General features: G+C 42.7%; 6 protein-coding genes across 6 annotated transcripts in view; 1 reads left to right on the forward strand and 5 right to left on the reverse strand.

The window, feature by feature from the left end:
* Nucleotides 1-486: 486 nt before the first annotated feature.
* LOC132890834 (FYVE, RhoGEF and PH domain-containing protein 6-like) lies at nucleotides 487-40,228 on the reverse strand. Its single transcript, XM_060928100.1, has 21 exons — nucleotides 39,871-40,228; nucleotides 30,767-32,189; nucleotides 29,129-29,252; nucleotides 28,976-29,034; nucleotides 28,856-28,886; nucleotides 15,990-16,141; nucleotides 15,615-15,771; nucleotides 15,257-15,344; nucleotides 11,578-11,628; nucleotides 11,365-11,423; nucleotides 11,190-11,261; nucleotides 9,593-9,661; nucleotides 7,062-7,145; nucleotides 6,894-6,973; nucleotides 6,531-6,636; nucleotides 3,223-3,369; nucleotides 3,016-3,124; nucleotides 2,801-2,892; nucleotides 2,482-2,610; nucleotides 952-1,094; nucleotides 487-848 (listed from the first exon to the last, which is right to left on the reverse strand). Exons 1-21 carry the CDS (start codon nucleotides 39,884-39,886, stop codon nucleotides 812-814), a joined length of 3,228 nt encoding a protein of 1,075 aa, XP_060784083.1. The 5' UTR covers nucleotides 39,887-40,228; the 3' UTR covers nucleotides 487-811.
* Nucleotides 40,229-48,253: 8,025 nt separating this feature from the next.
* Nucleotides 48,254-83,270, reverse strand: LOC132890835 (mixed lineage kinase domain-like protein). Its single transcript, XM_060928101.1, has 11 exons — nucleotides 83,195-83,270; nucleotides 57,630-58,082; nucleotides 57,349-57,465; nucleotides 57,063-57,240; nucleotides 56,686-56,786; nucleotides 52,897-53,032; nucleotides 52,651-52,735; nucleotides 50,971-51,110; nucleotides 50,813-50,862; nucleotides 50,528-50,668; nucleotides 48,254-48,615 (listed from the first exon to the last, which is right to left on the reverse strand). The coding sequence occupies exons 2-11, from the start codon at nucleotides 58,075-58,077 to the stop codon at nucleotides 48,566-48,568; spliced, it is 1,446 nt and encodes a 481-aa protein (XP_060784084.1). The 5' UTR covers nucleotides 58,078-58,082; nucleotides 83,195-83,270; the 3' UTR covers nucleotides 48,254-48,565.
* Nucleotides 73,568-78,332, reverse strand: LOC132889923 (zinc finger BED domain-containing protein 5-like). Its single transcript, XM_060926737.1, has 2 exons — nucleotides 77,495-78,332; nucleotides 73,568-73,735 (listed from the first exon to the last, which is right to left on the reverse strand). Exons 1-2 carry the CDS (start codon nucleotides 78,245-78,247, stop codon nucleotides 73,568-73,570), a joined length of 921 nt encoding a protein of 306 aa, XP_060782720.1. The 5' UTR covers nucleotides 78,248-78,332.
* Nucleotides 83,271-99,049: 15,779 nt separating the features above from the next.
* LOC132890224 (transmembrane emp24 domain-containing protein 6-like) lies at nucleotides 99,050-104,074 on the reverse strand. Its single transcript, XM_060927009.1, has 4 exons — nucleotides 103,868-104,074; nucleotides 103,229-103,355; nucleotides 102,888-103,042; nucleotides 99,050-99,338 (listed from the first exon to the last, which is right to left on the reverse strand). The coding sequence occupies exons 1-4, from the start codon at nucleotides 104,072-104,074 to the stop codon at nucleotides 99,117-99,119; spliced, it is 711 nt and encodes a 236-aa protein (XP_060782992.1). The 3' UTR covers nucleotides 99,050-99,116.
* A 1,078-nt stretch (nucleotides 104,075-105,152) lies between these two features.
* LOC132890225 (transmembrane emp24 domain-containing protein 6-like) lies at nucleotides 105,153-115,481 on the reverse strand. The gene is made up of 4 exons (XM_060927010.1): nucleotides 115,269-115,481; nucleotides 111,023-111,149; nucleotides 105,620-105,768; nucleotides 105,153-105,458 (listed from the first exon to the last, which is right to left on the reverse strand). The coding sequence occupies exons 1-4, from the start codon at nucleotides 115,479-115,481 to the stop codon at nucleotides 105,225-105,227; spliced, it is 723 nt and encodes a 240-aa protein (XP_060782993.1). The 3' UTR covers nucleotides 105,153-105,224.
* A 15,589-nt stretch (nucleotides 115,482-131,070) lies between these two features.
* The window catches only part of nudt7 (nudix (nucleoside diphosphate linked moiety X)-type motif 7), a 14,706-nt gene continuing 1,597 nt past the window's right edge, over nucleotides 131,071-144,179 (forward strand). The window contains exons 1-2 of the mRNA XM_060928102.1: nucleotides 131,071-131,288; nucleotides 142,226-142,384. Of these exons, the coding sequence (XP_060784085.1) occupies nucleotides 131,133-131,288; nucleotides 142,226-142,384 (315 nt within the window). The 5' untranslated portion in view covers nucleotides 131,071-131,132. The remainder of the gene's footprint in view (nucleotides 131,289-142,225; nucleotides 142,385-144,179) is intronic.

Genomic DNA, 144,179 nt, shown 5'->3' on the forward strand with positions numbered 1-144,179 from the left:
ATGGGGCTCGAACCCAGGACCTTTTTGCTGTGAGGCGACAGTGCTAACCACTACACCACCATGCCGCCGACCCTAAACATTTGAATTTTATTTCCACTTCCAGTCTCATACAACGATATGGAGTATGTCATGGAGAAACTGCGTGTTAATTTGTTCACGTGTATAGGATTTTCATTTATTTACTACTGTTTTCTCATTTCAATAAATAGGCTCGTCATGTTTATACAGTAAAGTAATAGGCCTTCACCAGAGTCAGCCCTGTCGTCACAGGGGCCTGGACTAGGTGGAGGCCCACTGGCTGTACTGTCATGCAAAAGAGGCTTATTTGACCCAGATATATATAAAATATAAATTCAGAGAACGTTTGACCATTTCTATGAAAATATACATTTATTAAGCACATGTAACATGTAACAAATTATGACTTTATATGAATTTCTCAACCACTTCTATGGAAAAAACAATTTATAGACCACAAGAGGCTAAGAGTTATAAATACAAGCAAAATAAAGGTTTTTTTGAACTACAACGAAACCCTTATATTAAAATATATACATGTCAGTAGACTTAAAACAACGAGAAGAAGTTTGCATTGAAAAATAGTCACAGTAAAACCAAACATTCCTTCTGCTACTATAGCCTAAGACAGTATGGTATTACATGACAGAATAAAATAGAATTAAAAAAACCAAAAAACATAATTCACAAGTTTATTTTAAGACACACTGGACTTGTATTGCACACATTTTGTGCGATGTCTGCGATTTGCCACAGGAACCTGTGTTAACGTTAGCAGTAGTGAATCCACAGGCTACAGAACCACGGCTTCATGGAAAGCTTTGACCCATCTGTGAAATAAATAAAAATGCATGTCACAAACTATACAGTAATTAATGCTGTGATCTAAAATAATTGGTCATTTTCATGGAACAATTCAGGATGTAGATGGACCTGTTGTAGATATGGGGGTCATCAGTTTTAAAGATGTAGAAGATCTTGTCTTTGTGGTAAAGCTGAAACTGCTGAGATGATTCGGGATCATCTTCCGTGAGAGAGAAGCCGAGGAGAGGCAGGCTTTCTAAAGCTGCTACGTCCTGCATGAGCAGAAGACAAGATGGACAGGAGTATAGTGAATCAGGGTATGTGCATTAAACAACAAATAATGCCTTTTTATAAAGAAAAACAAAAACTATTTTGGTCCAGTAGCTAATTCTCTCGGTTATAGTACAGCTGAAGCCAGAGCTTTTCAGTTCCTGGTGGGTGAACACACACTAGGGCTACATCCACACGACAACGAGATTTTTTTTTAGCGGGTAAAAAAAAAAAATATCGCGTCCACATGGGCAACGGATCAGTAAAATATCAGGTACATGTGGCAACGCAACGCTTGCTGAAAACGATGCAATACACATGCCACACCTCTACGTGCGCTGTAAGACGGTCCCATCGGAGACACCAGAACAATAGAAGTAGTAGGACGCATGCGCATAAACCCCTTCCTCTACCCAGCGTGAAGCACTCACAGGAACAAACACACAACAACAAGAGGAAGATGGCTGCGACTACGCGAGGAAATCGTGCCTTCTGTGTGTACAAATTAGTTTTATTAGTGTGCATAGTTTTATATAACTTAATTTTCTTATTGTGTGTGAACATTTTGAAAAGCAGTCTTATCCAATAAAAAAAAAATTCAAGAAATGGTTCAGTTACTTGTTTATTTAAAAGAAAAGCTGTTATTACGAATGATGCACACGAGAGTGCTGCTTGTTCTAGTCATGTGGTTGTGACATCATCGTAAACAAATCCGTTCTACTCATCCAGACGACTTCGCAACGGCGCCGTTGCCAGATTTTTCCACTCTGGAACCCGTTCTCAAAAAATATCATTTTGGGGCACCCAAAACGCCGGTGCCGTGTGGACGCCAGGCCGAAACGTTAAACATTTTTATCAGATTCACCTGAATCCGTTGCTGTGTGGACAGGGCCTAGGAGGAAATCGCTGACTGCACTCTTTCATATATATGAGTTCACAGACATGCTTGATTAGCTAATGTTGCATTAATGCTCTGGATCTGCTGTGACCTAACTAGAATAAAGCAGTTACTGAAGATGAATGAATGACGATAGCTATAGTATTGATTTGAACTTTGGATTTTAGCAGTTGGCATGTTTTATCAACAAATGTAAACTCCATTCCCAGTAAGAGGACTTAATGTGCGGTGTTTCAATCTTTAAAGTCATCCACAGCATTTTTTGAAGTACAATTATGTCTAAACAACCAAAGCAGACAAACAGTTGCTGAAAGAGACGTTTTGCCATCCTTTCCCCTGACCAATAAAATCACAACTCTATGCACATTCATAAGGCTGAACTCTGTACTGGAGAAAAACTGGAAACCAGTAAATAATATTTGGACAGAATATAATATAGGTCACAGACAGACACCTGGAGTCATCTTGGGTGCTGCTTGCTTTTCTCTTACCTCACTGGCAGCGTAAGTGTACAGCACTTTATCCTTGATGACAAACCAGAGCCTCTTCCATTGTCTCTTATTGGCCTTCATTCTGTCCAGATAACCGCTCATGGATGAGCCATCTGTGTTTGCCGAAACCTACCATATAATTACACACGCGTGAGTGAAGAAATGATGACGTAAACAAATAAGTGCTGCCAAACAGTGCAATCATGAGTTAATTAATAATCAATCATCAAAAGCCTTAGTTGAGGTTAAAAAGGGGAAACTAAAATAAGTTACACAAATTAAAATAAGGTGATGGGACACACTTCCTCAGCTTTTATACCTCTTTCAGGGCAGCTGGGATCTTCTTCTGTTTTCTAAAGTGAAACGATTTGGAAGTGGGAGAAAAAAGAGCACTGCCTGGTGCCTGGTTACCTTTTAAGTGAATAAGTGACAAAAGCAGACTGTCAGTGAGCAGAAATAATGAATTCAGTTGTTAAGCGGAGATTTTTAGAATACTGTATTTTTGCACTATAAGTAGATGGCTAGATGTCAGACCTGAGCTGTTATGCTGCAGGATCTCAAAGCATTGATCACACACACGTGCAGGTCGATTCTTCAGATACTCCAGAGGATGTTTATTAACTGAGCAGGCCTGACATACCACCTGGTACACACACACACCAGAAATCCATCTTTACTTTGATCAAAATCAGTAGAAATCCTGTAAATCCTCTAAATGCAGTTTGTCAAACATCACCACACCCTTCCACAGGCTCTGCAGTGATGCCTCCTCCAGGTCAGTGTGAACTCGCAGGTGCAGATCATACACATGGTGGTCCGCAAGTCCGGGATCCATATAGGGGCCTTGGTTCCAAGTTGGGTTACACTGTCCCAACTATCTCTATCCCCCTGCAGGAAATACATCATGGATCCGGCATTAAAATCATTAACAAGGAAATCCCCATTTCTGTGTGTCAAGGTATTATTGCATTAGTGCATGTTAATGATGATTCAGACTGAACAGCTAATGTGCTAAAGGGACAAAAATACAGAGACAGTACGAATAGGAGGCACACTGTTTTTTTTTTGTGTTTGTTTTTAGAAAGCTTGCCAGAAAGCTTCACAGGGTATCTGGATTAGACTAATGCAATAAAGCAATAAACACATATGAGAGCATTTCATGCAAGCAAGCTCTCAGATAAATCGGAAACTAGAAACAACTGAACTTGTGAGAAAATACTCTAGGTACGTACATACAAACAAACAGACAAACAAAACAAAAAATCCATGAGCTGGCCTAGTGGTCAGCGTGTCCGCCTCTTGACCAGGAGATCGCAAGTTCTACTTGCAGTCGGGTCATACCAAAGACCATCATAAAAACGATACCTTCTGCCATCTGGCAAGGCATGCTGCAATATAGATGTGAGTAGGGAGTCAAACTCTTGTGGTTACCAGAAGACCAGCCCCCCCACTGTAACCTTAGCAATGTAATAGCCGAGAAGTCAAGGGCTATTGAAACGGAGATTGGCGCCGCACCCATGTGCCTCAAAGAGCTGGGTAGTACTGGGACAGGAGACTGCCTGGGGAGACCAGATCCTGGCGGGGGGGGGGGGCCAAACAAAATACAATTAATATTAGTGAAAGGGGGAGAAAAAAAAATGTGGATCCGTCCCATAACTTGGATCTTCTCCAATGTTTAATATATTTTTCCTTGGCCCATGTTACACCATTCCACCAAGTTTCATGGAAATCAGGTTGGTAGCTTTTGTGCAATCCTGCTTAACAAACCAAGGTGAAACATAACCTCCTCGGCACAGGTAACAAATGTCCTGTTTAGGCCACGCCCACATCCGGTTTAACGCCAACTACCTAGACGAATAGCTGCAGCACTAAACAGATACTGATACAGACCGTGACATTGTGTTCCACCCCTAGTGCATGTCATGCCTTCTCATGAATGCTAACACACTGACCTAATATTAGCATTGTTATTAATGTTGAAGTAAAACACAACTCTTTCTCTTATGTGCTTTCCTTTATCCCAATGGATGTGCAATGGGACCCCCCAATTCAGTCCAGAAGTAGTTATTGTCCTTCCAAATTCCTTTCCCCATCAAGAGGCGTCATGCCCACTGATCCCTCCCTGGAGGGGAGAGACATTTAGGCCCTGTCCACACAGCAACGGATTCAGGTGACTCCGATACAATTGCTTATCGTTTAGGCCTGGCGTCCACACGGCACCGGCGTTTTGGGTGCCCAAAACGCAATCTTTTTGAGAACGGGTTCCAGAGTGGAAAGATCTGGCAACGTTGCCGTTGTGAAGTCGTCTGGATGAGTAGAACGGATTTGTTTACGATGACGTCACAACCACATGACTGTGAGTGCTTCACGCCGGGTAGAAGTGTAACGAACTCGATGCGAGTTGTCAAATCCTATAACTTGATTCATGAAACGCGCTTACAAAATATTTTCACTGTGAATATTTATTGTGTAATGGTGCAAAGTGAGAGAGAGAGAGAGAGAGAGAGAGAGAGAGAGAGAGAGAGAGAGACTCTGCCCTTAGGGCAGAGTCAATCCCGCCAGCAAAAATAAAAAAAAGGAAAAAAAGAAGAAAGGAGCGATCTCACCTCTTCAGATGCGGGTTTAAGTCCTACAATACATTCCTCAAAAAGGGCGTAGAAGAAATTAATCCATCAACGTGTATCATTCAATTTATTCCGGACCATTAAAGACGCCGCCTTCCGCGTAGAATCATACGTCATCCTCGTCACCATATTGGATAGGTCAAAGCGGAGAATAGAGATTCATGTGCTGCGTTTAACTGTACCAACAGGTTTACCGTCCAAACGAGATCATATGGGATTACCTTTCACAGGTGAGAAACAACAAATTAATCCATCAACGTGTATCAGTATTTTTCCAGTCTCACCTGTGAAAGGTAATCCCATGTGATCTCGTTTGGACGGTAAACCTGTTGGTACAGTTAAACGCAGCACATGAATCTTTATTCTCCGCTTTGACCTATCCAATATGGCGACGAGGATGACGTATGATTCTACGCGGAAGGCGGCGTCTTTAATGGTCCGGAATAAATTGAATGATACACATTGATGGATTAATTTCTTCTACGCCCTTTTTGAGGAATGTATTGTAGGACTTAAACCCACATCTGAAGAGGTGAGATCGCTCCTTTTTTTCCCCATTTTTGCTGGCGGGATTGATTCTGCCCTAAGGGCTATTCTCTCTCTCTCTCACTTTGCACCATTACACAAATATTCACAGTGAAAATATTTTGTAAGCGCGTTTCATGAACCAAGTTATAGGATTTGTTGACAACTTGCATCGAGTTCGTTACACTTCTACCTGGCGTGAAGCACTCACAGTCATGTGGTTGTGACGTCATCGTAAACAAATCCGTTCTACTCATCCAGACGACTTCACAACGGCAACGTTGCCAGATCTTTCCACTCTGGAACCCGTTCTCAAAAAGATTGCGTTTTGGGCACCCAAAACGCCGGTGCCGTGTGGACGCCAGGCCTAAACGATAAGCAATTGTATCGGAGTCACCTGAATCCGTTGCCGTGTGGACAGGGCCTTTAAATAACCCAAATGATCCACGGTGGCCAATCAACATAAAACACCAACAACAAAACAGAGCATGTCCCAAATCACATGCTTGTCGCTGTCAGTTCAAAACCTGCTATGTGACAATTTAGGCCAAATTGGGTTCTCTATGCTGATTGGTCAATTTTGACCTCATGCTTCCATTTATGCTAATTAGAAAAGCTAATAATAGAACAAGTAACCTTTTACTGGCTTCTCAGCTTGTTATTTCAGAGTTTTATTCGGTTTTTTACGTTTCCTGTAAAAAAGGAAAAAATGTCACATAGCAGGTTTTGACCTGACAGCGACATGCTGTTTTTCTAAGTGTTCAAACCATGAAATCTAATACGAGAGATAGCATAACTGCAGCAGATGCACCAATGGCTTTTTTTTTTTTAAACTTTGGCCCAAGTGTACCTTTAAAGGATATGGGACTGAAACTGAAAATACCAAGAGTCAGTGAGTACCTCTTCAGGACCTTTGCTTGAGGGGAGAAATGTGGTCATTTTCTTGGTGTAATCTTCAATAGCATTGGAGATTGCCTCAAGCCACTCGTCTCGACTTGCAGGGGAACTGAAAAAGGTGGGAAGAATAGGGACAGGGACAGACACACACAAGAGTGCTCACTTCTTCAGGAATGCAAATGTGGAAAACACACCAATTTGCCTTTGTTCTCTACTGCACATCAGTACTGTGCTGTTAAACCGACCTTATAAACACCACAGAGTATGATTCACAAAAAAATCCAATGTGGTTCTAGCTGGTTTTAATTCATACTAATTTTGTGTTGTGTGTTAGATCTGGATAAACAAACAAGCTTAAAGACGCACCTGGCAGACAGAATAAAAGAGCGTTCAACACTTTCGATGTTCAGCTCATTCTGATATCCTTCTTGACTTGGCTTACTGACCTAAACATTCAAATACACAACCAATTCAAATACAAAGTCTAGAAGTAAGCACCAGATGAAGGTGCTGTAGTCAAAGACCATGGCTCACCTTCATTTCAGACAAAGAGAGCTCATTGTTCAGCTTGTACTGGCCTGACTGGAGGGTTGTAGCATACATGAGAGCGTCATTGAACTGGCCAATAAGAAGAAAAATATTAGCATTAACAACTGTTACTCTGTTTTTTTAAAGCTATTAGCAAACCAGCAAACAGTGAATTAAATTGGTACTAATGCAGAAATGCATAATTACATGAATTACACATTTAAATGTTAGATGTATAATTATTGACACCCTTGGTAAAGACGGGTTTAAAAAAAAAGGTTACGGAAAATGTCATTGTGATTAAAGACTTAGGCCCTGTCCACACGACAACGGATTCAGGTGAATCTGATAAAATTGTTTATCGTTTCGGCCTGGCATCCACACGGCACCGGCGTTTTGGGTGCCCAAAACGAAATTTTTTGAGAACGGGTTCCAGAGTGGAAAGATCTGGCAACGGCGGCGTTGCGAAGTCGTCTGGATGAGTAAGTAGAATGGATTTGTTTACGATGACGTCACAACCACATGACTAGAACAAGCAGCACTCTCGCGGTTTTGTATGAACCACTGCATTGCATTCACTTTTGTATACAGCTTTTCTTTTAAATAAACAAGTAACTGAACCATTTCTTGAATTTCTTTTTTTTATTGGATAAAACTGCTTTTCAAAATGTTCACACACAATAAGAAAATTAAGTTATATAAAACTATGCACACTAATAAAACAAATTTGTACACACAGAAGGCACGATTTCCTCACGTAGTCGCAGCCATCTTCCTCTTGTTGTTGTGTGTTTGTTCCTGTGAGTGCTTCACGCCGGGTAGAGGAAGGGGTTTATGCGCATGCGTCCTACTTCTTCTATTGTTCTGGTGTCTCCGATGGGACCGTCATACAGCGCACGTAGAGGTGTGGCATGTGTATTGCATCGTTTTCAGCAAGCGTTGCGTTGCCATATGTACCTGATATTTTACTGATCCGTTGCCCATGTGGACGCGATATTTTTTTTAATAACATCTCGTTGCCGTTGTCGTGTGGATGTAGCCTTAATCTCACACTGAAAATATTAGAGATACAGTATTGAAACTTTAACCGATTTAAAATATTTTTTTCAAAATCATGCAAAAATTATTGCCATCCCTCAAGATTTTTGTAAATATCAAAATGTACTTCATTGTAATGATCTCATTTTTATAGTTAGTTTTTTTTTCTTTTTTATCAGACATCTAGTTTTTGGGTTTGTTTACCTGACATGTTTCGACGTACGACTGTCGTCTTCCTCAGAGTGTCACCGGATGTTATTGGTGACGCATCTTTTATCAGCTGATGTTTCTGAAGGCGTGTACATCAATAACATCCGGTGACACTCTGAGGAAGACGACAGTCGTACGTCGAAACATGTCAGGTAAACAAACCCAAAAACTAGATGTCTGATAAAAAAGAAAAAAAAAAAACAACCTAACTATATTTAATATAAGACATAATGAACATAATCGAAAGATCCCATTTTTACTTCACATTTTTAAGTCCACCTGAGTGTTTAGGAACGTCTAAGAATTTTCTGTTTCACTGAGAAATAAATATGAGATGACAGATGCCTAAATCTTAGTTATTGGTCATTAGTCATTCATAAACATGGGGAAGATTAAAGAAAATTATGTTGACCTTCCTAAATCAGGGAATGGCTATAGTAAATAGCTACACACCCAAAAATGTCTACAATTGCTATCAGGGCAATGATTAAGAAGCTGAAAACACAAGCTTTAATGAACCTACGTGGAAGAAGATGGGAGTATAATTTGCTCCCATTCACAGTGAGGAACGCACAGTGATTAGAGAAGTGAATTTTTCCTCCAAGAGTCACGGCAAGAAGATGGCACCATTTTGGAGTCTCAAAATTTACAACTGAACAGTGCCTCTATGCAAACTAAATATTTGGAAGGTATGCCAGAAGAAAGCTTTTCCTTTAACAACAATTGTAAACTCTTGGAGTTTGCGAGATGTGACTGGACCTTGGTCCTATGGTCAAATGAGACACAAACAGAGCTTTCTGGCAACAAACATGCAATGCAGGTTTGGTGTACAAATAAGGTTATACAGAAGAGAACCTAATCCCCTCTGTTAAGAATGACAGAGGATCTGTGATATTGTGGCTCTGTTTTAACTCCAAAGGCTGTGGAAACCTTGTTAGCATGGTACAGTGGTGTCATGGACTTCATGATTTTAAATAAAAATCTGGCTGCCTTTGCAAAGTAGTTATAATTGGGTCATGGTTCGGTCTTGTAGCAGGACACTGATCCAAAACATATCAAATTCCGTGCAAATATAGTTTAATGTCCAAAGAATCAGGCTTTTAAGAGGAGTCCATAAGACTTTAAAAGACTCATTTTTACCAAGGGCCAATAATTCTGGAGCTGACTGGATTACATAAAAAGTATACTCAATACAAAAGCTACTATAGTTTTAACTCTACATCTTGTACATGAATAATAAATAAAATACTAATGAATTTACAATTAATATTAACTAAGAAGCCACTTACTAAGAAGAACATTCGAGGCTGCATAACTTTTCTAGACAGTTTCAGCAAGATACCCTCTTTCAATAAGATCTGAAAAGAATTACAAAACAAACATTTCTGTTTTTGTAGAAAGCAAATTTGTTGAAAGCTTTAACAATTCAACACTGTAACTGCAAATCACTTGAACCTTAGTCATCTCAGGTGGGGTTTACATTAGACCGTATCAGCGGATCATCAGATTAACGTTTTTAAAACGATTAGTGTGCACACAGCAACACCAATACACGATTCGCGTGCACATAGCAACACCAATACACGGATACGCTCGGCTCCGCAGGCATCCTGCGCTCCAAATCACTCCGCCCTGAACAGCGAGTGCCCTCTGGAGGGTGCGCACTCCGGCCCTGCGCAGCTCACAGAGCGCGCGAGTGGAGTCCACGAGCAGTGATTTGGGACTGAGCCGCTGTGTGTGTGATCTCAGTGCATGTCAGGCATGCGCGTCACTTACCACTTGCAAGTGGAAGGATGGCAAGCCTAAAGACCATCATAACTACACAATGGGCAGTATTTGCATCAGTATTTGCAGTATTTTCATACTTTTATACTCTTTAATGAAAGGTGATACAAGGCGGAAGTCCGCGCCGTTTTTCAGCAGTCGCGTCACATGACCAACGCCAGCGAATCAGGAAGGTGGATGTCACAGTGACGTTGTCCAATGACGACGCCAGCTAGAGCTCAGCACAGCGTATCCGCATATCTCAATGTTTACACAGCACCGGAGCTGACACAATCTAGATTGAATACGTGGACCCTGGCGGATTCCCGTTTCCCGGCGGTTTAATGTAAACGGACAGTGCATCCGCGAAGAAAACGAGACAGATACGGTCTAATGTAAACTTGGCCTCAAACTTCAGCCAAATCAAGGCTTATGGCATGCATTTTCAGACCTTAACTTTTTTTTTTTTTTTATAACACAAAGGCACACAAACACACACAGTATCAGTCAAAAGTTTGGACACCCCTACTCATTCATAGGGTTTTCTGTATTTTGACTATTTTCTACATTGTAGAACAATACTGAAGACATCAAAATTATGAAATAACACATGGAGCATATATGGAATTATATGGCAAACAAAAACATGTTAAAAACCCAAAATACTTTTCATATTTTAGATTCTTCAAAGTAGCCACCGTTTACCTTGATGACGCTTTCCACACTATTGCCATTATCTTAACCAGCTTCATGAGGTAGTCACCTGGAATGGTCAAATGACTTTTCAATTAAAGATGTGCCTCGTCAAAAGTTAGTGCAATTTCTTGCCTTCTTAATGCATTTGAAATCAAACAGTAAATAATAAAAATACAGTAAATAGCCCTATTCCACAACTGTAGTGAGCCATATTATGTTAAAAACCGCTCAACTAAGTAAAGAGAAACGATGTCCATCACTACTTTAAGACATGAAGTGTCTTTAATTAATAAAAATAAAGAAAAAAACATTTAATTAGAAGGTGTGTCCAAACTTTTGACGGGTATTATATGCCTGTACTTGTTAACATTATAATGGCCGTCAGCAGTACTGTACTTCCCGACAGAGCTACAGGATGGTATTTACCCTGCCCGGCTTCACAATCTCATGGTATCCAATCAGGCTGCATTGGACTTGCATCAGTTTCTGGAAGTTATCCTGTCAAAAACAAGAAGTGCCCGTTTATACTCTCATCTTAAAACAGAGTGGCATAATATTCCAAATAAATTGCCTTAAGAATTCTTAGTTATCACGGTCTTACCCCTTGCTTCATGGTTTCATTGGCATGGTTTGCCACTTCCTTTACTATACTGAGTGCAACTGCAAGAAGGTAGAAAATTGTTATTTCAAGCTAACAAGCTTAATAACCTGATTTCTTTTAGTTTAGGTCATATAACCAATGTGAGTGTTAATCTCAACATTTTTGAGCTATACTAACTGATTTCATGAGGATGGTGCAATATAGATTTTTCACCTTGTGCATCTTTGTAATCTGGAGCATCTTCATCAAGATTCTCAAAATATTCTAAAGGGAAAAAAAAAAAAAAGAATAACACTTTTATCCACATTCACTGGATATGAGCAATCACACGCTCTGATTGGCTACTCTACTACTAGGATATCAGCTCCTATATCGTGAGTAGAGAAAAACAAAATGGCGGAGCGTGTTGCTGAACCAAACCAAGGACAAAATAAAAACTCTACTTGAAAACAAAACCCCCCAAAAATACAAAAAAAAAAAAGCAACAAAACATGGAATAAAAGTATCTGATGGTAAGAACTTATCTTTATTATTTTTCAAGAAATGTGTTATTTACCAGCTGGGAGGTCTGTATCGTGAAATACCATGACCAAGGTCTTGAAAGTACTGTATTCAAGGCCGAGGTCATGATATTTCACCATACGGACCGACCTTAAGCTGGTAAATAATATATTTATTTTTTTCTTTACCAAATTCTAACAGAAAACGAGAGCGCCCGAAAGGGAAAACCGAGCCGGGCTGCCATTTTGAATCCTCATTCACGGCTGTAATGCAAATGGCTTCCTCCTCGGTATACAAGTGCACTTCCATGGCAGAAAAAAAAAAAAAAAAAAAACATTTTGCCGCCTATGTAGTCCCCTATTTATACAAAATTGAGTCATTCAGGATTCAGCCATGTTTTTGCTTGGTGTTAGCAACAGTTACAGGTTTTTAGCTTTCTCCTGAAATGTTTTCTTTTATTTCTTCTTCCTCAGGGTAGTAAAACTCGCTTTCACTGTGAAGACTGTCGTTATCGCTATCCATGCTGTAAAATTAATGCTATTATGCTGAGAAATGCTGGCAAAAATTTATAAGATTTTTGATAATCTTATAAATAAATCTTATAAAAAAGATAAATGTTGACAAAAATTGCTACTATGTTTGCTGTTGTTGTGAGCGAGCGAGTTGCCAGAGATCCGTAACCGGGGTCCGTACCGTAGGATACGGACCTGCTCACCAGCCAATCAGAGCGCAGGATTTGATGAAAACTGCATCGCGAAAAAAATAATTATTGCATTTTTCACAAACTGCTACTGTCATTTAACTGGTTTGTTTACATTCTAAATGGAAATGACTTTGTCGGACGTTTTGTATCAAGTTTTAATTTACAGAATTTGCAAAAAATAAAAATGCTCCGTTTCTCAAAATCCAGTGAATGTGGACAGAATAAAACAGTTATTCCACTCAATCTTGTTGTACATGACTTATAGCCAACTTGGTGCTATGCACCTCGCCAGCTATCAGCTCATGTATGACTCAATTTCATAGAAGAACTGTTAAATATATGCATTTGATTCATTGTATTCACGTATAATCGTGTTCTTAAAGGAACAGTCCACCGTAGTTCCATAATGAAATATGCTCTTATCTGAATTGAGACGAGCTGCTCCGTACCTCTCCGAGCTTTGCGCGACCTCCCAGTCAGTCAGACGCGCTGTCACTCCTGTTAGCAATGTAGCTAGGCTCAGCATGGCCAATGGTATTTTTTGGGGCTGTAGTTAGATGCGACCAAACTCTTCCACGTTTTTCCTGTTTACATAGGTTTATATGACCAGTGATATGAAACAAGTTCAGTTACACAAATTGAAACGTAGCGATTTTCTATGCTATGGAAAGTCCGCACTATAATGACAGGCGTACTAACACCTTCTGCGCGCTTCGGCAGCGCATTGATATCTGAGCTCCGTATCAATGCGCTGCTGAAGCGCGCAGAAGGTGTTAGTACGCCTGTCATTATAGTGCGGACTTTCCATAGCATAGAAAATCGCTACGTTTCAATTTGTGTAACTGAACTTGTTTCATATCACTGGTCATATAAACCTATGTAAACAGGAAAAACGTGGAAGAGTTTGGTCGCATCTAACTACAGCCCCAAAAAATACCATTGGCCATACTGAGCCTAGCTACATTGCTAACAGGAGTGACAGCGCATCTGACTGCGTCTGACTGACTGGGAGGTCGCGCAAAGCTCGGAGAGGTACGGAGCAGCTCGTCTCAATTCAGATAAGAGCATATTTCATTATGGAAGTACGGTGGACTGTTCCTTTAAGCCTGTTTTAGGGCACAAGTGTCAAACTCAAGGCCTGTGGGCCAAACACAGCTCTGCCTCATTTCATTCAAACCATAAAAACCTGCAAGAAGAATACTGAAACAGCTTGTAGTACTATACTCAACATTTTCACAATGTTCCGCATGTGCCACGCATGTGTGGGCTCGCACCTCACTCCTGAAAAACTGGTTAACATGGACGCCTATCTGCTGTGTTTTATGCAAGTCAGACCCATGTCTAAAAATGAATCAGAAACATGTTGGGTGTTGGCCTTTAGTGTGACTCAGTGATTGACTCCAAATCCTGAAATGTATAAAATAGCGTATAGAGACATACAAATAAGTTGAGGGAGCATGAAAACAAAGAAATGAGAGATTAAGGAAATGAATATTGTTGTTAGAAGAGATCCACCCGTGTAAGTTCTTCTTAAATGTTCTCATCATAATATATGTTCAACGTTTGGAAAATGGATGTATGGTTCTAATCAAAAGTTTGGACACCCCTTTTAATTCAATGGTTTTTCTTTATCTTTATTCATTAAAAAGGCACTTCATGTCTTAAAGTGGAGGTCATGATGGATGTTGTTTCTCTTTACTTAGCTGAGCAGTTCTTGACATAATATGGATTACTACAGTTGTGGAATAGCACTATTTACTGTATTTTTATTATTTACTATTTGATCTCAAACACATTAATGAGGCAAGAAATTGCACTAATTAACTTTTTACGAGGCACACCTGTTAATTGAAACACATTCCAGGTGACTACCTCATGAAGCTGGTTAAGATAATGCCAATAGTGTGGAAAGCGTCATCAAGGTAGACGGTAGCTACTTTGAAGAAACTAAAATATGAAACTTTTGTTTAACACATAATTCCATACATTATTTCATAGTTTTGATGTCTTCAGTATTGTTCTACAATGTAGAAGATAGTCAGAATACAGAAAAACCTATGAGTAGAGTAGAGTAGGGGTGTCCAAGCTTTTGACTGGTACTGTATATTAAAAAAACCCTTAAGTTTCATAAATGTTATCACCTCGACCTAATAGTGCATACATTTGAATAGTATCTGTTAAGCTTTCCTCTTCCTCTAAATGTCCTTTTCTGCTTTCGGAGCCTGGGTTACAGGTGTCAATCAGTAGCATAGATAATGTGTTAAAATGTACTGCTTTAGATCAACCTTTCTCAATTGGGGTGCCGTCTGGCTTCGTTGGGGTGCCGTCAAAAAATTTTATATCCTAACACTAAAATAAATAAAATGAATTAAAATTCCAAAAAATGATAGTTACACTAACGCAGATCATCGCCGCCTCATGCATCATCAAAATTTGTCTCATGGCCCCCTTTCCCATGTCACAACGTCACTGCCGGGGTCAGCATATGGTCAGCGTGACTACGTACATTTTATATGGGGGTGCCTTGAGAATTTGCATACTTCTAAAGGGTGCCGTGACTGAAAAAAGGTTGAGAAACGCTGCTATGAGGGAAACACATGTCCATCATTTTTCCATCTTAGATTTTTAAAAGAATTGCAATACTTATTTAACTGAGCTTGACATGAATTATTAAACGGCTTCTCTAACCTGTGAGGAGGAGCTGATACTGGGGAAGTCTCTGAATGGGCTTCAGCATGTAGTGTTTCAGGGCGAGATTGGCACAGCATGGACTGCTCTACATTAGAACAATAGAGACTGACAGCATTAAAGATGAAGTCATCACACACATGGAATGCAGACATTCTAAAGGCATTTCATCGTTTAAAAAAAAAAAAGCATGTCCAACTAACATCATAGTGAAGAGAAATATCCACCCACCAACCAACACATGCATTTGTGAACACTCACTCACTCACAAACAATTAAAATGAAAAGACACAAAGGACAATATAGCAACCAAGGTTTGTGTGTTACAAGGGAGAACAGGTTGAGTTGGTGTCATTACCTCGAATTCCTGAACGGCCTTTGCAAAAGCCGGGCTCTTCCTACACTGCTCCTCCAGTAGAACCACATTCTTGTCAAACTCGCAGATGTAGCTGGAGTACATTTTCAGGTATGGCCCTCTCTTTAAAAAGATATCAGCTATGCCAGAGTGCTCATTCCTGATTCATAAAAGAAACAAGTCAATGAAATAGTTTAGCACGTATAATCTGACTCTTGTTTTCTGTTAAGACTATAATGATGACTAACTTCCACAGTAATCATTTAATTAAAGTGTGATATCAGAATATGACCCAATTTCTCTAATTCTAGCAGAATGAAGACTATAATTGTTGAAGTATAATAAAAAGATGGGTCAGATGGCTTTGGTTTTTCTTACCAGTGTGCTACGCGGTCCTCCAGCTCCCTCAGTAAGTCCCGGTTGAGCTCATAGAGCTGTGGCAGTGAAAACAGGATCTGATTGAGGTTCCTCTCATCAATCACAGGCTTTCCAGCCTGCAAGGAGGCCTTTATCACTGCATCCCGAAAATTCTGGACAATAGACACACATTAAACCAAAACAACACAGAAAGGTGAATGTTTTTACGGATTAGGCGCGCGATCGCCTTAGAAAACCCTTCAAATGTTGGTGTGGATGAATTCTGGCAAACAAAACAACAACAAGAAAAAAAAAAAGATTTTCTGCCTCTCATACATTGACACTGTAGACAAATTAACAGCTTTAAAATATTCTTAAAGTATCCTAAAAGTTTACGAAATGCTAAATTTCAGTGTATTTACTTACAACTTTAAGAATTCTTATATTATAACTAAGTGACTTTCCATGACTTCTTAAAAAGAACGAAATGCTGTTAAAATGAATGTTTAAGAGGTCACTTAAAGTTACTAAATATAACATTTATAATGTACTTAAAATCACTACTACATTTAAGAATACCAATAAAGTGTCTTAAAGTTACTAGTTATATTTATGATATGAATTTAGAATGTTCACTAAAGGTACTTAAATCAAATCAATCAATACTTTGCACATGGATTGGTGACACCCCAAACGGGCCCAAGACAACATTTTCGATTTTCCAAAACATGGGATTAGTGCTAATCCAACACACTATTAATTTCCCGTGGGCTATATGCTCATGCTAACACACTGTGCTAATCCAAGACACTATCATTTCCCATAGGTTACATGCTAACACTAACACACTGCGTACAGCCTTGGCAGGGAAACCCCTGCGAGGGATCAGCGTTCCTCACCAGAGACTTCCGCTACGGCCGAGTCTACGTCACTTAGGAGACGCAGGGAGCGATTTATGCCATTTTGACACAACACAGTGAAAACATAGATATCACACATGTCCACTCAACTCTCCACTGAGCCATTCAGAGGAAGTCAGGTTCATGGACAATAATTACTAGTTTACTACTAAATTTAAAGTGCATATCACGGGTAAATTCAGGAGCAAGATCAATGCAATTCTCCTATTTTATATTAAACTTTGGTCAAATATCTGTAACATTCTGCATTTTGTACAATGTTTTACCTTGCGCAATACCAGAAAAATTCAGTTGAAATCAAGCCATTTGAGGCAAATTGGTCCGCCTCTGAAAAAACTTGGCATTTGGATTTCCCAGCAAACATTGATTTTTGTGATGTCGCGTGCGGGACGCCTCCTTCTGAATCCCATGTCAGCGCTGGTTTGTTTATGAGAAAACGACCTGGTGGTTTTCTACAAATTTCTTCAACGTTATCACGCAATTATTAAAATGGTTAACAGATGTATCGTAGGAGGGTGTAGCAACACCAATCTTGATGGGATTAGTACTCATCGTTTTCCAAAAGACCGGACACCGAGAGAGAAATGGGAGCGATTCGTGCGAGGCACCCAGAAAAATTAGCTACATGCTACAGACTACAGCATTATTTGCGGTGCTCACTTCACAAGGCCCGACGACTTTGAGAACTATTTGCAGTGGGAAATGGGCTTCGTGAGGCAACCTGATCTGAAAAAAGACGCAGTTCCATCTGTCAGAATGCCCAAAGCAACACCGTCTCCATTTGTGTCAGCGTCACCAAAGGAGCCAGCCGTGTTCGTCTCCCCTGACAGAAGGCGAAGCGCCGCATCCACCGAGGCCCTCGAAGCCGAGGACCAAGCAGAGCCGAGAAAAAGACCAAGAAAATTGGCAATTCACAAGTTGACTGTTGCCAGGGTAAGAAATAATTCTGACATCTCATTATATTCTTCATCCAAAGGTGAAGTAACATTGCGCTCAGGTGACAATTCCATATTTCAATGCAAAATCGCTAGCTGCTAAACTTGGTCTACACAGGCTATGCACTGAAACCGTGCAAGCTCTCGCAGCCTACTGGTGGATCCGCAGGTGACGTCACGAATCTGGCTCCAGACTCCCTTGGGATTTTTCCAGACGTGCTTTAATTATTTTATTTTTTTCTGCTGTAGACAGATGGCCTTGTGCAAAATTACCCTTCTGGATGAGTGTGTAAAGGGACAGACACTATATTGCCAAAAGTATTCGCTCACCTGCCTTGACTCACATATGAGCTTAAGTGACATCCCATTCCTAATCCATAGGGTTCGATATGACGTCGGTCCACCCTTTGCAGCTAGAACAGCTTCAACTCTTCTGGGAAGGCTGTCCACAAGGTTTAGGACCGTGTTTATGGGAATTTTTGACCATTCTTCCAGAAGCGCATTTGTGAGGTCACACACTGATGTTGGACGAGAAGGCCTGGCTCTCAGTCTCCGCTCTAATTCATCCCAAAGGTGTTCTATCGGGTTGAGGTCAGGACTCTGTGCAGGCCAGTCAAGTTCATCCACACCAGACTCTGTCATCCATGTCTTTATGGACCTTGCTTTGTGCACTGGTGCACAGTCATGTTGGAAGAGGAAGGGGCCAGCTCCAAACTGGAAAAACAGTCTGCATGCCTAGGTGCTTGATTTTATACACCTGTGGCCATGGAAGTGATTGGAACACCTGATTCCGATAATTTGGATGGGTGAGCAAATACTTTTGGCAATATAGTGTACTTTCATATATATATATATATAAAAAAAAAATTGGTCCAGAATATGCACTTTAAGGGCTGGTTTTAAAAGGTAACTAAAAAAAAAAAAAAACCCTACTAAATGTAAGGTTCCTTTAAGGTTTGGATTAAATGAAATTCAATTCACATTTTCACCAAGTTATATAGCAAATATAAAGATGACATATTATACCCCTTTTACACAAGTTGACACGGTTCTCTGAGGTTTTAATGAAATGGCTGTGACACGTGTTGGTCAAAATACCACAAGGATAAAGCACCATAGCTTCCTTCTAACTCTTTCAAAACAGCTCTGTTCAAAACAGTTTGAGTGCCTGTTCCTTTAAAAGATAATGAGCCACTGCTCACCCCACCCCACGCCCCTCTTCTGCCAGCCAATCAGATAGCACTTTGGGAATGGCTTGCTGAAGCACGTGTTTTCTAAAACTCACTGGGTTGTCTTATTTCAGAGTTTGTTGGTTGATCGGCTCTCTAGATACCCCAAACCATAAACATTTCACCAAAAATGACCTGGAATATAAAAAAAATAAAATAAAAATCTTGTCTGCATCATCTTCCTAAAAACATAAGAGATGTGGTAGTAAATGTAGTCGGTCAATCAGTCCTAAAGATGTTTAAAACCTTACAGTGTGTCATTTTCTCCCACAGTGAATATCAGGCATGTTGTTGGAGAGTTAGTTACATACCAAAGTGAAATGGGTACTAAACTAAATCAGTTTAGTTTACAATCTGCTACCAGCTGTTAAAATGAGCTCTTTTGCTGGAATGGTGTACATCTTAAAATGCAAATTTCTCCTTTTTCACTTTCAGGGGGCTTCACTTTAAAAGACTATAACCTTAGTTTTGACTGAAATGCATACAAAAGAGAAATATATACTGTACATCTCATCTCATTATCTGTAGCCGCTTTATCCTGTTCTGCAGGGTCGCAGGCAAGCTGGAGCCTATCCCAGCTGACTACGGGCAAAAGGCGGGATACACCCTGGACAAGTCGCCAGGTCATCACAGGGCTGACACATAGACACAGACAACCATTCACACTCACATTCACACCTACGGTCAATTTAGATGGGGTTTACATTAGACCGTATCAGCGGATCATCAGATTAACGTTTTTAAAAACGATTAGCGTGCACACAGCAACCCCAATACACGGATACGCTAATCACATGACTAATTCGGCACGCAAGTTGAAATGTGTCAGTGCGGCTCATCGCTTCCTCCACAGCGGCTGCGCTCCAAATCACTCCGCCCTGAACAGCGAGTGCCCTCTGGAGGGTGCGCACTCCGGCCCTGCGCAGCTCACAGAGTGCGCGCGAGTGTAGTGCACGAGCAGTGATTCGGGATTGAGCCGCTGCGCGCAAGTCACTTACCACTTGCAAGTGGAAGGATGGCAAGTCTAAAGACCATCATAACTACACAATGGGCAGTACTTGCATCAGTATTTGCAGTATTTTCATACTTTTATACTCTTTAATGAAAGGTGATACAAGGCGGAAGTCCGCGCCGTTTTTCAGCAGTCGCGTCACATGACCAACGCCAGCGAATCAGGAAGGTGGATGTCACAGTGACGTTGTCCAATGACGACGCCAGCTAGAGCTCAGCACAGCGTATCCACGTATTCTCAATGTTTACACAGCACCGGATCAGACACGATCTGGATTGAATACGTGGACCCTGGCGGATTCCCGTTTCCCGGCATTTCCAGGCGTTTTAATGTAAACGGACAGTGCATCCGCGAAGAAAACGAGTCAGATACGGTCTAATGTAAACTTGGCCTTAGAGTCACCAGTTAACCTAACCTGCATGTCTTTGGACTGTGGGGGAAACCGGAGCACCCGGAGGAAACCCACGCGGACACGGGGAGAACATGCAAACTCCGCACAGAAAGGCCCTCGCCGGCCACGGGGCTCGAACCCGGACCTTCTTGCTGTGAGGCGACAGCGCTAACCACTACACCACCGTGCTGCCCCGTCACACATTCATCCTACATATTATAACGAATATAAAAGCATCTTCAATTCTGACCACAGGGGAAAAAAGCAAAACAAAACAGATGCTGTAGCAATGGACTATTTCTGAATTCACCAACATACTGTAGATAATGAAAAACACATATTGTACATCATAGCTGGTAGTGGAAAATACTAAAATACACTACAACCCCACAATGATGAACTCTTTTACTATGAACTTTCACATATAACAAACTAAGTGTGTGTCCCCTGGCACAGTGGTGGTTAATGCTGTTGCCTCACAGCAAGAAGGTTCTGGGTTCGAGCCCAGTGGCTGACAGGGGCCTTTCTGTGTGGAGTTTGCATGTTCTCCCCGTGTTCGTATGGGCTGTGGGTTTCCTCCCACACAGTCCAAAGACATGCAGTTAGGTTAACATGGGGCAGCCTTGGGCTGAAATGTCCTTGAGTAAGGTACCTAACCCCCTACAGCTCCCCGGGCACTGTAGCATAGCTGCCCGCTGCTCTGGGTGTGTGTGCACTCATTGCTTTTTTTTTTTTGTGTGTGTGTGTGTGTGTGTGTGTGTGTGTGTGTTTTCATTGCTTCAGATGGGTTAAATGCAGAGGATGAACTTCACTGTGCTTGAGGCTACGTTTACACTAGACCGTATCTGTCTCGTTTTCTTCGCGGATGCACTGTCCATTTACATTAACCCCCCTGAAAAAGCGGGGAAACGGGAATCCGCCAGCGTCCACGTATTCAATCTAGATCGTATCAGCTCCGGTGCTGTGTAAACATTGAGAATACGCGAATACGCTGTGCTGAGCTCTAGCTGGCGTCTCATTGGACAACGTCACTGTGACATCCACCTTCCTGATTCGCTGGCGTTGGTCATGTGACGCGACTGCTGAAAAACGGCGCAGACTTCCGCCTTGTATCACCTTTCATTAAAGAGTATAAAAGTATGAAAATACTGCAAATACTGATGCAAATACTGCCCATTGTGTAGTTATGATTGTCTTTAGGCTTGCCATCCTTCCACTTGCAAGTAATAAGTGATATGCGCTGGGATCACACACACAGCGGCTCAGTCCCGAATCGTGGCTTGTTCACTTCACTCGCGCGCTCTGTGAGCTGCGCAGGGCCGGAGTGCACACCCTCCAGAGGGCACTCGCTGTTCAGGGCGGAGTGATTTGGAGCGCAGGATGCCTGCGGAGCCGAGCGTACCCGCGTATTGGTGTTGCTGTGTGCACGGCTAACGGTTTTAGTGTAAACGCGAATCGTTTTAAGAACGTTAATCTGATGATCCGCTGATTCGACGTAATGTAAACGTAGCCTGAGTATGCATGTGACAAAGGTTGCTTCTTCTTCTAACGACAGTGAGTCAGAGGTCTTCAAAAGAACATCATTGAGCCATGCATTCCTCTTCCCACCAGAGACAAACAAGTTAACGGCATAAAACAAAGGCTTAACTAGCCATGCTTAGGTGTCGATCACCAACAATTAGAGAATGCTGACCACTGACTTCAAAAAATCCCTTGAAAAGGACTATATTTTACAAGTTAAAAGCCGTTTTACTTGAGTCTTTAAGCACTTGTCATGGCTACTCGTAAACATAAGATACTCTCCATCTATCAGAAAATGTAGGCGATAGACAGATATAAATCACTGGAAGAGTTTTATTTAAAAACATGCTGGCAAATGGATCCAAATCAGTGATCAAAAATCAGAATTGAGAAACAGGCAATAGAGATCTTGCATGTGACGTCACAGCCAATCCAGACTGTAACAGACACCATCTTGTCGGTCAAACGCCATATTTCCGCCTTCTACTTCTGGTTCTACTTCTGCTTCTACCTTTTCTTCTGGAAAACCCCTATATACACACAATTCTACTACAACGGCTGCGGCTACAAGCTCTCCCTACCTGTGCACGTTTTTTATGTTTTTTGTGTGTATTTTTGCGTGTTGTTTGTCTGTACCGGACTTCAATATCCACTACAACCGTATGGACTTACTGGACATTGGTTTCCAGCAGAAAATGACGGTTTGTAGTGATTTCCATTGCATGCACAACATTCCGGACGAGATAGCGAGACCAGCGGGGTCTCCGTGGATTGTTATCGGGTCTGGCAGGTGAAGGAGGCGGCGTCAGGAGAGGAAGCAAAAGCGAGGCTGCAGAGCTGGCCTGTTGACTAAGCTCAGAAAACAGCCACTCAAATCTCCACTGCCAAGCCTCTACCTCTCCAACGCCAGATCCATGGTAAACAAGACGGACGATTTGGAATTACAGCTGGAATTACCTTATTCTATTCTATAATCGGCTGGTCAGTGCTATACTAGATACTACTGATATATCTAGTATCAGTACTAGTAATACTTAAGTGACTTACCCGTCCAATGAGGATTGTTATTTTCTCGTTTACAAAATGCCACATCTGAGGGCGGCTGACAAATCCTGAATTTCTGTAAAGATAAGTGTCCAGAGATTTATAAGCACGCAGTGCTTCAGCACTGAACAGCGAGGGAAAGTTAATGAGGTAATTATACACGTCTGGGTATTCCACCTCTGGCAGTTCAATATCCACTGACACAGTCGTGAAAACTACGTCCGGTAATCGATAAGGGTCACTAATCTGTAGGTCGTTTATTTTAGACATATATCTAGTTATCTGTTCATTAGAAAAATGAGCCGTGTAGTCCGTCGGTTGAAATTTATCCATTTTGTACACGAGTGCAGCAGTATTCAGCGGTGTTTTTTACCGACAAGATGGCGGCTGTGTACTTTCCGGTCACGTGACTGCAAGATCTCTATGGTCAAGCGAGGCACAGACAGAATATCAAAGGTGGAGACAAAGGGAAAAATCCAAAACAGAGTCGGAAACCAGAATATCAACACAATGCTACAAAAGGCTTGGTAATGTAAGGTACAAGGTACAGCGTGTATACATCGCAAAGTCTGTGTATAGTGAGAGTCCTTATCAGTGCATGCTGTGATTGCATTCTAGTCTGGAACAGGCGCATGGTAAATAGTTCTAATGGCACTGCGTGTGTATACACAAGTAGCAGTTCGAGGCATGCTGCTGTGCATGCACGGATGTGACACCGTCAAAGATAAACTCCATATCCTGGACCATTTAAAGTGTGGTGAGAAAGCAACAAATTTGTCGAAAGAATATGGTATCCCGAATAATTCAATTTCAACTTGTAAAACAAAAGAAAAAGAGCTCCGAGACTTCGTCCGTAACTGCAATCAACATGATGGGCTGAAAAGAAAGATGATGCGGCAAGCAAATAGCAGCAACTACTGTATGGCTTATTTCATCTTATCTCATTATCTCTAGCCGCTTTATCCTTCTACAGGGTCGCAGGCAAGCTGGAGCCTATCCCAGCTGACTACGGGCGAAAGGCGGGGTACACCCTGGACAAGTCGCCAGGTCATCACAGGGCTGACACATAGACACAGACAACCATTCACACTCACATTCACACCTACGGTCAATTTAGAGCCACCAGTTAACCTAACCTGCATGTCTTTGGACTGTGGGGGAAACCGGAGCACCCGGAGGAAACCCACGCGGACACGGGGAGAACATGCAAACTCCACACAGAAAGGCCCTCGCCGGCCCCGGGGCTCGAACCCAGGACCTTCTTGCTGTGAGGCGACAGCGCTAACCACTACACCACCGTGCCGCCGCTTATTTCATTTATTTCTTAAATATGTAAGTAAACTAAGCATGAATATAAATTAAACACAGTTGGTCTTGTTTTAAGTAAGAGTGAATGTTTGGCATGACAAGACGGTCCACTTAAGTATCACAAACATTTCAGTATAATGAACTCTTTGGACGTCCCCCATGGAGTTAGTTATAGCAGGGTTGCAGTGTACTTCATATCTATAGCTAGTTTAATTTCAATAGGTTAAGTCTATAATTCTACCAGTTTACCATATGGAATTAAAAACAGAATAAAAATAGCCAAATGCAGTGTCTCATATCTCAATAAAGTGGATCTTTATCCATATTTGGATGGAATTTCAATGGAGCTAATAATGTTTAATATATATATATATTTTTAAACAGTGATGACTTTATTTTGCCGAATTCAGCAGTGTGATTCAGGGAAATGGATATTTACATAATTAGATAACTTAATCTTATAAATCTAATTAGTACATAAAAACAAAACAAAACCTTAGTTCTCGATACTTAGAATAGCTTAATTTATATTGACTGTAAACTCACCAAGGGTGATAGTCATAGTTTTTTATCTTTTAATATGCATTTTTATTTATGTCCCTGAGTGAATTGGAAGTTAAACACTTGATTAGAAATATAAAGTATTTTGAAACTGTAAAAGGAATACCCTTAAAGTCAAGGAAAATATTTCCATTTCTTCCCCTGCTCTACATATTAAAGTAGGTGTGGATGGCATTTCCGTGGTTTCAAAGACAGGCTTATTGACTTACATAAGAGACATAATTGTGGTTTTACTGGTGAAAGAAATTTCTCACATGACTAGGGTAACCAGATTTCCCGAGTCTAAAACCGGGACACTTTGCCTGTGACCGTGATACTCGTGCACGCACTCGCGTTTTGATGTAAACATGCGCTGGCTCAAACTATGGCTCAGACAGGTGCTTTAATCATTTTGTAGAAGCTCACTTTTATCAACATTTCAGAGAATAATCAATTATTTTCTTGTTATCTACATGTACTTCTATCACAATTCAGTTAAAGTAAGAAAATCAGGCAACAGATGTGATGATAGGGAATAGGCCAGTAGCCTAAATTTCAACTGATTTATTTCACCTTTGTGAAAACGACAAGAAAATGCATTGCTTGCATATTAACATCAACATTTTATGCGATGAACTTTTTTTTTTAAACAAAAGGCTATGCATTGTAACCAGGGCTTTGAACCAGAATTTTTTTCCTATTGGTTCGTTCTGAACAGAAACGGAATTTTAAAGTTTCCGGTTTTGGGTTCCACCATTAAATAGACGTTCCCGAACCGGTTAGAACAAAAAAAAATTCGTTCCCGGAACGGTTAATTACGTTCCCTGCCAGCTGTTTAACAAATGGCTATAAAGTTATGTCTCTGTCTCATCCAGCTTAAGCCAAATGTAGGCTAATTCTATTACAACCTTCATTAAATAAGACAAGAAATAATTCAAAACAATTATTATTTCAAATGTTAGCAATTTGGATTCTCAGTATGTCTTCCCATCTACACAAACAGAAAAAGTGCCAAAAATGAAAGATAATTCGTTTAGTGTGTTACCAAAGGCTAGTCAGGCCCTATAGAGGGCTACCGCATGACGTCACTGCGCCGCGAGATTTTGTTAGGCGCCATATTGGAAGACCAAGTACACATCTATGCAAGTACATACATACATAAAACAAACTACACCTGAAATGTAGCCAGGGCCGGTTCTGCCCTAATCTGGACCCGGGTGCAACATCGCGCAACCCCCCCCCCCAAAAAAAAAAAACCCACCAGTCTAAATCAGGACAACCATCACAGAACTATAACTATAAACATTTTATATCAACTATTTTAACTAAATGGACTATAATAAATAAGGCTGCAGGCAGCCACGGCGGGCTGCCTCAGAAAAGTAACCATTTGTCCTACCTTAAAACTCGTTTTGCATTTTCTGCCTCCTTTTTTGTATTTTCAACCCTCTGTTTATTTTCTTTCCTTTTCTGAAAACCCGATTTGTGTCCAGACATTTTGTTCTGCTACCAACGAACTAACTCGTCAGGTCTCGTCTCTCGAGCCCGCGATGATTCCCGTGGGAAGGGCAACAACTGATACATTTTTACAAACAGCCAATAGGGAGGTTGCATCGTTCAGGCTCTTCTTTGCTCAGACACTCAGTAATGGAGACATGATAGCAGTCCACCTTCCCGCTCTCTCCATTCAGTCAGCGAACGTCACACAGGAAGTGAACCCCAGCGGGTCATAGAAACTTGCGCAGGAGAAGAATGGCTTTTTTATTTGTAGGCTACGGAAACTTTGAGGAACGAAATAAAAACCGGTATTAACCGGTTACCATTATTTTTAATAAGCGTTTCTGTTCCGGAACATAAAAAATAATAAAGTTTCTGGTTTCGTTTCTGTTCCATGTGAAATAGAAAAAGTTCCCGGTTTTCGTTTCCGTTCCTTGAACCGGTTCAAAGCCCTGATTGTAACAGGAACGAGCGCATGAGCCTAATCGTTGTCACCTCTGAACCTTTACCCAAAATGCCTCTGTTTAATCTTAACCAGTGTCGGCTATTAACTATTTTGAAAACGTGAACCCTGAGTTGACAACGGCATCAAACAAGTCAAGACAATCTGTGATACAGATTAAAGACAGATGAAACAGATGAAAGACAACAAAAATGTTTCAGAAACACAGCCACCCAACCCACCCACCCTAAAGAAGATGCCATTTTATTGCATATATTTACATGATGAGTGAATTTGCTCCAGTAGCGCTTTACTGCCCGAGAGCCTGCTGTGAAACTGCGAGCAAGTATCGTTGAAATTGGCCCAGGTAATGAGCAAGGCTTTGAGAGTAGGCACGGTCATGTGATTCCTCTCATCGGTCCAGGTGTTGCTCATGAGTGAAAATATTCACTCAACTGGAGCATTGGTGCCAGGTAGGCACATGGCAAACTGGCAAAGCTGGCTGACATTGCTGTAAGGAATCTCCCTATTCTTGAAGTGCGTGAGCATCTCCACCCAGCGCTCATCCGTTTGGCATTGTCGCGTAGTAGTTGACAGCCGCTAGCGAAAAAAAACGTTATAACGCGGCCTCTATATTGCAACACTGTACAAATAGATACATTGTAAGGTTGACTGCGCGCACACACACACATTGATGCTGAATTGCTAGAGGCTTTATTGACATCTCGTTGCTATACATGATCGCTGTAACCGGGACAGTTTGTTAGTGTTTGGTGTAAACCGGGACATTTCAGCGTCCCGACGGACCTTTGTTGGGACTGGGGACACGCAACTCAAAATCGGGACTGTCCCAGTCAAAGCGGGACGTCTGGTCACATTACACATGACTTTTGTAGTATTTTCTTGACTGTAATAAGCTACTGGAAAAATGCTTGCTTGTAAGAGATCCCCCCCCCCCCCAAACACAGTGAGGTGTTTTGTGCTTTAACCGAGTTGACAAGAGAGGATTACGGACCCTGTGACCATGGGGGCAGACATGGCCTGAAGGTTCAAGAAACAGCCTTGGGCCGAAAGGGTCGCCAGTTCAATTCCCGGGATCATCTGGAAGAATGTGAGGGGAGTTGAGTGAATAAACAGCATTTTCCCCTCCCTCTGTATCATGAACAAGGCACCTAACCTCTAACTGCTCCCCAGGTGCTGTAGTTAGCTGCCCATTGCTCTGGGGCTACGTTTACATTACGTCGAATCAGCGGATCATCAGATTAACGTTCTTAAAACGATTCGCGTTTACACTAAAACCGTTAGCCGTGCACACAGCAACGCCAATACGCGGATACGCTAATCACATGACTTTAGACGGCGCGTAACATGATCCCAGTGCATTTCAGACGGCGCGTAACATGATCCCAGTGCATTTAGGGCATGCGCAAGGCTCACCACTTGCAAGTAGAAGGATGGCAAGCCTAAAGACCTTTTTTTCATGGACGGACGACGAGGTCCAATTGTTACTAAACGTAACATTGGATTATAAAACAACGGTGTCGGGTCAGGGTGTGGACTGGGAAAGTCTCCAAATAGTCAACAAATAGCAGGAAGTGAAGTCCGCGAGTCGCGTCACATGACCCACGTGGGATGACCAACGCCAGCGAATCAGGAAGGTGGATGTCACAGTGACGTTGTCCAATGAGACGCCGGCTAGAGCTCAGCACAGCGTATCCGCGTATTTTGAATGTTTACACAACACCGGAGCTGACACGATCTGGATTGAATACGTGGATGCTGGCGGATTCCCGTTTCCAGGCGGTTTAATGTAAACGGACAGTGCATCCACGAAGAAAACGAGACAGATACGGTCTAGTGTAAACGTAGCCTGGGTAAGTGCATGTTCACTGCTTCGGATGGGTTAAATGTGACAAAGGTTTCTTCTTCTTGAGTATTCAGCTTTACCAGTGAAACAGTGATACAGAACATTACAGAATCATGAGGAAGAAAAAAAAAACGTGACTGTCACAAGGAATATATTCAAGACTGTTATAACAGACACTCACAATATGGAGGAGCTTCAACACATCCACAAACCTGACAAGAAAAATAATAAACAAATTAGTAAAGTATAATAGTATGAGTTTCAATGAGGCGCAGGATTATTGTTTAGTATGCAGACTCACACTTTTTCCGAACTCACGATCTCTTTAGCAATGTGAGACAACTTGGTCCTCTTGGAGTCCTTCAAACAGAAAGTCAGAATGAGCTTTACAAAATAAAAACAACTGTTAGCAAATTTACAGCAAATATAAGAGTAGAACAATATAATACAATACCTGATGCTTCCATTTGCTTGAACTGGTTGTTACCTCTTCGTCGTCGTCTTCTTCGTCTGAGCTGCTTTCAAATTCCCTCTCCGAGCATGCATCCTCAGAGAAGATGATCTCTTCATAAGCATGTCTTATGTAAATACAAGCAACAAGAAACAGGGTTTGTGGTGAAGATCATGAATAAAATGAAAACGCGTTCAAAACAGTGAACATCTCATCTCATTATCTCTAGCCGCTTTATCCTGTTCTACAGGGTCGCAGGCAAGCTGGAGCCTATCCCAGCTGACTACGGGCAAAAGGCGGGGTACACCCTGGACAAGTCGCCAGGTCATCACAGGGCTGACACATAGACACAGACAACCATTCACACTCACATTCACACCTACGGTCAATTTAGAGTCACCAGTTAACCTAACCTGCATGTCTTTGGACTGTGGGGGAAACCGGAGCACTCAGAGGAAACCCACGCGGACACGGGGAGAACATGCAAACTCCGCACAGAAAGGCCCTCGCTGGCCACGGGGCTCAAACCCAGACCTTCTTGCTGTGAGGCAACAGCGCTAACCACTACACCGCCCAACAGTGAACATTATTTATTTATTTTATTTACATACAAGCTTAGCTGAAAGAACAGGAGTCATCAGGAGATGACATATCCCCCCGACCCCCACATGAAACCCACTCCAAATTTTTCTAACTTGCATTGGTTGCCATGGAAATACGGGGGGGGGGGGGGGGGGGGGGGGGGGGGGGAATCACAGAAATCCCAAAATGTCAAAAGGCACAACTCTTCTAGTCACTTGACATAGCTGTCAGATTTCATGAAAAAAATTCCTAATAGTTTGAGTTATCGGTATGCACCGGAAACTAAACTGTTTACAGACGGACAGACAGATGGCGTGATAGTTAGATCCAATAATTAATGAGAGTATTAGAGAAGAAAAAAATTCTATACACTCTTAGAAACAATAGCTCGTCAAGGGTTCTTTAGATGGTGACAGTTCTACATGGAACCATTTCTTCTTCAAAATCCTCAAAGGTTCTTACCAAGTACACACTGTAAATAAAGATTAAAATCCATCCATTATCTGTAGCCGCTTATCCTGTCCTACAGGGTTGCAGGCAAGCTGGAGCCTATCCAAGCTGACTACGGGCGAGAGGCGGGGTACACCCTGGACAAGTCGCCAGGTCATCGCAGGGCTGACACATAGACACAGACAGCCATTCACACTCACATTCACACCTATGGTCAATTTAGAGCCACCAATTAGTCTAACCTGCATGTCTTTGGACTGTGGGGGAAACCGGAGCACCCGGAGGAAACCCACATGGACACGGGGAGAACATGCAAACTCCACACAGAAAGGCCCTCGCTGGGCTCGAACCCAGGACCTTCTTACTGTGAGGCGACAGTGCTAACCACTACACCACCGTGCCGCCCTATTAAAGATTTAAAAAAAAAATTCTTTGTCTTTCCTTCTTGGGGAAAATTTTAGACCAAGAAAACATCTCCCATTTTAAAATGGTTTCTTCAATTTGCCTTCCTGGGGGGCATTTCACAAAATATTTAAAGTAGATCCCCTTTAAATAACTGGTCATTCAGTGGAATTACCATTTATTTATATTATTTTTTATATTTCTCACCTCTCATTATGGTCCTGACTCACTGTGGTGTTGAGTTCTCCAAGAACTTGTGTTTTTCCATTCATTCTTTCCTCTTTGGTGGTTAAGTGTCTTTGCCAAATTGTGGGGTTTTGTTGTGTTTGTATCCTTGGGCTTTTTGGAACATAAATATTTATATTTTCTAGTACATCTTCAAATAGATGCTCATTTTCAACACTGTTTCCATCAACACTATGCTCAGCGGTACGTTCATCTTGCTGGACATTGACATGGTGTGTTCTGTATTGTGGTATTTGAATTTGGTCCCCGCTTGCCTGCCTGCTCTCGTCCACTGATTGCTCATCTTTGCCTGCAGTTGTCTCTGGACCTTGTCCTCCTTTGGAGAAGAGCTTAGGCAGTTTTTTCACTGAGAATTCAAAGTCCATTAACTTTTTGAAGGATGACTTCCTCTGGCCATCTGACTGATTCAGGTCTGCCTGGGTCAAAGACTTCACTTTATGCTTCAAAGTAATGGCAGATTTTTTTCCTGATGTGCTTTCAGTTCTGTTATTAGGCACATCCTGGCCTGTTTTTTGTTCTGATGAATGGACTTTCCAGCGTGGATAATTCCCCAGCAGTTCCACATCATCATTTTGGGTTTCTGGTTTACTACTGGATTTCCTCTCACTTCTAGTATGTTTTCTGGGAGAAACAGTTCTTCCTTCTTTGTAAACTACACCAAGTGTACTCTCTTTCACTGTTAAAGGTTTATATTGTGGCTTAACAAATCCTCCTGACTCCTGTGAGGTGAGGTCAGGCTTCTCTGGTTGTTCAACATGGCTGCTTTTTGGTTTATTCTGCCCAAGGATTGGCGAGGCCTTTTGAACAGGAAATGGAATGGAGGTTGAATGGCCATTTTGTTCATCAGCAGAGTGTCTACGCTGTGTGCTGTTTAATAGGACTCGTTTAGACTCTGCAGATTTGGGTTGCAATCCAGTTGGTGAAAAAATTTGAGCAGCACGAGGTATGTCGGTTGAATTTCTTTCGGAACCTCCAGAACCATTTGCAAGATTCAGATTGTTTTTTACAGTCCCGTAGCTCTGGCCATAGATTACTCGCAGTGGCATTAGTTGGTCACCTGAAAACTCACGTACTTTGTAAGGAGTGGTGGCTGAAGGTTGACCTGAATTAATCTCAGACTTGGACTTAAGTTGGGAATGCAGTAAACCCTGAACATTGTCCAACTGTTGCTGAAAATGTGACTGATACTCACTGGTGAAAACAGCAACAGGTTTCCATTCTGGTGTAAGGGGTTTAGAAAGACATCGCTGTGACACACGTGCAGATTGCACAGTGTTTATTGGTGGTTGGGAATGGTCCAGGTTAAGTGGTTGGGAAACTGTTTTTGGTGGTGGAATAAACTTTGGTTTAGGGGCTAAAGGTGGTTTTTCACCTGGGACAGGCCCTAAAAACACAGACAAATGATAATAAGTCTGCAGCAGATTACTAGAAGGTCAAGAATAACGTTCACCAACAGTGCAGAAGACAATCACCTTTACACATACTACCTTTAGTGTGAATCTTTTACCTGATGCATGTGATGTACATTTAAGTAGTCTTCAGAGTAAATCTTTAATGAAGACATCAGCATCAAGTATTTTACGAATTCGAAATTATACACAGACAGATGTACCTCAGAATAACAAATACAGTTTGTAGAAGTCTGCAATATAGTACATGTTAAAGTCTATGTGCAAGTTATGTGGTTATTGAATTATTTTCAAAGGCAAAAATCTCGTATTGTGAAGTATTATTCAGTCCGTCACTCTGGGGTTAACTCTTAATGATATATAGACCCCAACATCAGATAATTTACCTTTTCTAAAAAAAAAAAAGGGGGGGGAAAAACCCCTTTTAAAAAAGCTAGAAATATTAACAATTGACAGTAACCTTAAGGGAAAATAATTATATACAGTATTTCTATCCACATTCACTGGATATGAGCAATCACGCGTTCTGATTGGCTATTCTACTACTAGGATATCAGCTCATATACCATGAGGCGAGAAAAACAAAATGGCGGCGCGCATTGCTGAACCAACCAAGGATGAAATAAAAACTCTACTCGAAAACAAAACCCCAAAAAATACAAAAAAAAAGCAACAAAATATGGAAAATAATTATTTCATGGTAAGAACATATCTTTTTTATTTTTCAAGAATTATTATTATAGCAGGGTGGCACAGTGGCGTAGTGGTTAGCACTGTTGGCTTACAGAAAGAAGGTCCTGGGTTCGAGCCCAGCGGCCGTCGAGGGCCTTTCTGTGTGGAGTTTGCATGTTCTCCCCGTGTCTGCGTGGGTTTCCTCCGGGTGCGCCGGTTTCCCCCACAGTCCAAAGACATGCAGGTTAGACTAATTGACCGTAGGTGTGAATGCGAGTGTGAATAGTTGTTTGTCTCTGTTGCCCCTTTTCCACCAAAGCAGTTCCAGGGCTGGTTCGGGGCCAGTGCTTAGTTTGGAACCGGGTTTTCTGTTTCCACAGACAAAGAACTGGCTCTGGGGCCAGAAAAACCGGTTCCAGGCTAGCACCAACTCTCTGCTGGGCCAGAGGAAAGAACCGCTTACGTCAGCGGGGGGGGCGGAGTTGTTAAGACCAACAACAATAACAAGACCGCGAAAGATCGCCATTTTTAAGCGACGAGAAGCAGCAGCTGTACAAACGCGAAGTCATCCATTATTATTATTGTTGTTGTTGCTGCTGCTGCTTCTTCCGTGTTGTTTTTGCTTCGATATTCGCGCCAAGGTTTATGCAAACGTAGCGACGTAACTGACGTATATAGCGACGTAACTGACGTAATGACGTGGCTTCCCTTAGCACCGCAAGCTATGGAAAAGCAAACTGGTTCTCAGCTGGCTCGCAAGTTGAACGAGTTGTAAACCAGCACCGGCCCCGAACCAGCCCTGGAACTGATTTGGTGGAAAAGGGGTATGTGTCAGCCCTGCGATGACCTGGCGACTTGTCCAGGGTGTACCCCGCCTCTCGCCCATAGTCAGCTGGGATAGGCTCCAGCTTGCCTGCGACCCTGTAGAACAGGATGAGTGGCTACAGATAATGGATGGATTATTATAGCATTTCCCACAAAATGCTACTGCCATTTCGCCAGTTTGTTTACATTCTAAGCGGAAATGATTTTATCGGACGTTTTGTATGAAAGTTTATTTATCGACTTTGCAAAAAATAAAAATGTTCTGTTTCTTAAAATCCAGTGAACGTGGATAGAATAAAACAGTTATTCCACTCAATCTCGTCGTACATGGCTTATAGCCAACTCTGTGCTATGCACCTCATCAGCTATCAGCTCATGTACGACTTGATTTCATGGAATAACTGTTTGTATATAATAGTTATGTCATGAAATTGAGTCGTATATGAATGAGAGAGATGCATGCAGTATGTAGCCGGTATATTGTAGGGCTGTAAAAATCAGGCTTCCACATATGATTACATTTCAATGAAGGCAATGATTTGACTCAAAGCCACTGACTCTACTACATGGTACAATACAGTTTAATTTAGTAGCCTCTGATCTATATGTGACCAACTTGATGCAGAATTTGGAGTGCTGTTATTTCATGAATGATGATGTATTACTGTTGACTCAATCAATTTATGATTGTTGCATTGATTAAACCGTTTTCAATCATTGCCTCTAAAATCATTACACCTTTAGTATGCAAACAGTCTACTGTATATTCAGAAAGTATTCATGCTACACAAGAGTGTGATTAACGTTGACAGATTACATGCTAATTAATTTTAGTGCTGGCAAAGAAAATCTAACAGATTTTCTATGAATAATTCCTCAACACGCTTGAAGTACAAACCGCGTTCAATCTTTGTCACATAGGTCTTGTAAATTACACTTAAGCCATGGTATTTTCATTTTTCTACACTTTATACTTTTTAAAATCCATCCATCCATCATCTGTAGCCGCTTATCCTTTTCTACAAAGTCGCAGGCAAGCTGGAGCCTATCCCAGCTGACTAGGGGCGAGAGGCAGGGTACACCCTGGATAAGCTGCCAGGTTATCACAGGGCTGACACAAATATACTATTTTATACTTTTTAAAATATTAAAGAAAAAATAGTAAAGAAAAATTCCCAATCTTTGTGAGTTTAACATTCTATAACGGACAACTGTCAACTGTAACTGCTGCTGTTAATCAATCAATCTCTCTCTCTCTCTCTCTCTCTCTCTCATACACACACATCTATAGTTGTGGTCAGAAGTTTACATACAGGGACATAAATGTCATGGTGATGTGCCTTCACTGGTTTCTTTAAACTGTTCTTTTTCTGTGGCAGAATGATTGTACAACATACAGCTTTAATAGAAAAAAACGAATTTGAAGCAAGAATTTTGGTTTTAAATTATTTTGGGTTTTCTGAAATCAACACGGGGCAGCACAGTGGTGTAGTGGTTAGCGCTGTCGCCTCACAGCAAGAAGGTCCGGGTTCGAGCCCCGTGGCCGGCGAGGGCCTTTCTGTGTGGAGTTTGCATGTTCTCCCCGTGTCCGCGTGGGTTTCCTCCGGGTGCTCCGGTTTCCCCCACAGTCCAAAGACATGCAGGTTAGGTTAACTGGTGACTCTAAATTGACCGTAGGTGTGAATGTGAGTGTGAATGGTTGTCTGTGTCTATGCCCATGTTTACATTAGACCGTATCAGCGGATCATCAGATTAACGTTTTTGAAACGATTAGTGTGCACACAGCAACACCAATACACGATTTGTGTGCACACAGCAACACCAATACACGGATACGCTCGGCTCCGCAGGCATCCTGCGCTCCAAATCACTCCGCCCTGAACAGCGAGTGCCCTCTGGAGGGTGCGCACTCCGGCCCTGCGCAGCTCACAGAGCACGCGAGTGAAGCGCACGAGCAGTGATTTGGGACTGAGCCGCTGTGTGTGTGAGATCCCAGTGCATATCGGGCATGCGCAAGTCACTTACCACTTGCAAGTGGAAGGATGGCAAGCCTAAAGACAATCATAACTACACAATGGGCAGTATTTGCATCAGTATTTGCAGTATTTTCATACTTTTATACTCTTTAATGAAAGGTGATACAAGGCGGAAGTCCGCGCCGTTTTTCAGCAGTCGCGTCACATGACCAACGCCAGCGAATCAGGAAGGTGGATGTCACAGTGACGTTGTCCAATGACGACGCCAGCTAGAGCTCAGCACAGCATATCCGCGTATTCTCAATGTTTACACAGCACCAGAACTGACACGATCTGGATTGAATACGTGGACGCTGGCGGATTCCCGTTTCCCGGTGTTTCCAGGCGGTTTAATGTAAACGGACAGTGCATCCGCGAAGAAAACGAGACAGATAGGGTCTAATGTAAACTTGGCCTATGTGTCAGCCCTGTGATGACCTGGCGGCTTGTCCAGGGTGTACCCCGCCTTTCGCCCGTAGTCAGCTGGGATAGGCTCCAGCTTGCCTGCGACCCTGTAGAACAGGATAAAGCGGCTAGAGATAATGAGATGAGATGAAATCAACACAAGACCAAAATTATACATACAGGGTTAACATTTTTTTTACAAATGCCCAATTAGATTATTAATTCAGTGGTACTGAAAGTTATAAGACATTTTGGAACTTTCCAAAGCCAAGGCCTTTAAACATCCTATTAGTAATCACCATTGATTACACATGGTAGCTTCTCTGTGCCAACATAAAAAGAGTTGGTTTGATAGCACTCATTGGACTGACCAACGCACAGTAAAATGGGAAAGCCGAAAGATTATTAGTTCAAAAAACCGTAAGCAAGTACAAGTTATTAGGAGGTACAGCCACTTTACCCAAAAAAGACCCAAACTGCCACCCTCAGCTGAGAGGAAACTGGTTCGGATGATCAGGAATAATTCAGGAACCATCAAGGCACAGACCTGTCATGAACTGGAAGTTGCTGCAACACTGTCTACAGTCAAGCAAGTTTTACATCACCAAGGACTGAGAGGCTGCTGGCCAAGAAAGAAGCCCCTGCTCCAAGATCAATGCCCTCAAGCTTGACTATAGTTTGTTGCTGACTGTATGGACAAAGAAAAAGTCTTCTGAAGGAAAGTTTTATGGTCAGATGAACAAAGAATGAGTTGTTTTAAGCACAGTGGTGGTAGCATCATCCTCTGGGGCTGTTTTGCTGCCAGTGGAACTGATGGATTGAATGATGAAGAAGGGGGATTACCTCAGAATTCTTCAGCATAACCTCAAACCCTCAGAAACTTGAACACAGCTGGATGTTCCAACAGGACAAAAACGCCAAAATACACATCAAAGCTGGTTGTGAAATAAATAAAACAGGCTAACATTAAGCTTAAAACAAGTCCTGACCTCATCCCTATTGAAAATATATGGACTGTGCCAGCAAACACACACATTTAACTGAACTCTACCAATTCTGCCAAGAAGAGTGGTCAAAAATCCAACCAGAATTCTGCCGGAGGTTTGTTGATGAGAAACTTTTGGTAGCTAAGGTGAAGCTTGCTAAGGGATATTTAACCAAATATTAGGTGTCCTGTATGTGTATTTTTGACCTAGTATAATTTTGTATGTATATAAAACCCTGTGCTCATTTCAGAAAACTCTAAATAAATTAAAACTTGCCCGCTTGTTTTTTTCTGTTAAAGATATATGTTGTACAATCAATCATCCTGCCACAGAAAAAGAACAGTTCAAAGAAATCAGTGAAAGCCCAATACAGCCATAACATTCATGCCCATGATGACATTCATATCCGGGCATGTAAACTTCTGACCACAAATTTATCCATCCATTCTTCTTAATATCTAACTTCCCTATCTAATTTATTTAATTTCTCTATCTTTCAATCAATCTTCATTTCTGTCCATCTGAATACTTCAACTTCATCTCTTTCTTAATTTCTGTGCCTCTAGACTTTGTATAACCCCTTTCTTTCACTCACTCCATCCATCCATGTTAATAGCTAACTTCCCATTTATTTAATTTCTCTCCAATCAATCTTCTTTTCTCATCTCATCTCATTATCTCTAGCCGCTTTATCCTGTTCTACAGGGTCGCAGGCAAGCTGGAGCCTATCCCAGCTGACTATGGGCGAAAGGCGGGGTACACCCTGGACAAGTCGCCAGGTCATCACAGGGCTGACACATAGACACAGACAACCATTCACACTCACATTCACACCTACGGTCAATTTAGAGTCACCAGTTAACCTAACCTGCATGTCTTTGGGGGAAACCGGAGCACCCGGAGGAAACCCACGCGGACACGGGGAGAACATGCAAACTCCGCACAGAAAGGCCCTCACCGGCCACAGGGCTCGAACCCGGACCTTGTTGCTGTGAGGCGACAGCGCTAACCACTATACCACCGTGCCGCCCTTCTCTCCATCAATCAATCTTCATTTCTGTCCATCTTACTATCTTCAACTTCATCGCTTTCTTAATTCCTTTGCCTCTAATCCATCTCTCTCCATTCATCTACCAATATCTAACTTCCCCATCTATTTAATTTCTCTCTCACTCTATCCATTTCTGTTAATATTACCTAACGTCCTAATTTATTTAATCTCTCTCCCCATTTCTTTGCCTCTACACTCTGTATAACCCCCTTCTCTCTCCATCCATCCATCTTATTTAATTTCTCTCCATCAACCAGTCAGTCATTCTTAATTTCTTTGCCTCTAACCCATATCTCTCTCTCCATTCATCTGTCAGTATCTAACTTCCCCATCTATTTAATTGCTCTCTCACTCTATCCATTTCTGTTAATATTACCTAACGTCCTAATTCATCTCATCTCATTATCTCTAGCCGCTTTATCCTGTTCTACAGGGTCGCAGGCAAGCTGGAGCCTATCCCAGCTGACTACGGGCGAAAGGCGGGGTACACCCTGGACAAGTCGCCAGGTCATCACAGGGCTGACACATAGACACAGACAACCATTCACACTCACATTCACACCTACGGTCAATTTAGAGTCACCAGTTAACCTAACCTGCATGTCTTTGGACTGTGGGGGAAACCGGAGCACCCGGAGGAAACCCACGCGGACATGGGGAGAACATGCAAACTCCACACAGAAAGGTCCTCGCCGGCCACGGGGCTCGAATCCGGACCTTCTTGCTGTGAGGCGACAGCGCTAACCGCTACACCACCGTGCCACCCACGTCCTAATTTATTTATTTAATATCTCTCTCCCCATTTCTTTGCCTCTACACTCTGTATAACCCCCTTCTCTCTCTCTCCATCCATCCATCTTATTTAATTTCTCTCCATCAACCAGTCAGTCATTCTTAATTTCTTTGCCTCTAATCCATCTCTCTCCATTCATCTGCCAATATCTAACTTCCCCATCTATTTAATTTCTCTCTCACTCTATCCATTTCTGTTAATATTACCTAACGTCCTAATTTATTTATTTAATATCTCTCTCCCCATTTCTTTGCCTCTACACTCTGTATAACCCCCTTCTCTCTCTCTCTCTCTCTCTCCATTCATCCATCTTATTTAATTTCTCTCCATCAACCAGTCATTCTTAAATTTCTTTGCCTCTAACCCATATCTCTCTCTCCATTCATCTGCCAATATCTAACTTCCCCATCTATTTAATTTCTCTCTCTCTATCCATCTGTCAATATTACCTAATGTCCCAATGTATTTATTTAATCTCTCTCTCCCCATTTCTATTTGTTTTTAAACTCTGTATAACTCTCTTTCAAGCAAGCAATCAATTATTATTATTATTATTATTATTATTATTATTATGCTTCACAAGCACTAGTATTTCCTTCAAGAAATTCACTTCTAGTTCAGTAATCCACTCTCATTTAATTCGAAAAATATTTCCAAACCACACTTTCCAGTCTTCTATACTGGGATGATCTTTGTTTCACTTCCGGTCCTGATGAGCTGAGGTGTTGTTGTTTTCCCCAATTAAAGCATCAAGGATTGTTATTGCACAGGGGCGTGCACTTCAAAACACGGAAATAAAACCGAGATTTCCACTGTAATTAGTCAGAAATGTAATTAATTTATCCGAGTCTAAATGATAGCCGGTTTCCCAGGTGAGCTTATGGAGGTGCTGTTCTGGCCATCACTCACCTGTGCGCCTCTCCATGGCTCCGCTACCTTCTCTTCCGACTTCTCATTACTGCACTCACTTTGCTTCTCGCACACTTTAACCGAGCTAAAGGAGAGACCTGGCCGACATCAGTGCTTCATTTGAATCCAGTAGAATAAATCAGTCCAAGCCCGCAGTGTTCAGAGATCATGATGTGGTGAGAGGTGACTCTCACCCAGAGCAGAGCAGGTCGAATCCCAAATCCAGTGATAGAGCTACCCGGCTTACTTCCACTTTTGATCCTATAAATATTCAAACATTAATCCAGTCGTTCCATTCCAGACCAGCTTCAACAATAAGAGGCTAGGTTTCGATGGCAAGATTTGACACTGAATCACACTTGACTTGTGGGGCAGGTCACAGGTGCACTAAAGAGGGACTCACTACCGCCTCCTGCTGGACACACGCTTGATTTGCATTTTAGAAACAACAATACTTTTGAGACTAATCTTCTTGACTCTTTTTTTTTTTTTTTAAATTGAATACATCTGTTTGGGTTGTTTTTTTTGTGTGTGTTTTTTTGTTTGTTTTAGACAGTTTCCTCTACATGTCTCTGATTAAAGTAGCAGGTCTACTCCCTACTAAAACCCCACACCCTGTTTCTCCGCCACACCACACAGGGTTGTGATTCACCTGCAAAATATACCCAACATCCCATGAGAGGAAAAGTTGATTCCATTGTGGTTCTGGTATCCAGGTGATGTTTCACATGATATCAAAGCAATAGCAATGATATAAACAAGTCAAAGTATGAGAAAGTACAATAAACAGTACTGAGACAAAATAACCCAACACAGAAAAGACATCCAACCAAAACAAAAGACAAACCGTAATAAACTACAATGCAATAAAATGGAAAAAACAAACAGACAAACCCAACAACCCTCATTTAAAAAAAAGAGAGAGCCCACAAAGCTACCCTTACATCTGGACAGCCAGAGATACTTGACGCTTCACATGACTTGACGCAGCTCCTTCCTCTCTACTGCTGTGAGACTCTACAACCGGCACCTCACCAAGCACAGCACCAGTCACGCCTCACAACAATGAACAATACTGTCCAGATCACTTCTACATCCATGGAGAGCCCTCTGAACGTATACTGTGTTCACTGACTATCACCATCAGTACTTTAAGTCAAGTCAACTTTATTGTCAAATATGCTATACATGCTCGACATACAGCACAGATGAAATTTCAGTCCTCTCTGACCCACGGTGCAAACAAGCAATGCAATAAATAAAAATAGAATAAAAAATAGAATAATTGAAAAACAATATAAACAGTATAAACACTCTAGATAGGAACTAGACATAGACTAAACACTCAAACAATATAAACAGTATAAATAAACAGTATGAACACTAGATAAGAACAAGACATAGACTAAACACTCAAACAATATAAACAGTATAAATAAACAGTATGAACACTAGATAAGAACAAGACATAGACTAAACACTCAGACAATATAAACAGTGTAAACACTAGATAAGAACTACACACAGACTAAACACTCAGACAGACAATATAAACAGTATAAACACTCTAGATATGAACTAGACGTAGACTAAACACTCATATATACACACACACACACACACAAATTGGTTCAAATAACCAAAACAGTCAAGGGCACTTGAGGTATAGCAGGTAAACATGAAACATGAAATAAGCAGTATAAACAAACTAGCAGCTGTTAAGATGAGGTAGTGCGGACATTTTGTAGTTTATTATGGTTTGTCTTTTGTTTTGGTTGGATGTCTGTTCTGTGTTGGGTTATTTTGTCTGAATACTGTTTATTTAATACTGTTTACAGCAAACTGCTAGCTACACACGGTTAAAATGGCGCTTGTGCAATATACCTACTTACCTGTGCAATACTACCTGTGTAATACTGGTAATAATACCTGTGCAATACTTACACATGCAATACCACCTTTGTAATACACTTATGTTAACTGTATATCTGCAAACCTGTTAATTTATGCAAATTTGTTAATTTTTTATCTCTAAATTTGTAGTTTATTTCTTTTATATATATCCTTTTTTGCATACTTAGTACTTTTGTGCTACTCCTTCACTGCCTTATCTTTTTCTCTTTATATATTTTGCTGCTGTAATAATGTAAATTTCCCCTTGTGGGATAATAAAAGGCTATCTTATCTTATCTCATCTTATCTTATCTTACCAAACTATACTTCATCATCCTTTATCCAGGCCAGTTCTATCAACCCTGACTTCATTCTTTGCGATTTAGTGGTTCCCAGGTATTCAAAGAAGGGGTCCCAGATCCGGTAGAATAAAAAGGGTTTGTCTTTTAAGGCTATGGAGAAGGCTTCAAAAGGAATAATGCTTGTTACAGTCTTCAGCCACTGATTAAGAGTGGGACCTTTATCAGAAATCCACGTAACCAGGATGCATTTCCGAGCCGACTGCAGCAGAATATGCAAAAAGTCTCTGTTATGAAGGTCAGCCGGTAATTCATCATTTAGTCCCAGCAGGAAGGTCTTCATATCAATATGTAATGGGCGCTTAAAAATGCTGTTAAGCTATTGAATTATTGCAGTTCAGTACCTTTTGGATATGAGGACAGTTCTACAGACTATGAATAAATGAACCAACAGCAGAGTGACAGTTCTATCAACCCTGACTTCATTCTTTACAATTTAATCTGAAACATTTGGATTCATTCTGTGTCTGGCTTCAGGAGTAATATAAAGCCTGTGCAAAATTTTAAACTGTCTCTCCCAGGCAAGTCAGAGATTTTTATAGTCTTGGATTTGTGATTGGGGCGGCACGGTGGTGTAGTGGTTAGCACTGTCGCCTCACAGCAAGAAGGTCCGGGTTCGAGCCCCAGGGCCGGCGAGGGCCTTTCTGTGCGGAATTTGCATGTTCTCCCCGTGTCCGCGTGGGTTTCCTCCGGGTGCTCCGGTTTCCCCCACAGTCCAAAGACATGCAGGTTAGGTTAACTGGTGACTCTAAATTGACCGTAGGTGTGAATGTGAATGGTTGTCTGTGTCTATGTGTCAGCCCTGTGATGACCTGGCGACTTGTCCAGGGTGTACCCCGCCTTTCGCCCGTAGTCAGCTGGGATAGGCTCCAGCTTGCCTGCGACCCTGTAGAAGGATAAAGCGGCTAGAGATAATGAGATGAGATGAGATTTGTGATTGGGGCGGCACGGTGGTGTAGTGGTTAGCACTGTCGCCTCACAGCAAGAAGGTCCGGGTTTGAGCCCTGTGGCCGGCGAGGGCCTTTCTATGTGGAGTTTGCATGTTCTCCCCGTGTCCGCGTGGGTTTCCTCCGGGTGCTCCGGTTTCCCCCACAGTCCAAAGACATGCAGGTTAGGTTAATTGGTGGCTCTAAATTGACCGCAGGTGTGAATTTGAGTGTGCATGGTTGTGTGTCTGTATGTGTCAGCCCTGCAATGACCTGGCGGCTTGTCCAGGGTGTACCCTGCCTCTCACCCGTAGTCAGCTGGGATAGGCTCCAGCTTGCCTGCGACCCTGTAGGACAGGATAAGCGGCTACAGATAATAGATGGATGGATGGAAGTCCTCTCCCGCCTCGGAGATTCTGCCTCATGGATATCCGGGAGCAACAGTTCCTGACGCAGACACAGCTGCTCAGAGATGTTGCTCAGTTTATTGAAGGACAAATGAGGATATATCCACATTCAAGAATGTGGTGTAGTGATATGATTGGAAAATGTAATTTCAGGAAGCTGAGTTGGTACCCTGTGAGTGACAGGGTAGTGTCAACAGGGGATGGAAAATTACTGAGCAGGATAGCCTCATGAAAAACAGAGAGCAGCTGTGAGAGTAAAGAGAAGTTTCAAGGATTTAACTGAAAATAGCTAAAAGTTGCAGGCGGCACGGTGGTGTAGTGGTTAGCGCTGTCGCCTCACAGCAAGAAGGTCCGGGTTCGAGCCCCGTGGCCGGCGAGGGCCTTTCTGTGCAGAGTTTGCATGTTGTCCGCGTGGGTTTCCTCTGGGTGCTCTGGTTTCCCCCACAGTCCAAAGACATGCAGGTTAGGTTAACTGGTGGCTCTAAATTGACCGTAGGTGTGAATGGTTGTCTATTGGCCCTTTTTCAGCTCACTTCAGCCCGACACGGCTCGCATTTTGACTACCTTAGAGCAGCACGACTCAGCTCGCTTCAGCCCTGCTTAGCACCCAAAACTCGCACGGTTTTGGAGTGGGGCTGAAGCGAGCCAAACCGAGCCGAGTGGGGCTAGGGGCATGAGGAGACACTCCCCTGTGCACTGATTGGTGAGGAGGAGTGTCCTCACATGCCCACACACGCCCCGCGAGCACGCTGGGATCTGTAAACACCGTAAACCCGGAAGAAGAAGAATTACGAATTACGAGAATTTCTGGAGCCTTATGCGCCTCGCCTCATCTATACGCTCTTGCCAGTATCTGTTGGCATTGTCGGTGACAACAAGCCACAGCACCAGCAACACTAACGACTCCATGTCCTCCATGTTTATTGTTTACTATCCGGGTCGTGAGACTACCGCTTCAAAGCTCACTGATGTCACTGTTTGCGCTGCTTAACGACATCACGTGACGTCCACCCACTTTCACTAACTCCACCCAATGTGTCCACCCACTTCCAGCCAGCACGGTTCAGCGCGGTTGTAGTCGAAATGCAACTCCAATAGCCCCGCTCAGCTCGACTCAGCCCAACTCAGCATGGCACGGCTCAGCCCAACTCAGCACGGCACGGCTCAGCCCGACTCAGCTGCGTTTGTAGTGGAAAAGCGGCATATGTCTATCAGTGCGTTTACATGCACATAGAGAAAATTGAATTTCTGTTGTTGCTCGACTGAAATCGAAGTTCTAAATGGCATGGAAACACCTTAGCTAGGCTGAAATTGAACCGAACTTGATTTCTCGTAATCGAGCTACACGACCTAGATTATGCGATTTTTGCCGAGCTACTTAGTGCATGTAAACCCTATCGAGCTACGTAGTCGAGCTACTTACTTCAGCACTGCCCCTTCCAGAAGTGACGAGTGACGAGACCACAAGCGGGAAACACAACAGCCTTGGTTGGCATGACACTTCACCTTAACCGCCCACTTTATTAGGAACACTTCTGTTCGTACATACAAACTACAAACACTCTTCTTGTGAACACGGAACTGATAACTTTGTTTATACTCTTGAATAGCTCTTCTTCATGACGACAACCGGAAGTGTACCAACACGATGGGGCGTGTAGCGCCACCTGTGGCTCGGGTGCACAATGTACCTCACACAATAGCTCGATTTCCTTGTGTGCATGTAGGATTGGATTTCTCTGGCACCCCTGCTGGGACCCTTTGCTCGATTACCGACAGCAGCTCGATTTGGATGTGCATGTAAACGTACTGTATGTGTCAGCCCTGTGACGACCTGGCGACTTGTCCAGGGTGTACCCCGCCTTTTGCCCATAGTCAGCTGGGATAGGCTCTGGCTTGTCTGCGACCCTGTAGAACAAGATAAAGCGGCTACAGATAATGAGATGAGATGAGCTAAAAGTTGCAAGTATGCCAAACAAATATTTCTTATTAGTTTGTTAGCACAGAAAAGTTTTCAAGACAGAAAAAAACTTTGCAGTTTCTTAGTAACATAATCTACATTTTATTTGGATTAAAGGTAGACTGCCTTTCAGATTTTTCAAGTTTAGGTCATAAAAAGAATTTTCCCTGACACCCAATTATTTTTGTTTAGTGGACCAAAGGCTACTGAACTCGAATCACAGACCTCCAATTTTATTAATTTTTTAAAAAATAGAACAAATAATGAATTTAGGGCCATGTAGCCTTAAATTCTCCACTATTTTTTCCTGCTTCACCATGACCCAATTCAAGATACTACATCATGCATCACGTGGTGGGCTTTCCCCGTTCGTGCAATGCATTGTGGGATACAAATTTGAAACAGGACAGGAAAATGGAGGACGTGAATGAAACGTGAAAGACCGACTACAGTAACGGAAAGCAAAAAGACATTATGTTGCGAAGGAAAGGAAACGCAGGACCAAACTAATAAATATCGGTGGTCAGTGAGCACCTCGGTGTGATCAGTTATTCGTTTAGCGACAGAATGATGTAACCGTCAGTGCACGTCAGTGCTGTAGCTGGCAGTAATGCAACACTGGATGCCAGCTGCCATAAAACCCAAAAGAAGAAGCAGACCTACGCATGTGCACACGGACTTCCTCTGTCTGCTTGACTGCGCGAAGAGAATGATTTCATGCACATTATTTGCTAGGGAATTCCCTCAAATTAAATAACTTCCCAGCCACAGAATGGCCTGTTTTTTTTTGGAGATATTACAGAAATATACATATATCACAATGACCAAATTTCAGAGGGAACTAAATTTCACCGATTTTATGAAATCGAAAGGCCGTCTAGCTTTAACTTCAAGAGAGAAAAATAGAGAAATGTTGGTGAGGGAACAATGTTTTATAGCTGCAGTAGCGTAAGTGATAACAAGAACTAACTTGCTTTACAGACTTTCCACAACATTTATACATAACTATGAACAAAAAAAATTGTCATTCATCTTATCTCATTATCTCTACCCACTTTATCCTTCTACAGGGTCGCAGGCAAGCTGGAGCCTATCCCAGCTGACTACAGGCGAAAGGCGGGGTACACCCTGGACACTTCGCCAGGTCATCACAGGGCTGACACATAGACACAGACAACCATTCACACTCACATTCACACCTACAGTCAATTTAGAGTCACCAGTTAACCTAACCTGCATGTCTTTGGACTGTGGGGGAAACCGGAGCACCCGGAGGAAACCCACGCGGACACGGGGAGAACATGCAAACTCCACACAGAAAGGCCCTCGCCGGCCCCGGGGCTCAAACCCAGGACCTTCTTGCTGTGAGGCAACAGCGCTAACCACTACACCACCGTGCCGCCCAAATTTGTCATTCTTTAATTAATATAAAATTACAATCACTGGCACATTGCTGTGGTAGAAGAGGAATAAAACACTTCAGGACATGATTGGAAAATAATTAACTTTGCATCAGGCCGCATCACAACCATATTGCTGATTATTTTCCTACCACCACAGCATGCCCAGTCATGTTTTATTGCTTACTTATATAACATAGCACTGTTGAGATCACAAATTTGATTGGTCAGAAGATATTGATTCATTTTCTACAACAGCAAGGCTTGTTAATCAGCTTGTTCTAATGCATTATTTCCTAAAGTAACAGAATTTACAGGGATTTGTATGGTGAATGTGCCAGGAAATCTATCCATAATAAGGAAAACAAATAAAAAAAATGTTGAGATTTTTGTAAAAAGATATCTATTTAATATTTTATGGAAGGAGTCGCAGGTGTGAGTACTTTGTAATGGTCAATAAGTAAGTGATAACTTGTTTTACTGATGTTCCATTCTTGAATTAATACAAAAATTGGTAAATTACTCTTATAAAAACCACTTAAGGGCATGCAGTTACTGGAAAATAATCAACTTCAAGATCGTTACATCACACTACCCCCAGCGATGATTATTGGCCCACAGCAGTGGCACGGTGGTGTAGTGGTTAGCGCTATCACCTTACAGCAAGAAGGTCCGGGTTCGAGCCCCGTGGCCGGCGAGGGCCTTTCTGTGTGGAGTTTGCGTGTTGTCCGTGTGGGTTTCCTCCGGGTGCTCCGGTTTCCCCCACAGTCCAAAGACATGCAGGTTAGGTTAACTGGTGACTCTAAATTGACCGTAGGTGTGAATGGTTGTCTGTGTCTATGTGTCAGCCTGTGATGACCTGGCGACTTGTCCAGGGTGTACCCCGCCTTTTGCCTGTAGTTAGCTGGGATAAGCTCCAGGATAAAGCGGCTAGAGATAATGAGAGGAGATGAGCAGCACACACAGCCATGTTCTTTAATTTGCGCTAGCAGTGCTGGCACAAATTATTACTTTCATGCAGGATCTTCCTATTTTTTTCTACTTTTTCCTAACATTTATTTTAGGACACTATTTCTCCCTCAGTTTTCAACCAATCACCAAATTTCACATGAAGAATATCTCTGGGCTGAATTAATTTGCTATGACTTTTGGTGCTGATCTGGATCACCGAACTGGAATGATCTATGAAAAATGGGCTTTTTTCCTTCATAAGCATCATTCTCTATCTCTTACCGTTCCAGATCTATAGGGTATGGCGACCAGATGCCGCGGTTTGTAAGAGCTAGCATAAATTACTATCTAGTTTCCTTGTCACTTCACATGACTATACCAAACGCTGTGTTTATTTATATTTCAATTCATTCTGCAGATTTATACAACACATATCAACACTCAAACAGGTGACAAAAATGCCATCATTTACTTAGTGTCAAAGTTTATTTGTTTTCAGACACTGTTGGCTAAAAAGGATCCTCCTTTAACAAACAGGGAGAACTTACACACAGATTAAGAACATGTAAAGTCTACTGATACCAGAGGCTTTTAAAAACAAAACAAAACAAAACAAAACATAATTTTCACGTTTTCAATGATTGTCAATATAATTTAAATGCTACATCCAGGAAGTTTAAATATTGAGTGCAGGAAACAATCCCAGTGAAGTTCTCTGATTCAGAGCATTTGATTCTCTGTATCCAAACTGTACACGTGTGACTACATCTACTGCGTCAAGTGTGGCTGTGCTTTGGCTTCAGTCCTCATCACTCTGCTGTGCTAGTGTACGGAGTCTGTCCACCACCACTGGAAATTAGAAAAACACAAAGTTGAAGGCAAAAATGATCCTAAACATGCTTCTATTCTCCTAACGAATTATGAAATGAGTGCATCATTCGATATTTGCATACAGTTTAGTTTTTTTTATGCTTATTTTATGTTGATGTTGAACTGAAATAATTTTTGGAACTGTTCCTGTGATCAGAAATACAGACCCTCATCTACTACTCTCACACAGTCCAGGGTTCTCCAGAAAATCTGAAGTAGCCAGCTTTTTTTTTAAAAATGTAGCAGGCGGTGGCAAAGGCATGCTAATGCCTGGGGGCATGCCCCCCAGAAAATTTCGAAATTTACATGCCTTTTGGTGGCTTCCAGTGCATTCTTGGCTAATAAATTACTCACCATTTCCCTGTAAAATACTTGCAAAATATGTAATTTCCCTCCAGATGTATGTGTGCTTGGCTTTTTCAGTTCCCCTCTGTAGTACGCTGCCTGGTTCTGTAGCATAACTACATGGGGAACGTATTTCGTGCATGTGTAATGTACTTGATGTGCTTCTGGTGTGGTATTGTATAGTTTTAATTTCAGCATAAATATTTGCATGCAGTTAGTAATTTACACTTGCACTTTATAAGTATGAAGCCTTAGCTAAGGGACCAGACATCTCTTTGGGAGCTTATGGCCCTTTTCCACTACCCTTTTTCAGCTCACTTCAGCCCGACACGGCTCGCGTTTCGACTATCTAAGAACAGCACGACTCAGCTCGCTTCAGCCCTGCTCAGCCCCCAAAACTCGCACGGTTTTGGAGTGGGGCTGAAGCGAGCCAAACCGAGCTGAGTGAGGCTAGGGGCGTGAGCAGACACTCCCCTGTGCACTGATTGGTGAGGAGGCGTGTCCTTACATGTCCACACACGCCCCACGAGCATGCTGGGATCTGTAAACACCGTAAACCCGGAAGAAGGAGAATTACGAATTACGAGAATTATGAAGCCTTATGCGCCTCGCCTCATCTATATGCTCTTGCCAGTATCTGTTGGCGTTGTCGGTGACAACAAGCCACAGCACCAAGACCAGCAACACTAACGACACCATGTCCTCCATGTTTATTGTTTACTATCCGGGTTGTGAGACTACCGCTTAAAAGGTCACTGATGTCACTGTTTGCGCCGCCTAACGACATCACCTGACGTCCACCCACTTTCGCTAACTCCACCCAATGTGTCCACCCACTTCCAGTCAGCACGGTTCAGCGCGGTTGTAGTCGAAATGCAACTCCAACAGCCCCGCTCAGCTCGACTCAGCCCAACTCAGCACCGCACGGCTCGGCCCAACTCAGCCGCGTTGGTAGTGGAAAAGCGGCATTAGGCACTCCAGGTAGCTTCTGGATATGAAAATAATCCTTAGATCAAGAATGATGACTCTTTTAATTATTTTCTTCAAGTTTACTTATCAATCACACCTTCTAATCTAATAAATTGAGGAAAACAAAACTGAATTCACACAACTTTATTTACATTTTAAATGTTGATTGTGTGGTCACATGGTCCAGCTCAGCCAATTAGAATGTGAGACTCGATCAACAAATATGGTGTCGCTGCCGGCCATGCTAAACCTGAATTGAAGATAATTTAGTGGTGGAATAATTGGATTTGCAGCAAATTATGGGCAGCAGAGATGATATAAATTGCTTGAACATTGAAAGGTAAGTTTTAATTTTTTTCTGGGATCGAGTAGCCGGCACAGACCGTCTGCGTAGACGGAGAAAACCACCAATCGCCGGCACTTGTGGACATCTCTCTACAGTATACTGTACATCCTACTCTTATGATATCAGTGTAAGTAAACTACACGACTATAGTTAACTTATCCTTTAATAAATTCTCACTGGTCTATTGACAGCGTGTAATATTACTGTGCAAGTGCTTATAAGTGCCTATACCTCCAGCAGAAGGCCTCTCGAATGACTCAAATGAACGGCAAGCATTAATCAGGTCCTTGAGCTGACTGGGACAGTCATGTGACAGCGGCTCCTTCATCTTCTCAACGCACACCTTCTTAAAGATGCTACTGGGCGAGCAACCTGGTTATAAAAACAGGATGAATAAGACAGTGTACATAAAATTCTAAAGTAGCATATTATTCCTGAAAACTAGATAGAAAGAGTCCAACAATGAGTTTATCATCATAAAATCTCATGATTAGTGAAGTTGCCAGGGCTACATGCCTTTAAAGGGGACCTGCCGTGTTGCAATCTCCCACAGGACAATGCCGAAACTGTGAAGACCACATACAACGGATTGGGCTGCTGAATTTTACTGTATAATACACTGATAAAGACTAGGTTTGCTTATTTATTTTTTTATTCCCAATCTGACTCTTTACCTGTAGATCTCACAGGCTTTGTCATACTGATGGTTTATGTCTTGCAGCTGCTGTGGCGAAACGTACATCATCAAGCTGTGCTTCTTCGCTTTGCTGTTCTTTAGGGATGTTTCTGTCTTTGCCAACTCAAATCCTCCAAGCTTGAAAAACACACACACAAACACGTTTGTCTGACTATTCTTCCATTGACATAATTATTAAAACTAGACGGCGTTTCGATTTCATAAAATCAGTGAAATTTAGTTCCCTCTGAAATTTGGTCATTGTGATGTATTTATTTCTGTAATATCACCCCGCAAAAAAAAACCCAAAACAAAACAAAAAAAAAACAGGCCATTCGGTGGCTGGGAAGTTATTTAATTTCAGGGGATTTCCTAGCAAATACTGTGCATGAAATCTCTTGCTTTGAGCAGTCAAGCAGACAGAGGAAGTCCGGTGTGCGCATGCGCAGGTTTACCTGTTCCTTCTTCTTTTGGGTTTTACGGCAGCTGGCATCCAGTGTTGCATTACTGCCATCTACAGGTTTGTCTTGACCGTGCACTGACAGTTACATCATTCTGTTGCTAAACGAACAGCTGATCACACTGAGGTGCTCGCTGACCGCCGATATTTATTAGTTTGGTCCTGCGTTTCCTTTCCTTCGCAACATAACGTCTTTTCTTCTCGTTTTCCGTTACTGTAGTCGGTCTTTCATGCTTCATTCGCGTCCTCCATTTCCCTCTCCTGTTTCAAATTTGTGTCCCACAATGCCTTGCGCATGACATAGTATCTTGAATTGGGTCATGTTCATCTCATCTCATTATCTCTAGCCGCTTTATCCTGTTCTACAGGGTCACAGGCAAGCTGGAGCCTATCCCAGCTGACTACGGGCGAAAGGCGGGGTACACCCTGGACAAGTCGCCAGGTCATCACAGGGCTGACATATAGACACAGACAACCATTCACACCTATGGTCAATTTAGAGTCACCAGTTAACCTAACCTGCATGTCTTTGGACTGTGGGGGAAACCAGAGCACCCGGAGGAAACCCACACGGACACGGGGAGAACATGCAAACTCCGCACAGAAAGGCCCTCGCCGGCCACGGGGCTCGAACCCGGACCTTCTTGCTGTGAAGCGACAGTGCTAACCACTACACCACTGTGCCGCCCGAATTGGGTCATGTTGAAGCAAGAAAAAATAGCAGAGAATTTAGGGCCACTTGGCCCTAAATTCATTAACTGTTCTATTTTAAAAAACCTAATAAAATTGGAAGTCTATGATTCAAATTCAGTAGCTTTCAGTCCACTGAACAAAAATAAGTGGGTGTCAGGGAAAATTCTTTTTATGACCTAAACTTGAAAAATCTGAAAAGCAGGACAGCTTTAACTAATGTTATGCTACAGTTTATGCAAACCTTAAACCTAACCTCAGTATCCAAAATAAATGCTTTTGGCTCTTTTGAGAGCATGCAGACCAGCCAAATGGCCTCACATGGTTAAAATTGTCCTTTCCTTCATCCACGTCATTGACATATGATTCAAGACTCAAATACAAATGTCATGTTTATCGAAAGGAATTTTTCCAAAATGCTTCTTTATTAGAGTTAAATTCAGGTGATATGTAAGTGTAAGGTTAAATGATTGCTGCGTTACTTCCTATGTTTACTAATATAGCAGAACATGATGATGATGATAATACCTTTACTCTGTAGCCAGCTGCCACTAGAAACTTGCTGCTAGTGATGCAACCATGCACCTTGAACTTTTCTTCTGAATGATGCAGCCTGCATTGGGAGAAGCAGACATTTGGAGTTTATATTGATCCACAGCACATACCTTAGGAATAACTGGCTTGTTTGATTCAAAAAAGGCCAGAATTGAAGACATGATCTTAATAAACCACAAGGCAGAGATGCTGTGTAAATCTTTATCTTCTGGTTGACACCTGTATAGTCCTTGAGCTGCATCTAGACACATGCGAGTTTTTCTGTCCCAGGGTAGTTTACTGGAACTGTCGAGTACATGTCTTAGATTGCCCTTCTCACAGAACTCCATTACTATGAGGTAGGTTGAATTTGGTCCTACAAGATAGAGGAAAAAAATGAGGAAAATGGGTAAAATATTTGTTGTCAAAAGGAGTAGACCAATATCTTCATCAGTGAGCACTTTATCCTGGTCAGAGTCATAGTGGATGTACTGGGAACACTGGGGACAAGGCTGGAGAATTCACCTTGGATCGGACGCACCAAGCACATGCTCATTCACATTTAAGGGCAATTTAGAATCACCAATCTGCCACCCTGTATGTTTTTGGAGAGTGAGAGGGAATCAGAGAACTCAAAGGAAAACCCCAAACTCCAGTAAAGTCAGGATCAAACTAGAGCTGTGACGTGGCTACCTGCTGTGTGATGACTGATGACCTGCAAACTAATATTATATAATATATTTATTATTATATCCCCTCATCAAAAAATTTCCATGCACGGATTGGCCACGGATGGCTCACGTGACATAAAATAGTTCCACACTGATTAAGCAATGTATCTTGTGATTTCATAAAAAAAAGGGATATAGTTTGAGTCAGTCATTGGAATATATCCTGGATGTACCATGAACTGACATCACAATTTCAAGCTATACAGCCAACTTGAGTCACAGTTGTGGCTCCGCGAGCATTTCTGTGTGTGTAGGTCTACGTATCATGATCATGCCTAGTGAGGCAGTTGATAGCATGGTAAAATAAATAAAACTAGATATATACTGTGACGGGCGGCACGGTGGTGTAGTGGTTAGCGCTGTCGCCTCACAGCAAGAAGGTCCGGGTTCGAGCCCCGTGGCCGGCGAGGGCCTTTCTGTGCGGAGTTTGCATGTTCTCCCCGTGTCCGCGTGGGTTTCCTCCGGGTGCTCCGGTTTCCCCCACAGTCCAAAGACATGCAGGTTAGGTTAACTGGTGACTCTAAATTGACCGTAGGTGTGAATGTGAGCGTGAATGGTTGTCTGTGTCTATGTGTCAGCCCTGTGATGACCTGGCGACTTGTCCAGGGTGTACCCCGCCTTTCACCCGTAGTCAGCTGGGATAGGCTCCAGCTTGCCTGCGACCCTGTAGAACAGGATAAAGCGGCTAGAGATAATGAGATGAGATGAGATATACTGTGACTAAAGTAACAGTGATTTGTGCTAGGTCTTACAAACTGGGATGTCTGGTTACCATACCCTATGGATTCGGAACGGTAAGAGATACAGAAGAGCACTTAGTGAGGAAGAAAGCCCATTTTTCATGGATCATTCTGGTTCAGTGATTCAGATCAGCACCAAAAGTCATAGAAGCCTAATTCAGAAATTTGGTGATGATTGGTTGAAAACTGAGGGAGAAATAGTGTCCGAAGAAACGTTTGGAGAATAATAATAAGAATAAAGTACAAAGATAGATCCTGAGTGAGAGTAACAATTTGCGCTACCACTGCTAGCACAAATTAATAATAAGAATAATAAAAAAGGTTAAAAAAAAAGCAATAGCATGGTATATTGCGCATGCACAGATCAAAGGTTGTGCCAACATAAACAACAAATATGGCTGCCTTCACTGAGTTCATGTCGAGATTCAATCTCATAGACGAAAGTTAAAAGCAAACACTTTTAGTTTGGAATTTTTTGATGAGGGATATAAATCTAATATACCATGCACTGAGAGGCCCTGGTAATTATGGATTCTCTTCAGTCACTGGCATAGTACTGTTTTCTTCAGGGTTGTGCCCCTCACAAAATAGTACAATGCCAGTCACCTCAGAGAATCCATAATTTTAACCAGAGCCTCTCAGTGCATGGTATATTTGATTATTAATTATCACTAGTAGCTATTGTGGGAGACAGTGAATTCCTCAGTGAATTCTGTATTATGGGGCGGCACGGTGGTGTAGTGGTTAGCACTGTTGCCTCACAGCAAGAAGGTCCGGGTTCGAGCCCTGTGGCCGGCGAGGGCCTTTCTGTGCGGAGTTTGCATGTTCTCCCCGTGGGTTTCCTCCGGGTGCTCCGGTTTCCCCCACAGTCCAAAGACATGCAGGTTAGGTTAACTGGTGACTCTAAATTGACCGCGAGTGTGAATGGTTGTCTGTGTCTATGTGTCAGCCCTGTGATGACCTGGCGACTTGTCCAGGGTGTACCCCGCCTTTCGCCCGTAGTCAGCTGGGATAGGCTCCAGCTTGCCTGCGACCCTGTAGAACAGGATAAAGCGGCTAGAGATAATGAGATGAGATGAATTCTGTATTATATTGGCTTTCCAAACAACAAAATGTTATACTAGATAGAATATCAACTATAGTGCAACAAAACATGCTTAGTAGAAAAAGGTAAGACTAATGATTAAAAACAAGTTTCACATTAGCATGATGGAGCAGTGGGTAATGTTGTTGCGTCTCAGCTCTGTGGTCCTCAGTTTGAACCTGAGCTTCAGTTACTGTATGTATGGAGTTTTATTATATGACCCATATGGACTCGTGTGTGGATTCTTAATAAAACCACTGGGAAAAGTCACATGACTGGGCAGATACAGATTTTTGAATCCGGTCTGGAAAAAGCCATATGCAGACCCAGACCTGTTTCCCTCGCTTCTGCTGTTTTCATTTTGCTCTGAATTGTTACTTTGAAAAAAGAGTGATACACCAGAGCACAGTGAAAGTGAATTTTATTATCCAGATGGTTTATCAGACACAGACCTAACTGAACAAGCTGAAATTGTCGAAGAAAATGAAAAAAAGGTGCTTTTGAGCAAAGAAATTCACTTGTTTATACAAGGACAACAAGAAAACACCATTAAAACAAGAGTGCTCCGAGAGTACAATATCCCCTGCTGGCAACTATGCCATAACTCTGGTAAAATGTGACTGAATTGAACGAAATTACAATATGTGTATTACTGATATATAACAAAGAATACTGCCAAGTTTCATGAAATTCCTCCAAAAATTGTGAGAGAAGTTGATTTCAGAAGGTGAGGACCCTTCCCGGGATGGACGGATGGACAGACGGACATCGCCACAACATAATCCCCCTTCTGGCCTTTCAGCCAGTGGGGGATAAAAAACTAAGTTTGCCAAACATTTTCAAAGGATTTCTTGCTGAAATTAAGGAGGAAAGACACATAAGTCATCCCCTCTAAGGAGCTAGATAGCTTGCTATGTAGTTTCTATATACACAAGCAAAGAACAAAGGAAATTTAGACTACAAACCTGACACTTTGTCTTCCTTTTCGCGAGGTATTCAACACTACCTTGACGACAACAACAGTAAGATGCACCATTGTTCATCATTTTCCACTGTGTATGTTAGTTAAAAAAGGTAATACGATAACATGCTTATTGACCAAGTTAGGTCGGGCTGGACGGGAAAATATTTGGCTCTTGGTCATTTGTATGGACCACATTGCGCTTGGTCCAGCATGACCTCGAGCCAAATATTTTCTCGTCCAGCCCTCCCACTCAGTCAATAAGTACATATTACTGGTTCTGATCATATCCCTTTGTTTCCGGTTCTTGGTTTTCTCCCACCTCCTAAAAACACGCCATTGACTGGATTGGTTACTATAATTTGCCTCCAAGCGTGTGTGTGTGCACGCGCGTGTTCCAAGGTGTATTCCTGTCTCATTCCCAGTGTTCCTAGGCTAGGCTCCGGATCCATCACAACTCTAATCAGGTTAAAGTCATTACTGAAGATGAATAAAATTCAGTTGTTAACTTGCCATCCTCATTCTGAACGCAGATCCCGAACATCCTCAGGATGTGAGGTGACTCAAAGCGTTTCATCGTCTCCACTTCCTTATTAAAAATGCTCCTCACTTGTCTGGGGGACAATAAAGAAGTACAGTCAGACAGTCAGTCAGAGATTTTGTTCATGAAACCATGTATAATGAAAATGACAAGCCAACTTCACTTTTTAACTTTACTAAGACAAGTTTGAATTTCAACATAAAGCCTGATGGAGAAACTTGATAACGGATTGAGGTATATGCTCTTAGACCCCTACACCAGAGAGTTTCCCAATCAGAGAAGCTTTAAGTGAAATTTCTTTATAAAGTGTATTTTTTCTGTGAGTCTTGCCCACGGGAAGATCACCTACTTCGGACTGGTGCTCACTGGATACGTGTATTTCTTGACGGCCACAGTGAACTTATTATACTCTCCTTTGAACAATTCTGAATTGTCCGTCTTCATGATTGGCTTAATGGGAATGTCATAGGTCAGTTCCTCAGGTCTGATCTCTCGAATGTCCTGCAAATGAAGGCTGGGTCTTCTCACTGTCAGGCACATGTAAGGTAAATGGTACAGTTTACTGTTTTAGCAGTGACTTCATGCTACACTCCTTCTTTGGTAGCCTCAGATATATCACTGATTTAATGACTTACATGATTCCAGCATGCCTTTAATGTCCTGAACGTCTTTCTGAGTTTCTTCAACTTTTATTTGCACAGCATCCATGCACACTCGATTCTTTTCCTTCTCATCTGCTAAAGACTGAAGCACTGGAGAAGAAAAGAAAAAAAAAGTCAGGTTTTACATTGCACCAAAAGCCAAGAACGTACAAAATATTCTCTCAATGTCCTTGATCAGCAATTGGAACCAATATGAAGATTCTTTAATTAAACCTCTAGGACAATTAAGCTGGTCAGAGCAGAAAAATACATACAATTCTGGAGCTCCTCATAGTCATATCGTCTGTCATCTTCATCCTCTTTCCTCCTCTTGTCTTCTTTGAACATTTTATCCATCTTGTCTCTCTGCTCCACCTGCAGGGCCAACGACAGCAGCTGTGCCGCATCGTTCAGACGCTCGTTCAAGCTCCCAAACTCTTCGCCAATGTCATATGCTCTCACGATGCGTTTCAGGCAGCTGGATGAGGCATATTTCTTCACAACTTCTTCAGCTGACTCCAAAGTGAATTTAAGCTCTCGCAAGCCCCGTTGTACTAGTTCTGGGGTTTTGCCCAAACCCTTGAGTTTTATGACTTTGACCAGCTCTACCAGAGCAGACACACGCTGAGCCAGACGCTTGCTGCGCTTCTTGTTGGCTTTTACCTCATCACACAGGTCATACAATTTCTCTGCTATAGCCAGGATTGGCTCTACGAAATCCATGATTGCTACAGGAAAAGAACAAAAAGTAAATAAGGCATTATAATAGAGGCAGTGACAACTAAGGAGTTATGGTTTTATGCTGGCAACATAATGTTATCATTATCTACATATTTTCCCCACCTCGATGTGGGGTTGATGTAGATAGGGTTGAGCAGGTAAGCCCAGATAGGGTTAAGGGCCTTGCCCATGAGCCCAACGGCACACTAACACAATATTATGAATTCAACAGCATGATTTTCAGAAAAAAAAAAAAAATCTTCCATCTTCTTCCAAACACTTCTAGCATTTTTCCAATATCTGGCATAGTGGGTAGTGTTGCTACCTCATAGTTCCAGTATTGCCAGTTTGATCCTGAGCTTATTTTACCGTCTCAGACAGTTTTGCATATTCTCCCTGGAGCATGTAGGAAACCTACAGACACATTTGTTCTTCCCACCTCCCAAAAACATTCCAGCTGGGGGACTGGTTATGCAAAATTTCCCCCAGATGTGACTGGGTGCATGATTGTGTGTGCATGGTGTCCTCCAATATTCTAGCATCCAATCCCAGGTTGATTCAACACAACCCGAACCAGGAAATTGGAGATACTAAAGATGAATAAATGAAGGAATTTACAATTTCTTCATGACACAGAGAGTGAGCATTTTTCTTGAGAACTTAAATTAAAATGGATATCTGGATGTGGGCTTTGCATGTCTCGTCTCATCTCATTATCTCTAGCCGCTTTATCCTGTTCTACAGGGTCGCAGGCAAGCTGGAGCCTATCCCAGCTGACTACGGGCGAAAGGCGGGGTACACCCTGGACAAGTCGCCAGGTCATCACAGGGCTGACACATAAACACAGACAACCATTCACGCTCACATTCACACCTAAGGTCAATTTAGAGTCACCAGTTAACCTAACCTGCATGTCTTTGGACTGTGGGGGAAACCGGAGCACCCGGAGGAAACCCACACAGACACAGGGGGAACATGCAAACTCCACACAGAAAGGCCCTCTTCAGCCACGGGGCTCGAACCTGGACCTTCTTGCTGTGAGGCGACAGCGCTAACCACTATACCACCGTGCCGCCTGGCTTTGGATGTGATATATTTTATTAGACCTAATGCTTGGCTCGACTAGCAGCATGTTTGTTATGTACTGATAGTAGATGAGGCTAAACACCATAAAATGTTAGATCTCGGCCCTGGCTTGGCTTATTTATTACTATTAGAAGCCCACGTTTGAGCTTACCTTTGTCATAATAAGGCACTTCTCTTTGTCGGGAACTTCCCTTAACATTCTGGCACGAAACCTGCCTCGAAATATCGGTAGGCATCTGTACTTTTGTAAGCCTTTAGAATCCTTGGTGTATTTAGAAGTCCCAAATACTAAATAGTTTAGGATGTCGTAGTGTCCTAAATCCAGTAGCCGGTTAGCCAAACACTTCAAGTGGAATAAATACATTTGTGGGTATATTAAGAAGAAAAAGAAGCCTTTATTTTTTATTTTTGTCACATTTAAACTCAAGTACAGCAAAGTTCCTCCTCTGCATTTAATCCATGTGAAATAGTGAAGAAGCATGCATGCGCGCACACAGAGAGAGAGAGAGAGAGAGAGAGAGAGAGAGAGAAGTATGCAGAATAAATATACATCTCATCTCATTATCTCTAGCCGCTTTATCCTGTTCTACAGGGTCGCAGGCAAGCTGGAGCCTATCCCAGCTGACTACGGGCAAAAGGCGGGGTACACCCTGGACAAGTCGCCAGGTCATCACAGGGCTGACACATAGACACAGACAACCATTCACACTCTCATTCACACCTACGGTCAATTTAGAGTCGCCAGTTAACCTAACCTGCATGTCTTTGGACTGTGGGGGAAACCGGAGCACCCGGAGGAAACCCACGCAGACACGGGGAGAACATGCAAACTCCACACAGAAAGGCCCTCGCTGGCCACAGGGCTCGAACCCAGAACCTTCTTGCTGTGAGGCGACAGTGCTAACCACTACACCACCGTGTCGCCATAAATATACATTTGTTGGTAAATCTGTGATGCCTGCATGTTTCAGCTTTTGAATGTAACACAATCTGCTGGTATAAAATAAATTTTTAATAATTTCAGAGAGATTGTACTGACTGCACTCGTCTCGATTTTCATTATTAACTGTTGCAGCTGTTTCTTTGTTTGCTTGGCAATATGACAGATACTGCATGAAAAACAAAAATCTGTGAATCAGTGAAAGTCCTTTATAAGGCTAGGACTCTGCGGTCTGAGACTTCCACTTTTGCAGCTAGGTTCTGATTACTCCTAGATGTTTCTACTTCACAGTCCTGACACTAATGATTGAGGGGAGCAGTTCTAGCAGTATAGAAAGCTAACAAATTCGCTTGAGATGAGATGAAATGGCATTGTATTGAAAGTGAATAAGCTCTTGTGACTTTCCAATGCTGCTATTTTTCTCAGGAGATTATATCATCAGGAATTGATCTCGTGCATCAACAACAAATGTGACCAAGAGCCAAAATTCCACTACTTAAAAGGGATGCTTTATTCCTTAAAAAAGGAAATTCCAACCACCTGATACTATTCCTAAACGTTGTGATTGGTTTGCAAATCTTTTTTTTAAAATAATTTTTACTTTCTCTGCATGTTTTAAGACCCCGTCCACACGTAGCCGGGTATCTGCTAAATCAAAGATATTTTTCTACGTTTTGGCCTGTCATCCACATGAAAACACATCAAAAACGAATATTTAAAAAAACTCCGGGCAAAGTGAAGATTTTTGAAAACTCCGTGTATGCCTTTTCGTGTAGACAGAGATAACCGGAGGTTTGCGTTTTAGAACGTCACAATCTGCGCCAAAAAAATGACAACAAATCTGCCCTGACGTCAAACGTGCGACCTTTGTTTACTGCAGAAGCCAGATTAAGCATGGACTTAAGCTAGCCGCACACCACGGCGATCCACGCGGTACCGAACCGACCCATTTCAGAGCCGACTCCCGACAGGGCACGCACATATCCCCCGACTGTTTACGAGTGCAGTCGCGATTGAAGCGACACGTGACAATAGCTTTGTGATTGGCTATTGGATATAGTTACTGTTAAATTCAACACTTGAAGATGCTACAGGCTGAATTACAAATGACACAACATGGAATATGTAGCGCACTATCTAGGCTGCATGAGCTATTATTCCCAACCTTAAATAGTGCACTTCTATAGGGGAGTTAAAGCGATTTGGAATTCAGCCACACAACTTGAGCAGAGTGGCTTTCCAGCCCACTGTGTCTATGGATAAAGCTTCAGTCTATGGAATTACAGTATATACCTGCATTAGGTGCTACCAACACGCATTTCTCGCGCTAGAAATTGTGTTTAATGATGTCACGTGTTATATGCGAAAGATATGATTGGCTATTGCTAGCGACTCTCGCCGATCAGTCTGGCTCCCGATTAGTTTTTCGAATCGGCACCATCGAAAACTAGTCTTTACGCCTGACTCGCGACTTCAGTTGGCTCGGTACGCTGAAAATCGGCGTAGTGTGCGGCTAGCTAAAGAGTAATGGATCGGAGTAGTGCCTTGAAAGCGTTAATTATTGTGCAGGTGCTATTTACATGTTTAATTTTAGAAGCCCAACTACTGCTCCAAGAGCACAGGCGATGTGATTTGGGGAAATAATGCCATCTACAGGTTTGGAATGCTTATGAATGTGATTGAAAACGCAGATGTTCGGTTATGTGTGGAAGGGATTTTTTTCGAAGACGAGGTGGTGTGGATAAAACATTTTTATAAACGGAGGAGGGGGAAATGTTCGGTTTTAAAAATACCCGGCTACGTGTGTACATGGCATTAATTTACTTTAATTTTAACTTTATTCTATTTTATTCTTTATTCTATTCTGCTGTTTTCCTTTTTTTCCTCCTCCTATTTCTACTTTATTATTTTATTTCTACTATTGTTTAATTCTTATTATTTTCTTTTAATTCTTTTAATTAATTGTTTTAGAACAAAAATAAAATTATTTTATGTAATTTTATTTCTCCATTGTATACTGTTTTTGTTTTTACTTCTGTAAAGCACATTGAACTGCCATTGTGTATGAAATGTGCTATATAAATAAACTTGCCTTGCCTTAATGTTGCACAGAGCTTTCACACTAACCTGATATAAAATGTTCTCCACACACACGAGAACATTTTTATCATCCAGTCTACCTGTTTAACTGCAGCTCGCCATTTTTCTCATCTGTCTGGGTTTGCTGGGAAGTGGTGTAAAGTTAAACCAGGTTTATCTCCACATCTGTTATTACATCCAAAACCACTACAGATCTCTGGCATTGTTCTTTTAGATGTAACTTCTACAAGTTTATCCGTAGCTGTTTACTGAATTTGGCTTACAATCAATCACTCACATACACTTGTGCCAGTTGTTGTCAAACACAAAGCTTGTCCGTCAGTATGGCCACGTAAACAAAGCTGCAGTTACGATGACATCACATGAAAGTCCTCTATATGCTGGTTGTTGAAACTATTCCATCGGAGTCACAAAAAACAACACAAGCACAGTGTGTCTGTGGCTAATAACACAGACTTTCACACACAAGTGTGGGATCACCAGGAGTCTGAAATGTCTCTGTAAATTGTGAACGAAAGCTAGTTAATGGTCTGTGGTTCTTTTCCATGATATGTAGTCGGCTGAAAATTCTTTAAAAAAAACAAAAACACACACACAGATATATATATATCAAACCACAAACTCAGATATTTGATGATGACTTAAGTCAGACAGTTTTCTAGCCCCGACTTATTTATATAACTTATTTGTTATATTTGTTGTAAAATACCTTCCTAATCTTCATATGCTATTTGGTAATAGATTAACATTCTTACTGTGAGATGTCTTGTCGTCGTAAGTAATGGCAACTGGGCTTCCAGTCAGTTCATCTACTCATTCAAGAGACTTCATTTGTTCTCCTCGATGGTCTGAATTTCTGCTATTTAATCACCTGTGATATCATGACATAAGTAGGATACTGGCGCCTGAAGCTTGATTAACCAGAACAGTACTGTAATTAGGTGACTGATGACGTTGCAGGCTTTCCCTCTGTTTGTCCCAGTTTCATAAATAGATTACTTGCTTGACACCTATTTTGGACTGGCTCGACTCTGCCCTTTCATTCTCAGACGTATGACACTTGTGACGTGAGTAAATATCCTGTGTCTATGATGTGGCTATTTTGTTTCAGCAATTTACAATCCTGTGCATTTGTGACTAGTCTGGACTTGTGTATAGTACGTTGTTTTGATTTGATTGTGTTTTGATGTTACATACATACATAGCCCATATTTATGACCCATATCTACAGGATGGTTTAGTGATTTGGGGCAGTAATGTCCAGATTAATCGGGACAGTCTTAAAAAGGTCATCTAATTAAGTAAAACACTAACATTAAGCTAATCTACTCTTTCCCTGTTTATAACCCAACCCTATTTATAATACCTTTATTGCAAAGTAGAATGGCACGCAAACAGGCTGAGATGAAACTACATGATGTACGTCATGGTCACACCAAATGCCACAGAATTACACTTCACTACTTGTAAGGTTATTGCCTAATAACCTCTCATCACCATCATCTACTTATGCTGTGCAATATTATTACTATTTGGTACAATATCCTTTTCATTTGCAAGTATTTTCTTATTTAAGTCTCACTCTCACAATTGTTTTGTACAATTATGTTCATGGCCTGTGTTTTTTGTTACTTTACACACATTCCATCCTCATTATGTTATACTGTGCAAGAAAATTCACTACCTGGTGCAGTATTTCAGTTGCCAGTATTTTATTAGTGCAATATTTCTACTTCAGTTGGAGTATTACTCTTATTTAAGTTCCATTCTTACCTTGTTGTGTACAGTGGTGCTTGAAAGTTTGTGAACCCTTTAGAATTTTCTATATTTCTGCATAAATAGGACCTAAAACATCATCAGATTTTCACACAAGTCCTAAAAGTAGATAAAAAGAACCCAGTTAGACAAATGAGACAAAAATATTATACTTGGTCATTTGTTTATTGAGGAAAATGATCCAATATTACATATCTGTGAGTGGCAAAAGTATGTGAACCTTTGCTTTCAGTATCTGGTGTGACCCCCTTGTGCAGCAATAACTGCAACTAAACATTTCCGGTAATTGCTGATCAGTCCTGCACACTGGCTTGGAGGAATTTTAGCCCATTCCTCCGTACAGAACAGCTTCAACTCTGGGATGTTGGTGGGTTTCCTCACATGAACTGCTCGCTTCAGGTCCTTCCACAACATTTTGATTGGATTAAGGTCAGGACTTTGACTTGGCCATTCCAAAACATTCACTTTATTCTTCTTTAACCATTCTTTGGCAGAACGACTTGTGTGTTTAGGGTCGTTGTCTTGCTACATGACCCACCTTCTCTTGAGATTCAGTTCATGGACAGATGTCTGTTAGGGTTTTGCTGGGATTCGAACCTGGTTCGTTGGTGTGATAATCCAGCAAACCCCCACTAGGCCACCAGGGGGATGACTCAAATGCAGAGGCGTGAGGCGGAAGTAGAAAAAGAATCAAAAGGTTTATTTAAACTATATACACTATATACAGGGCAAAACAAAAGACAAAAAAAACCCAAAGAGTATAATCCAAAAGAAAAGCAAAGTGCAAAATTTCAAAAGCTAAGAAGATCAAAAAACACAGTACAAAGGAAACTGGAGATAAACATAACAGCACAAAGACTCCGTGACAAGAGGACTGAACTCAGGGGTATAAATAGACAAACTAATTAAGGACACAGGTGAAGATAATTAGGCAATTAACACAAACACAAAACACAGGAACAGTGGCGGCCTCTAGAGGCCAAAATAAACACGACATGAAAAGGAAATAACAGCGGCCTCTAGAGGCCAAAACAGTCCTAGTCCTAACAGGACCCCCCCCTCTAGGAGCGTCTCCTGACGTTCCCAGGGCGATCCGGATGGGCCGAATGGAAGTCCCGACATAGTTCTTTATCAAGGACATCCCGAGCAGGAACCCAGCAGCGCTCCTCAGGACCATAGCCCTCCCAGTCCACCAGATATTGCAACCCGCCGCGGACCCGGCGGGAGTCAAGCAGGCGATTCACAGTGAACACAGTCTGCCCCTGGAAGATGCGGGGGGGGTGGGGGGTTCCTAGGGGCAGGGGCATACGTAGACATCAGTACGGGCCGTAACAGGGAAACATGGAAAGTGGGGTTGATCCTCAGAGTCCGGGGCAACTGGAGCCGGTAGGAGACAGGGTTCACCCTGCGCACCACCTTGAAGGGGCCAATGTAGCGAGGAGCAAGCTTGCGGTTCTCCACCCGCAGTGGAAGGTCCTTAGTGGACAGCCAAACACGCTGCCCAGGGCGGAAAGCGTGTGCAGGTCTTCTATGGCGGTTGGCCTGAGTCTGGTTGGTTCTGGAGGTCTGTATGAGGGTCTTCCTGACCTTGCTCCAGGTCTTGCGACACTGTCTCACATATTGGTTGACCGAGGGCACCCCCGCGTCCTCCTCCTGGTCCGGGAACAGAGGTGGCTGGAACCCGAATTGGCACTGGAATGGCGACAGCTTGGTGGCCGATGACTGCAGGGTGTTGTGGGCGTACTCCGCCCATGGCAGCCAGGTGCTCCACGATGTCGGGTTATCCATAGCCAGGCCTCGCAGGGTGGTTTCCAGGTCCTGGTTGAGCCTCTCCGTCTGACCATTGGACTGTGGGTGAAACCCAGAGGAGAGGCTGGCAGTGGCTCCGATGACCTTGCAGAACCCGTGCCACACTCGGGAGGAGAACTGGGGCCCTCGGTCTGAGACGATGTCCTGTGGAAGACCAAAGACTCGGAAGACATGATTAAACAAAAGTTTCACAGTTTCAAGAGCAGAGGGGAGTTTGCACAGTGGTATGAAGCGGCAGGCCTTGGAGAATCTGTCAACTAAGACCAAAATGACCGTGTTACCTTGTGACTCAGGGAGACCCGTGATAAAGTCGACTGCCACGTGGGACCAGGGACGCCGGGGAATGGTCAGAGGATGCAGGAGACCCTGGGGACGCTGTCGTGGGTTCTTGGTTCTGGTGCAAACCTCACAGGACAGGACAAATGACCTTACTTCCTTCTCCATGTTAGGCCACCAGAAGCGTCTTTTCAGGAAGTCCAGGGTCCTCCGAGCTCCCGGGTGGGCGGTGAGAGGGGAAGAGTGACCCCACTGGAGAACCTTGGCCCGGGCTTGATGTGGGACGTACAAGAGGCCTGGTGGCCCCGTCCCAGGACCGGGGTCCTGGCGTTGGGCTCGTCGGACAGCCTCCTCAATACCCCAGCGGACAGGGGCCACAATCCGGGACACAGGGATAATAGGCCCGACTTCATTCTCCCTGTTAGTGGCAGAGAACAGTCTGGACAGTGCGTCAGGTTTGGTGTTCTTGGAGCCGGGGCGGTATGAGAGGGTGAAGTCAAACCGACTGAAAAACAGGGCCCATCTAGCCTGTCGAGGGTTCAGTCTCTTGGCTTGCTGGAGGTACTCCAGGTTCTTGTGGTCAGTCCAAACCAGGAATGGATGTTGTGCTCCCTCCAGCCAGTGCCTCCACTCCTCAAGGGCCAGTTTGACCGCTAGCAGTTCTCGATCCCCCACATCGTACCGGGACTCAGCAGGACTCAGGCGGTGGGAGAAGTAAGCGCAGGGGTGCAGCTTTCCTTCCGAACGTTGAGAGAGCACCGCGCCGACACCACTGTCCGAGGCGTCCACCTCCACGATGAATGGTTGGGAGGTGTCCGGGAGAACCAGAATGGGTGCCGTGCAGAAGCGGTCCTTGAGGTCTTTGAACGCCTTTTCTGCCTGAGGAGACCAGCCATAAGATCCACCTGTCCCTTTGGTGAGGTCTGACATGGGTGCTGCCACAGAACTGAAGTTCCTGATGAACTTGCGGTAGAAGTTAGCGAATCCTAAGAACCGCTGAACCTCCTTAACGGACTTGGGAGTAGGCCAATCCCGGACGGCCAGGGTCTTGGCAGGGTCCATTTGGAGTTGGCCTGTCCGTACAATAAATCCCAGAAAGGAGACCTCGGGAACATGAAATTCGCATTTCTGGGCCTTGGCGAACAGATTGTTCTGTAGCAGCCTCTGGAGAACCTGGCGGACATGGTGGCGGTGCTCCTGCACGGTCTTGGAAAAGATAAGGATGTCGTCGAGGTAGACAAAAACGTATAGGTTAATCATGTCCCTTAAGACGTCATTGATTAGGGCCTGAAAAACAGCTGGTGCGTTGGTGAGTCCGAAGGGCATCACCTGGTATTCGTAGTGCCCAGACGGGGTGTTAAAGGCAGTCTTCCACTCATCTCCCTGTCGGATACGGATGAGGTGGTATGCGTTCCGTAGGTCCAACTTGGTGAAGACGGTGGCGCCTTGGAGCAGGTCGAAAGCTGTGGACATCAGCGGAAGGGGATATCGGTTGCGCACAGTGATCTTATTCAGGCCCCTGTAATCAATACATGGTCGGAGCCCCCCATCCTTCTTGCCGACAAAGAAGAAGCCGGCTCCAGCAGGTGAAGTGGAGGGTCGAATAAACCCAGAGACCAGGGCATCTTTGAGGTATTCCTCCATGGCCTTGCGTTCTGGCTGAGAGAGTGAAAACAGTCTGCCACGAGGAGGGGTAGTCCCAGGGAGCAAGTCGATGGCACAGTCGTAGGCCCGGTGCGGAGGAAGAACGGCGGCCCTGCTCTTGCTGAATACCTCCTTGAGATCCCAGTACTCTGTGGGAACTTGAGATAACTCGGTGAGATCAGGGGGCTCGGCAGGAGACACAGGAGAGCTAGAGAGCAGACAAGAGGCATGGCATGCAGGGCCCCATTCCACAACCTGGCTTGTTACCCAGTCTATGCGAGGGTTGTGGCGAGTAAGCCAAGGAAGGCCTAGAATAACTGGGAACTCAGGTGAAGGAATCAGGTGCAGGGATATTTCTTCCTTGTGACCTTGAGACTGGAGGAAAACTGGAGAAGTAACTTGGGTGACTCTTCCATCACCTAACGCTTGGCCATCGAGGGCAGACACAGACAGTGGGACTTCAAGAGGTGCAGTCGGAATATTGATGCTTTGGGCGAAGTGAATATCCATAAAGTTCCCAGCCGCCCCTGAGTCTATCAAAGCTTGACAAGAGTGGACAGACTCACCCCAGGAGATGGAGACCGGGATGTAGATTCCTTGGCCAGGGAGTCCGGGAGAGAGGGTAGGCCCCGTCACAACCCTCCCTCGGCTGGACGGGGCGGTCCTTTTCCCAAGAGTTCGGGACATGATGCTCGGAAGTGACCAGGCTTGCCACAGTAGATGCAGCACTTGTCCCTCCTTCTGCGCTCCCTCTCAGATGCGGAGAGGCGAGTACGACCCACTTGCATGGGTTCTGGACAGTCACTGAAGGAGGTAGACGGTCTCCAGGTAGAGGTAGGGAGGCTGGGGGGGCTCAAGGCTTGGTGGCGTTCTCTCATCCTGTTGTCCAGACGAATAGCATGTGAGATGAGGGTTTCGAGGTCACTTGGGCATCCAATAGAGGCCAGACCGTCCTTGATGGGGTCAGACAGACCATGGTGGAAGGCTGACACCAGGGCAGTCTCGTTCCATCCACTTACTGCTGCGAGTGTTCGGAACGAGATGGCGTAATCTGCGACGCTTCCTCCTTGCCGGATGGACATGAGCTTTCGGGCTGCGTCGGTACTGATGTCTGCCTGATCGAAGACCCGAAGCATCTCTTCAGAAAACAGCTGGAAATCAAAGCACTCAGGTCCCTGTCTTTGCCAGATAGCAGTAGCCCAGGCTCGCGCCTTACCAGCTAATAAGGTGATCACAAAGGCAATCTTGCGTCGATCCGTAGTGTAGGTGGTAGGCTGAAGCTCAAAGGTGAGTTGACACTGGGTAAGGAACTCTCGGCACTCACTGTGCTTGCCGTCATACCTCTGTGGTGCAGGAAGGCTGGGTTCGCGAGGTGAAGAAGGCAGCATTGCAGGAGGCACTGGAGCAGGAGTGGGAGCTGGATCAGGAGCAGGAACTGGATCAGGAGCAGGAGATGCAGGCAGAGATGTCAGCTGTGCCAGGGTTTTCCCAATTTGCTGAAGCAGTTCCTCGTGGCGAGCGAGGGCCTCACGTTGGCTGGTGAGCGTACGTCCATGAGCGTCCATGGTCGCTCCGAAGCATGTCAAAGCTGCCATAATTCCCTGAAGGTTGGCCGGGTAGACAGTTGAAGCAGCCTCTGCTGAGTCGGTCATGACGGAGTCTTTCTGTTAGGGTTTTGCTGGGATTCGAACCTGGTTCGTTGGTGTGATAATCCAGCAAACCCCCACTAGGCCACCAGGGGGATGACTCAAATGCAGAGGCGTGAGGCGGAAGTAGAAAAAGAATCAAAAGGTTTATTTAAACTATATACACTATATACAGGGCAAAACAAAAGACAAAAAAAACCCAAAGAGTATAATCCAAAAGAAAAGCAAAGTGCAAAATTTCAAAAGCTAAGAAGATCAAAAAACACAGTACAAAGGAAACTGGAGATAAACATAACAGCACAAAGACTCCGTGACAAGAGGACTGAACTCAGGGGTATAAATAGACAAACTAATTAAGGACACAGGTGAAGATAATTAGGCAATTAACACAAACACAAAACACAGGAACAGTGGCGGCCTCTAGAGGCCAAAATAAACACGACATGAAAAGGAAATAACAGCGGCCTCTAGAGGCCAAAACAGTCCTAGTCCTAACAATGTCCTGACATTTTCCTTTAGAATTTGCTGGTATAATTCAGAATTCATTGTTCCATCAATGATGGCAAGCTGTCCTGGCCCAGATGCAGCAAAACAGGCCCAAACCATGATACTACCACCACCATGTTTCACAGATGGGATAAGGTTCTTATGCTGGAATGCAGTGTTTTCCTTTCTCCAAACATAACGCTTCTCACTTAAACCAAAAAGTTCTATTTTGGTCTCATCCGTCCACAAAACATTTTTCCAATAGCCTTCTGGCTTGTCCTTGTGATCTTTAGCAAACTGCAGACAAGCAGCAATGTTCCTTTTGGACAGCAGTGGCTTTCTCCTTGCAACCCTGCCTTGCACACCATTGTTGTTCAGTGTTCTCCTGATGGTGACCTCATGAACATTAGCCAATGTGAGAGAGACATTCAGTTGCTTAGAAGTTACCCTGGGGTCCTTTGTGACCTTGCCGACTCTTACACACCTTGCTCTTGGAGTGATCTTTGTTGGCTGACCACTCCTGGGGAGGGTAACAATGGTCTTGAATTTCCTCCATTTGTACACAATCTGTCTGCATCAGCAGCGCTTTTTCTGAGGTCCTCAGAAATCTCCTTTGTTCGTGCCATGATACACTTCCACAAACGTGTTGTGAAGATCAGACTTTGATAGATCCCTGTTCTTTAAATAAAACAGGGTGCCCACTCACACCTGATTGTCATCCCATTGATTGAAAACACCCGACACTAATTTCACTTTCAAATTAACTGCTAATCCTAGAGGTTCACATACTTTTGCCACTCACAGAAATGTAATATTGGATAATTTTCCTCAGTAAATAAATGACCAAGTATAATATTTTTGTCTCATTTGTTTAACTGGGTTCTCTTTATCTCCTTTGAGGACTTGTGTGAAAATCTGATGATGTTTTAGGTCATATTTATGCAGAAATATAGAAAATTCTAAAGGGTTCACAAACTTTCAAGCACCACTGTACATGACCCATATTTATGACCCATATCTACAGGATGGTTTAGTGATTTGGGGCAGCAATGTCCAGATTAATTGGGACAGTCTTGAAAAGGTCATCTAATTAAGTAAAACACTAAGCTAATCTACTTTTTCCCTGTTTATAACCCAACACTATTTATAATATCTTTATTGCAAAGTGGAATGGCACGCAAACAGGCCGAGATGAAAATATATACATTTTTACATGATGTATGTCATGGTCACACCAAATGGCACAGAATTACACTTCACTACTTTGAGAGGTTATTGCCTAATAACCTCTCATCACCATCATCTACTTATGCTGTGCAATAATATTACTATTTGGTACAATATCCTTTTCATTTGCAAGTATTTTCTTATTTAAGTCTCACTCTCTCAATTGTGTACAATTATGTTCATGGCCTGTGTTTTTTTTTTTTTTGTTACTTTACACACATATTCCATCCTCATTATGTTATGCTGTGCAAGAAAATTCACTACCTGGTGCAGTATTTCTATTTCAGTTGCCAGTATTTTATTAGTGCAATATCTCTATTTCCTAGTCAGGTCAGGGTCAGTTTTTGCTGGCTTTGCTACTGGTAAGACTGTAACCCAGTACAACCTGCTGCATGGACGGGTGGTCGGCGTCTAAACCGGCTCCCCCACCAGTGCTCTTTAGTTCACTGGTGAGGAGGGTGGCATGTCACCCAGCAGGACGAAAAATAAGACCTGTCAAAGGGCGGATGAGACCCTTAAGAGCGGCCATCATGCAGACATAACGGGCAGGTGGGACTCTCAAGCCTTTGAAGGCAACCCACCTAGGGGAAGGACACTCTGAAAATAACCTGCATCCTTGCGCGTCGCTCATCTTGTGGCAACCTTTGCATCAGATAGCAAATGGCATGTACTGGATGAGAGAGTGGGACTGGAAGCACACACACCTTTCTCACTATAATCCACTCAAGTGCAGGTCATCCTGCGACATAATGACGCTCCATCTAAGATGCTTCCATTGTACACCTTTACAAACGCAAGGGCAACCATACTGTATGCGACAATCACCGGGGCATAGCTCTCCTTTCCATAGCGGGGAAGATACTGGCACGCATCTCTCTAAACAGGATGCTAGAGCAGCTGGTCGAGTCTATATTCCCTGAATCGCAATGCGGGTTTAGGGCTGGGAGAGGAACCACCGACATGATCTTTGCCATGAGGCAGATTCAAGAAAAATGTAGAGAGCAGAACATGGACCTTTACATGGTATTTATAGATCTTACAAAGGCATTTGACACAGTCAACCGTGACGGCCTTTGGATAATCCTGCAAAAGCTTGGTTGTCCTGAAAGGCTCGTAGCAATCATCAGGTCCTTCCATGAGGGGATGCTTGCTCGAGTACAAGAGTGTGGGGAGTTATCAGATCCATTTCCTGTTACAAACGGAACCAAGCAAGGCTGTGTTCTTGCTCCAACTCTCTTCTCTGTCATGTTCTCACTGATGCTACTAGATGCCTTTCATGACATGGACAGGGGCATATACACACAGTTTCGCACAAACGGTGGCCTGTTCAATCTTAGACGCCTTCAATCCCGTACTAAGACGCTGCCCTTGATGATTCGTGAACTTCTCTATGTGGATGATTGCGCCCTGGTTGCTCACATGCTTGAGGACATCCAGCAAATAATGGCCCTTTTCCACTACCCTTTTTCAGCTCACTTCAGCTCGCTTCAGCTCACTTCAGCCTGACACGGCTCACGTTTCGACTACCTCAGAGCAGCACGATTCAGCTCGCTTCAGCCCTGCTTAGCACCCAAAACTCGCACGGTTTTGGAGTGGGGCTGAAGCGAGCCAAACCGAGCCGAGTGGGGCTAGGGGCGTGAGCAGACACTCCCCTGTGCACTGATTGGTGAGGAGGAGTGTCCTCACATGCCCACACACGCCCCACGAGCACGCTGGGATCTGTAAACACCGCAAACCCGGAAGAAGAATTACGAATTACGAGAATTTCTGAAGCCTTATGCGCCTCGCCTCATCTATACGCTCTTGCCAGTATCTCTTGGCGTTGTCGGTGACAACAAGCCACAGCACCAAGACCAGCAACACTAACGACTCCATGTCCTCCATGTTTATTGTTTACTATCCGGGTCGTGAGACTACTGCTTAAAAGATCACTGATGTCACTGTTTACGCCGCCTAACGACATCACGTGACGTCCACCCACTTCCAGCCAGCACGGTTCAGCGCGGTTGTAGTCGAAATGCAACTCCAACAGCCCCACTCAGCTCGACTCAGCACGGCACGGCTCAGCCCAACTCAGCCGCGTTTGTAGTGGAAAAGCGGCATAAGTGCGCTCGCTCATGCATCTGAAAGGTTTGGTTTGACAGTCAGCCTTAAGAAGACAGAGGTAATGTATCAACCCACTCCAAACTGAATCCATACAGATCCGGTTATTACCATCAACCATGCGCCTCTCAAGTCCGTTGTGAAATTCTGCTACCTGGGTAGCTTCTTGTCTAACTCATCAACTATCGATGACGAGATAACACAGCGCATAGCTAAAGCCAGCAGCTCCTTTGGGAGGCTAAGACAGAGACTGTGGGATGAACATGACATCCAGCTATGCATGAAAGTCAAAGTGTACAAAGCTGTGGTCCTAACCACCCTTCTTTACGGATGTGAGACCTGGACAACTTATCGTCGTCATATTAAAGTCCTGGAACAGTTCCAACAATGCTGCTTGAGATCAATATGTGGTATCAAGTGGCAGGACAAGGTCACCAATGTCGAGGTCCTTGAACACTGCAGCATCGCTAGTGTTGAATGTCAAATAATCAAAGTACAGCTTCGCTGGGCTGGACACCTTGTCAGGATGGAGAACACCAGGATCCCTAAAGCACTTTTCTTTGGTCAACTGACCAATGGTAAGAGAGAAGTTGGAAGACCAAGACTAAGGTATAAAGACACCTTGAAGGAAAATCTCAAGGCATGTGGAATCTGCCCTAATGCCTGGGAAGCAACTGCCCAAGAACGTACGACATGGTGCAGCACCTGCCTTAAGGGGGTATGGACGTTTGAGGAAAGCAGAACAAAACACCTTAAAGATCAAAGCGCCAGAAGGAAGACTAACTCCACCAACACAGCTGCATCAACACTTTACATTCGTAGAACTTGTAATCGGGCCTGCCGTTCAAGGATTGGTCTCCACTCCCACGAAAAAACTCATCAGTTGCAGGATACTCATACGTCGCTCTCAACATGAGAATCCATCATCATCATCATCATTTCTATTTCAGTTGGGGTACTACTCTTATTTAAGTTCCATTCTTATCTTGTTGTGTATATTACATACATGGCCGTGGGCGGCACGGTGGTGTAGTGGTTAGCATGGTCACCTCACAGCAAGAAGGTTCTGGGTTTGAACCCAGCGGCCGGCGAAGGCCTTTCTGTGTGGAGTTTGCATGCTCTCCCCATGTCTGTGTGGGTTTCCTCTGGGTGCTCTGATTTCCCCCACAGTCCAAAGACACGCAGTTAGGTTAACGTGTGGTGGCCTTGGGCTGAAGTGCCCTTGAGCAAGGTACTTAACCCCTGACTGCTCCCTGAGCGCTCTAGTGTGGCTGCCCACTGCTCTGGGTGTGTGCGTGCGCGCGCGCTTTCGTGTTCACTGCTTCAGATGGGTTAAATGCAGAGGATGAATTTCACTGTGCTTTAAGTGTGCATGTGACAAATAAAGGTTTCTTCTTCTTTTACTTTTTTTTTTTATACATATATTTTTTCCTATAGTTTTTTTTTTAATTATTATGGGCAGCACGGTGGTGTAGTGGTTAGCGCTGTCGCCTCACAGCAAGAAGGTCCGGGTTCGAGCCCCGTGGCCGGCGAGGACCTTTCTGTACGGAGTTTGCATGTTCTCCCCGTGTCCGTGTGGGTTTCCTCCGGGTGCTCCGGTTTCCCCCACAGTCCAAAGACATGCAGGTTAGGTTTCAGTGGTTCCCAAACTTTTTGGCTGGGGACCCCCTTTTGGACTTCAGAATATTTTTGGGACCCCCTGACATCGACCCCCCCACCACCACCACCACCCATTATGCAGTGTGTAGTGTAGTAATAATAACAATAATAATAATCAGACGGATATTAAAGTCGCTATTTTTTATTCACAGAAGTGCATTATCCACAAAAGAGCATTGCACATCATAATAAAACAGAACATTACACAGAACATCAGAATATTTTTTCAGTCACTACGTTTACATGCACATAGAGAGAATCGAATTTCTGCCGTTGCTCGACTGAAATCGAAGTTCAAAATGCCATGTATACACCTTAATTCGGCTGAAATTGAACCGAACTTGATTTCTCGGAATCGAGCTACACGACCTAGTTTATGCGATTTCTGCCGAGCTACTTTGTGCATGTATACCCTATCGAGCTAGTTGTCGAGCTACTTCCGGAAGTGACGAGTGACGAGACCACAAGCGGGGAAACACAACAACCTCGGTCGGCATGACAACGAATCATGACAACGGCATGAATCTTTTCTTTTTGTGGCATTGTTTGCACTGTTAAAATTTAGCTCACTTACTGTATCACCAAATACATCTGTACAGCTGTTGCATAGCTGTGAATTGTGTACATAAACAAGTCATTGTATTTGTGTATATATATATATATATATCTCATCTCATCTCATTATCTCTAGCCGCTTTATCCTTCTACAGGGTCGCAGGCAAGCTGGAGCCCATCCCAGCTGACTACGGGCGAAAGGCGGGGTACACCCTGGACAAGTCGCCAGGTCATCACAGGGCTGACACATAGACACAGACAACCATTCACACTCACATTCACACCTACGGTCAATTTAGAGTCACCAGTTAACCTAACCTGCATGTCTTTGGACTGTGGGGGAAACCGGAGCACCCGGAGGAAACCCACGCGGACACGGGGAGAACATGCAAACTCCACACAGAAAGGCCCTCGCCGGCCACAGGGCTCGAACCCGGACCTTCTTGCTGTGAGGCGACAGCGCTAACCACTACACCACCGTGCCGCCCATATATATATATATATATATGTCCAACATCTGAAGAATGTCAATAAAAACAAAACAATTGAACTTTTTGTGTGTTTATTAAGACATAAGTTAAATTGTAAGCAAAAAAAAATCTTTTCGTAAGCAAAAAATGGACTTTAGAAAAATATTATTGTGCAAAATAAGTTGTCTTACAAAACAGTGGTCTGCGCCGGACAGTTTGTAGCCATAGTCTGTTAGAGCAAGCCTAACAGCTTGAACACGGAACTGCTAGTGTTGCCAGATTGGGGGTTTTAAGTGCATTTTAGCGGATTTGAACATGTTTTGGGATGGAAAACATCAGCAGTATCTGGCAACACTATAGCTCTTCTTCATGACAACAACCGGAAGTGTACCAACACGATGGGGCGTGTAGCGCCACGTGTGGCTCGGGTGCACAATGCACCTTGCACAATAGCCCGATTTCACTTGTGCATGTAGGATTGGATTTCTCTGGCACCCCTGCTGGGACCCTTTGCTCGATTACCAACAGCAGCTCGATTTGGACGTGCATGTAAACGTACTGACTGACTTGTGTGTGCTTGCTTTTCAGTACAGAGTTTTTCAAATCTTGGTGATAACAGTGAGATCGCCACCCTTAGTTCATTTTCAATGTTCAACTTTGCCCTGTATTTGGTCTTGATGGAGGCCACTGCAGAAAAGCCCACCTCACAGAGGTAGGATGTGGCAAAAGGGAGGAGTATGGCCACAGCCTTTCCACCCAACAGTGGGTAGTCTTTTTCCACCCCAATCCAAAAGGCAGACAGTGACTTGGCCCTAAACTGCTGTTTGTATCCTATGTCTGAGGTCACATCAATGAACTGTTCCTGTTCAGTAACACTGAGATGAGCAGGTGGCCTTGTATTGAAGGGGTCTGTGATCCATTCAGTGTGCCAAATCCATAACAGGAAAGTACCTCTGAAAATGTTGTTGGAGGGCAAAAATGTGTGAACGAATGCATGGCATGATTGTGTTGTGACTGTTGGTGTTATGGAGAAATGAATGCAAGTTCTGAAAGCAATCTGTTGTTCCCTCCTCAATCATCTTTCCCCACAGTTCCAATTTCCTTGTAAATGACTGCATTTTAGCGACAAGCTAAGGGAGATGGGTGTTGGGTCCTTGCATTTGCAGATTCAGTTCGTTCAGTTTTTGGAAAATGTCACTGAGGTAGGCAACTGTCATCAGGAACCGTTCGTCGTTGTAACAGAGTGCCAGTGCATGATTCTCCTCCTCGAGAAAAATCCGTATCTCCTCTCGCAGCTCAAACACCCTGTTCAATACCTTCCCACGTGACAGCCATCGCGCTTCGCTGTGAAACAGAACTGCCGTGTGTTTGGAGCCCATTTCTTCACAGAGAGCAGCAAAGAGTCGAGCTTTAACAGGGCGCGTTTTGATATAATTGACAGTGGCGATTACGTCCGTCATCACCTTGTTCAGTTCGGGACTCAGCTGCTTCGATGCCAACGCTTCTCGGTGAATCATACAGTGGGTCCACTGCACATTGGGGGACACACACTTTATGAGCGCTTGTAGCCCACTGCGCTTCCTAGCCATAGCCTGAGCCCCGTCCGTACACACTCCAACACAGCACTCCCACTTCAATTTTGCCTCTTGCAAATAAGTATCAATCACTCGGAACAGTTCATCAGCAGTGGCTCGTGTTTTCACCTCCTTGCAGAATAGCAGATCCTCTCTCATGTCCTCTGTATCAACGAAACGGATGTACGTGATTAATAAACAGTCTCGGTTGCTGTCAGTGGCTTCGTCGACCTGCAGAGCAAACCGGGTGCTTGCACGTACTCGGTCGGTGAGCTGCTCCTCAATGTCGCCAGCGATGTCATGTATGCGTCTTCCAATCGTATTATTTGAGAGGGGGATCGCCCGTAACTTGTTTGCTGTTGCCTCGTCGACCATGGTCCTCACCATTTCAATGGCACAGGGCAGGATCACCTCCTCCGCTTCTGTGTGTGGCTTCTTGCTCTGCGCAAGGAGGTAGGCCACTTTGTAGGAGGCGAGCTGGGCATTGACATTGACAGACGCAACTTTAGTGAAGTTCACCCGTTGTGCCTGAAAGTTCAAAATTTTCCGCCGAAAGAATTCAACCGGCTTGTCCTTGTGTTCGGGGTGTGCCGTGTCCAGGTGACGCTTCAGCTTGTTTGGCTTTAAACTTTCTGTCGCCAGCACCTTCAGACAGAGAACACACTGTGGTCGTTCCTCACCACCCACCAATGTGCTCGTAAAGCCCATTTCGATGTATGCATCATCATACTGCCTTATCTTTTTCGCTGCCGAAGTGCATGGGAACTCGTCCTGTGCAGCAGCCTTGCGTTTTGTAGGAAGCACGCGTAGAAACTTGTCCATGTTGTCATAAAGTCGCCGTCCGATGTTTTGTTCTGAATCTCAAAATAGGGACCTGTTTTATACAGTTTGTATTCACAGGAGGAGGGTTTGCTAATAACAACAACAATATCAGAGCAATCCAACAGATTGGAGGGCGGGGAGTGATTATAGAGTGAAAGGGGGTGATTGGGTTCTATAGACTGATTTAATCACTCTCTGCCGGCTGACGCATTACCAACATTCCGACGCCATTCAAAACATTCCAATGCCCGTTTTTTTTCTGTGTTATGCAAACAGTCCCGTCTCTCCGCGACCCCCCTGGAGTCCCTCCGTGACCCCCAAAGGGGTTGCGACCCCCACTTTGGGAACCGCTGGGTTAACTGGTGACTCTAAGGTGGGGTTTACATTAGACCGTATCAGCGGATCATCAGATTAACGTTTTTAAAAACGATTAGCGTGCACACAGCAACGCCAATACACGATTCGCGTGCACACAGCAACGCCAATACATGGATACGCTAATCACATGACTAATTCGGCACGTAAGTTGAAATGTGTCAGTGCGGCTCATCGCTTCCTCCTCAGCGGCTGCGCTCCAAATCACTCCGCCCTGAACAGCGAGTGCCCTCTGGAGGGTGCGCACGCCGGCCCTGCGTAGCTCACAGAGCGCGTGAGTGAAGCGCACGAGCAGTGATTCGGGACTGAGCCGCTGTGTGTGTGAGATCCCAGTGCATATTGGGCATGCGCAAGTCACTTACCACTTGCAAGTGGAAGGATGGCAAGCCTAAAGACAATCATAACTACACAATGGGCAGTATTTGCATCAGTATTTGCAGTATTTTCATACTTTTATACTCTTTAATGAAAGGTGATACAAGGCGGAAGTCCGCGCCATTTTTTAGCAGTCGCGTCACATGACCAACGCCAGCGAATCAGGAAGGTGGATGTCACAGTGACGTTGTCCAATGACGACGTCATCTAGAGCTCAGCACAGCGTATCCGCGTATCTCAATGTTTACACAGCACCGGATCAAATACGAACTGGGTTGAATACGTGGGCTCTGGCGGATTCCTGTTTCCCGGCGTTTTAATGTGAATGGACAGTGCATCCGCGAAGAAAACGAGACAGATACGGTCTAATATAAACTTGGCCTAAATTGACCGTAGGTGTGAATGTGAATGGTTGTCTGTGTCTATGTGTCAGCCCTGTGATGACCTGACGACTTGTCCAGGGTGTACCCCGCCTTTCGCCCGTAGTCAGCTGGGATAGGCTCCAGCTTGCCTGCGACCCTGTAGAACAGGATAAAGCGGCTACAGATAATGAGAGGAGTTGAGTTTTTTTATACTTTTATTGCACTGTTTTTTCTTACTGTTTTATTCCTGACTGTTTTCAATTTGTGAGCTGCTGAAACATGTAAATTTCCCCACCAAGGAATGAATAAAACTTATCTTAATGTCTGTACATTTCTTGCCTTGCATTCATAATTTTTTTATGGTTCATGTGTTTATCGTTTGTGCTTTCCTCAATAGACGGCCTGCAATTACATCTGCCTCCACTACTGTTTCTTGACAGTGTGCAGTGTTCATATAATTATGGAGCTTGCTTACTTCATTCATTCATTCATTTTTAAACCCTGTAGGAAGAGATGAGTGGTGGTTTTGTATTGTGATTTTTTCATACTGAATTTTCCAAGAGGTTGGTTATGAATTTGGAAAATATTGCAGATTTTCTAAACCCTGTTATAGTCATTATTGTAGCAAGAAATGAATAATAGAAGTACTTAGACCAACATCTTAATATGTAATAAATTTTAGATAATCTACTGTATTCACATAAGGATACAATGTTTGATTATTTTAAAGATTTTCAATTTTTCCAGTTTTTTTCCAAATAAGGTTTTTGAAATTTGATTCAGTGATGACACACATTTTCATTGGTTTAACTCTTTACCCCTTAAAGCAGTTGCTACAGCCACCCTTGTATATGTATATACTGTTTATCCTTAGAACATATTTACAAGAAAAAAAGTCTAAAGACAAGGTTTTGTTCATATCCGTTTTCTCCTTCATTATGTTGAAACAATCATGACACGTACATTTTTGAAAAGAGGGCATGACAGAATACAAAAATCACTCAAAGTTATGTTTCAACATTCACCAACTCACAGGTAGTGTCTGAAAGGTGAGTAACACCTGTGTGAAAACCAATCTTCACATTTTACATGAAGACTTCATGTCAAATGGTGTACAATAAATGACTACTGCAACTTTACGAAGATGCTTTATAGAACGTTGTTCAATTATCTTTTCAAAATTCATACATTTTATAATAAATATTCACCTGGGATACCTGTAAAGGGAAAAATACGTATGTAGAGGCAAACTCAGAGTCGTTAAACGTCGTCATTATGGTGCATACACGCCGGTGTCATATGTCGTCATTATGGGATATACACGGGGTCATCATATGTCATCATTATGGGATATACACAGGGTCGTCATATGTCGTCATTAACACTAGCAGTCCCAGCATTTTTCTGTCTACCTAGAAGACCCACATAGGGGCCACTTGGCCCGACCGCTTTTCCCCAATACACTAATCACTCATTTTGTTATGGTAATGAGGCTGTTAGTGGCAGTGTGTGGGGTGTGGGGGTCACATTTCACACACTTCACACTTCAGTGGTGAAGTCATGTTGGCTACTTCTGTGTGAATGTGAGAATGAGGAATAAAAACACATTCTATTCTAAAATGTGAACATGTGAATGTCCCATGTGACCATAACGACTCATGTGACTGCAACCAGACAATTGTTTGATGGATAAATACCTCAGTGCACATGGACTATCGCTTCAGTTCCCTCAAGAATTTTGTGGTGAAAGAAGCTCCTCTCCAAGGAACGAAGATGCAGAGATTCAACATTCAACAGGCATTGTAAGATTTCATTTCTAAGGCTACGTTTACACTAGACCGTATCTGTCTCGTTTTCTTCGCGGATGCACTGTCCGTTTACATTAACCCCCCTGAAAAAGCGGGGAAACGGGAATCCGCCAGCGTCCACGTATTCAATCTAGATCGTATCAGCTCCGGTGCTGTGTAAACATTGAGAATACGCGAATACGCTGTGCTGAGCTCTAGCTGGCGTCTCATTGGACAACGTCACTGTGACATCCACCTTCCTGATTCGCTGGCGTTGGTCATGTGACGCGACTGCTGAAAAACGGCGCAGACTTCCGCCTTGTATCACCTTTCATTAAAGAGTATAAAAGTATGAAAATACTGCAAATACTGATGCAAATACTGCCCATTGTGTAGTTATGATTGTCTTTAGGCTTGCCATCCTTCCACTTGCAAGTAATAAGTGATATGCGCTGGGATCTCACACACAGCGGCTCAGTCCCGAATCGTGGCTTGTTCACTTCACTCGCGCGCTCTGTGAGCTGCGCAGGGCCGGAGTGCGCACCCTCCAGAGGGCACTCGCTGTTCAGGGCGGAGTGATTTGGAGCGCAGGATGCCTGCGGAGCCGAGCGTATCCGCGTATTGGTGTTGCTGTGTGCACGGCTAACGGTTTTAGTGTAAACGCGAATCGTTTTAAGAACGTTAATCTGATGATCCGCTGATTCGACGTAATGTAAACGTAGCCTATGCTGTAAGGTAACTAACAGCCACATTTCCATAACAAAATGAATGTCTACAGGGAGGACTTGGGGCCAATTGGCCCTCTTGTGGGTTTTCTAGGTAAAAAGGCCAAATGGCCCCTCTCTGGGACTTCTATTAAGGGGTAAAGAGTTAAGCCTTTACTTTCATCCTCAATGACATGTCATGATGAATCATGACATGTCATTGAGGATGAAAGTAAAGGCTTAAACCACTGAAAACGTGTGTCTGAAATTCCAAAATGTCAATGTTTTCTTTTTTTCCCATCAAAATGGAAAACCATAATCAGCACCTTACAGCTTGCATCATGTTTGGGGATTTTTTTTTTTTTTTTTGGGGGGGGGGGGGGGGATATCCAATGTCATCTGTGAAAGTTACAAACTTCCAAGATATCTGAGATCACCTTAAAATTTTCACATTTCTGAAGATCACTGCTGAAGATTAACCCCAAGCTTAAAGCAAAACTCCGATATAGAGAAAATTACAAATCTCTAAGGTTTCTTAAATACGCTAAAAAGGCAGAATCATGGAAGTGAAACTTGTTTGGATGTGTTGTGTCACACAGTTTTCAACAATGTGTACTTCACAAATCTCAGAATAGTATTTTCCCCCCTGTTATTTAGCCATGTAATTCATTCTTCTTGAATCAAGTCAAGTTTATTTGTATAGCGCTTTTAACAATAGACACTGTCGCAAAGCAGCTTTACAGAATTTTAGTGACTTTAAACATGAGCTAATTTTATCCCTCAGTTGTTGAAGTTTGTTTAAACCCAGTACAAACTAATAATTGTACCACAGGAACAATCACACTAATCTGCTACTAAACTAAGGATCTGTATCACTATAGTTACTCAAAATTCAGGAGCACTTTCAGTTTTGAAGTTGAAACAAAAAGCAGTCAGTTTCACAATAGAGATCCTCTGGAACAACACATTCACAGATGTCACAGCTCTAACCTACACCCTGTTTTTTAAACCCGACTCTCTGGTTCATGTTCTCGTTTCTTCTTCCTTTGTAGTTATAACTTCACAACACTTTTACGGTTATAAAGTCATAAGCTATAAAGTCACAACTCTACTACACAGAGTATTCAGCTGAGGGCTTAGGCAAAACATGTCTGAACCAGTCTGCCATGACTCATAAACATTTAAATAATCCTCATCAATAATGGCTGAAGGTTAGGACACTTAATCTACTAAATGTATTTACTAGAGTTAGTGTATATATAGCTATCAGAGAGCAAAAGATAAAGGCATAATGTGCTGATCTGACACACACAAATAAATGAGAAAAGGTTGAATGTTACTTACCGTGCACGAGTGTAAACCACTTCTGGTCTGAATGAACTGCAGTTGCAGGAAATTCCCACTTTCAGAGAAACCAAAGCCACACCTTTGAATCACCCCGCCTCCTATTAGTGTCGTAACCTGAGTAAAGGTTCACTGCTAAGCAGTGGTGTAGTGGAGATTTTTAAAGTGGGGGTACGCTATTCGTGACGTCATCGATTTGATATCATGTCAGAAGCGGTAGCCTTTGTTTGGTCGCCTATGTTTGGTATGAATGATTTGTATAAATGTTACGTTCTTTTAACGGCACAAGAAGACACTTTTTTTCAGACATTTTTATGTGTGCAATTTTCATTCGTGTTTGTCAGTACAGCCCAACTGTTATGGCGAAAAGCCGCGGTTTATTTTGTCTCCAATAAATATGCCGAAATGGCTAAAGAGGAACAAATTCGCCTTCTCCTTCCGAATGGATCGTTGTAGACAGCACCACTCTGCTGCTGGAACTCAACATAAACCTTGCATAGGTTTAACATGGACTATCAGGCGTGAAGCCAAAATATTGGAAATTATGATACACAAACACCTTTGTTCATGTTCGATTCATGTTCATTTGAGCCGAGCTGCATTCGGAATTCGATATTTTTACTAGCCTACTTACTGCCGTGGCAACAGCTACAGCATGTGTCCAGAAGTTCAAAAAAAGTCACGTCACTCACTCACATTGCATACAAACCAGCAATGGGCTGAAATTTATTATAAAAGGCACCAATCGAATAAATCAAGCATTTAGTCTGGCGCGATTGAGGCACCTGTGTATACAAAATACATGACATGCAGCCATTGGGTTAAGCCCTACCATGCACTCCTTCTTAAAGACTTGAGTATTTCTTTAAATTTATTGTCATTTCACATTTTTGGATGTACAACAAAACACTAAACAGGAAGGCCACAAAGATTATGAATTTCAAATCATATATATAATACAGGGCGGCACGGTGGTGTAGTGGTTAGCGCTGTCGCCTCACAGCAAGAAGGTCCTGGGTTCGAGCCCCGGGGCCGGCGAGGGCCTTTCTGTGCGGAGTTTGCATGTTCTCCCCGTGTCCACGTGGGTTTCCTCCGGGTGCTCCGGTTTCCCCCACAGTCCAAAGACATGCAGGTTAGGTTAACTGGTGACTCTAAATTGAGCGTAGGTGTGAATGTGAGTGTGAATGGTTGTCTGTGTCTATGTGTCAGCCCTGTGATGACCTGGCGACTTGTCCAGGGTGTACCCCGCCTTTCGCCCGTAGTCAGCTGGGATAGGCTCCAGCTTGCCTGCGACCCTGTAGAAGGATAAAGCGGCTAGAGATAATGAGATGAGATGAGATATATAATACAGTATGTGGTGTAGGGTTGCCACATCTGAGTTGTAAAAAACCGGGACACATCGGTCGGCGGCCGCGCCTGCGCGCACGTACGAGCGCGGGGGTTGAGGGCTGCGGACAGGCACATCTACGATGCCTTATGCCTTATGTGAATGTTCACGTTTAAAAATAAAACAGTTCAACTGGTGCAGTTAGGCGTTTAGTTAAAATTCATTTTGTCTTCTTAACCCTTAAATGGGCACTACCACAAATATTATTACAAAAAATAATTTCATATAGGAATGATCTTATTTGGACGCCAATATTTTTTTAACAAATATTTAATAGTAGGCTAACAGCCCCCTGAAGAGTCTCTCCTCCCATTCCGTTTCCAAATCAAAATAATACAAATATAATCAATATAATTTCTCTCAGTCTGCTTCGTTGTTGTTTTAGCCTTTTCTCTGGAGAACTGAACTTTAAAAGTTAGACTACCGTATCATACCAAATAGCCCTAATCCTTTGTTTTAATCACAAGAGAGAGGTGCTATGTTATTGGGACAACTGATTTATTCATTTCTCACGCCAGTGTTCAGGCATTCTTTTTTGATATATTTAATGATTTATTTAATGATTCATTTATTGATGAAATTGGCCCAGGCTTTAGAACCAGCCTTTATCAGAATCAGAACATAGGAAGTAGACAGCCAGCCGACTCGCGCACCGACCAAGGGAACTCTCACCTATTGTTTGGTATTACGGTATTCCAGTATCTTTGATTTCGCGTGGCCGCCGTTGTATTGACCACGATCACCTAGCAACGGCGACTGGCTGCGTGCGCAAACATTCGGTGAGGCCACACAAGCAGCTGCCTACAATATGCCCGCTTACGTGAAAACTATTAATATGTTAAGTGGCTGCGAGAAACATTAATGATTTGTGTTTATTTCAATGGGGGATAATGTGAGGAAGTAAAAAACCGGGACAAAACGTGTCCCGGGAAGGTTATTCCATTTTCCTGGACATTTTCCATTTTCCACAAAAAAACCGGGACAATCCCGGAAAAACCTGGACGTGTTATCCGCGTAAGGATGACCAGGCAGGCGATTATATCAGTTCTGTTGCCCTCTCGGTGCTGCTACCATGAACGCCCGGAAATCATACACACGCGCGCGCACAGAGAGAGAGAGAGAGACCCTACTGTTATTATTAGGCTATTCAAAATCATAGGCCTATACTGATCAAAAATCGCATTAGAACGTCAAAGATCATGAAGCATTAAACCGGCAGATGGCGGAGTCAACCGTTTACATAATTCTAATATCTCGGCTGCGTTTAGAATGCATTCTACTTTGCGTCGCTACGTTTTACGTAACGTTCGATTGGGGGGGGCATTGATGATGAGCACAAAGGCACGTGTCACTTACTGTAGAGCGTATAAACTCAGGCCATTGAATGACTTTTTTTTTTTTAATCTCACCTCGGGAGAAGTGGGTGGACGGCGTACCCCCGCGTACCACGCCCACTACACCCCTGCTGCTAAGCTAGGGTGACCAGATTTCCCTAGTCTGAAACTGGGACACTTTTGCGCGCGACCATGCTCGTGCACGCACACTTTTTTTTTTTTTTTACATAAACGTGACACTCAGAGAGGTGCTCTTATTTTGTTGAAGCTCACATTTATCAACATCTCACATGAAATAAAACAAACAGGCATGTTGTTATCTAGTAGCATAGTGGTATACAGATCAGTTAAATTATGGTCAGACAACAGATTTTGTAATGGCTGAGAATAGGCCAGGCTATGTCCATAGGCCAAATTTAAACTGATTTATTTCACCTGTTTGGGGCGGCATGGTGGTGTAGTGGTTAGCGCTGTCGCCTCACAGCAAGAAGGTCCGGGTTCGAGCCCCGTGGCCGGCGAGGGCCTTTCTGTGTGGAGTTTGCATGTTCTCCCCGTGTCCGCGTGGGTTTCCTCCGGGTGCTCCGGTTTCCCCCACAGTCCAAAGACATGCAGGTTAGGTTAACTGGTGACTCTAAATTGACCGTAGGTGTGAATGTGAGTGTGAATGGTTGTCTGTGTCTATGTGTCAGCCCTGTGATGACCTGGCGACTTGTCCAGGGTGTACCCCGCCTTTCACCCGTAGTCAGCTGGGATAGGCTCCAGCTTGCCTGCAACCCTGTAGAACAGGGGTGTCAAACCTGATCCATAAAGGGCCTTGTGGCTGCAGGTTTTCATTCCAGCCATGCAGCAGCACACCTGACTTGGCTCATTCAATCAACTGAACTGTCTTCACACAGTCAAATACTTGCAGCCACACCCACCCTTGATTAAAGGGTGGGTGTGTCAGTTGATTGAATAAGCCAAATCAGGGTGCTGCTGCATGGCTGGAATGAAAACCTGCAGCCACACGGCCCTTTATGGATCAGGTTTGACACCCCTGCTGTAGAAGGATAAAGCGGCTAGAGATAATGAGATGAGATGAGATGAGATTTCACCAGTTTGTGAGAACACCAAAAAGAATGCATATGCACATGCATAGTTCGAATTACGGGGGGTACTATACCCCCCAATGAAGACCCAGTACCCCCCAAAGAGACACAAATATAAGTTTTTGGGGGGTCCGATATTTTTTCTGATATTGTGAAAAGGAATATATAATTCAAACCAACTCCCATTCGGCATTCTTATTGTAGGAACATTTTAATGTAAATTGATTTCAGACAGACACCCCTATTGTGGACCGTACCATTTTTAGTCACCGCAGCGCTAGAACGCGCTAGGGCAGGGGTTTCAAAGTGTGGGAGAGTCAGCCCCCCCGCAGAGAGCAAATAAACAACCCCCCCCTACAATTTTTGTTGTTGCTATACTTAATGTTCCATTCGTATTTAAAAAAATGGGTGTTGTACACATTTTAATTTTTTTCTTTTACACATTTTAAACATCTGTGCTTTTTGAAAGCATCTTTTTTTACACATTTAAAACATATGAGCTTTATTAAAACATCTTTTTGTACACATTTTAAACATCTGTGCTTTTTGAAAACCTCTTTTTTTAACATATTTTAAACATCTGTGCTTTTTTTTAAACATCTTGTTTTACACATTTTAAACATCTCATAGCATCGTTAGCTAGCACCTCTTGGCAGACAACACACTGTGGCAGTGGAGCATCTTCAGATCCAGTCCATGAAAATCCAAACTTTAAAATAATCGTGGTCATACTTCCTTCTTTTTTTGCTTGGCCCAGACTCTGTCTCCTCACTCACTGTAGCTTTAGGTACTAAAAATCGATCCATTTTGTCTCTGGCAAAGGCTAGCTGAAGTTCGCTAAATGTCCGCAATAGTAACTTATTCTGGTTTATTTTTCCTCACGTTGCGCCCCCCCTGAAGAACTCTGGCACCCCCTAGGGGAGACACGCCCCACTCTTTGAAAAGCCCTGCGCTAGAAGCAATAGCTTCTAGTCCACACCGTATTCAGCTGATTCATCAGATACAGTCCATGGGTTTGCAGCAATTTATACAGTCTGTGGTTTGCAGCAGAAGACGTGCATTGGTAATGTTAGTTGATAACCAACTTTTAGCCTGTTGAAAATGTGTTATTTTACAACTTTCATTTATTAAAGTGATTTGTTCTTTCAGCTCATGTCACATCTTTATACGTACATTGAATTACTTACCCACTGAGGCCAGAAGGCTACAGTGGACGGACATTAACGTTAGTTACCAATGTTAGTTAGCAAGATAAGCTAAGTCTCTATTTAAATCAAGCTTATTACAGTGTGGTATAGAAACAATTCTCATTTCAAAGGAGAAGAACTCCATATGTTTCCATTCTCATTTTATCATGAATAAATTGTGCCCTGGGCGGCACGGTGGTGTAGTGGTTAGCACTGTCGCCTCACAGCAAGAAGGTCCTGGGTTCGAGCCCCGTGGCCGGCGAGGGCCTTTCTGTGTGGAGTTTGTATGTTCTCCCCGTGTCCGTGTGGGTTTCCTCCGGGTGCTCTGGTTTCCCCCACAGTCCAAAGACATGCAGCTTAGGTTAACTGATGACTCTAAATTGACCGTAGGTGTGAATGTGAGTGTGAATGGTTGTCTGTGTCTATGTGTCAGCCCTGTGATGACCTGGCGACTTGTCCAGGGTGTACCCCGCCTTTCGCCCGTAGTCAGCTGGGATAGGCTCCAGCTTGCCTGCGACCCTGTAGAAGGATAAAGCGGCTAGAGATAATGAGATGAGATGAAATTGTGCCCTTCTGAAATTAATTTGGCACATAGGCCCATCCTGTGTGTGTGATTAGGCACAAGAAGTTCTGATGTAGGCCTAGCTAAGCCTATGTAAAATTACAATCAGAACCTCTGGGGACTGGGGGCAACATAAAAAGAGCCAGGTAGTAGGCTAGCCTAGGCAAAATAGCCTAGTACATGGATGTTTTCTATTGTTTTTACTTACATTCCTTTTGTATTATTTTTAAGATAGTCATAGTTTCATCTGAGTACCCTGTTTGAGTTTATTCACAGAGACAGTAGGCCAAACATGAGGAAAAGAGAAGGGCCAGACATCAGGCATTTTTTTGGTGCTAAAAGAGTAAGTAGTAAATATTAGCACTAAGATCTACAGACAATTACAGTACAAGTGTAGGTGCAGTTAGGTTTTATACACTGTTCATGTGAATAAAGAAAATGGGTTCCCAGCAGACAGGAGAGGCACAGCAGGACGAAAGAGAGCAAGACATTCAGCAGGACTGTTCTGCATGTGACTCATTTGTAGTGTTGATACCCAGTTTGTTCTGACAAAGAAGGTTCTCAGGTTGTACTGCTGTTTTTCTTCTGTGGTAGTACTGTATGGTTTGTCATGCTTCTTAATGACATTAAAAATTATTGTTCAGAGTTATTGTGTTGAGTTACTGACACCGACTTCCATAGATGAGACGGGACAGGACCGGGGGGGGGGATTGATATGATAGTGGACCATGATGGTACCCCCCAATTATGGTGGGGTAATTCGCACTCTGTGCACATGTAGGCTATATCTCTAAAATTGTATGCACTATGCAGGGCTTTTCAAAGTGTGGGGCGCGCCCCCGGGGGGCGCCAGAGTTCTTCAGGGGGGGCGCAACGTGAGGAAACATATAAACCAGAATAAGTTACTATAGACTGGTACCAAAATTCAAAAAAGTGCTTATTTAAGGAGTTAAAGGCATTTTTGAGACAAAGTCGGCAAACAGTCTTATTTTGTCAATTTGGGTGTGCCGAATTCAAATCTGCAATATGCTGAGCTCTATCTGACCTCTGTTGACCTCTAGAGGTCATTGAACTTTGGGCCTGTAAACGTCTCAGCTGAACCCAGTTTCTCAGCTTTCTAAGGAATGAAATGTACTAAAATGATTAATGAAGTTAGCAAATGGCCTTGTTTGTTAAATGTTTGGGTGCTGAATTCATTTTTCATTTGTAAAACGACATATGACCTCTGATAACCTCAAGGTCATTAAACTTGGCCTATAGGCCTATGCATTTAACGGCATTTTTAAACTGACTTTACTCCCCCAAAAAGAATATGAACAGACAAAAAACAAATAGAAAGGAACAAATACAACATTAAATGCCAGTCCATGTACATGTGACTTACTTTTCACAATGAGAATGCCTAGGCGATCACCTTACATAACATTGCATTACATTTAGCGGTTATTGTTTATACAAAGCTACTGAAAAAAGGACAGATTCAGCAGCATACAAAATGTGGGGGCATACAGGGTATACAGGTTAATCAGGGTTAGTATATATGAGAGTTTTTTTTCTTTGTTGTTTGTTTTTTGTAAAGGCTTTACCCCGTTTAAAACAAAACAAAAAACAAACAACAAAGATCAACAAAGCAACATCAGACATTTTAGCCTGCAACAATCACAAAAAAGGCCCGCAAAATCCTGGGGGGACTGAAAAAAGAAGGAAGTATGACCACGGTTATTTAAAGTTTGGATTTTCATGGACTGGACCTGAAGATGCTCCACTGCCACAGTGTGTTGTCTGCCAAGAGGTGCTAGCTAACGATGCTATGAGATGTTTAAAATGTGTAAAACAAGATGTTTTAAAAAGCACAAATGTTTAAAATGTAAAAAAGAAAAAAATGTGCACAACAACCATTTTTTAAAAATACGAATGATACGAATGGAACATTAAGTATAGCAACAACAAAAATTGTAAGGGGGGGCACTGTTGTTTATTTGCTCTCCGAGGGGGGGGCTGACTCTCCCACACTTTGAAAACCCCTGCACTATAGCATGAACTTAAAAAGTAGATATGTGACCTCAACATAGCCTAGGTCAGAATCAACCTTACTAACCATTCCCCACAACTGAATGAATAAAGCAAGAAGATGTGTACAAAAGTGAACACTTTAATGGAAGGTGCAACAAGCTGTTCAACACAGCAATATGGCCAAACTGTCAGAATGGTATGTTAAACAGAAACAAAAAAGAGACAAGTGATTTGAGAATATACACTCAAACAAAACAGCAATAAAGGAGGAGAGGGGCGACAGCCCGAGGAAAGCCCCCACAGAAGCACACATCATTTGCAACATAGGCTACCCAACTCAGTACAAGAACAAAGCACAGGAACAAAGCTAAGGCGACTGTCAATCCACCCACCCTAAACAAAATGCATGAGCCTACGTATATTTACAAGAAGAGTTTTAATGTGATCCTGTATATCGGTGTTACCACCATGGGCTACGGAGAAGGAACACTTACAGTGTGTGCAGTAGGCTTCGTGCGCATTGTTCTGCACCTCTCGGAGGAAGGGGTAGGTGTCCTGTAAATCTTTGGAAAAGGTACATTTTCTTTTCGGCATAATTGCTGCGGCATTACTGCTTCTAGCTGCTAGACAAAGAACATTCGCACCAGTTAATGTTTATTTTATTGTTGCATGGCAACACGTTCTGTTGTCCGGAATAATGTGGCTAAATAAACACCCATGCCACAGGGCCAGGGGGCAGTAACCAGGAAAGTTTGCGATTCCTGTCAATTCATCAAAATAGTAAATGCAGACATTTCTCTGCTAATGATTCCCACGCTGCTCAGTCGCAAACGTCGCGAGTGGCGAAAACTGGGACATATCCGTGTCCCTACAGACTTTTGTCGGGACTCGGGACACACAACCCCAAATCGGGGGTAAAACCGGGACGTCTGGTCATCCTATGCTAAGCTGAGGCTAAAACCATGATTAAGAGCAGAGCTCTCAAGTTTTGAACGCAGGCAAGAGTGACCCCCCCCCCCCCCCCCCCCCCCCCCCCCCCCCCCGTTGGGGGGGCCGGTTGGACGGGTCGCAGGAATGGGGGTCTTTCATTAATAATATTATTATTATTAATGTTGTTATTAATAACTGCTCAGACTTGCAGAAGAAAGGATAACACACGGCACTGACAATTCAACCAAATACAAAGTCTTTATTCAATTTCCGTGTACTGAATAAATGTGTGTGTGAAAGAGCAGAGAGAGAGAGATTATGACTGGTGTTGTTTATTGTAAGTGTTTGTTGCCTTTTTGGAGTCCATCATTTGTGTTGTTGGCTCCCACTTAAAACAGTTCGGCTCAAGTCCAGCCATTTTCAGGGTCATGATAGAGGCCAATGTCCCGTCCAGAGACAAGCTGTTTTGGGTTGAGGTTTTGTTCAGACTGACCATTGAAAATACCCTCTCGGCATCAGCATTTGAATGAGGAAGCACCAAAACCAAGGTTGTTATCTTTGATAACCTCCCAAATTGGTTCAAGCCAGTCACCTTTGAAAAAGGAACCAAGGGCCTCTATTACTTAAATGTTTTCCTTTTATCTTAATAATGAGCAAGTCATGTTGTGTGCAAAAAATTTCTTACTTGTTCTTTTTTGAGGACATTCTTCTCCAAAACTCCTCAACGTCAAAGGATGTTGGGTCCTGTAATCTGTAATAGTTGGACTTTCCTCTTCCCTATATCTTCCCCTGGAGTCACGCAGTTTCTATATTATGAACAATAAAAACTTAATCTTTCACAAACGGATCTTTCATAACTGCTGACAAATTAAAAAAAAAAATTAACTCTTGCTGGTATTCACATGCTGCTTTAAACACACGTTAGTGTCGCTGTTATTATTACTGACCAGCGTCTGTTATTGCCTGTGAACAAGTGGAGCTGCTCGCCAGGGGATCATTTAAACAGGTGCAATACAGCTCAGCTCCTGTAAAACCTTACCATGTCCATGCTAATTATCTGGGCAACATTCTCTCACAGCAGGCAAGTTGTCATTTCTTGTGTCAAGCAAGTTGTGAATTTGTTGTAACATTAAAACAGGATATGCCTTCCTCTGGTCTCTGTGCTGCTCGGAGCTCATCCTTATGGTGTCCACTGAACAAAACTTTCAGAAGATGGTTGTAGCAGAATCACATGAACAATTCCTGGGATAACAATGCTTTTTTCATTGGTTGTTGCGTTATCGACCCAGATACAATAGTGCTTCTGATTGGCTACACAATCAGAAGCACTGTCAAACAGGAAAAAAAATGGCAGGAGTACTGGGACACCAGTGAAACAGGAAGACATCTCTACAAAATACAAAAGCATGTGGGCGTTGGGAGAAAGATGGGGAGAAACAGAAGAAAGGAAACCGTCACCAACTGTCTAAGAATAGGCCATACAGCACTCAACAAGACACTTCATGTAATAGGAAAGCATCCGATTGGGTTATGCAGACATTGTAATCAGCCAGAATCAGTGCAGCATGTGGTAGTGGAATGTGACTTCTATAAGGAGGAGAGAAAGAAACTAAGTGAAACACTTAAAGAAATAAAGCTTAAAGCATATACACGGAGCCATGGCCTCACTTTCGTTTATAAATGCCTTGAGACCTCAAGAATGGCACAGGAATAGTTTTAAGTGTTAACGATAAATCTAATATAGTAATTTTTACAATTAAAGTGATTCATATAGGTAGCGGTCTGAGTGAATGACCTTGACGTCCGTAACGTCACAGCAGGAAGTCTATCGGTCTCATCGCCATTTCCGCTATACTAAAACACAGAGCTGACTGCAACTTCGATCCTCCATTTTGAGCTAATTTATCACCATGCCACGTAGATGTGTTGCTGGCCGGTGTAGCAACACAACAGAAGGTGGATTTATGTTGCATTCATGGCCCAAGAATGTTCAAACTGCAAAGATTTGGACGCGTTTTGTGAGAAGTTCACGGGCACATTGGGTGCCTATGAGGTGGTCTCTCATCTGCTCTGCACATTTTACTGAAGACTCGTACGAGACCTCTGATCTGTTGACAAGCATTGGCTATAAGCCTGTACTGAAAGAGAGTGCAGTATCAACAATTTAATAAAACTACAAGAAAAAGTATTTATTTTATTTATTATTATTTTTTTTTTAAAAAGAAAAGTGAGTTTAGTTACACCAGTTCTACCAGAGTAAGCCGAGGGTTGTTGGTAAAACCCAGGATGGCACAGGACAGGACATATCGCTCGGGCAGTGACCTCCCCGCGGTTGATGCTAAAACCAGTGACATCCTGTTCCATCCTGGGTTTTAGTAATTGCCTGAGCCGAGCAGTAATAGCGGAGTACTCAGTAATGGAGAGAATGGAGAATGAGTGGAGCAGCTGTCTTATTTCTAACCCTTACGTGGAAGAAGCGAATGAACGGAGAACTGAACGAAGAACTGAAAGTCAGATTGTTTCGAAACAATCAGCCACAAGATTGGCCTTCAAGAAGTGAGAACACAGACGGGTAAGTTCCGACTCTCATTTGGATAAAAAAATAAAAACACGTTGTTTACCTGCATTTAGATTAATACATGTGTGATGGCCACAGCCACACAGGGTAACATCAGCCCTCACTCTACTTATGCACATTATTAATTTGTTTTGGTGTATTAGTTTGTTGTATAGGCGGCATGGTGGTGTAGTGGTTAGCGCTGTCGCCTCACAGCAAGAAGGTCCGGATTAGAGCCCCGTGGCCGGCGAGGGCCTTTCTGTGTGGAGTTTGCATGTTCTCCCCGTGTCTGCATGGGTTTCCTCCGGGTGCTCCGGTTTCCCCCACAGTCCAAAGACATGCAGGTTAGGTTAACTGGTGACTCTAAATTGACCGTAGGTGTGAATGTGAGTGTGAATGGTTGTCTGTGTCTATGTGTCAGCCCTGTGATGACCTGGCGACTTGTCCAGGGTGTACCCCGCCTTTCGCCCGTAGTCAGCTGGGATAGGCTCCAGCTTGCCTGCGACCCTATAGAACAGGATAAAACGGCTAGAGATAATGAGATGAGATGAGTTTGTTGTATGTTTTATCATTTGCAGTCACATGTATTATCATATTTAAATAACCCACCTAACATTTGTTTGATTTATTTGTTTTATTAAGTTTAGTTACTTTAGCCTTATATTGTTTTATATGGGTGCACATATTTTAACACTGTAAGGTTATGCAATTCATTTGTTTGTTATTAAGCATACGTTTCTTTGTTTTGAGTGTTGGGGCGGGCCCTTCCTGTTTGGGCAAAGGCTTGGCTGTGGGCGGAGAAGACCTATATCCTGGTGCCTGCGTATTAGGCTGTACCATGTCCACCATGTGCCTGAGGGGGATTTTGACCTTAGTTGATTTTGCTTTGTTTTATGTTTGAAGTCTATGTATTTAGTTTACCCCTTTTTTTTGTGTTTTTGGTTTGGCCAAGCCGATATATATATATATATATATATATATATATGTTCTCCTTTGTTTTGGGTCAGTTTTTGTTCAATTAAGGGTCATGGCTGTGTGTTAAGTTTAGTTCTCATCTCATCTCATCTCATTATCTCTAGCCGCTTTATCCTTCTACAGGGTCGCAGGCAAGCTGGAGCCTATCCCAGCTGACTACGGGTGAAAGGCGGGGTACACCCTGGACAAGTCGCCAGGTCATCACAGGGCTGACACATAGACACAGACAACCATTCACACCTACGGTCAATTTAGAGTCACCAGTTAACCTAACCTGCATGTCTTTGGACTGTGGGGGAAACCGGAGCACCCGGAGGAAACCCACGCGGACACGGGGAGAACATGCAAACTCCACACAGAAAGGCCCTCGCCGGCCCCGGGGCTCGAACCCAGGACCTTCTTGCTGTGAGGCGACAGTGCTAACCACTACACCACCGTGCCACCCTGTTAAGTTTAGTTATTTTTTTTAAATCTTTTTTTATAGGTTTAGTTCTTTGTCATTTTTTGTTATTTTTTGAGTAATAATCATGTTGGATATCATCTGAAGAGTCATGAAACGGTTGAATGACCATTTGAAGGATGCATTTTTAAAACAAACATTTATGACACTGTTCAAACACACAGAAGCAGAAAGCACAGTCCTCATTCTTTCAATGATTTCAAGGCTGATATTATTGGAAAACAAATGTAGTTGAACAAATGTAGTCCCACAAGCCAAGGGAGTAACTTTGATTTTGACACTGGTGGGGACACAAAAGTGATCCAAGGCAGAGCTTCCGAAAGGTGGGGTTTTTTTTTCCATTAGCAATCATAATTTCATGTCATGCAGATCTTATAGGTTAACGAGGGCAGCTGTGGCCTAATGGTTAGGGAATTGGTCTTTGGATCCCAGGGTTGCAGGTTTAAATCCCACCCTTACATCTCCATCCATGGCTGAAGTGCTCTTGAGCAAGACACCTAACCCAACATTGCTAGAATCTGATGATTTATTACTTTTACACCACACAATTCCTAATTTGTGTTTAAGCAGTCATTCTGTTTCTTCCACAGAAATACATGAAAATAAGAATTTAAAAAATTAAGCATTTTTAGCATCAAATATTGTTGTTTTTTTTTTTTAATTCAGTATCTGTATTGTTTGACACTGGGGGGGATGTCTCAAAATTCACTGACTGCCTTATTGAGACACTCATAAATAGGTGCTACTGGTGGCATTTTCTATTCTGTAATTAAGCTCAGATTTAGTTAAAATGATATTTGGATATATAATTTAGTGATTGCCTATTATAGCATGATTATGATTACATTAGTATTGCATTTGTAGTATACCCCCCATTTTTTTTGCCCCTCCATTTTCCATATTATGTCTTTTTGTTGCCTGTTTCTGTGTTTGTAACCTGTTATGATTTTCACTGCAGATGTGCTTGTGACTTCTTTTATGTTCATGCTGCAGTTACCAATATTCGTCTGTAGGTGGCAGTAAAGGACCATGGATTTGTTGTATCTAGCCTAGCCTAGTAGTAGTAGAAAGAGGTCTCTGTAAAACGGTGAACGCAGCAGACTCAGCAGCAGACTCAGCGGCTGTCACGCTGTTGATTCTGAAATGCAAGTTGCACATCTGCATGGCCATGCAGTAGCCTACTCGTATAATCTCGTTATACTCTGTGTGATGACAATAAAGGCTTTCTATTCTATTCTATTCTTCTCTACATCTGACTACTTACAGTCTGTAAAACCATTAGGTCTATAAATTTAACATTCATTCATCGAGGATATTATCTAACACCAAGTTACATTGTTCCAGCATTCCTTTTCTCTGCAGGAAAATATTCGGGTTATATAATATAAAAATTAGTGCTGTCAAGCGATTAAAATATTTAATCGCGATTAATGTCGCGACTGTCATAGTTAACTCGCGATTAATCGCAATTTAATCGCACATTTTTGTCACATGAAAAGCCATTGTAATTCTCTTATCAGCATAAAAAAGTGAATGGGCTTGCTCACCGTTCGAACTACGGGGGTACACGGGGGATCCGAGATCCCCTGAAACAGAGATCCCTTGAAAATATGATTTGGGAAATGTTGGGGGGTCTCTAAAATATTGGCAAAAAGATGTTTATTGACATAGCAATCGTGTGTAACAGGAAGCATTTGCATATCCGAAGTGAGCGCGCGATGGAGAGCCGCGCTCTGAGACAAGCGCAAGCACCCCCCCAGGGAAAATAAGGGACCCCCCTGAAAATATCGGCATAGTTCGAACACTGGTTGTACCAATGTTTTTTTTTATTGCAGAGCATAACACGTCTTGTCGCAGCCACTGCAAAGTGGGGCTGGAGCCGCCGATGGGAAAACGAAACCTAAGCCGAGCACCGTGGCTCTTCGGGGGAGGGCAGAGGACTCTGGCTGTGCGGGGCGTGGCATCATGTCACAGAGCGTTAATCTCGCGATAAAAAAATTAATCGCCGTTAAAATTGAGTCAAGTTAACGCGTTAATAACGCAACATTTTTGACAGCACTAATAAAAATATAATAAGGAAATAGCCTGATGGTTAGAGAAGCAGCTTTGGGACCAAAAGGTTGCTGGTTTGCATCCCTGGACCAGCAAGCATGGCTGAAGTGTCCTTAAGCACGCCAACTGCTGCTCTGGGTATGTTGTATGTCACTCTGGATAAGAGCACCTGCTAAATACCATGAATGTAATGTCATCTAACCTTGCAGTTGCACTCACCAGGTGGCTTTTCTTTTCCGCTGGCGGGAGAGCGGAGTCTGCCATGTTTGCCCATGCTGACTTGTTTTGGTTAAAAGTAGGTCAAACACACTCCACAGTGATCACGTTATATTGTTGCTCACTTGCTTCGGCAATCTCTGGAACTGTAAAAAGCGGGACGCGTTTTATCTCGGCAAAACATTTACCCATAAGATACACTGTGTGTGCAGCAGCGAAATATTTCAAAACGCCAACAGCAATAGAAATGGAACATTTTGCCCAGAATTCAACTTTACAGTCAGCACCTTTTAAGTAATATTATCTTAACGGAGTACATATCAAACAAAACATTCAAATACTCATATTTCTCAATTTAATGCTATTGGGTAGTCTTAAATATAATTCTGGATTATTCTTGTAGTCTGGACAAATTTTAGTCGAGTTCAATCTACACAACGTTTTTAAGCAAATGTACTTAAGAAGGCCAAAAGTAATAACTCGAAGTGAGTGTAAATTGCCTTTTCCCCCCTCTCTCTTCCCAAGTAGGGGCAATTTATCATATCCAATTAACCTGCTGGCATGTTTATGGGATGTGGAAGGAAACCCACACAGACACAAAGATAACACACACAGTCTGTAACCCCAGCTCAGACTTTTCTAATTTTCTAATAGCTTTTAAAAAGGCTTAGTTTGTGGACGTTGGACTATACATCTGTCCCATGCATGTATTTAGACAGCACCAAATATTAAAACAAATTTGCTTTTCACACCAAAAATAATACATTTTTGCTTGATAAACAGCTGAATTAATCAACACAGGATTAATGATGTGTAACGCAGTATCTAGCTGTAATATTTTATTTTTATTAATGTATCCAGCATTGATTTGAAGCACATCAGATTTAACCTGGCTGTGTGTTGCCTGTAGCAACATACAGTATCTCATCACTTACATGGTCTACACTCATATGGTTTAACATGAAAAACTTTTACATTCATATTACAAGCTGTTAACTAAGCTTTCTGGATTCAGTCACAGAGTTTAGCCATGACCTCGGACCACACGTTTTCTCTTTTTTTTCTAACTTCCTATTTTACTGTCAAATCAGGATTCAAATACAAGTAAACAGAAAGCAACCAAAAAGGAAACAACTAGTTTTGAGGTTTCAGCACTTTCTCTCAGCAGCGAAGTCGGTTTTCATCTGTCCTGAAGAACCTCTTGAGGAGGAAGATCTGCAGATATCCAGCCACGATGATGACAAAGCTTTGGAAGACAGACCAGGCGTTCACATAGTAGGACTTGGACTGAAGCAGGAAGTAATCAGCCCCTCTGCGCATCCGTGCTACATTATAGAAGCGCCACATATGCTGGATTCGAAGCTGTATCTTATTTGTCATATCCTTGGAAAAGAAAGCCAGAGCAAAAGTATATATATTGGAGATATGTATAAAATAGGGGTTAAATGTCTGATCTTGAGTGTACGTTCTTAATCAAGTGGTGTATTACCACGGTCTTGGAGTGACTTCAATCTGCCTTGAACCATTACTTAGATGTTGCACCAACTATTATTTATACAGTCTACTTTACACACAGCAAACTATTTCACATGAGCATTCAATAAAAATGCTCATGAGCTAGTCAAAATTCAATGACTGATCATTTCAATTTTATGTCTAATCTCAAATCAGATTCATAAACTTTTGCTCCCGACATCATCTCATTACGTCAGTCAGTACCCTTCCCTCTCTTCTTAGATCCTATACAGGATACGAACACAATTGCATAGAAGATTAGTTTGTTTTTTAAAAAATATATAATGATTTAATCACCAGCCACTTTAATAGGAACACCTGTACACCTACTCATGCATGCAATTATCCAACCAGCCAATCATTTTGTGTCAAGTATGCAAGGGAGGCGGATGTATGTGCAGAAGTGTTTAGTTTAATAAAGTGCATATATATAAATTATACAAAAACACAAAATCCAAATCGGCAGGCAAGGTTATAAATGAGAATACAGGCAAAGGGGTTGGTCGAGGCACAAACAGTATGTCGGAGGCAAAACGAGAACTGGAAACAGGAACAAGAATCGAGAAACCAGGAAAACACCAACACGGGAAGAAAGGCTCAGTAATGCACACTTAACGTAGTGTAATATTTCGCATCGCCTTTGCATCAGCACAGTCCTTAAATAGCTCAACACATAGTTCTCTAATTGAGAACAGGTGCGCCTTGTTCACGGTGCGAGTGCTGGAGCTCACTCGGCGTGCCTTCAGGTGCACGTGCCACAGCGCACAGGACTGACAGAACTCCCTCCCAAAGAGCTCCCTCTGGGAGCGAAAATCCATCATACTTGGCCCCGGTGGGGGTTCAGGCTCAGGCTCTGGACACGACTTGGATTCTTGGCTAGGAGTAGGCTTGAGCTCTGAAGATGACTAAGACACTGGACTGGACTCGAGCTCGGGCTCTGTAGATGACTCGGGCTCAAGCTCAGGACTGGACTCGAGCTCTGTGGATGACTCTGGCTCTGGACTGGACTCTGGAGATGGCTCAAGCTGGAGTTCTGGAACTGGCTTGGACATATGGCTGGGCTCGAGCTCAGATGACGACTCGAGTTCTGAACTTGGCTCAGACTGTGGACTTGGCTCAGGTACAGGCTCGACCTCTGTCAGCGCATGACTTTGGTCTGGGTTAGGACCTGGCAATGGGACAGCGCAGACGTCTTCGTGGCCGGCTAAGGCAGAGGTAGTTCCGACGTCCTCTGACACAGGTTCAGGAACAGGCTCAGGCCTTAACTCTGATACTGGCACTGAAGCTGGTGCAGGAGACAACTCTGGCACTGACTCAGGTTCTGACACTGGCTCTGGAGTAGACTCTGACACAGGCTCCAGCACTGGAGCGGGCCCTGATGCAGGCTTTGGCTTCGCCTCTGGCATGGGAGCAGACACTGGTGCTGACTCTGGCTCCGTCTCTGGCACAGGAACAGATGCTGGCACAGGTTCAGGCTTTAATTCAGGTGCTGGTTCTGGCTGAGAAACCACCTTAGAGGAGATAGCCTCCAAGAGGGGCTCAGGAACAACAGCCTCCTCTGCTGTCTCTATATCAGCCACTGGGGGGGGGGGGGGGAATCTCTGGAACGATGGTCTCCTCAGCTGAGTCAGCCACTAGGGAGAGCTCTTGAGCGACGGTCTCCTCAGCTGAGTCAGCCACTGGAATGGTTGTCTTTAGGAGGCGCTGTAGAGCGGTGGCCTCCTCCGCTGAGTCGCTCACTGGCCTGATTGCCCCTCCCCCAAAATTTTCATGGTGTTCCTGCTTCACTAATGATTCATAGATAAACTTGAGAATGGCAAAGAAAGTATGAGAGTTTTGAAGACATGGGTGTTCAACCCGAATCAGGTAGTCCACCCATCTGCATGCTTGTCCAGCAATGAACATCAGGATGAAGCTTACCCAGATGGGTTTGGGTGGCTTGGGCTCTTGGAAGTCATCATAGAGGACCCAACACTGGATCCACACGGGTGATATTCTCCATCATAGGGTGTAGGAGGGTACACATCGGTACACCTGCAGAAATATGAGGCTAGCGGGAGGGACAGGGAAACCCGGAAGCAGCGTGGAATCACATATTGAAACACGTCTGCTACATCCATTGTATGGTGAAGTATTCTGTCAAGTACACGAGGGAGGTGGATATATGCACAGAAGTGTTTAGTTCTGGAGGGAGGCGCAAACAGTATGTCGGAGGCAAAATGAGAACGAGAACTGGAAACAAGAACAAGAATCAAGAAACCAGGAAACCACCAACACGGGAAGAAGGGCTTGATAATGCACACTTAATGTAGCGTAATACTTCGCATCAGCACAATCCTTAAATAGCCCAACACATAGTTCTCTAACTGAGTTCAGGTGCGCCTTGTTCACGGTGCGTGTGCTGGAACTCACTCGGTGTGCGCAGTCCGAGGCGCACCTTCAGATGCACGCACCACAGCGCACAGGACTGACATTTTGCGGCAGTGCAATGCATAAAATTGCGCAAGTGCAGCTCAAGAACTTCAGTTAATGTTCACATCAAACATCAGAATGACGACAAAATGTGATCTCAGTGACTTTGACCATCGTTGGTGTCTGACAGACTGGTTTGCTTCCTGGAATTTTCACAGATCTCAAAAGTTTGGTGTGAAAAATGAAAAACATCCAAGAGGGGAAGAGACAAGAAGCCTTTTGTTTATCACGCATACACTCATACATACAGTGAAATGTTTCCTCTGCATTTAATCCATCTGAAGCAGTGAACACACACATACCCAGAGCAGTGGGCAGCTATGGTACAGTGCCCGGGGAGCAGTTGGGGGTTAGGTGCCTTGCTCAAGGGCACTTCAGCCCAACTTTCAGGCCATGGCTGCCCTATGTTAACCTCTGGAGCACCCGGAGTAAACCCACACAGACAACATGCAAACTCCACACAGAAAGGCCCCTGTTGGCCACTGGGCTCGAACCCAGAACGTTCTTCTTGTGGGCAACAGTGCTAACCACTACATCACCATGCCACCCAGTTCTGCAGATGGAAATGCCTTGTTGGCGAGAGAGATCAGAGGAGAATGGACAGTGGTTCGAGCTAAGCTCACTCAAATAATCACTCTTTACAACTGTGGGGAGCAGAAAAGCATTTTAAACATGCACAACATGCTCAAACTTGAGGCAGCTGGGCTACAACAGCAGAAGACTACATCTGGTTTCACTCCTGTCAGCCAAAAACAGGAGTCTGAGGCTAGAGTAGGCACAGACTCACCAAAATTGGGAAGTTGAAGACTGAAAAAGAAAAATTCCTGGGCATGACCTGTGTCTGCATGATTTTTATCCCACATGACTGGCTGATTGGATAATTACATGAATGTAAGGGTGTACAGGTGTGGCTGGTAAGGGATATGTCACTATTAAATTAGGTACCTTAATGTTGGAAAGAGCACTGTTTAGAACCTCTTTGTCCATTTTCTTCTCCTTTTTGGCTTCGTCCTCCTCCTCATAGAACACCCCGAAGTTCAGAAAGACTCGCATGTCACCAAAATGGTTGTGATAGTTGGCAAAACACATCTGGTAAAAACCTGAAAAGTGTGTGTGTGTTGGGGTGGTGGTGTTTGTTATTTAAAGCTATAGTCCTTTTTTAAAATTACTTTATTATTCTCTTACAGCACTAAGAGGAACCATACTGACTCATTGTCACCCTTCTCAGAGTAAATGCACTGTTCTGCTGCGATAAATATGAACTACGGTCATGGTGAAATCTGTACCTGTCTCCTTTACTTGGAAGTTCATCTGGCCCATATTGTTATCAGTGTAGGAGAGGAGGATACCCTTAGGAGAGAGAATAGAGACCACCAAGTATTTGCCTACAGTCATCCCAGACACCCATTGAACCTGGACAGACGTTATACACCACATAATCAAATAATTGTGTCAAATAAGAGCTTCAAAACCATATTATTTACATTTCTAGGTGAACTCAAATATCAATATCTACAGTGTATTTGTTCTGTAGATCATTTGATTTGTCTAATATACGTAGAATTCATAAACAGTTCTCTATGTATGACAATAAAAATAATTGCATTTGAGATATTTTCTTTTAACTTAATTAAAATATGTCTAAACATTGCTGACTGTTTTGTAGAAAGGCAAAGAAACACATCAGATAAGTCAGCGGTACAATAACTGATAAGTAAAAAGAGAACCAAAGCAAGGTCACTACACAACTCACTGATTGCAGTTCCTCGATTCTACAAAAATCTACAAGCTTTACTTCTGAGTCAAAAAAAAAAAAAATTCTACAAACCTACCCCTAAAATATAGTCTATAGACATATCAACAAAGGTGAATCAACCTAATCTCAATAACAAAGAAGGAAAATCCTAGACTGAGTTCAGACTCACCATATAAGTCAGGTAAAAGTGACCGTTCTGACGAGCAAAGTGCCAGTAGCACTGTGACTCTGTGCCAGACAGCAGAAGAGCGAAATCATAATGATCTGCTGCATGAAAGATCTCATGACCTCCGTCTCCTGGATTTGAGATGCTTTCACTCCATTGTCCCAAAACAGGAAAGATGAGGAGGACTACGGTGCAAAGCATGCAGTGCATGTCTCAGACTCTTAACACACACACTTCTGTTCTGGCTTCTGTTCAAGGACATGTAGGGCAGCACCAGATAAATATTCCATGTAGAAACGTATAAAATGGGCAGTTACTTAAGAATGTCTTCAGAAATTATATATAATGTTTGTCATAACTAGCCCTGCAATGACCTGGTGACTTGTCAAGGATGTACCCCTCTTCTCGCCCATAGTCAACTGGGATAGACTCCAGCTTGCCTGCGACCCTGTATAGGATAAACAGCTACAGATAATGGATGGATGGATGAAGGGTTTGTCATAACTTAGCTTTTCAAACAGATTCAGAAGATAAATTATCTCACTCACTTCTTCCAGCTTGTCCCACTTACACATGTAGGGTGGCTGCCACATGGACCCTATTGAGCCACGTCATATTAATTTGGGCAGCATGGTGGTGTAGTGGTTAGCACTGTCGCCTCACAGCAAGAAAGTTCTGGGTTCAAGCCCAGTGGTTGACGGGGGCCTTTCTGTGTGGAGTTTGCATGTTCTCCCCGTGTCTGTGTGGGTTTCTTCCGGGTGCTCCGGTTTCCCCCACAGTCCAAAGACATGCAGGTTAGGTTATAATTGGTGGCTCTAAATTGACCATAGGTATGAATGTGAGTGTGAATGGTTGTCTCTATGTGTCAGCCCTGTGATGATCTGGTGACTTGTCCAGGGTGTACCCTGCCTCTCGCCCATAGTCAGCTGGGATAGGCTCCAGCCTGCCCGTGACCCTGCACAGAATAAGCAGTTACGGATAATGGATGGATGAAGTTAGAAGGAATCTTCTTTCACCTAGTTGACGGGAAAACGTTCACCTTTATATTTTAAAATAACAAAATGCTAATATAAAACCTTTTAATATAAAGGTCTTGACATCTAACATCTAACACAATGTCTTGTTGGTATAAAATAAATTTCATTTTGTCCTTTTGCTTTCAACTGTAGAAAGAGAAAATTAAAACCCAAGAAATTAGAGAACACCTGTGAGCTTTATTCAGCTTTACTATTGACATTCTATTGAGTATGAAGGAAAAGCACAGAAAAAGGGGCAGTAGGGAAAACCATTGAATTTCATAACCCTATTCATGTCCTTTTTGTCCTCACACATGTGATCACCATTATTTGTACAGAATAGATCAACAGCGGGGTTTGTTAGTGTCTGTGGTCTGCTTTGTGTTGAAAAGCCGTTTGAGGACGAAGAGCTGCAGGTATCCAGACAGGATAATGACGAGGCTCAGCGCAGCTGACCAGTTGCTGACGTAGCCAGAGTTGGATTGGAGCAGGTAGTAATCAGTTGCTCTTCTCATGCGCTCAATGCTATAGTACCGCCACATGTGGAACACAGACAACTGCAGCCGGGTGGCACTATCCTGCACAGACATTCAGCATGTTTTCCTTTTTAAAAAACAAGGATTTAAAACTATAAAGTGTATTTGCACTTTTCAGTATTTGATCAAAATCGAAGAACCATACACAATGAATTCATTTTATATATTAGCTATTGCAAGAGTAGATTCATGACGTGTCTTACCTCGATGGTATGAAGTGTGTTGTTCAACTGTTTCCCATGTTCATCTTCCTTGGAATCCCCTGAATCCTGGTAGTACACACCAAAGTTCATGAAGACCTGCATGCTGCCAAAGCGGTTGTGGAAGTTGCTAAAGCACATCTGATAAAAGCCTGAGGATGATATTAATGTGCTGTGAATACACACTGAAGAAAAGTAAAGGCACCGTAAAACTCATATCAGACGTTTTTGTCTTTTGTCCATTTTATAAATTACAACTTCATCTCATTATCTCTAGCCACTTTATCCTGTTCTACAGGGTCGCAGGCAAGCTGGAGCCTATCCCAGCTGACTACGGGCAAAAGGCGGGGTACACCCTGGACAAGTCACCAGGTCATCACAGGGCTGATGCATAGACACAGACAACCATTCACACTCACTTTAGAGTCACCAGTTAACCTAACCTGCATGTCTTTGGACTGTGAGGGAAACCAGAGCACCCAGAGGAAACCCACGTAGACAACATGCAAACTCCACACAGAAAGGCCCTCATTGGCCATGGGGCTCAAACCCGGACCTTCTTGCTGTGGGGCACCAGCACTAACCACTACACCACCGTGCCGCCTAAATTACAACTTGTTTTTTTTTTTAATTATTAAAAAACTGTTTTTTTTTTATTGCTCAAGCAATGTAAATTATACATTTATTTAATTACAAAAAATCCTGAAGAATAACAATTGTAACCTTTTAGACAATTGTATAATAAATGACACAAAGCAAGGCAAGTTCAGTTTTATAACACATTTCATTCAAAGTGCTTTACTTGACTACAAACAAAATAAAAGAACACAAGAAGCAATCCAGGCGGCACGGTGGTGTAGTGGTCAGCACTGTTGCCTCACAGCAAGAAGGTTCTGGGTTTGAGCCCAGTGGTCGACAGGGGCCTTTCTGTGTGGAGTTTGCGTGTTCTCCCCGTGTCCGCATGGGTTTCCTCCGGGTGCTCCAGTTTCCTCCACAATCCAAAGACATGCAGGTTAGGTTAACTGGTGACTCTAAATTGAGTGTGAATGGTTGTCTGTGTCTATGTGTCAGCCCTGTGATGACCTGGTGACTTGTCCAGGGTGTACCCCGCCTTTCGCCCGTAGTCAGCTGGGATAGGCTCCAGCTTGCCTGTGACCCTGTAGAACAGGATAAAGTGGCTACAGATAATGAGATGAGATGAGACATAGTACTGTGAAAAGGTCTTAGGCACTCTTTTTTTCATACAAACTTCGTTATAGATTTCTATTTTATAACTTTTACAATATCAAGTCAGTACAAAAACATTTTAGAGTTCCAAACATTTGTTTTCCAGCCCCAAATTAAATCTTACAGGGAAAAAAAATGTTTGTATCTGAGCTGCATACGTATTACATAAGAGAGCACTTTTCGGATTTAAAAAGAAAACATAATGAAGGGGGCGGCACGGTGGTGTAGTGGTTAGCGCTGTCGCCTCACAGCAAGAAGGTCCTGGGTTCGAGCCCCGGGGCCGGCGAGGGCCTTTCTGTGCAGAGTTTGCATGTTGTCCGCGTGGGTTTCCTCCGGGTGCTCCGGTTTCCCCCACAGTCCAAAGACATGCAGGTTAGGTTAACTGGTGACTCTAAATTGACCGTAGGTGTGAATGAGAGTGTGAATGGTTGTCTGTGTCTATGTGTTAACCCTGTGATGACCTGGCGACTTGTCCAGGGTGTACCCCGCCTTTCACCCATAGTCAGCTGGGATAGGCTCCAGCTTGCTTGCGACCCTGTAGAAGGATAAAGCGGCTAGAGATAATGAGATGAGATGAGATGACATAATGAAGGCTACTGGGTTTTGGTGCAAAATTAAGATGTGAATGTCACAAAGTGTCCAGAAGAACTGTGGCTGGTTCTGTAAGATGCTCACTAAAACCTTATAAAACTGCATTCATTGTACCTGAGACTATTTTTTTTTTTAAAGCAAAGGGTCATCTCACACCAAATATTGACTTTGTTACATTTATTATGGCTTATTGCTGTTTGTAATATTTTTTTTAAATGTTGAAACATTTCATTTCATTATTTTTAAGCCATTTTTGGTCTACAGCATTTCTTTACATGCGCGTAAGACTTTTTTACAGTACTGCAGTACTGTATATCAGTGGCGGCTGCTGGTTTTTAAAACAGGGGAAGCCCATTTTACGCATTCATCGTAAAACCTGTAGGCCGGATATCAAAGCATAGAAAGGTGTGCCCCATTAGCATAGTGAACTAGACAACCCTACCTAGTGGCAGAAAGTATTTTTGCTTGTACATTTCATGTTATAGTCTGGCTTGCCAGGCTAGTGCCTCATATCCTTAATCAAAAATATCAAACATCCAAAAATCACTGGCTATTCAACGAAGAGCCTTGAACATCATACCCTGATATGCAACACAGAGTCTTTAACACAACACCCAGCTGTGCAACACATCCTTGAACATCTTTTGCAACACAGTCTGGAAATTCATAACCAGGTAGGCTATGCAACACACAGAACCTTGAATATTATACCCAGGTATAACCTATAACACAGAGCCCACTATTCTCTTAACATTACTGAACAATATACACACTTCAGATTCAGAACATGAACACTATTTATACACAAATTCTGCCCTCCGCTCCTTTTCCAGAAAATGGTCTGTGACCCTGTCATACCAGCTGGTTGTGCTTTCCAGAGACTTCACCAATTTCTGTTAGCAGCTAGCACTGCAGATCCCAATAAGGCTCAAGCTAGCCTACAACCAGATTGAACTACAAATGAAATAAACGAGTGAATTCACGAATGATCAAACTGATAGAATGGATGAAAGTTAACGGAGCACAACGAGTAATATTTACATTTATTTACAGAGTAATGTACAGAGACATCAATGAGAAGAAACATTTATATGAAAAGAAATTCGGACAGCACTTTGGCACACGACTACACTTTCTCAACATCCGCTAGGGACTGACTGATCATACTTCCGTGTTCCTCACCGAAGTACCGCCCTCCTCATGTCTTTCAAACACCACCTCCAATAATCCTTTATCAGCCCGGCTTCTTGTCCCTCCCACTGTCTCGTTTAGTCCCAGAGAAGCCCGGCTTCCCTGGAAGTGACGATTTTGTTGATTTTAACCAATAACAACTAGCCGAAATTGGCTGTTCAGAGCCGTCTCGTAGACTGCAACGGATATCCGGCTGCCAGTCAGTGTTGCCAGATACTGCTGACGTTTTCCATCCCAAAATATGTTCAAAACCCGCCAAAATGCACTTAAAACCGCCAAATCTGGCAACACTGCTGCCAGTCCATAGAGCCCGTTGAAATAAGAAAGGTTACAGCCTGGCAGCAAAGGTGATTCTCGTAGCGAACTGCAAGTTCGTCAGACATCACTCAAATAAGTTACAGGATAGTTATGAACATAAATACAATCTTGGGCATATATTATGTTATGCAAGTTATTGTTTTAATGAGAATTCAATGTCATAGACGCCGCAGTTTGGGGAGAGAATTTTAGGGGAAGCTCGGCTTCCCTTGTTGTCTCTGAGAAATCGCCCCTGCTGTGTATATATATATATATATATATATATACAGTGGTGCTTGAAAGTTTGTGAACCCTTTCAAATTGTCTATATTTCTGCATAAATATGACCTAAAACATCATCAGATTTTCACACAAGTCCTAAAAGTAGATAAAGAGAACCCAGTTAAACAAATGAGACAAAAATATTATACTTGGTCATTTACTTATTGAGGAAAATGATCCAATATTACATATCTGTGAGTGGCAAAAGTATGTGAACCTCTAGGATTAGCAGTTAATTTGAAGGTGAAATTAGTGTCAGATGTTTTCAATCAGTGGGATGACAATCAGGTGTGAGTGGGCACCCTGTTTTATTTAAAGAACAGAGATCTATCAAAGTCTGATCTTCACAACACATGTTTGTGGAAGTGTATCATGGCATGAACAAAGGAGATTTCTGAGGACCTCAGAAAAAGCGTTGTTGATGCTCATCAGGCTGGAAAAGGTTACAAAACCATCACTAAAGAGTTTGGACTCCACCAATCCACAGTCAGACACATTGTGAACAAATGGAGGAAATTCAAGACCACTGTTACCCTCCCCAGGAGTGGTCGACCAACAAAGATCACTCCAAGAGCAAGGCGTGTAATAGTCGGCGAGGTCACAAAGGACCCCAGGGTAACTTCTGAGTAACTGAAGGCCTCTCTGACATTGGCTAATGTTAATGTTCATGAGTCCACCATCAGGAGAACACTGAACAACAATGGTGTGCATGGCAGGGTTGCAAGGAGAAAGCCACTGCTCTCCAAAAATAACATTGCTGCTCGTCTGCAGTTTGCTAAAGATCACATGGACAAGCCAGAAGGCTATTGGACATATGTTTTGTGGACAGATGAGACCAAAATAGAACTTTTTGGTTTAAATGAGAAGTGTTATGTTTGGAGAAAGGAAAACACTGCATTCCAGCATAAGAACCTTATCCCATCTGTGAAACATGGTGGTGGTAGTATCATGGGTTGGGTCTATTTTGCTGCATCTGGGCCAGGACGGCTTGCGATCATTGATGGAACAATGAATTCTGAATTATACCAGCGAATTCTAAAGGAAAATGTCAGGACATCTGTCCATGAACTGAATCTCAAGAGAAGGTGGGCCATGCAACAAGACAACGACCCTAAGCGCACAAGTCATTCTACCAAAGAATGGTTAAAGAAGAATAAAGTTAATGTTTTGGAATGGCCAAGTCAAAGTCCTGACCTTAAACCAATCGAAATCTTGTGGAAGGACCTGAAGCGAGCAGTTCATGTGAGGAAACCCACCAACATCCCAGAGTTGAAGCTGTTCTGTACAGAGGAACGGGCTAAAATTCCTCCAAACCGGTGTGCAGGACTGATCAACAGTTGCCGGAAACGTTTAGTTGCAGTTATTGCTGCACAAGGGGGTCACACCAGATACTGAAAGCAAAGGTTCACATACTTTTGCCACTCACATATATGTAATATTGGATCATGTTCCTCAACAAATAAGTGATTAAGTATAATATTTTTGTCTCATTTGTTTAACTGGGTTCTCTTTATCTACTTTTAGGACTTGTGTGAAAATCTGATGATGTTTTAGGTCATATTTATGCAGAAATATAGAAAATTCTAAAGGGTTCACAAATTTTCAAGCACCACTGTATATGAGAGAGAGAGAGAGAGAGAGAGACATTAAAAAGAAGAGCAGGTGTAGGCAGAAAATGATTGTGTGTCAAAAGCATGGGAAAAGAGAATTGTTTCAATTTTGGACTTCAAGCACAATTTACAGTTCAAAACCATAAAGATATAAGAACTGCAAACTATAAAGCAGAGTTGGGACTAAAAACTGGTCTCTCTTACTCACCAGTCTCTTTAGTATCGAAAGCAATCTCTCCTGTGACATCGTCTGCTGAACCCACAATAAGGCCACTTGGAGCATTTACAGTGACTTTCAACAGTCTGTCAACACCCACTCCCGTCGCCCACTGAACCTGGACACAAACGTCATGTACAGGGCTTATCTACTGACATGTAAGATAACCTCAACAGTGGACAAAAAGACTTCAGTGAAGGATAAAAATGGCCATTCAATATACATATACTTGTACATATATACTTATACACGCATACATATCAAGTTGGTATCACATAACGAGTATTTGTATATATAGATAATATGTAGTGTACAATGCACAACATATACAGTGGGGCAAAAAAGTATTTAGTCAGCCACCAATTGTGCAAGTTCTCCCACTTAAAAAGATGAGAGAGGCCTGTAATTTTCATCATAGGTACACTTCAACTATGAGAGACAGAATGGGGGTAAAGAATCCAGGAAATCACATTGTAGGATTTTTAATGAATTAATTGGTAAATTCCTTGGTAAAATAAGTATTTGGTCACCTACAAACAAGCAAGATTTCTGGCTCTCACAGACCTGTAACAACTTCTTTAAGAGGCTACTCTGTCCTCCACTCGTTACCTGTATTAGTGGCACCTGTTTGAACTCGTTATCAGTATAAAAGACACCTGTCCACAACCTCAAACAGTCACACTCCAAACTCCACTATGGCCAAGACCAAAGAGCTGTCAAAGGACACCAGAAACAAAATTGTAGACCTGCACCAGGCTGGGAAGACTGAATCTGCAATCGGTAAGCAGCTTGGTGTGAAGAAATCAACTGTGGGAGCAATTATTAGAAAATGGAAGACATACAAGACCACTGATAATCTCCCTCGATCTGGGGCTCCACGCAAGATCTCACCCCGTGGGGTCAAAATGATCACAAGAACGGTGAGCAAAAATCCCAGAATCACACGGGGGGACCTAGTGAATGACCTGCAGAGAGCTGGGACCCAAGTAACAAAGGCTACCATCAGTAACACACTACGCCGCCAGGGACTCAAATCCTGCAGTGCCAGACGTGTCCCCCTGCTTAAGCCAGTACATGTCCAGGCCCGTCTGAAGTTTGCTAGAGAGCATTTGGATGATCCAGAAGAGGATTGGGAGAATGTCATATGGTCAGATGAAACCAAAATAGAACTTTTTGGTAAAAACTCAACTTGTCGTGTTTGGAGGAGAAAGAATGCTGAGTTGCATCCAAAGAACACCATACCTACTGTGAAGCATGGGGGTGGAAACATCATGCTTTGGGGCTGTTTTTCTGCAAAGGGACCAGGACGACTGATCCGTGTAAAGGAAAGAATGAATGGGGCCATGTATTGTGAGATTTTGAGTGAAAACCTCCTTCCATCAGCAAGGGCATTGAAGATGAAACGTGGCTGGGTCTTTCAGCATGACAATGATCCCAAACACACCACCCGGGCAACGAAGGAGTGGCTTCGTAAGAAGCATTTCAAGGTCCTGGAGTGGCCTAGCCAGTCTCCAGATCTCAACCCCATAGAAAATCTTTGGAGGGAGTTGAAAGTCCGTGTTGCCCAGCGACAGCCCCAAAACATCACTGCTCTAGAGGAGATCTGCATGGAGGAATGGGCCAAAATACCAGCAACAGTGTGTGAAAACCTTGTGAAGACTTATAGAAAACGTTTGACCTCTGTCATTGCCAACAAAGGGTATATAACAAAGTATTGAGATGAACTTTTGTTATTGACCAAATACTTATTTTCCACCATAATTTGCAAATAAATTCTTTAAAAATCAGACAATGTGATTTTCTGGATTTTTTTTTCTCATTCTGTCTCTCATAGTTGAAGTGTACCTATGATGAAAATTACAGGCCTCTCTCATGTTTTTTAGTGGGAGAACTTGCACAATTGGTGACTGACTAAATACTTTTTTGCCCCACTGTAAAATGTATATAACCATATAATTTTATGGATATGAGTGTTTTACTGGGATGTACGCCACTCGTATTTTTCATATGTGCTACATCCGGGACATGCAGAACTAAAATGATGACATAAATCTCTATATGTCACTCGTGAGGAAATCAACGAATTGTTTTGATAAATATGGGTACTTTTTCTTTGTGAATGTGTCTATATAATAAAAAGAAAATCATATGTTGGATTGAAGATATGAAGTTTACCTTCTCATGTTGAAAAACTCAAATTTTTCAAATGAAATACATCTCAGATCTGAGTGACATATTTAACAATTATTCCACGAAATTGAGTCATACATGAGCTGATAACCAATGAAACGTGAAGTGCTGTGATTGAATGGAATAACTGTTTTATTCTATCCACATTCACTGGATTTTGAGAAACAGAACATTTTTATTTTTATTTTTTGCAAATTTGATAAATAAAAACTTTATACAAAACATCTGATAAAATCATTTCCATTTAGAATGTAAACAAACTGGTGAAATGACAGTCGCAATTTGTGGAAAAATGATATAATAATAATTCTTGAAAAATAAAAAAGATACGTTCTTATCATCAAATACTTTTATTCCATATTTTGTTGCTTTTTTGTATTTTGGGGGGTTTTGTTTTCGAGTAGAGTTTTTATTTCATCCTCCATTCAGCAACACAGTCTGTCATTTTGTTTTTCTCTGCTCATGGTATATGAGCTGATATCCTAGTAGTAGAGTAGCCAGTCAGAAGCCATGATTGTTCATATCCAGTGAATGTGGATAGAATAATTAACAGATATTTCACTCCGATGATGTCACTCTCAGTGTTTTCCCGCTGATTGGACGCACGTTATCAGAATGGTAAACCAATTCAAAATTAAAATTATTTTCATTAACTTGTGGGGTTTTTTTGTGGATGTGTCCATATAATATAAAAACCATTACACGGTGGTGCGAAGATATCAAGTTTATCTTCTTATGTTGAAAATATTTTCACTCGTTCATGTTGCTCACTCGTGACTATGTTCAGCATCTGAAGATAAACTTTATATCTTCGCACAGCTGTCTAATATCCTCCATATTTATTATGATAAAACCTTTTTATTTTAAATCCACTTCGATGTCAAAGGGTAGATAATTCTATTAATAAATGTTCAAAATACACATAATAATGCAAATTCAAAACTATAACTGCTACACTTTAAATGGAATGGATCTTGGATGAGTCAGACATTCGATAGTGTCTTAGCAAAGCTGATCTTATGTAGTTTTACCCAAAACAGCCATCAGTAATTCCAGTTACTTGTGCTTTTCCTGTGGTTTAATGGTAGAACTGAAAAGTCTGAACTGCCCAGCTATATTCATAACACAAAACATATGGTATATTCCTATATTATTCCCTCTCAAAAAGTAGTGCTGTCTTTGAAAGGAGGAATTATACAGCTTTAAATATTAAAAGAAAGCACAACTTTATTCATCACACACTTGTGAAATTTCCTCTCTGCATTTAACCCATCTGAAGCAGTGAACACACACCAGTGGGCAGCCATGCTAACAGTGCCCAGGAGCAATCAAGAGTTAGGTGCCTCACGCAAGGCCATCCCACATTAACCTAACCACATGTCTTTGGAGAACATGCAGACAACATGCAAACTCTACACAGAAAGGCCCTTGCCAACCACTGGGTTCAAACCCAGAACCTTCTTGCTGTGAGGCAACCGTGCTAACCACTACACCATTGTGCCACCCGCAATTGGATTGAGAAACACAATCATATAACCTGAATTCATGAACATGTTCTATAAAAACATGCATTTTGCATAAACTTTAATTGACATCCCAACTGCCTTCAAAATTTTATTATAAGTCAACAGGTTTTCTATAAACATATTTGGGGAAATCACACACATACATGTTACATTTGCTGTAGATAGAAATTAAGTTAAAAAGCACTGAAATATTTCTCTAATGGAAGTCATTTGGCTATACACAGCACATATTCTGGCCTCCTACATTGAATAGCCATATGGTGGCTGAAACAGTTCAATGTGCTCCTCTAGTTTGTCTTAAATTACTTTGCATAACATCTTTGACTTTTCATTTTGAAAACATTTGTTTGTACCAACTACTGTACAGATTATTGACTGTGCACTAGCTATAATTCATTTAAAAAAAATCACCCCTTTAAACTTCCTATAACATACAGCTACAATTTTAGCTACAGGGCACGTCCGTGTCAGCAAGAATGAAGAAAAAGCCTGCATAGAAAAAAATTTCAGCCATATATTACCATGAAGTTGAGATAAAAGTGTTCGCCGTAGTGTGCAAAATGCCAGAAGCATTCGAGGGCCGAGGCAGGCAGCACAATGGCGAAGTCATACTGGTCCGCTCCCCAGAACAGCTCCTGGTCAGTCACGTCAGGCTGCAGGTCTTTTATCGCTTTCCCACAATCCCATCCTAATACCAGCAGCAAGACGACAACACCAATATTCTTCTGTGACATTATAAAGCTGTGCAGAGTGTATCCTATTCACTGACTGGTTTATTCAGTGAAGAAGTTGAGTTTGGGAGGTGCCAAAGCCTCTCTTTGGAACAGTAGCAGATTATTAACCCTGATGTGTGGCTTCCACAGTTTTCAGCCTCTGAGTGGGAAACTGCATGTCCAATCACAGGTGCTGTTGAAAGCTCTGTCACAAGCTGTGGAAGCCATGGCATAATGGTTACAGAAGCAGCTTTGGGACCAAAAAGTCATTGGTTCCATTCCCTGGACCAGCAAGAATAGCTGATGTGCTCTTGAGCAAGGCACCCATCCCAGACTGCTCTGGGTAAGAGTGTCTGCTAAATGCCTGTAATGTAATGCAACAAACTGCACTTTAAAGTGTTTTAATCACACTTTTAGCTCTGACTGTTTATACATAATCCTGTTGTGAATCCACTATGAAACAACATTGACATTAAGATGCATTAAGGTGTTGAACTTTGTATGGTGTTTATTTCACATCCTATACTGTACAGTAACTGTGCCTATAACTCTCCAAAAATTGAACACTCAGCAAAACACTGTCAGGTTTCATTTCGCTCAGTCAGCACTGAATGAGCTAATTCAGCTTCTCAAATTGCAAATCAGAAGGTGTTGACTAATTTTCTAGAACAGCACTTCTGACAGTAGTACTGTTTATAATTCAGATCAAAGGTTTATATGAATGCGCTCATTCTGATACATTATTGTTTGTTCAGTAGCAAATACAGTGGTGCTTGAAAGTTTGTGAACACCAGATACTGAACCTTTGCTTTCAGTATCTGGTGTGACCCCCTTGTGCAGCAATAACTGTAACTAAACGTTTGTGGTAACTGTTGATCAGTCCTGCACACCGGCTTGGAGGAATTTTAGCCCATTCCTCCGTACAGAACAGCTTCAACTCTGGGATGTTGGTAGGTTTCCTCACATGAACTGCTCGCTTCAGGCCCTTCCACAACATTTTGATTGGATTAAGGTCAGGACTTTGACTTGGCCATTCCAAAACATTAACTTTATTCTTCTTTAACTATTCTTTGGTAGAACCACTTGTGTGCTTAGGGTCGTTGTCTTGCTGCATGGCCCACCTTCTCTTGAGGTTCAGTTCATGGACAGATGTCCTGACATTTTTCTTTAGAATTCGCTGGTATAATTCAGAATTCATTGTTCCATCAATAATCGCAAGCCGTCCTGGCCCAGATGCAGCAAAACAGGCCCAAACCATGATACTACCACCACCATGTTTCACAAATGGGATAAGGTTCTTATGCTGGAATGCAGTGTTTTCCTTTCTCCAAACATAACGCTTCTCATTTCAACCAAAAAGTTCTATTTTGATCTCATCCATCCACAAAACATTTTTCCAATAGCCTTCTGGCTTGTCCACGTGATCATTAGCAAACTGCAGACGAGCAGCAATGTTCTTTTTGGAGAGCAGTGGCTTTCTCCTTGCAACCCTGCCATGCACACCATTATTGTTCAGTGTTCTCCTGATGGTGGACTCATGAACATTAACATTAGCCAATATGAGAGAGGCCTTCAATTGCTTAGCGTTACCCTGGGGTCCTTTGTGACCTCGCCGACTATTACACAACTTGCTCTCAGAACGATCTTTGTTGGTTGACCACTCCTGGGGAGGGTAACAATGGTCTTGAATTTCCTCCATTTGTACAGAATCTGTCTGACTGTGGATTGGTGGAGTCCAAACTCTTTAGAGATGGTTTTGTAACCTTTTCCAGCCTGATGAGCATCAACAACACTTTTTCTGAGGTCCTCAGAAATCTCCTTTGTTCGTGCCATGATACACTTCCACAAACATGTGCTGTGAAGATCAGACTTTGATAGAGCCCTGTTCTTTAAATAAAACAGGGTGCCCACTCACACCTGATTGTCATCCCATTGATTGAAAACACCTGACTCTAATTTCATCTTCAAATTAACTGCTAATCCTAGAGGTTCACATACTTTTGCCACTCACAGATATGTAATATTGGATCATTTTCCTCAATAAATAAATGACCAAGTATAATATTTTTGTCTCATTTGTTTAACTGGGTTCTCTTTATCTACTTTTAGGACTTGTGTGAAAATCTGATGATGTTTTAGGTCATATTTATGCAGAAATATAGAAAATTCTAAAGGGTTCACGAACTTTCAAGCACCACTGTAATTCTCATCTGTGTATTTCACTTTCCTGTCTCCTGTGAGTACTGCAATCTATCTCTGGCTTTTACCCTAATTGTAGCACATTTACTGTAGATTTAATGTCAGTGCTAACAAGTTCTTGTCTAGAAATTCAGCACTTCTTGTACCTGACTTTTGCATTTGTACGTCGCTCTGGATAAGAGCCTCTGCTAAATGCCTGTGATGTAATGTAATGTAATTTATTAGGAGTTGTACGGCAGTGCTTCATGCAATCTAAGTCTCATAATAACAAGATTTAAAAATGTCAAATATATAACAAATAAAAATATCTAATTGTTTATATGATTGAGCGTTCTCTGTGGAGATGCTTATTAGGCTGCACAGTGGTTAGTACTGTCATCTCACAGCAAGCAGGTTCTGGGTTCAAACATGCCAGTCGACCTGGGCCTTTCTGTCTGGAGCTTGCATGTTCTCCTCTTGCCTGCACAGTCTAAAGACATGTGGATTAAGTCAACTGGCTAAAATTGTCCATAAGTGTGAATGTGAGCGAGAATGGCTGTCTGTCTCTCTGTGTTAGTCCTGTGATAGACTGGTGACCTGTGTAGGATATATCCCTCCTCTCATCCAGTGTCAGCTGGGACCGGCTCCAGCTCACCCACAACCAGCAACGGATAAGCAGTACAGAAAATTAATTAGTATTTAATGGAAGATGCCTTAACTTTATAACTTTTCATAACATTCCATAACTTTTTTCCACAGAGTTTCATAAGTTGAGCCCCGTCAGAGATTTGATAACAAGGTTGCAGCCCAGAGATTAGTCATATGAAGAGAATCCCTGATGAAAAATACTCCTCTTAGTGGGAAATGGCCTGTCAGTTTCCTTTAATCCCAGTGATTAATGACTTTATTGCAAATAGGAGACAGGTGTGTGTGTGTGTGTGTGTGTGAGAGAGAGAGAGAGAGAGAGATTAGTACTCAGGGGACTGTGAATGGAGTTGGGGTCATGACATGTGACTCAGGTGACTAAGGTCTGGGAGCTTGTGAGAGGAAGGCAAAGAAACGCAGCAATTTTATTGTAGATAATAATAATAATAATAATAATAATCTCGGGTGGCACGGTGGTGTAGTGGTTAGCGCTGTCGCCTCACAGCAAAAAGGTCCTGGGTTCGAGCCCCGGGGCCGGCGAGGGCCTTTCTGTGCGGAGTTTGCATGTTCTCCCCGTGTCCGCGTGGGTTTCCTCCGGGTGCTCCGGTTTCCCCCACAGTCCAAAGAAATGCAGGTTAGGTTAACTGGTGACTCTAAATTGACCGTAAGTGTGAATGGTTGTCTGTGTCTATGTGTCAGCCCTGTGATGACCTGGCGACTTGTCCAGGGTTTACCCCGCCTTTCGCCTGTAGTCAGCTGGGATAGGCTCCAGCTTGCCTGCGACCCTGTAGAAGGATAAAGCGGCTAGAGATAATGAGATGAGATAATAGTCTCATCATCTCTAGCCACTTTATCCTGTTCTACAGGGTCGCAGGCAAGCCGGAGCCTATCCCAGCTGACTACGGGCGAAAGGCGGGGTACACCCTGGACAAGTCACCAGGTCATCACAGGGCTGACACATAGACACAGACAACCATTCACATTCACACCTACGGTCAATTTAGAGTCACCAGTTAACCTAACCTGCATGTCTTTGGACTGTGGGAGAAACCGGAGCACCCGGAGGAAACCCACGCGGACATGGGGAGAACATGCAAACTCCGCACAGAAAGGCCCTCGCCGGCCACGGGGCTCGAACCCGGACCTTCTTGCTGTGAGGCGACAGCGCTAACCACTACACCACCGTGCCGCCCCCAATAATAATAATAATAATAATAATAAATTTCAGTTTAATAAATATAGATGTGTGACAAATTTCAATTTGAGTATTAAAAAGTAAAAAAAAAAAAGAAAATTACATCTTCAATTGTTGTTTGCAAAAAATATTTTAAAGACAATCTTTTGATATGTAGTATTTGATAAAATAAAACTGCAATTATTCATTAGTAGTATAAATATGCAGGTGATTATAGGAAATCACGCACTGATTGGTCGAGAGATTTAGGCCCTGTCCACATGGCAACGGATTCAGGTGAATCTGATAAAATTGTTTATCGTTTCGGCCTGGCATCCACACAGCACCGGTGTTTTGGGTGCCCCAAAATGAAATCTTTTGAGAACAGGTTCCAGAGTGAAAAAATCTGGCAACGGCACCGTTGCGAAGTCGTCTGGATGAGTAGAATGGATTTGTTTACGATGATGTCACAACCACATGACTGTCAGTGCTTCACACTGGGTAGAAGTGTAACGAACTCGATGCGAGTTGTCAACAAATCCTATAACTAGTCCAAACACTGCGGAAACAGTAACCAAAACCGCGCACCGCCCGTGCACTTTCCAAAAACAAAACCAATCCCGCCAGCAAAAATAGGAAAAAAAGGAGCGATCTCACCTCTTCAGATGTTGGTTTAAGTCTGACAATACATTCCTCAAAACGGGCGTAGAACAGAGTAATCCATCAACGTGTAGCATTCAATTTATTCCGGACCATTAAAGAATTCTGGAGGATATCAGAATGTTGGCATACCGGCTTCCATCTACCCCCATTCATTCCTCTTTCCGCGTCTTTAGTTTTACGCTACTGATTAATAATCAAAACTTTATGTGGCTAAAGCTACAGAAGAAAGGGTTTGTGCGCATGCGTCTACTACTTCTTCTATTGTTCTGGTGTCTCAGATGGGACCGTCTTACAGCGCACCTAGAGGTGGGGCATATGTATTGCATCGTTTTCAGCAAGCGTTGCGTTGCCATATGGACCTGAAATGTAACTGATCCATTGCCCATGTGGACGCGATATTTTAAAAAAAAAATCTCGTTGCCGTTGTCGTGTGGATGTAGCCTTAGACTATTTCTTGATAATCACCTCGAGCGACTCGCCAAAATGGTGGCCGACCGCTTCATCACCATAAGTGAGGAAGAATTACAAATTATGAAAGAAAATGCTGTTCCTAAAAGCACTAAAGATGCTACAAAGATTGGTCTAAAACTATTCAAAAGTAAGGTGGAATTGTGATTTATTTTATCTATTTCACAACAAAGTATTTTATGTGAGTCGGCATAGATAAGTGACACAAGTCTGTGTGCATTACGTTTGCATGCTGCTTTTGAAGACTGAAATAAATTATTTTTTAATACGATTTAAATAATCACCAGTGTATTTATCCTAAAACAAGTATTTACCTCAGGCTCAGTGAATATCAGTGATTATTATACACTGAGTGCAGAATTATTAGGCAAGTGAGTATTTTGACCACAACATCCTTTTAATGCATGTTGTCCCACTCCAAGCTGTTTAGGCTTGAAAGCCTACTACCAATGAAGTATATCAGGTGCTGTGCATCTGTGTAATGAGAGGGGGTGTGGTCTAATGACATCAACACCCTATATCAGGTGGGCATAATTATTAGGCAACCTCTTTTCCTCTGGCAAAATGGGTCAGAAGAGAGATCTGACAGACTTTGAAAAGTATAAAATTGTGAGATGTCTTGTAGACAGATGCAGCACTCTTGAAATTGCGAAGATGTTGAAACGTGATCACCGAACAATCAAGCGTTTCATTGCAAATAGTCAACAGGGTCGAAAGAAGCGTGTGGGGAAAAAAAAGGCGCAAAATAACTGCACATGATCTGCGGAAAATCAAGCGTGAAGCTAACAAGCAGCCATTAGCATCCAGTTCTGCCATATTCCAGAGTTGCAACATTCCTGGAGTGTCAAAGAGTACAAGGTGTGCAATACTGAGGGACATGGCCAAGGTAAGGAAGGCTGAAAAACGACCACCACTGAGTAAGACACACAAGATAAAACGTCAAGACTGGGCCAAGAAATATCTTAAGACTGATTTTTCTAAGGTGCTGTGGTCTGATGAGATGAGAGTGACTCTTGATGGGCCAGATGAATGGGCCTGTGGCTGGATCAGTAATGGGCACAGAGCTCCACTCCGACTCAGACGCCAGCAAGGTGGAGGTGGAGTACTGCTATGGGCTGGTATCATCAAAGATGAGCTTGTTGGACCTTTTCGAGTTGAGGATGGACTCAAACTCAACTCCCAGACCTACTGCCAGTTCCTGGAAGAAACCTTCTTCAAGCAGTGGTATAGGAAAAAGTCAGCATCTTTCAAGAACAACATGATTTTCATGCAGGATAACGCTCCATCTCATGCGTCCAAATACTCCACTGCGTGGCTAGCCAGTAAAGGCCTGAAAGGTGAAAAAATAATGACATGGCCCCCTTGTTCACCTGACCTAAACCCCATAGAGAACCTGTGGTCCATTATAAAACGTGAGGTCTACAAAGAGGGAAAACAGTACACCTCTCTGAACAGCATCTGGGAGGCCGTGGTTGCTGCTGCACACAATGTTGGTCGTGAACAGATAAAGAAATTGACAGAATCTATGGATGGAAGGCTTTTGAGTGTCCTCATGAAGAAGGGTGGCTATATTGGTCACTGATTTGTTTTTGTTTTGTGTTTGAATGTCAGATATGTTTATTTGCAAATCTGGAGTTGTCATATCAGTGTACCTGGTGAAAATAAATAAGTGAAATGGCTACATATTTGGTTTTTATTAAGTTGCCTAATAATTCTGCACAGTGAAAGTTACCTGAACACATACATATTCTCCTAAAATGGCCAAAACTAAAAACACCCCACTCTAACTTCCATACATATTCAGCTTTGATATTTATGAGTCTTTTTGTTTGATTGAGAATATAGTTGTTGTTCAATAATAAAACTAATCCTCAAAAATACAACTTGCCTAATAATTCTGCACTCCGTGTACATACAGGACACATTTTCGATGGAATAACAACATGTATTCTACTGTATTCCCTTCTAGCGGGTTTCATTCATTTGGTTTGATAGCATGCAATATTGTAAGCATATCGCTTATCCTATGTGTATTACATCACTCTACCCAGTGGAGAATAAGCGTTGAATATGGTTTATGATATTGCATGGTTTACAGTGGTTGGTAAAGAAGGCAGCTGGACTTGCTTGAAATTCTTGAAGATGTTTCACCTCTTATCTGAGGCTACATCCACACGACAACGGCAACGAGATGTTATTTAAAAATATATCGCGTCCAAATGGGCAACAATCAGTAAAATATCAGGTCCATATGGCAACGCAACGCTTGCTGAAAACGATGCAAAACACATGCCACACCTCTAGGGGCGCTGTAAGACGGTCCCTTCGGAGACACCAGAACAACCCATACGAAAAAGAACAGTAAAGAACTTATAAGAGTTTACCACTGTCTTAGTAGTAAATCCTTATAAGGATTTATCCTTATATTTATAAGGATTTACTACTAAGACAGTGGTAAACTTATAAATTCTTTACTGTTCTTTTTCGTATGGGAATAGAAGAAGTAAGGACGCATGCGCATAAACTATTATGCGCGAGACTTCATATTAGCCACAAAGTCAGGAAAATCTGTTCGGAAAATTACATTATAATGACCAAATACAATGAAAAGTATTTTTCCAGTCTCACCTGTGAAAGGTAAGCCCATGTGATCTCGTTTGGACGGTAAACCTGTTGGTACAGTTAAATGCAGCCAATCTTTATTCTCCGCTTTGACCTTTCCAATATGGCGGCGAGGATGACGTACGCGGAAGGCGGCGTCTTTAATGGTCCGGAATTAATTGAATACTACACGTTGATGGATTAATTTGTTGTTTCTCACCTGTGAAAGGCAATCCCATGTGATCTCGTTTGAACGGTAAATCTGTTGGTACAGTTAAACGCAGCTAATCTTTATTCTCCGCTTTGACCTTTCCAATATGGCGGCGAGGATGACGTACGCGGAAGGCGGCGTCTTTAATGGTCCGGAATAAATTGAATGATACACGTTGATGGATTAATTTGCTTTTTTGAGGAATGTATTCTAGGACTTAAACCATCATCTGAAGAGGTGAGATCGCTCTTTTTCCCCCCTAGTTTTGCTGGTAGGATTGACTCTGCCCTAAGGGCTATTCTCTCTCTCTCACTTTGCACCATTACACAATAAATATTCACAGTGAAAATATTTTGTAAGCGCGTTTCATGAACCAAGTTATAGGATTTGTTGACAACTCGCATCGCATCGCAATGAGAAGATCATTGGCACTACTGGTGTTAAGAATCAGACCATTTCATAAATGAATATTTTGCTGTAGAGCTGCAGTGTTTGTACAATTGCATGTTTTTGCTTCACTATTACTGTCACTATTCTGCTTCTTGCATTACTACTGTGAACTAACACTCATCTCATTCATCTCATTATCTCTAGCCGCTTTATCCTTCTACAGGGTCGCAGGCAAGCTGGAGCCCATCCCAGCTGACTACGGGCGAAAGGCGGGGTACACCCTGGACAAGTCGCCAGGTCATCACAGGGCTGACACATAGACACAGACAACCATTCACACTCACATTCACACCTACGGTCAATTTAGAGTCACCAGTTAACCTAACCTGCATGTCTTTGGACTGTGGGGGAAACCGGAGCACCCGGAGGAAACCCACGCGGACACGGGGAGAACATGCAAACTCCACACAGAAAGGCCCTCGCCGGCCCCAGGGCTCGAACCCAGGACCTTCTTGCTGTGAGGCGACAGCGCTAACCACTACACCACCGTGCCGCCCTGAACTAACACTGAACATAATAATAATAATAATAATATTATCCAAGCTCGTGTTTCACTCTCACTAGTGCTCTGTAAGGCTTTTTCCTGGTGATATTCATTACACTTCTACCCGGCGTGAAGCACTCACAGTCATGTGGTTGTGACATCATCGTAAACAAATCCGTTTTACTCATCCAGACGACTTCACAACGGCAACGTTGCCAGATCTTTCCACTCTGGAACCCGTTCTCAAAAAGATTGCGTTTTGGACACCCAAAACGCCGGTGCCGTGTGGACACCAGGCCTAAACGATAAGCAATTGTATCGGAGTCACCTGAATCCGTTGCCGTGTGGGAAAGACTTCTTCAGTTCTGTCTGACTAGTGCAGAGTGCCAGGTATTTATCCTCTAGTGAATCAAAAGCAACCCTAAGGAGAGTCATTGAGGTCACATGGGTCGTTGAGTCATCCTGTAGGTGTAGGTCCCTGGGAGCTGGGTGTGAACGGTGTTAGCAGCCTAGAGAGTCGTTAGAGTGATCTGTGGGTTGTTGGCTCTCTCTGCCATCATGTGAGTCATTGAAGTCAGCTGAGTCTTGGTGTGGATGTGTGTTCAGTTTTCTGGGAAGTGTGCCAAGGACTGCATTATAAATGGCTAATAAGTGGTGTCTCGACTACCTCCTCTGTTCAGTGATGGTTGTTCCAGGTTGACGAAGATGGCTTCTTTTACTCCTCTTTCAAACCACCAGTCTTCTCTGGCTAAAATGCGTACACTGCACTCTTGAAACGAGTGTCCTTTGTTATTGAGATGAAGATAGACTGCAGAGTCCTGGCCTGAGTAACTGGCTCTCCTGTGTTGAGCCATGCACCTGTGAAGTGGTTGTTTCATTTCCCCAATGGACAGGTCTGTGCATTCCTCACTGCATTGAATTGCGTACACTACATTGTCCTGTTTGTGTCTGGGTATTCTCTCTTTAGGGTGGACCAATTTCTGCCTCAGAGTGTTCCTGGGTCTGAAGTGTACAGGATTGTTGTGTTTGTAGAAGATCCTCCTGAGTTTCTCAGATAGTCCAGAAATGTAGGGAATGACAATGTTCTTGCGTTTGTTGCTGTCTTCTTCCCTATCCCTTATGTTACTTTTCTGGGCTTGACAAAAGCCCAGATGGGATACCTGCACTTCTGAAGTTCTTCCTTGATGTGTTTTTGCTCTTTCTCTTTTCCCTCTACCGTTGCAGGAATGTTCTGAGCCCTGTGATGTAAGGTCCAAATGACCCCCAATTTGTGTTCCAGTGGGTGGTGAGAGTCAAACAGAAGGTACTGGTCTGTGTGTGTGGGTTTCTGGTAGACCTCAATGCTAAGGCTTCGGTCTTATTCGATGTGCATGCCGCAGTCCAAAAAGGCTAGGTTGTTTCCACTGACGTCCTCCCGAGTGAACTTGATGTTGATATCCACTGCGTTGATGTGCTCTGTGAAGGCTTCCACCTCATGGGTTTTGATTTTAACCCATGGATGACAAAATCAAAATTACTATGACCTGGATGACTGAGAACCTTCAGACATATCGCATGGTTGTCAAGACAACATGACGTCACACGTCAGAGACATAAAACTTACATACTAGCAAGCGACAGTGACAATTTGTAAACAAACATGGCCACCAGGTTTGGTTCTTTAAATACAGAAGATTTTGAGAGAATTTTGAAAGGGAAAGATGCACTGAACACCCAAAAGGAATGTGTGTATAATAATAATAATAATAATAATAATAATAATAATAATGACTGGCTTTTTTTCATGGTATATCAGATATATTCCATTCAGCTATAACTCATCTTCGAGTCGTTCAATACCATGATAGCTGAATAGAATATATCTGATATACTACTCAATGCCAGCCAATATTATTTAAATAATAACCTCGACTTCATCTTGGTTATTACTTCCTGATATTCACCTTGCCTTCGGCGAATAACTGTTAATTATAAATAATTTGCGCATATATATATATATATATATATATATATACACGGGGGGCATGGTGGTGTAGTGGCTAGCACTGTCGCCTCACAGCAAGAAGGTCCTGGGTTCAAGCGCAGTGGCTGGCAAGGGCCTTTCTGTGTGGATTTTGCATGTTCTCCTCATGTCTGTGTGGGTTTCCTCTGGGTGCTCCAGTTTCCCCCACAGTCCAAAGACATACAGGTTAGGCTAATTGGTGGCTCTAAATTGACTGTAGGTGTGAATGTGAGTGTGAATGGTTCTTTGTCTCTGTGTCAGCCCTGCGATAACCTGGTGACTTGTCCAGGGTGTACCCCATCTCTCACCCATAGTCAGCTGGGATAGGCTCCAGCTTGCCTGCAACCCTGTAGAACAGGATAAGCGGCTATAGACCCTTTTCAGTCATGTGACCTTCGTAAACGCGACCGCCATTTTGGACATGTAGTGGACTTCAGCTCGAATCGGTTTGAATGCGAGGAAGGCGACAAACATAAAAGAAAAAGGAGCGAGATGCAGAAAACTGTATTTACTAGTTTACTGTAATTATGATCTGGCAGCTATTTACACCGGATCCAGTGTAAATAGCTGCCGGAGCCAACATCCGAGCTTACCGGAGCGTGCTCCGGCCGGCCGCGAGCTAGCGCGCTCCGGAACCTCGGACGTTGGCTCCGGCAGCTATTTACACTGGATCCGGTGTAAATAGCTGCCAGATCATAATTACAGTAAACTAGAATGGAATGTTAACAGCAATGTAATGCCTTTTCTGGCTAATTTTATTCATCTTACCTCCAACAAAGTGGTCACTACACAAGCGTTGGTATGCCGCTATCCATCTTCTCCGTCGGTCAGCATCTACCGGGATCCGATAAAATGATAACCCTTGCCTTGTTTGTTGATGGTTACTACATCCAGGTGCACAACAATATAGTGGCATGATGGAAGTCTTGCTGAAAATAAACACTTTCTTTGCTGCCGTTCCTCAATGTTGGCTGTGGTAAACTACTGGTAGTACATGTCCAAAATGGCAGCCGCGTTTGTCGTGATGTCACGTGAAAAGGGTCCATAGATAATGGATGGATATATACTGGGTGCAATTTGCTGGGGGGGATCATCCCCCCCTCTGGTTTTTATCTCTGCTGAAAAAAAATCCTCGAGGACAACCCCGTCAATAAAACAAACAAACCAAAAAAAAGTTGACATGACAGGCATGTTGTGACACAGTTTTCTATGGTCTACATTGCACTCACTTTCAAAATGACCCGAAGTGGCAGCTTTGATGTTCACGAACGTCCCCAGCAAATAGATACATTGTAGATAATAACAATATCTTTGCGTTCTCATAGAACGCAAAGATATTGTTATTATCTACAATGTATCAATGTATCGCAGGGATGCAAACAGCGCGCCTTTTGGCGGATGCCGCCTTTTTCACGGCTGATTTTTTTTTTTTTTTTTTAGGGGGGGCGTTGGAGTGTCTGATTATAATTTCAAAGTAAATTCTGTATTAAAATTACTAAATAAGCAAATCCATTACAGTCCATGAAACAGGAAGTATAAGGATGAGAAAAAAACAGTTTAAATCGGAAAGCTGCGCACAATGTGAACTGCGCCATCAGAGCAAACTGTTCATTTAGTATTCATGTATTTTAGTGATTTTCGAGTCACTGTCCATTTAATCCGGAGGGAGAGAAACATCACAGCAACGCGACAAGCAATGCGAACTTTGTTGTGTTAGTGTTCGTGTATTTAGTCAGAGAGATAGGAAGATGAATTTACTGTACTATCTCTGGTTTAGTGTTTGTTTTCATTTAGTGTTATTCATTTGATATCATCGGATGTTATTGAGCTGTTAGCCTATTGTTACCTTAATTTTGTGACCTTTCATGATTAAAAAAAAAAACATCCCCCCTTCTGGTTTTCTGACAAATCGCACCCTGGATATATATATATATATATATATATATATATATATATATATATATATATATATATATATATATATTGTATAATTCTGTTTCTGTCTGTAATGCAATGCTTCATCATATATTTTTAGTGTTAGTGATCTTAATTATATTAACCATATTTTTACTAAACGTTTTTAATAATACGACTTGTGAGTAGGGGTGGCACGGTGGTGTAGTGGTTAGTGCTGTTGCCTCACAGCAAAAAGGTCTGGGTTCGAGCCCCGTGGTCGGCGAGGGCCTTTCTGTGCGGAGTTTGCATGTTGTCTGCGTGGGTTTCCTCCGGGTGCTCCGGTTTCCCCCACAGTCCAAAGACATGCAGGTTAGGTTAACTGGTGACTCTAAATTGACCGTAGGTGTGAGTGTGAATGGTTGTCTGTGTCTATGTGTCAGCCCTGTGATGACCTGGCGACTTGTCCAGGGTGTACCCCGCCTTTCGCCCGTAGTCAGCTGGGATAGGCTCCAGCTTGCCTGTGACCCTGTAGAACAGGATAAAGCGGCTAGAGATAATGAGAGATGAGACTTGTGAGTAACCTATTCTGGAAAGGACCTTTAGCAGTGTTCCTGTTAAAAATCTAAAACAACACTACATTTCCCATAATGCATGTACAGACATTACTTCCTGGTCCCTCAGCTGCTGATCTGGAGTCAGTTATTTCCACATGAATGAAAAGCGAAAGATAAACAGAGCTGAAAGAGAAACAGCCTTAACCACGCCCACTCGCGTCTGCTGTGAGTGACGTGAAGGCCAGCGTCCAATAGTATTCCACCATACTGTTTATTGTGGAAGTGAGTGTGAGAGTTAGCCTCTGGGATAGAAGCAAAAAAGTGCTAAATGTGATGAGATGCTTGTGTGGAACGGAATGGGGAGCAAGCAGGCCTGCGCTGAGAACTATATATATTGGTTTAATCAGATCTATTTTTGATTATGGGAGTATGGTTTATGGGTCTGCATCCAAAACATTATTGAAAAAACTTGATGTTATACAGCATCAGGCATTAAGAATCTGCTGTGGAGCTATCAGAACCACGCCAGTTGCAGCCATCCAGGTGGAAATGGGGGAAGCACCTTTGTGTCTCAGAAGAAAACAGCTAGCTGTTGTATATTGGGCAAACTTGAGGGGGCATTGTGCCAATCACATGAGTCAGGCAGTTTTGCAGCAATGTCAGGAGCGGCGAAGCACTAAGATAGGGAGCTTTGGTTGGAGCATTAAGGATACAGTGACAAAAATGGGCCTCTCAGAACTAAAATTAAGTCCCGCAATACCACTTTCTGCTGTTCCGCCATGGACTTTTGAAGAACTTGATGTTGACTTGGGTATACTGGAAAATAAGAACCAAGATGATTTTGACAAATACTGGGTGCAGAGTTATCTAATGGAGAGGTATGAGGATTGTCTGAAAATATTCACAGATGCATCGAAACAAACAGATAGTAGAGTTGGGGTGGGATATGTCATTCCTACATTGAAACATGTAGAAGGGAAAAGAATCACTGATGACCTGGCAGTATACTCAGGGGAATTGATAGCTGTGTGGCTGGCTTTACAGTGGGTTGAGGAGAAAAGACCAAGGAAGGTAGTGGTGGCGTCAGACTCCAGTTCAGCACTGATCACCATCAAAACTGGACAATCAGAAACCAGGCAAGATATTGTCCTGGAAATTGTACTTCTTGCAAGTAATCTAATGAAGTCAGGGGTTGGCATTACCTTTGTGTGGGTGCCAGCTCATATAGGAGTCTTGGGGAATGAAATGGCTGACAAGTGTGCAAAAAAAGCGACTGAACATCCAAGCATAGATATGGCAGTAAACGTCAGTAAAGCAGAAGTGAAAAGTATGGTGAAACGCAAAGTAAAAGGAGAGTGGCAAATGTTGTGGGAGGATGGGCTGACTGGCAGACAGTTTTATAACATTCACAAAAAAGTAGGGGCGGCACGGTGGTGTAGTGGTTAGCGCTGTCGCCTCACAGCAAGAAGGTCCTGGGTTCGAGCCCCGGGGCCGGCGAGGGCCTTTCTGTGTGGAGTTTGCATGTTCTCCCCGTGTCCGCGTGGGTTTCCTCCGGGTGCTCCGGTTTCCCCCACAGTCCAAAGACATGCAGGTTAGGTTAACTGGTGACTCTAAATTGACCGTAGGTGTGAGTGTGAATGGTTGTCTGTGTCTATGTGTCAGCCCTGTGATGACCTGGCGACTTGTCCAGGGTGTACCCCGCCTTTCGCCCGTAGTCAGCTGGGATAGGCTCCAGCTTGCCTGCGACCCTGTAGAAGGATAAAGCGGCTAGAGATAATGAGATGAGATGAGACAAAAAAGTAGGAGTACTTAGGCCTACGAGCAGGAGCAGGAGAGAGGAGAATGTATTTTCAAGGATGAGATTTGGACATACCAGTTTGAATAGTAATCTACATCAAATACAGAAACATGCTGATGGTAACTGTGTTTACTGTGGTTATCCAGAAACTGTAGATCATGTTTTTATACAATGCCCAAGGTACCAGGAAAACAGGTAAAGTCTAATAGAACAGTTAGAGAGAGAAAAGATTCAATTTAATTTGAAAGATATTTTACAAAGGAGTACTGGAGAGGTTTGTTTAAATTTTGTTTTTAGATTCCTGAAGAACACAGGACTGTTTCATAGAATTTAGAAGAACAATTTAATTTTTTTTTTCTTCCTTCATATTATTTTGTATTTCCTTGTTAGGGTTAGACTTCAGATTCATACCCCAGTCCAGCTGGTGGCGGTAATGCACCATTAACGTTAGTTTGCCAACCGCCATAAAACTTAAAGAAGAAGAAGAGTTAGCCTCTGACCGTGAATATGTTTTTAGCTTGAAACCAGCAGTTGGTTGAGTGGGTACTATGGACGATAAGGCAGAAGTTACATCGTCTTTAAAGAAGCACGATATTGGAGACGAGTTTTCTCATTTATCCTCCTTCCCCAAAGCGTCAGTACTGATCCCGCTTTTCCTGAGAGAAGGACAGCTTCATGTGCTCCTCACGGTCCGCTCTACTGAAGTCAGTGGGCTTTAATCTCAGCTCTACTTCTCACTACTGTAATGTCCAGAGCCCATAAAAGTGATATTTATTTCATTTTATTTGTTAACTATCTTGTGCACACAAATTATTACATTGTGTAAAAATAACTAATAACTTGTGCGCACAAAAAAAATAAAATAAATCACTTTTCTGGACTGTAGGGGCCCTGTAGTAAAGCCTGAAACTCTGAATCGCATGTTGAAATGCAGTGACGTCATATTCGACTCAATGTGGCGTTATTTCCAGATATTAATGTTGTTGGGGTTTTTTTCGACTTAGCTAATATCCTGAAATAACGAGTTGTCATTATTTAAAAAAAAGCAATACTGGACAATGTGCAATACCTCTCCTGCTGGACTTTTTTTTTCCCCATATCTTTTTAACAGGGCCGGCCCAAGCCTTTAAGGGGCCCTAAGCAGGGGCCCCCACACCACCAAAACTACACTGCTAGCTGCCTTATTATTTCTTAGGCTACACAGTTAGTCTAGTTAGTCTAGCCACCCACCATAATCTGCGTTTTTAGTTGGTTTACATTATACTGCAACTTGTGGCTATTGCAATATAAAATATTCAGAGTGATGTGTGGCATATTTGTAAGTAAAACAACAAATCAGTAGACAAGACACTGTATATGTAAACAAGTTAACCAGTTTATTTTGCACTAATGTGCAAAACAAAACCTAACATACACAGTTCTTACAAACAGTACTTGTACTTGTAACCGTTATTAAATAACAAAAAAAAAAAATAAATCTTAAAATCTGGAATAAACCTTACATCTTAAAAGAAATCTTCAATAAATTCACAAAATGAACAGAGAAATTTGCAGCATAATAACAATAACACAACAACAACCTATTATCTCATCTCATTATCTCTAGCCGCTTTATCCTGTTCTACAGGGTCGCAGGCAAGCTGGAGCCTATCCCAGCTGACTACGGGCGAAAGGCGGGGTACACCCTGGACAAGTCACCAGGTCATCACAGGGCTGACACATAGACACAGACAACCATTCACATTCACACCTACGGTCAATTTAGAGTCACCAGTTAACCTAACCTGCATGTCTTTGGACTGTGGGGGAAAACGGAGCACCCGGAGGAAACCCACGCGGACAAGGGGAGAACATGCAAACTCCACACAGAAAGGCCCTCGCCGGCCACGGGGCTCGAACCCGGACCTTCTTGCTGTGAGGCGACAGCGCTAACCACTACACCACCGTGCCACCCACCAGTACATCATTTAATAAATTATTTTAATTTAATTAATTTAGTATCTTATATTCAAGAGCATACAATTACTCATGCTTAAGAGTAGGCTGACATATCTGGCGATGACTTTTGCCTACATTGTGTAACAGGATTTAATTACTATGCATTTCATACATGCAGGCCTACACACAATATCAATAACAGTGAACTCATCTCATTATCTCTAGCCGCTTTATCCTTCTACAGCGTCGCAGGCAAACTGGAGCCTATCCCAGCTGACTACGGGCGAAAGGCGGGGTACACCCTGGACAAGTCGCCAGGTCATCACAGGGCTGACACATAGACACAGACAACCATTCACATTCACACCTACGGTCAATTTAGAGTCACCAGTTAACCTAACCTGCATGTCTTTGGACTGTGGGGGAAAACGGAGCACCCGGAGGAAACCCACGCAGACACGGGGAGAACATGCAAACTCCGCACAGAAAGGCCCTCGCAGGCCACGGGGCTCGAACCCGGACCTTCTTGCTGTGAGGCGACAGTGCTAACCACTACACCACCGTGCCACCCATAACAGTGAACTCAAATTTTAAAATCTTTCTAACAGAATCCAAGCCAACATTGGTGAGGCAGAATTATGTATTGCACTGTGTCGTCCAGCAGAGGGCAGTACCAGTTAATGGCAATAGACTATCGTGCAGGCAGAAAGGCTAATAATAACAGCTATTGACAGATTGTTAAACTCACACTAGCGATCTGACAGCAATTATCAAGAACTTGCACTCACCTTATTGAACACACTACTGCGCCAATCTTAATAAATTGGTATGACTTTGTCCACTTGAGCTAATATCGGTCATGACATTTAGGTTGGAGTTTGTAAGTAAAGCGACGGCTCTCAGCTTAGAACTAAAGATGATATCCGAGGCTACATTTTGTTGTGTTGGGTAGCATAACGTTAGCTACTATGACAGACATTCTGTTAGCTAATCCAGCCAACCTAGCCAGAACATAGACAACCTTAATGACACAAAAATAGTAACATTGGACATTCAAATTTACCTTTTTCTTGCTGCTTTTTTTCTTCCTCTTGTCTCTTCCTCTTCTCTGCCCCAGATGGCTAATTTCTTTTTTGAGACATGGCTTAGCCATCTAGTCCACCTATCCTCCGAAGTGAATAACTCCTGTCACGTCATGTGCGTCTGGTTGTGCAGGAGCGCAGTGGCAGCAACCAGCAGCAAGGATTAGTTAACCTAATGTACCAACTATGAAAATGATACAAAAAACGTTATTTTGTGTCTTATTTTTGTGTCTTTTGTTTCTGCTATACCATGTCATTGATATTACGTTTTTTTAATTAAAAATATTTTCGCAGGTGGGCATTCCAACTGCTCTTGGGGGCCCCCTGGTGGTGTGTGGGGCCCTAAGCGGGCGCTTAATTCGCTTATGCCTTGGGCCGGCCGTGCTTTTTAATATATTTGTATATCTCATCTCATTATCTCTAGCCGCTTTATCCTGTTCTACAGGGTCGCAGGCAAGCTGGAGCCTATCCCAGCTGACTACGGGCGAAAGGCGGGGTACACCCTGGACAAGTCGCCAGGTCATCACAGGGCTGACACATATACCCCTTTTCCACCAAATCAGTTCCAGGCCTGGTGCTGGTTCACAACTCGTTCAACTTGCGAGCCAGCTGAGAACCAGTTTGCTTTTCCATAGCTCGGGGTGCTAAGGTAAGCCACGTCATTACATCACTGTATACCATGGTAGCCACGGGGTCTTAAAAGTCTTAAATTTAATATTCCAAAATTAAGGCCTTAAAAAGTCTTAAATTGCTTTGCCCAAGTCTTAATTTTTTAAACAAAGGTCTTAAATTTACTTATACTATTCTACGATGTGAAAACATGGGTTTTGCGTAACATCAGTGAATTTCTTGGAGTATGCGCAAAGAAAGAAACAATATTGATACATTTTCACGCTGGCACAATCGTTGGAGTCCGTGGTGGAGAGGAGACTCCGCGAATCGCAGCATGGGGAAGTGTCGTTTTAATCAGCAGTGGCTTTCAGATGAAATATATTGTGATTGGGTGAGGGAGGTTCCTGGAAGCGACATTGAAGCAAGATGCTGTGTTTGTCAAAAGACCTTCAAGTTGTCCACTATAGGTCATTTCGCTTTAGAGTCTCACCTGAAGAGCTCAAAGCACATTGCATCTGCCCTCCACCGCCACCAGCCCATCGCTCAGTTCTGCACGGTTCAATCTCCGAATGCACCTGGAGTTGGCACTAGCACCACTGTCGAACGTCAGCAGCATCAGCCAAGCCAGACATCATCGGCAAGGCTAGCAACAACACAAGGGCCGAGCAGCGGCATGATGGGTGTCGGTGGAACCCCGGCACTTTGGGCAGAGGTGCTCTGGATTTTAAAAACAATTACGGAACACCACTCGTACAGCTCGAATGAGGGCATAAGCAAACTCTTTAAGGCGGTGTTCCCAGACTTGGAAGTCGCTACAACATTCTCCTGTGGAAAAAACAAAACGTCTTACATAACAAAATTTGGTCTTGCTCCTTATATAACGAAGGAGTTGGTCAAAGACGTTAACGAGGCAAGTGATGGATTTATCTCATTGTGTCGCTTATCTATCCACCTCCACATCTATGTCTTCCCTCCCTCCCTTGTTTACTAGGAGTATTTACATTTATTTTTATTCTTCAAAATGTAAAATGGTTGAAGCAAGTTGAATGCTGGGAAACTAAGACAGAGTTTGTCTGTTTATCATCTCTGGGTGCATGGTCATAATTAGTTTAGAGACAGTTCTTTAGGCCTTGAGTTGGGCCCTCAGTTTGGCTTTTTGGCTGGTGAGTGCACACCATTGTACCAATGTATTGGTACGCCAATTGCATTTTTGTGCACTTTTAAGAGACTTTCGGCTTACCTCTTTTCTATCGATCTATCTATCTCTATCTCTCTTCCCGTCTATCCCCCCCATCACCACTCTCCTCACATTCTTCCAGTCAGAGGCACTGCAGCCTCCACACCACACCACACAGAGATGCAGCTGGTTAGAACGTTCTCTATGGTGCTTCTGTAGAATGGGCGGGGGCAGGTGGGCTCTTCTCATCCTACGCAGGAAGTGCAGACATTGCTGTGCCTTCTTGACCACTGACGCAGTGTTCGCAGACCAGGCGAAGTTGTCTGTGATGTGCACCCCCAGCAACTTGGTGCTATTGACCACCTCCACGGCCGTGTTGTTGATAAGTGGAGCGTAACTGGGTTGGTTTTTCCTGAAGTCAACAATGATCTCTTTAGTTTTTGTCCACGTTCAGGATCAGGTTGTTTTCCCTGCAGCAGCCCACCAGCTGCTCCACCTCCTCTCTATAGGCCAGGTAACTTCACTCATGATGCAATTTTTGCTTTAAGAATATTAATGGAGAAGTACAGGGAAGGCCAGAGAAAGCTACATTGTGTGTTTGTAGCCCTGGAGAAGGCATACGATAGAGTGCCAAGAGCTGAGTTATGGTATTGTATGAGAAAGTGTGGAGTGAATGAGAAGTATATGAGAGTGGTGCAAGACTGAGAACAGTGAAACAACAGTGAGGTGTGCAGTTGGAACGACTAAATGGTTCAAGGTAAAGGTGGGACTTTATCAAGGATCTGCTTTGAACCCTTTCTTGTTTGCCATAGCGATGGATAGCTTGATGGACGAAGTGAGGCAAGAGTCACCATGGAACATGATGTTTGTGGATGATATTGTGATATGTAGTGAAAGTAGAAAGGAGGTTGAGTTGGGTTTGGAGAGATGGAGGTATGCATTGGAACGAAGAGGAATGAAGGTGAGCAAAGGCAAAACAGAATACATGTGCATCAGTGAGAATGGGGTTGAGAGTGTAGTGAAGATGCAAGGAGTAGACGTAAAGAAAGTTGGTGAATTCAAGTATCAACTGTGCAAGAAAATGGGGGCTGCGATAGTGAGGTGAGAAAGAGAGTGCAGGTGGGGTGGAGCAGTTGGAGGATTTCGGGAGTCATTTGTGATAGGAAAGTCCCAGCAAAAGTGAAAGGTAAGATGTATGAGAGAGTAGTGAGACCAGCTGTGATGTATGGATTGGAGACCGTACCCTTAACGAAGAGATAGGAGGCAAAGTTGGAGGTGGCGGAGTTGAGGATGGTAAGGTTTGTGATGGGAGTGACGAGGTTGGACAGGATAAGGAACGAGCACATCAGAGGGACAGCACATGTGGAGAGCTTGGGAATTAAGCTAAGAGAGATGAGACTGAGATGGTATGGGCACACCCTGAGAAGAGATGCAGAGTACGTGGGAAGGAGAATGCTGAGGATGGAACTACATGAAAATGAGGAAGGCCAAAGAGGAGATACATGGATGTGGTGAGAGAGGACATGGAAGTGGCAGGTGTGGTAGAGAAGGATGTGGAAGACCGAGAGCAATGGAGACGAAAGATCCGCTGTGGCGACCCCTAATCGGGAGCAGCCAAAAGAAGAAGAAGTGTGATACTTAACTCATTATTTTGAATTGCTAACTATTATTAACTGAGTGTGAGGTCTTTACATTACAGACTGAGCCGTAGGCAAAGTCCATACAAAAAGACCAAGGTCTGATATTTTTCCATAAAGACCGAGCAGGCGAGGTTAATAAGGAGTTTATTATATGGCTTTTTTTTATTATTTGTAAGATTAAAATAGACCGCCATTATAATGAGGCGTGACGCAATCACATTGAAAGCACGCTAGCGGTTTCAAAACTGAATTTCTATTAGCGGTTTCTGAATGCACTTCATTGCTCATTTCTTGAATAACTCTGTGATTCTTGTTTGTCTTTTGTGTTTCGGCCATTTTTAATTCCATTTGGATTTCTAATTAATCTTTTTTTGTTTGTTTTTTGCAACATTGAAAGCCACCGCCTTGGAAAGAAAGTCCATAAGCACCCATGGGCATTATAGGAAAATTCTGCTCCGCAAAGAACCAATCAGAGGGCACAATTTTACCGGAAGTAGCTTGTGCCATATAATAATTATGCGTTATTTTATGATCTGTTGTCTGTTGTTTTCCTGACTTAACTCATTCTTTCAGTACATTTCGTCGATATAGACCGTTTGCACTTAAGTCACAAATCTCCCATGATGCTCTCCGATTTTGTGTCCGCCATCTTTGTGGTATAGCATCCATGGCGACCGAGGAGAGTACGTTGGCGAACTGTAATTTTTCGCAAATATATCACAAATTGAGTAATAGTGACAAGGTCAGATACAGGGAAAAGGTAAAAGAATGTTCAGGGGTGGATCCATACAGCAATATTGTAGAGTATGAAGACGATGTACGGATGTGGCCGAGTGTGAATTACACCGACGTCATGAATTACCTAGTGTTAACTATGAGCTTCGTCACTGGGAAGCAGATGAAAGCATACAAAAGCTTAGCGCAAGTGTTTTTTTTTAAGAATCTAGTAGGTTCCTAATGTGGGCAAATGTTACACAAAACACAAACCAAAAAAAACAACCTCGTTACTGACATCTTCTAAGGCGACATTTTACCGAGCTCAACTACCTACATTTTACTGGGGTTTTGTGCTATGCATTTGTAACTGCAGTATAAATTGGAGTAGCGCTTATATGTACATCACTTACAGTATGTCGCATCTTTATATATATTTTGTCTATGGTTCACATAAATGGTAGAAATATAAACTTACCCTTTATGAAATGATCTGCACACACTCGTGCATATACTTGTAGCTGGTCTCTTTTATGTCCGATCTGTTCAGATGTGCAAGCCACTGTCTCTATCGTCTACGGGTTAGAGCTTCCATTTGGGGTCTTTCTCGCATTTTAACAGTGGGTAAACTAAACAGTCTGACTCCAGCCTTAGCAGAATTGTTTGAGCAGCCGACAACTGCGCAAATTTGCGGCATTTCGTATTAAGGTACTTGTTGCTACGCATGTGTTATTCCACAAAGATGTTGGACACAGCTAAATCAGAGAGGGTTTTTTGATTGATTGATTGATTGATTGATTGATTGATTGATTACTTTATTCTGAACAATAAAGAAGAAAGATATAAAAATAAAAAATGTAAATAAAAAATGCAATAATCAAAACATCGTCATAAACAGAATAGCGTAGCCACAAGGCAATAACATAACAATGTTCAGAAAGGATTAGGAAGAAGTAATAACTTATCCAATCCTAACCCTCTATACCACCGCTAATCAAATGTCACTTTCCACCATAATAAACTATATATACACAAAAGAAAACAAAAGCAATAAACAAAAAAGAAAACGTACCAACATACCAAGACATACCGACATGGTATAATATCAACCAAATCAAATCATATATACAGATACTTATGTTATGCATATATACACACATACAATACATATATACAGTACATACATATACACATACCTATAGCTATACACAAAATACAAGAAGACCAGTCACAGACTTACTGTCAATTTCATCATCACCTATATGGTCTGCCTGTCCTCATTCTCATATATTTTTAGTAACATGTTTTTATATAATTTTTTACAACCCCGATTCCAAAAAAGTTGGGACAAAGTACAAATTGTAAATAAAAACGGAATGCAATGATGTGGAAGTTTCAAAATTCCATATTTTATTCAGAATAGAACATAGATGACATATCAAATGTTTAAACTGAGAAAATGTATCATTTAAAGAGAAAAATTAGCTGATTTTAAATTTCATGACAACAACACATCTCAAAAAAGTTGGGACAAGGCCATGTTTACCACTGTGAGACATCCCCTTTTCTCTTTACAACAGTCTGTAAACGTCTGGGGACTGAGGAGACAAGTTGCTCAAGTTTAGGGATAGGAATGTTAACCCATTCTTGTCTAATGTAGGATTCTAGTTGCTCAACTGTCTTAGGTCTTTTTTGTCGTATCTTCCGTTTTATGATGCGCCAAATGTTTTCTATGGGTGAAAGATCTGGACTGCAGGCTGGCCAATTCAGTACCCGGACCCTTCTTCTACGCAGCCATGATGCTGTAATTGATGCAGTATGTGGTTTGGCATTGTCATGTTGGAAAATGCAAGGTCTTCCCTGAAAGAGACGTCGTCTGGATGGGAGCATATGTTGCTCTAGAACCTGGATATACCTTTCAGCATTGATGGTGTCTTTCCAGATGTGTAAGCTGCCCATGCCACACGCACTAATGCAACCCCATACCATCAGAGATGCAGGCTTCTGAACTGAGCGCTGATAACAACTCGGGTCGTCCTTCTCCTCTTTAGTCCGAATGACATGGCGTCCCTGATTTCCATAAAGAACTTCAAATTTTGATTCGTCTGACCACAGAACAGTTTTCCACTTTGCCACAGTCCATTTTAAATGAGCCTTGGCCCAGAGAAGACGTCTGCGCTTCTGGATCATGTTTCGATACGGCTTCTTCTTTGAACTATAGAGTTTTAGCTGGCAACGGCGGATGGCACGGTGAATTGTGTTCACAGATAATGTTCTCTGGAAATATTCCTGAGCCCATTTTGTGATTTCCAATACAGAAGCATGCCTGTATGTGATGCAGTGCCGTCTAAGGGCCCGAAGATCACGGGCACCCAGTATGGTTTTCCGGCCTTGACCCTTACGCACAGAGATTCTTCCAGATTCTCTGAATCTTTTGATGATATTATGCACTGTAGATGATGATATGTTCAAACTCTTTGCAATTTTACACTGTCGAACTCCTTTCTGATATTGCTCCACTATTTGTCGGTGCAGAATTAGGGGGATTGGTGATCCTCTTCCCATCTTTACTTCTGAGAGCCGCTGCCACTCCAAGATGCTCTTTTTATACCCAGTCATGTTAATGACCTATTGCCAATTGACCTAATGAGTTGTAATTTGGTCCTCCAGCTGTTCCTTTTTTGTACCTTTAACTTTTCCAGCCTCTTATTGCCCCTGTCCCAACTTTTTTGAGATGTGTTGCTGTCATGAAATTTCAAATGAGCCAATATTTGGCATGAAATTTCAAAATGTCTCACTTTTGACATTTGATATGTTGTCTATGTTCTATTGTGAATACAATATCAGTTTTTGAGATTTGTAAATTATTGCATTCTATTTTTATTTACAATTTATACTTTGTCCCAACTTTTTTGGAATCGGGGTTGTAAACAGTTTTATGTTGGTGCTATTTTTGAGTTCATTTTCCAGACCATTTCACCCCACAGACTGTTATGCACATACTTTTCGTAGTTGTTCTAACATTTGCTCTCTTAAAATTCATTTCCCCTCTCAGGTTATACCCACCCTGCCTTTCCATAAACATATTTTGTACCTCACCCGGAAGAAGGTTATGTCTTGCTTTATGCATAATTTGTGCAGTCTTGTGTTTAACCAGATCCGTGAATTTCAGAGTGTGTGCTTTTACGAATAATGCGTTTGTATGCTCAAGAGATCCCGTATTATTGACAATTCTTATTGCTCTTTTTTGTAATGTGCATAACGGCTGCAGGTTAGATTTGTAGGTATTACCCCATATCTCCACATAGTAGCTCAGATATGGAAATATGAGTGCATTATACAGAGTATGTAGTGATTTATAGTCCAGAATGTGTCTTGATTTCCCCAAAATTGCAGTAATCTTTGCTATTTTTGCTTTAACATGATTAATATGTGGTTTCCAGCAGACTTTATGATCAACAATCACACCCAGAAATTTTATTTCATAAACTCTTTCTATGGTTATGTTGTCAATTTTCAATTCAACTTGAGGGTTCGACTTATATTTTCCAAATAACATAATCATGTGACGTCGTGCAAACGGTCTATTCCGACTTAACTCGTTGCTTCAGTATATTTTGCTATTCGATTTTCAGGACATTATTATGTTGCTATTTCAACTTAAGTCATTGTTTGTTTCATACAACTATGCAATTATTGCGACATTAGTATTTTATTACTTTGACTTAATGTGTTAGTTCAAGATATTGTGATGTTTGAGTTAACTCGTTATTTCAAGATGTTGTTATTTTGAGTCAACTTGTTATTTTAGACTTGTCAGCCTAATAACTAATTTCAAGAGTCGTTTCAGTAGAATAACTTCTTTCTGACTATTATGTCATTGTTTCAAGTTTTGTAATTTTGACATCTTATGATTTCTACATATTGATACTATATGTACATTATAGTTATACATATATTTCTTTCTGCAAAACTTATTCCATGACCTACTACGTTTTCACATACTGTATTAGTGATCTTTATCTCTTGCTGTTTAGCTAAATCCTTATCAAATATCATATAAAGCTTATGTAATAATCCCACACCACATCTTTTTAGCATGTACTGTATCCTTCCACTATGCCAAAACCCCAAGAATCCAGAGATATATATTTTAATTAAATTCTTGCAACAATCTGGATTGTACCTGGATTATATCTGGAGATTATTATTACTATTATTATTATTTTTTTTGGATAATGCTGTGATCAGATAGCACCAACATGGGCCATAATTTGAAATATCCAGGCAAAACGATCGCTGGATTCTGGGGAATTTTGTACAGTGTTATGTACAAGCATGATTTCTTTACACTTCTTTCTTTGCACAGTTATTTAAAATAATTGAACAGTTTAATTCGAAAATGAGTAATTATTTTTTTGAACAGTGCTTCAGCAGTGATATTTTACAGGTAAACTCTCTTCTGCTCCTCCACTCAGCTCAAACACAACCCTGGAGACGTGTGTTTTCCAGGGGGAAAAGCTGATCCGCAAGATCGGGATGAAATTGACACAGCACTGAGGGAGGCTTTGGAGGAGATCGGCCTTCCTCCTGATGGAGTTGAAGTGGTTTGCAGACTCTGTCCTCTGTTAAATCAGGTACGTTGACTGATTTAGCTCAAATCAGCACTTTAGGTATTATTCCTGTCATCATGCATAACGGTGTATATGGCAGTAACAAATGATCTAACTTTATCACACACACATTACAGTACAGGGAATTTCTTTTCTTCACAGCTCCCAGCTTCTTAGGAACTTGATAAATTTAAGAAAACTTCCACATTAAAATATTAATAGTTAATGATCTATGACATGAGGGTATTGATGATAGTATTAGAATGAAATTATAAGCTTTGGAAGCTGATATGTTCGAGCAGAGTGTAGAAATGAAGAGATAAGAGAGCTGGATGGTTAAAAGGGACTAAAGCGCTGCTGCATCACTGTCTTTAAGTAGTAGTAAAAGAGGCTTTAAAAAGGGCTAAATGGTGACACTGTCAGCAAGTAGTTGGAACAGCATTGTGGGTAATGTAGGAAACCAGTAACAAAAATGAAGGGGGAGGGGGACGTACCCACCTCAGTATTTCATTACAAAATAAATCTTTGACACTATTGAAGATCACGTGTTCAAAAAAAAATTCCAGCATTTATTTGTGTTAGATATGTTACAGGTCGGGGCGGCACGGTGGTGTAGTGGTTAGCGCTGTCGCCTAACAGCAAGAAGGTCCAGGTTCGAGCCCCGTGGCCAGTGAGGGCCTTTCTGTGCGGAGTTTGAATGTTCTCCCCGTGTCCGTGTGGGTTTCCTCCGGGTGCTCCGGTTTCCCCCACAGTCCAGAGACATGCAGGTTAGGTTAACTGGTGACTCTAAATTGACCGTAGGTGTGAATGTGAGTGTGAATGGTTGTCTGTGTCTATGTGTCAGCCCTGTGATGACCTGGCGACTTGTCCAGGGTGTACCCCGCCTCTCGCCCGTAGTCAGCTGGGATAGGCTCCAGCTTGCCTGCGACCCTGTAGAACAGGATAAAGCGGCTAGAGATAATGAGATGAGATGAGATGTTCAAAAAAAAATTCCAGCATTTATTTGTGTTAGATATGTTACAGGTCGGGGTGGCACGGTGGTGTAGTGGTTAGCGCTGTCGCCTCACAGCAAGAAGGTCCAGGTTCGAGCCCCGTGGCCGGCGAGGGCCTTTCTGTGTGGAGTTTGCATGTTCTCCCCGTGTCCGCGTGGGTTTCCTCCGGGTGCTCCGGTTTTCCCCACAGTCCAAAGACATGCAGGTTAGGTTAACTGGTGACTCTAAATTGACCGTAGGTGTGAATGTGAGTGTGAATGGTTGTCTGTGTCTCTGTGTCAGCCCTGTGATGACCTGGCGACTTGTCCAGGGTGTACCCCGCCTTTCGCCTGTAGTCAGCTGGGATAGGCTCCAGCTTGCCTACGACCCTGTAGAACAGGATAAAGCGGCTACAGATAATGAGATGAGATGAGATGTTACAGGTCAGAATTGTAGGTCAGGTGGCATTTTTCAGCCAAGGTTTGTATTTTTAACCCAGTTCATAATTTGCTACTTGTCTTAGGGAGACTTACTGTATCTAGGGTTAGGATTTGGAACGACTTTGTATTTTAAACTACTTGATGATATAATAAGACTGGACTCATTAATACATTCAAAATATCTATCACTCCTTCCATCGTAATCATCGCTGGCCTAGTGGTTAAACTGTTGAGTTAAGAACCAGAAGGTTCCAAGTTTAAATCCTGGTTAAGTATGAAAGAATATATATATTTTTTAAATGCTAATTGGGTAGATAGGAATAGGTAGACAGACAGACAGACAAGAGGAAATATTAGGTAGGTGTTGACAGACGGGAAGTGGATGGAAGAAAGAGAGACAAAAGAAGT

The sequence above is a fragment of the Neoarius graeffei genome, chromosome 8 (assembly GCF_027579695.1).
Source record: "Neoarius graeffei isolate fNeoGra1 chromosome 8, fNeoGra1.pri, whole genome shotgun sequence".
NCBI classification, from domain to species: domain Eukaryota; kingdom Metazoa; phylum Chordata; class Actinopteri; order Siluriformes; family Ariidae; genus Neoarius; species Neoarius graeffei.

Coding starts and splice junctions, on each gene's coding strand:
- LOC132890225 (XM_060927010.1), bottom strand. CDS start 115,481: ATGTCACAGAAGAATATTGGTGTTGTCGTCTTGCTGCTGGTATTAGGA. Junction 111,150..115,268: donor ACTTTTATCTCAACTTCATG/GTAATATATGGC, acceptor GTTTGTGTCCAG/GTTCAGTGGGCGACGGGAGT. Junction 105,459..105,619: donor ACACACTTCATACCATCGAG/GTAAGACACGTC, acceptor ATGTCTGTGCAG/GATAGTGCCACCCGGCTGCA.
- LOC132889923 (XM_060926737.1), bottom strand. CDS start 78,247: ATGGACAAGTTTCTACGCGTGCTTCCTACAAAACGCAAGGCTGCTGCA. Junction 73,736..77,494: donor TTGATACTTATTTGCAAGAG/GCAAAATTGAAG, acceptor ACCATTGGTCAG/TTGACCAAAGAAAAGTGCTT.
- LOC132890224 (XM_060927009.1), bottom strand. CDS start 104,074: ATGCACTGCATGCTTTGCACCGTAGTCCTCCTCATCTTTCCTGTTTTG. Junction 103,356..103,867: donor ACTTTTACCTGACTTATATG/GTGAGTCTGAAC, acceptor ACGTCTGTCCAG/GTTCAATGGGTGTCTGGGAT. Junction 103,043..103,228: donor CTTCCAAGTAAAGGAGACAG/GTACAGATTTCA, acceptor CACACTTTTCAG/GTTTTTACCAGATGTGTTTT.
- LOC132890834 (XM_060928100.1), bottom strand. Junction 2,893..3,015: donor CCTGCAGCATAACAGCTCAG/GTCTGACATCTA, acceptor TTCACTTAAAAG/GTAACCAGGCACCAGGCAGT. Junction 2,611..2,800: donor TCCCAGCTGCCCTGAAAGAG/GTATAAAAGCTG, acceptor ATTATATGGTAG/GTTTCGGCAAACACAGATGG.
- LOC132890835 (XM_060928101.1), bottom strand. CDS start 58,077: ATGGATTTCGTAGAGCCAATCCTGGCTATAGCAGAGAAATTGTATGAC. Junction 57,466..57,629: donor CTATGAGGAGCTCCAGAATT/GTATGTATTTTT, acceptor TTTCTTCTCCAG/TGCTTCAGTCTTTAGCAGAT. Junction 48,616..50,527: donor CGAGAGGCCTTCTGCTGGAG/GTATAGGCACTT, acceptor TCTAATTTCCAG/TGGTGGTGGACAGACTCCGT.